This window comes from Furipterus horrens, unplaced genomic scaffold (assembly GCF_987537825.1).
Source record: "Furipterus horrens unplaced genomic scaffold, mFurHor1.1.pri manual_scaffold_2, whole genome shotgun sequence".
Classification (NCBI taxonomy): Eukaryota; Metazoa; Chordata; class Mammalia; order Chiroptera; family Furipteridae; genus Furipterus; species Furipterus horrens.
The window spans coordinates 39705307-39834533 of NW_028327172.1; the positions used below are offsets into that span (position 1 = coordinate 39705307).

The 129227-nt window shown below is 37.3% G+C and overlaps 3 protein-coding genes, 1 non-coding gene and 2 pseudogenes across 4 annotated transcripts in view; 2 read left to right on the top strand and 4 right to left on the bottom strand.

Annotated features, from left to right (window-relative positions):
* Positions 1–4716: 4716 nt before the first annotated feature.
* IPO7 (importin 7) lies at positions 4717–67760 on the bottom strand. Its single transcript, XM_090264134.1, has 25 exons — positions 67525–67760; positions 53292–53373; positions 48907–49060; positions 48300–48458; positions 42583–42739; positions 40373–40462; positions 37860–37954; positions 37663–37747; positions 35730–35864; positions 35032–35131; positions 33638–33714; positions 33369–33485; positions 21555–21644; positions 20981–21146; positions 20445–20605; positions 17438–17566; positions 15756–15822; positions 15547–15672; positions 15002–15099; positions 12814–12909; positions 11900–12120; positions 11598–11803; positions 8876–9082; positions 7192–7308; positions 4717–6693 (listed from the first exon to the last, which is right to left on the bottom strand). The coding sequence occupies exons 1-25, from the start codon at positions 67606–67608 to the stop codon at positions 6596–6598; spliced, it is 3117 nt and encodes a 1038-aa protein (XP_090120260.1). The 5' UTR covers positions 67609–67760; the 3' UTR covers positions 4717–6595.
* LOC150018195 (small ribosomal subunit protein uS19 pseudogene) lies at positions 17814–18251 on the bottom strand (annotated as a pseudogene).
* On the bottom strand, positions 21223–21407 carry LOC150018196 (small nucleolar RNA SNORA23). The gene has a single exon (XR_016509496.1). It is a non-coding gene; the product is annotated as a small nucleolar RNA SNORA23 (small nucleolar RNA).
* Positions 67761–106071: 38311 nt separating the features above from the next.
* Positions 106072–106628, top strand: LOC150018197 (coiled-coil domain-containing protein 28A pseudogene; annotated as a pseudogene).
* A 2262-nt stretch (positions 106629–108890) lies between these two features.
* On the bottom strand, positions 108891–113809 carry LOC150018198 (uncharacterized). The gene is made up of 4 exons (XM_090267653.1): positions 113551–113809; positions 111236–111377; positions 109811–109889; positions 108891–109185 (listed from the first exon to the last, which is right to left on the bottom strand). Exons 1-4 carry the CDS (start codon positions 113634–113636, stop codon positions 108953–108955), a joined length of 540 nt encoding a protein of 179 aa, XP_090123779.1. The 5' UTR covers positions 113637–113809; the 3' UTR covers positions 108891–108952.
* Positions 113810–115776: 1967 nt separating this feature from the next.
* Positions 115777–129227, top strand: part of TMEM41B (transmembrane protein 41B) — a 20966-nt gene continuing 7515 nt past the window's right edge. The window contains exons 1-3 of the mRNA XM_090267654.1: positions 115777–116154; positions 126121–126238; positions 128789–128917. Of these exons, the coding sequence (XP_090123780.1) occupies positions 116034–116154; positions 126121–126238; positions 128789–128917 (368 nt within the window). The 5' untranslated portion in view covers positions 115777–116033. The remainder of the gene's footprint in view (positions 116155–126120; positions 126239–128788; positions 128918–129227) is intronic.

Below are 129227 nucleotides of genomic sequence, written 5' to 3' on the forward strand. Positions count from 1 at the left end.
ATAAGTGGTTCTCAGTATATATGATGAGCATGGCTACACTAAAACTGTTAATATTTTGTTGGTGGCTAATTGCATGGTTCCCCTCATTTAAAATTGGTGTAATTCCAGTATGAATGCAAGTTTTCCATTTACCAACATCTACTCTTGGACCACCTAGCCTCCTTCATTCATGTTTACAAAATCGCCAAGTAGTGAGCTCCAAGTTTACCAATTAAGGCTAATGTATGTTGGGTTTATTTTAGTGGCAAACTAAGGAAATAGACACAATTTACAAAATGTTATAAATCTTGCAAAGTGCCCGAAGATTCCAGATGTCCCTTTGAAAGCAGTTACTTCCACAAGATTCTAACTTCATTATGGCATCTTAATTATATTCAAATCTAAAGTAGAGCATTCCAAACAAGGAAAACCAAGTTTCACATCTGCAGTGTTTCAGCAGTATAGTTAGTAAACAGTACACAAATGAAGCCATTGCTCTTAACATGATTTTATTTTCCTCATGCTCTTGAGACATGAGACAAAGAACTTTTTGAGGTGAAGCTCATGTCTTCAAATAAGAAGATTGATACTGCTAAGTGCTGTAACATTTTTGGCATGGGGGTGGGGGAGGGTTGGCTCAGTCTTAAATCCCTAATGCATTGAAAGATATGTAAAATTACAGGAAAATAAAAGAATTTTAAGGGTCACCATCCTAATTTTGGCACCAACTTGAGCTGTTTGCAATTAAAAAACAAATGAACTAATAGCAAAACAAAATATTGGGGTAATACAGTCTCTGAGACTATTTTACTCCTAATATGGTGACAGATACATAGCCACGAGTAAAGTTAATTTGTATTAAATACACAAATATTTCATGTTACATTTTAGAGAACTTTAACCAAATTTGAGACTTGCTTTAAACAAAACTCAAAACTGAGATACTCATATACCGTAAAATTCAACATTTTAAGTGTACGCTTAAGTAGTTTTTAGTATATTCACAAGGCTGTGGAACCATCAATATCTGGTCCAAAACATTTTTGTCATCCTCGGAAAAAACGCTGCACCCATCAGCAGTCACTTCATTTCCTGCTCACCCCTCTCCTGGCAACCATTAATTTACTTCCTGCTTCTATGGAGTTGCCAGTTCTAGACATTTTATATAAACGGAATCTTTTGTCTTTTTTTCAGTTTCCAAGGCTCATCAATGTTGTAGCATGTTAACAGTACTCCATTCCTTTTTATTGCCAAACACCTGCTTTTATGGATGCACCATTGTTTATTCTTCAACTGACAGCTTCTTGGGTTATTTCCACCTTTTGGCTATAGCGCTAGTATTAACAATCATGTACACATTCTTGTGTGGCTGTCCCTTTCATTTCTCTTGACTGTATCTAACCTATGTAGGAGTGGAATTGCTGGGTGACAATATCTTTAATCTTTTGAGGAACTGCCCAGCTTTTCCACAACCACCATTTTACATCGTAGCAGTGTATGATGCTCCTGATTTCTCCGTATCTTCACCAATACTTGTAATTGTCTATCTTCTTAATTATAGACATGCTAGTAGATGTGAATTATTTATCCCGATTTGTATTTCCCTAATGACTAGCAATGTTGAGCATATTTTCCAATGATACTGGCTATCTTTGGAAAATATCTACTTTGATTCTTTCCCACTTTTTAAACTTTTTCCTGTTATAAGTGCCTATATACTTAGGATTTGCTTCTGCTTTGACGTTATATCCAAGAAACGGTTGCATTTCCTTATTCAGAGACACAAGGATTTATGCCTACATGTTTTTCCCTAAGTGTTTTATACTTTGAGATCTTATATTTAAGTCTTTCATTCACTTTTTGTATATGGTGAGGTAAGGGTCCAAATTCAGGCTTTTGCATGTAAATGCCCAGCTGTCCTAGAACCATTTGTTGAAGATTCTTTCATGCATTGAATGGTCTAAGCAACCTTTTTGAAAATCAATTGACAACAAATGTTATGAGTTTCATACTGGACTCAATTTTATCCCACTGGTCAGTGTAAGATGTTTGTCCTTATGCCAGTAGCACTGTCACGATTACTAAAATCACGTTTGCATTTAAGATTGTTTTTCCTATTCTGCATCCCTTGTATTTCCACACAAATTTTAGGATCAGTTTGTCAATCCTGCAAAAATGTAGCTGGGATTTTATGGGAATTAAACTGAATCTATAGATCAACTTGGGAAGTATTTCCATCTTCAGATTACTTTCCAACCCATGAACATGAGATGTCTTTCTATTTAGGTCTTTCAACAGGTTTGTAATTTTCAGAGTATTTTTCACTTTTGTTATTTTTATCCCTAAGTATATTTTTATGCTGTTGTACATGGAATTTCATTTTCATTTCATTGCTATGTAGAAATACAACTGATTTTTGTATATTGACCTGTATCCTACAACCTCGATGGTCATTAGCTTTTTGTGTGGCTTCCTTAGGGTTTTCTCCAACATCATGTCATTCATGAATTCCTTTCTTCCTTTCCAATCTGGGTGTCTTTTATTTCCTCTTCCTGCCTAATTGCCCTGGCTAGAACCTCGTGTAAATGTTGAAGAGAAATGGAAATGGGGCATGCCTGTCTGGTTCTTGATCTGTTTTCAGTCTTTAACTTTAGGTTTTGGGTAGATGCCATTTTAGAGGTTGAAAAAATTCCCTCGTATTTTTGGTTTGAGTTTATTAAAAGGATTTTTAAAGAAACATTTAAATACAGGATTCAGAGTATAACTGACAAATTTCAGTCTATATATGAAAGATCTATAGATATACAAAGGAATTAGTACCTATGCTTTAAAATCCTGTAGCTCAATTGGTTGGAGCATTGTCTTGTAGACAAAAAGGTTGCAGGTTTGATTCCCAGTCAGAAACACATCCAGGTTGAGGATTGGATCCTGGTTGGGGTACATTCGAGAAGGCAACTAGTTTCTCTCCCCCTTACTCTCTAAAGCAATGAAATTATATCATTGGGCCCTGACTAGTTGGGCACCATCCCACAAAGTTAAAAGGTCATTGGTTCAATTCCCAGTCAGGGCACATGCCAGGGTTATGGGGTAGGGTCCCCGATGGGGGTGTGCAAAAGGCAACAGGATCGATGTTTTTCTCCCTCTTTCTCCCTCCTTCCCCCCTCTAAAAATAAATCTTAGAAAAAATGTCAGGGTGATTTAAAAAAAAAAGATATTTATTCCTCCCATAGTGATAAAATCCTAGATTTCTACTTGGGACCAAGTTTCCCTTTGTAAGAAAGACATGCACCAAAGTTTTATTGCAAGGGTGACCAACTTCATTAAAGGTAAAATTTAAACTTTCAGGTCGGATGCTAATTGTCATGAAAACAAATTTATATAGAACAGAGCTGACATTTTTATAACTGATGTTTTAATGTAACTTTAGGTCATTCATCTTACAAACTTTGGAATGCCAACTAAATGCATAAGGCATTGTACTGGATCTTCCCAGAGACCTGTTGTAACCATATTAATACAATTCTTGATGACTTTTTCTTCATGCTTGCTTCAGGGACTATATCTGAGGCTGAATAGCAGCATATAGCCAATAGGGCTGTGGTTTGACCAAGCCTGCTCTATACCCTGGTCTCTTCCAGAGGTGAGCATAGCCGTCACCATCTTGATGAAGTGTGTAGGTTAGTAATCACCATTTTATAACCTGCAGAGAAACAAATGAACTTCCTTTATTTAATACTGATAAAAATCGAGATTATATGCTAAAGCCTGCCACTAAAAAAGACAAATACTGAAACCCATACAAAATCAGATTTCTAGAAATTAAAAAATGTTATAGGGCCTTGACCAGTGTGGCTCAGTTGGTTGGGCTGCATCCCACAAAGTGAGAGCTCACCGGTTTGATTCCCAGTCAGGGCACATGGCTAGGCTGTGGGTCCTGTCCCTAGCTAGAGGGTGTTTCTCTCTCACATCTATGTTTTTCTCCCTTTCCCTCTCTCTAAAAATTAAATATATAAATAATGTTATAGGTTAGTGAAATTGTGGGAAAGGCTGTATGTTAAATAAAATCTACATGCAGTTTATTACACGTTTGTAAATACTCTCAAAAAGTTATCAGGCCTGGCTGGGTGGCTCAGTTGGTTGAAGCCTCATCCTGTACACCAAAAAGGTGCCAGTTCTATTCCTAGTCAAGGTACGTCTGGGAGGCAACAATCAATGTTTCTCTTTCTCCCTTCCTATCTCTCTAAACTCAATAAACATATCCTCAGGTGAGAGTAATTAAAAAAAAAAATTAAGTTGTAGGACTTTCAAGTCCTACAACCTTACCTAAAAACAGACATATCAAGATCCATAATCTATAAGAAACTATAATTTGATGTTTAAGGAACTACTGAAAATAATTGAAGTATATATTAGATGCATTAGAAACTACCATTTGAACACTATTTAATATTAAATATAGTTTAATTTTAAGGTCTTTAATTTCAGTTCAAATCCATAAATGGAAATTAGTTTGGACTGTATGACAGAGGAAACAATAAAACTTGTTCTCAAAGACATACCAATACATTTTCTTAAAACGAAATCTCAGCAAATGAGAATTTTCATACTGTGCACTGGAATAACAAACCTTTATTAGATATGGTTTTCCAATAACAATGTGAAAACTGAAATTATCAATTCAAAGAGCAGTGAAGTCTGAAATTTAAAAAAGTAGACTAAATATTAGGGGATAAAAGATAAAGGAAGACGAAAATGTTTAATACTTTTCAATATCTCCCCTCTGTACACAATGTTTTATATATACAACTACTCCACTTTAATTTTATTGATTCTATATAATAGTGAAATCCCCTTAAGCAACCTATGGTATACAGATGGTGTCCAATTTTGGGGGAAAAAGGTAGAAACACACTTGATTAACAGTTTTCACCCATACATTTTAGACAATTTTTTTTGCCAAGATTTTCATAGTAAATTCATAAATATAGGAAATACTTTCACTTCTTCAGTGTTAAAATAGAAAACCAAACAGTGCCAACAATAGTGGCTTAATTATTGGCATACAAGAAAGACACAACACCAATGGGTTTTCTTCATTATGCATTTTAAGTATCAATATGTGCATGTTTCATTTTTACAGTTATAAATTTTTTAGTCTGTTATAGATAACAGCATTTAGTAGTTTTGAATCTATTGAGATGTTGCTTTCAATTTGAAATATCATGTGTTTACATGTATATAAAAAAATAATCCAATGTATGACTCATCTGACAGATGTTTAAGATCAATAAAGGTTTATTTTTGAACATGCAGTTAGGAGAGAGAGAAGCAAGCCAAACTCTCTACGTTGTCTGGTTGCTGGCTTGTTTTTGCAGTGGTATCAATAGTGGTTTTTGGAGGGAACCATGTGCCTTCAGCCTATCTATTTAAGATCAGGTACCACAATCAAGAGGGATAATGGGGGAGGGCATATATTAAATGTCAAATTTTAAAAGTGTGCATTTTGCACCCTTTCTAGGTACGGATAAAAACAGGCCAATGAGGAAAAAATTTTATAATTAGGAAAACACTGCAATCAAATAAGACATAATAGCCGAATTAAGTTTTTTAATATTGCATATATTGATGTTTAGCCATAACTCTTTGATAACTCTTTAAGAGTAGAACTTTATATCCAATTTACATGCTTCAAATAACACCTTTCTTATCAGTTACAGTAAGGTCTTGTATCCAAATATCCACTTGTACACCGAGAGCTTTAAGAAAAACAGGACATAGAGGGAGTTGCCATTTTTTAGCAGCAATGAAATACCATTAACCCCTTTTAACATACCGAATTCAAGTCACTATCAGAGGTGAGCGCACCACAAAGTCACCAGGTACAAAATTGCTAGTACATTTTTAAATTAATAACTTGAAATTACCCCTGCCCCCCACCCCATTACATCCCTTCTTTTTATAAACAGCAAACATTTTGCTATTTTATACATAGGCTAGCAGGCTTGTTTCAATATGAAAGTGCTAATTCATTTACAGATTTTTTAAAATCAGTTATGTAGTGCTACAATAAATGTCCAATCTACATAGGATCAATCTTTGATGAGTGAAAAGATGAAGACTGAATAAGGTTGTCGATTACCTTATTTACATATGAAGGATAGATACCCAACGGTGAGGAAAGAGAGAAAGCAGACAAATACTCATAGGTATAAAATTACATCTACCTTTGAGCTTATACTGTAAATGAGGCATTTTAAATAGTCCTGCAGCCCATGCCTATTTTTCCTCAGAAAAAGAAAAGCTGCCTTCATGACATCCCCTCTTGTTTCATATTTCCACAGTGTCACCTGAACTTTCAGTCAGAATCTTAACTTTCTTCAAAAAATAAAGAAAATACCCCTCCCAGTTCCCCCCCACACTCAAAATCCCTCTGGTTTCTTTTTCAGTGCCAAGTTGCATGATCAGGTCTGACCTTCTGGTTTTGTTTTGTTTTGTTTTTCCTTTTGTCCATCTATTGATCAGTTAGTTTAGAGTAGATAACAAGAACCAGTTCTGGAACCACTACTAGGAGGAACACAAGCTCATCACTACAATCACACAGCAGGAAAGTGATAACTCAATTCATCCCTGGTGCCGGGCCTCCAAAATTGAAAGAGCTTGGCACAACTGGAGCACTGAATTTGTATCCTCCATGCTTCTCAATCATTTTGGATTCTAGAAAAGAAATAAGTGATAGTTCAATAGGACATGTGATCATCTCACTACTTTGGAGAAAACAAGAAACTGACACATTAACAATAGCTTAACTACTAGTATTAAGCAGGAAGTTCCAAAGTTAGGCTATGTGTTATCTAAAATGTCCTTTTGTGAAATGCATACTGGCTAGAATGTTTAATATAATTCTAAGAGTTTTCATAACTTTTAATTTTTTTACACTTATTAGATTTTCAACTACCAAGCTATTACCATAAGCTTTGAGCAACCTTATTAAAGCTTCTGCACACTGAAAGTAGTCTTCAACTACACTTAAAATCAGTAAACTGTTGCCAAACACAAAATTCATTTCTTCTTTTCATTCCTTCAGGTTAGAGGAACTCCTACCACCTGCAACAACTATAAATTTTATATAATTAAAAACCATTTAATATACAATTTTAAAGCTATGTCAAATCATGACTTGCATTAAAGAGGGGTTGTGGTCAATTAACATACCATGGGCTGCCCTTCTTTGATCAGCCAGAGTTGCTATATCCTGTAACTGTTTTCTTTGTTCTTCATTAAGACCATGAGTCAGAGCCTGATACCACACAGGATTGCGATTTTGTATAGCTATCAAAAAGAAAAGAAACAGGGGGAAATGGCAATAATGAGAGAGGCCTGACAGCTCCTTTCAATTCTGTTCCCTGTACTCCACTCTCCAGTACTAAAATTCTGATCTATTTGATGTTCCATCAATTAATAATTTTAAGTTACTTGTGAAACAAATGATACAGGGAGAAAAAACATCTGGTTAGCTTTAATACCTCAAACAAACCTAATTATTCTCATAATTCTTATCTCTAGCAAATAAGGATTGAGAGCATAAACCAGTTTTTAAAAAGCTCTGCCGTACTTAAGTTAAAATCGATGCTCACACATTTTTACTATTATAGCCTAAATAATGGTCAAACTCAATTTGTGAAAAAATGAGAACAAATTTTCCCAGTTGTCACAAGACCAGGTGTTAAATACCTCAAAATGTTTCATGAAAACATGCACTAGATTAAGTTGAGATATAATGGTAGCAAATCTGACCATGTATTTCCCTATTTCAATTAAATAGCTACACAAGGAGCTGGCACGGTGAGACAGAAAAAAAAAGGGAAAATGTTCTCTATAAAAATTTTCAACAAAATATATTATATGGAGTAATTTCAAGAATGAAAACTGATTCTCTCATGCAGTAGGTGTGCCAAGAATTTTATAGGGGAAATCTGAAACTGAATCACATAATTTTGTATTTCTAGTTTATGGCATTTACTGTGCATAGGCCTTCTGTTATAATACTTTAAACCTTTAGGGATTAACATGTGTTTAATTCTACCAAATACAAAGCCAAGGACAAAAGCAAATCAGTACTTCCTGGCACCTCAATCAATTTTCGCTGCCTGCCATGTAGCTCAGAAACCATTTCTTTGTCTTTCTACAACCTTGCATCAAAACTGCTTTGTCGCGGGCTTGGAAAACTAAAGCCTTAGTTATAAGAGAATTTATTCTGCATCCAAGTTCATAATGCACAGGAATAATAAACAGCACAATAGTTAACTCTGAGGATAAAGGGTATTCCAAATATGCCAATTTTAATTTCTTAAGCTGAATGGTGAAACACAGATGTTATCTTTTTTCAAATCCAAGTACATGATGGTTAAAAACAACAACAACCCTGTCACCAAATATTATGTAGCCACACACATTGTGACACAGAAAAAAAGGAATGGATTCCAAAGCCATTGTTTATGAACTGTTCAATTCTCAGACAGGTAAGTGTGGGTTTGGCTGCGAAGAAGATACACACACACAAACAGAAGAGTGGATAATTCTGGGGTAAACTGGGAGGCTAGAAATCAGAAATGGGAAAGAGGAATTATCACTGTATAAGGTTTTTGAACTACACTATTTTCCTGTAATGTGCATGTTCTAAAATTATAATCTAAATAAAAATAATACGATGAAGAAAATACTCTCAAACTGTGGCAAGAGTACAAATAACTTTAGTTACTCTGTATAACAATCCTAAATCATATTCTGTTGGGTTTGATATATCCAAATCTCTTTAAGGGAAAAATGTAAGAACAGACTGGTTCACAAAAATGGATCATATAGAGGTATGTGAGTTACATATAACAGGTCGACTTACTTTGAAATATAGCTTTAAATATCTGATACTCATCAACTGGGTTATCTTCATCATCAATGATTGTGGAATATCCTTCCAGAGCAGTCTCCTCAGCATCATTTTCTTCCCAATCATCATCATCTCCATCTTCACCTGCTTGCTTAGCCAGAATCTCCAAATATTCTTGCCCATCTTCATCAATGTCATCTTCATCACTCCCCAGTTCCTCTGCCAAGTCAAAAAATAGGTGCTTTTATTAATACTGCAATATCCTGTTACTCAACAAACTGACAGTGATATCAGTAAATCACAAATCACAATCAAATAAATTCAAGGAAGAGTTCCCAGGAACTGGTGTTTTAAGTATAGGTTTAGCAATATATAGAAAAAAATTCTCATAGAAATGCAAGAAACCCAACCATGATTCTTCACATTAGAGGTTTGAAAAAGGATTGCAAATTATGAGAATCATCCCTTGGTGTACTCCAAGCCATATGGCACATACCAAACCAAATACCAATAGTAAAGTAATATAGTTTATAGTATATCCACAGAACACATTTTGCAAGATTTTTTTAATGGCTAGCTAAGTTAGTGAATGATAATAGCTATCTCATTTTGGAACCACTATAATATCAGGTTGGTGCAAGTAATGTCCAACTTCTTTAAAAGAAAGTTTTAGTATTTATTAAATTTGTGCCTAATTTTTTGATGCCACAGTGATTAATTTATACCTTATTTTTTCAGATTATCAAAGTATTGTTCATAATCGTCTGCAATATTTGCACCCATGTTCATCCCATCTAAAGACCACATTAGAAATGTTTTTCTCTGTGAGTTTCATAAAGGTGCCAATGCCAAGTACGGCAGCAAAGTCTATTCAGAGCACTTATGGGGACGATGCAGTGACTGAAAGAAGTTGCTGAAGGTGGTTTTCCCGTTTCCGAAGTGGGGATTTCAGTTTGAAAAACAAGCCAGAGGGTAGTCCTAAAAAACTTGATTCCGAAGTGTTGGAAGCTGCTGTCACAGAAAACCCCACCATTACCTCTAGGGAACTTGCAGAACAATTTAACGTAGCCCATACAAGCGTGCTATGCCAACTGAAAAGGATCGGAAAGGTTTCAGTAGTTGGAAAATGGGTCCACACGAACTGTCTCCAGAGAATCTGCAACAGCGTGTTGCTTGTTGTGAATCATTGCTTTCGGGAAACCTTCAGGCACCATTTTTAGGTAGGCTTGTTACAGGTGCTGAGAAATGGCTCCTTTACCATAACGTTAAACACCGCCGATCATGGATCAGTCGAGGAGGAAGAAGAGTTCAACAACCAAGAGGAGGCCTTCATCCAAAGAAGATCATGTTGAGTGTATGGTGGGATACATAAGGAATTGTCCATTATGAACTGTTAGACAACAATGAAACAATTACTGCTAATCTTTACTGTGAATAACTTCGTCATCTGAAAGCAGCTTTGAACCAAAAGCAACCCTCCTTAGTCAACAGAAAGGGGGTCATCTTCCATCACAATAATGGTCGTCCTCACACAGCTTGACTCACCAAAAATATCTTGAAAGAGCTTGGATGGGAAATATTGCTTCATTCTCCATATTCTCCTGACCTTGCTCCTTCTGATTATCACTTGTTTCGGGGACTACAGAACCATTTTGATGGTCTTAGGCTGACATCAAGAGAAGAGGTTGAAAATGAGTTGGATTCATATTTTGCTTCAAAACCTAAAGAATTTTACAAGCGTCGCATTTACAAGCTAGTTGATAGATGGAATGAGGTTCTAGAAAGCAAAGGAGGTTATGTTAACGAATAAATATTTTCATAATCATGGGCTCTTTCATTTTTAAAATAGACCTTGAAATCGGACATTATTTTTGCACCAACCTTATAATTTCTCTTAACCAACCTTCTATTAATTTATACTCTTGTATACAGTGTCTTACAAGTGAAATGTATTAGGCAACATCCAATTAACTTTATTTTAGTTAGGATACTTATGTTTCAGCACTAAAAAATGATAAGATGTTTGCCAACACTAAGGACCATAAATGCCTTCTTTTCAGAATTAACACCAAATGGCGGATGACACCAGATGCTGCGGGACAGCCTGCAGGCCCTGGAATGGGAGGCTGCTGTGGCTTCTGCAGAGGAGGATTTGGCAGTGGCATCCAGAGCTAAGGTGGTGGCTGGGATCTGGGCCGGGGCCAAGGCCCCGGAGCTTGCAAAGACAAGGCTGAGGACAAGCAGTGGATCCCCGTCAGCAAGCTGGGCTGCCTGGTCAAGGACATGATGAAGATCAATGTGCAAAATAACATCAATTGATCTCCTCACACAACCCCAAATGAGGACCTAGCCCACAACCCAGGCACGTGTCCTGACTGGAAATCAAAACTGCAACCTTTCTGTCTGTAGGACCGTGCCTAACCCATTGAGCTACACCAGTCAGGGACACCATATAATTTTATACAAGAAAAATAAAATGAATTAAGCCTGTTAAAAAGAAGAACCATAAATGCCTAGAAGTGCTTTATGTGTTGAAGATGAAGATATAGCAAAGTTCCTGCCTTCACAGACCTCACCCTAGGGGGAAGGTAAGATGGTCTTTCTATGAATAATGAAAATAAAAACATTTGGCTATGATCCCACATTTCTTCAGGAGAAGGGCTAATAAAACAAATTAAGTTCAGTGATATTTCTAACTAGGTAAGTTTGGCTTCCTCCATCACAAATCCCTTACCTGTTTCTTCATCATCATCAGCTTCATCATCGTCATCACTGTCATTCTCATGTTCTGCATGGCAGGCATATGCTCTTTTTAATCCATTAAATAAAAGGATAAAAGCTGGCAAAATCTGTCCAGAAACTTGATTTAAAACTTGTGGAATTTGTTCCATATCAATAAGAGCGCACAGGCCCAGAACACACATCTTTCTGTCATGTAGCCTAAAAAATAAAATAAAGATTTTTTCTTTCTTCTTTTTCTTAATAAGCCAAGTTTCTTATAGTTAAATAAACAAATATCCAACATATGTCACTTACCCCAAGAAACAATCAACATCATTAAGCCACTGTGTAATAAAATGATTTGTAACTGGTTCAACATTATTAGGAAAGCGAAGATTTTCTAAGGTATTAAGCAGTAGGTGTGGATTATAATACAAAGCTGCAATGGCAACTTGCAGGCACATTGTTCGAAGTTCACTTGTCTTCACCTCTCTTGTCAGTCTCTCTAAAGCTGCTTCCACGAATAAAGGAATACACTGTAAAGTGAGATATGAAAATATTCGAAAACTTTATAAGTGATAGCAATCTAATTATCCTACCCATATTAACTTGTTGCTTCAATTCACCCCTTTCCCCATTAAATGATACAATAGTTTTTTTGTTGAGCCATTTCACTGGGGAAATCTAATTTTAGAGATAGACCAGTCTTCACTGAGGTATGAGAGAGCCTACCACAGTAGCAATCATGGATTCACAATATTCCTATTGACTAACCTTACTGTGATAACCATTTCTGCAATATATACACATATGAATTCGTTATACTGTATATTTTCAAGTTACACAATGTTTTATTTCAATTATATCTCAATAAAACTGAAAAAAATTCTTATTGAAACCAACTATGGAAATTTAAGGACTGAATCTATTTTACTGCAAAGTATAACATGGCAAGCAATACTCTCAACAACATAATTAAGAAAATGCAAAGTCAAAACAAAACTTACCTTACATGTTAACAAGCAGCCAAAAAATTGCTAGTCATATTTAACATATGCATATTAAACACATGATTATTATTCATTGGTTAAATATTAAACCAATTTATCTAGGTGTCATAATAAACAACAATGTACAGAATATATAACAAATGGCCAAAAAGAAAAAAAGTGGAGGGAAAGATTTCCTCTTTGAAGATTCACAAACCAATCATTAATAGCCTCACTGACCTGGTCAATGCCACGCCCTTTGCACTGTAGAATGATGACCTCTAACAATTTTGCTGCATGACACTCTGCATCTTCTCCTGCAACTCCTGTGAGAACCTGATCAACACAATATAAATTGGAGTGAGGTGTCATGAAAACTTCTAATCTGAGAATTTCTGTCCCATCGTCAGTCTCTGGAGTATTTAAGATATTCTAAATAGGAACTGTAATATTCAGACTATAGTCTAAAGCATCTGTGAGAATGTGGAGTTGATCATCTATCATATTCTAGTAATCTGGATCTTGGTCTACATAATCAAAGCACTTCTCCCATAGTGCCATTCTGGACTACAGCATGTTGACAACCACTCCTTTCTCATACAAACATGCTAAAGGACCTTCACCTTAACTAAAGGACCTAACCTTTCTCAGGAATATCTGGCTCGTAAGTACAGAACTACAAAAAAACTAAGCTGATACTGTTAGGAAAATCTTTTCTTATGCACACCTCAAAGTCTCAAAAAATAAAAAACAATGACATTGGAGTGAGAGAGAAGAAAGGAAGAGCAGCCTGTTGGTGGCCAATGTCCACAAATAAAAAACATGGACTTGGCATGCTAGTTAGGAGAGGACTAAAAATGTTAACAGTAAGTGTTCTGAAATATGATGCCCAGATATCTGTTCCCAAAGTATTGGCAATAAATATTAAATAACATTAACTAGATGATTATTTTGTGACTAAGTGTTCAGAAAGGAAAGATATCAATAAGGATAAGCACATCTAAAAATTTCATGGAGCAAAATCACTTTTAAAATGCCTGATGTTAAGTAGCCTGCTACCTCTCAACAAGCATTGTTAGAAATTCAAAAGCTGCCAATTACAGTGACTTTGATATCTCTTAAAGGATCCCAATTCAAGTATTTTACCCATATCTCAAATTTAAGAAAAGCATTTTTAAAAAATAGCATTCACTGAAAATTTATCTTAAGAATTTACAATCTTGCTATTTACTAAATATTTACTGTATAGCCTCTGAGAAGGAAAACTCTGACTCCAAAAAACCTCCGCTGCCTTGCGGCATACCTCTTCAGGGGAAAGGCTAAGGGAGTAAACCCCGACAGAAAATCCGGAGCCGGAGTCCCTAAGGCGGTTTGACGTTGTAGTCAACACCGGCAACTCCTGCGGCGCACCTGAAGCCAAGCTGTATTGACTCCGTCTTTCCCTTGGACCCTTCAGCTGCGAAGAGAGGGGGGGTCTGCTGCATGGGCAACAGCAGACCCTCCATATCACCCTGCCCAGGCTCTGTAGCTTCAGCTTCACTGGAGAGGACACTCCAGCGTCATCGCAAGATGTCGATTCAACACGGGAGGAGACAGATACCGTGTCACTCCCGAGTCGGACTGCACAGCCATTCTCGGCGGTGCAGATAGACTCTTAAGAAGCTACACCATCGTCTCTCGAGACGGACGGCTGCCGACGACGACGACGACTGTATAGCCTCTGCAGCCTCCAAGAATTTTATTTTTAAAATATCTGTAATAATTCCTGATCCTTTCAAAAATCTCTCAAGTTCTAGATTCTTTCCTTCTTTTTATTCAAAGCCTAGCAAAGAACTAGACTAAGGTTAAGCTCCATGCACAGTGAAAATCAAAAACATTTAAAACTCCAATTAAATGTCAGAGGGCAGAGAGAAGACAAAAACTTGCCAAAGCCATTAATGTGACATCTAAGGAATCAAAGTCTTGTTTAAACTTTTAAAGCCCTTATTCTATTTTTCTCTTTTATTTTTATTGTTGACACTATTACAGATGTCCCCATTCCCTCCCCTTTGCCTGCCCCCATCCATCCTACCCCTGCCCAAGCCGTCATCACACTGTTGTGTATGTCTATGAGTTACACACTTACGTTCTTTGGCTAATCCCTTCACCTTCTTTCACCCCATCCTCCCTGACCCCTGACAGCTATCAGTCTGTTTCATGTACCCATGCCTCTGTTTCTATTTTGTTCGTCAGTTTACTTTGTTCGTTAGATTCTACATAGAAGTGAGATCATATGGTATTTGTTCTTTCTCTGACTGGTTAAAGCCCTTATTCTATTAGACCCATATAATCCAATTATCACAATGTGGTATCATGTAGCTTCACAATTTCATACTTTTTATAGCACCCGCCTCATGACATAGTTTTCTATTAATTAAAAATGACCTACCTTTTTGCACATACTGTATATCATTTCAAGATACTTGGTATCAGACAGAAGTGTGTCTGTATCAACTGTTACATAATTATGAAGGAGAGGCATCATATCTGTATTAAAAAGCATCAGTTAATTAACTTTACTAATATAAACACTTTGTTTCTGAAAAAAATCTCTTCAGAAAAAGCAAATTTGTTTTTTGTCATTAACATTCACTTTTAATTAAGGCATTTTCATTTATAATTAGATGTAGAAATTGACCATTATTAAAGTATACTCCTTTATCTTAAGTAGCTAAAACACAAAGATTATACAAAGAATATTGATGGCGAGCAGGAGTGTGAAAATAAGTGCGAAAGAAAAGAATCTAAACTAATGTTTAAATAAAAATAGAAAACGAAAATCAATGCTATGGGTCCTTGAGCATTAACTGCTACTGACAACTTATCTGAACAAGGATGCATTTAGAATATTCAAAACTATGTGTTTGACTGAAATACTAAAAACAAATCAAAATGAGGGTAAATTCTCAGTATTTCTATGCTGGCTCGACTTACCTGTAAAGTAATCAAAGCCATCTTGTTGAAAAACCTCAAATACTAGAGGTAAAAGCTGCCACATCTGTGGAGACACTTGTTGACATGTCAAACTATGTGCTAAAGAGAAGATCTCCTCATAGAATTCTAAAAGAGAATTTGGAGTAATTAGTACGATGCTTGCTAATGTGAAATAGCAGTAAATTCTTAGGATAATCAGAGGTATATACCTAAGACATGCTGTTGTAGAACAGTTCCAATGACCTGTAAGCAGATTCCCTCAAGCTGCTGAGTTATCTAAAAGAGAAGGGGAAAAAAATCACATGGAGGAATCACAGAACACTGAATGAATTACTGAACAATGTATAATGTAATTCATTGCATTAAAACATAAAGTCAATATTGTTAAGAAATCATTCTTAAGTCTTTGCTTTGAAATTACTCATTCATATTATAATGTTGTGAATCAATCTAGGATTCAAATTTAATGAAATATCATTATAAGGAGACAAATACAAAGAAACCATGCAGTTTACCAAAAAAAGAAAAAATAACATCCTGGAAAAATACAAGTAATTATGAAAATAAAGGAGCCACACCTTTCTGCAGACAGACTTAAAAAAAAATTTGTGTGTTAATATAGATTAATTCAGGCCAGATGTAACTGAAAAGCACTGTCAGTAGCATACAGAACAATTTGAAAGAAAGCATTATTCCCACAACTCCCAATAATTCTTAAGCCACCTCCATTCATTATTCCCACAACTCCCAATAATTCTTAAGCCATCTCCATTCTTATAATTATCTCAATAAATTAGATACAGAGAACCAGGCCCCTAAGTCATACAACACAGACAGAAAATATAAGTTCTTCATTGTTAGTATGGTCCTCAATTTGATCCTAAATGACTGAAAATCATTGGAATGTTTACAAAGATGCAAGGGGAAAGATAAAATTTCCTAATCAGAAATTAAAAACAGAACACCCATCTCAAATACATATTATGCTTAATACATTTTTTTCAAATATAGTAAAACAATTGATTTGTAAACTATAATGTTAATAATTGAGGGTTCCTGATGGCTTCGCCTATCTCCAATTATCATCTAGAATAAAAAAATAGTTTACTAAAATCTCATGTTGCAAAAGGCAATTAGTAGATATCTGAAAACATAATTTATGGATATAAATATCTACACTGGAATTATAAACAGCAAGTTCAAAACAGTAATTACTTCTAAGGGAAGGAAGTAGAGAAATAAGATTAGGAAATGATAGCCAAAGAGCTTCAATTATAACTATATGAAATTGTTTTTCTTACTGGAAATGATTTCTAATGGCTATAATGTAAAATGTTAAAATCTAATAAATTTAAGTGGTAGTTAAAAGGGTATTGGTTATAGCTTGTAGCTGTTTATTTCTCTTTTCTGTATATTTCAAATAATTCCATTAAAAATTCATTTACAATTCACACCTAAAATATAACAATAAAAGAAAACTAGAAAGACAACAGAGAAGGTTGCACAACAATGTGAATGTACTTAAGACCTTTTAACTGTATGCTTAAGTATATTCTATCATAGTTTAAAATTTTTTTATTGAAAAGAAACACTAGGTAGAATGTTTTCCTAGGAATCACCACACTTGGATCTGAGAAATGCAACCTAAGAGGGAGCCAAAAACCTGAGCCTTGAGGTAAAGAAACTGTAATACAAATACCTCATTCCTTCTAAAAGTAAGGAACCTAAAATATCAATCCTATACATTAAAGGGAACTACTTAAGATGGCAGAATCAAGGTGCATGAAAAGATGACCAAAAATGGTTAGAACCCTCCAAAAAGCATAGAGTAGTTGATAAAGAATGGGTTGAAGCAGCCTTAAACCTTTAAAACACTGGATAATTTTCTTACCTCTTTATGATCTTCAACGACACTAAGAAGCGTGTCAATGGTATTCAGGATTCCCATAGCAGTAACTGCTTTATCATCACTTCCTTCTTCATCTGGCCCAGTCTGGATTACTTGATTAAATGTCATTGCCTAAATTTCAAAAAATATAATTTAGGTTTGCTATTAAAGCAGCATAGACACATTTTGGTCTAAAACATTTAATTTTTAAAATGTTCTCACCAGGACAGCAAAACCAATGCCTCCAAATTGATTAACAATAATTAAGAGCTTCAACACTATAATTAAATAGTACTTCTCTGTGAATTACTAGGGGAGCTTAAATAAAAGTTACTTGACCCTTTTTTTTTTTTTTTTTTTAAGTCTGTACTTTTATTGGCTACTTGAGAGAGATAAAGCGGGAGGAGTAGGTGACCCCAGTGTCCACCAGCCATGCTTCATCGGCTTGTAGGTGATGGGAGAACTCGCTCAGGTAGTGGTCAATCACCTCCGGCTTGATCTCCACCTGGTTAGAGGTCTTTCCGCTGTACATGCCCACCATGCTGCCCACAACCTTCAGCAGGGTGATCATGTCCCTCAGGTTCGTGTTCACCACTTCAGGCTTTTCCATGGGCAGTGCCTCCTCCTTGGCCTTGAGCAGGCGCTTTAGCAGTGAGTGCTGCTTCCTCCACACGCCCCTGTTCAGTGGCCACCGCTACCTGGCACGGCAGAGCTACATCAGCTGCACATAGGACATGTCAAGCAGCTGTTTGAGGTCCACGCCACAGTAGGTGAACTTGCAGAAGGTCGGCTTCTTCTTGTGCTCCACTTTCGCCATCTTGTTGGTTCTTCAGAAATGACTACCCACTCTGCCAACCTTTGTTTCTTATAAATTTTGGCTATTAAGCCTTATCTGATGTGTCATTAGCAAATATGTACTCTTGATTCAGTGTGCTGTCTTTCCATTTTGTTGATGGTTTCCTTTGCTGTGCAAAACCTTTTTAGTGCGATGTAGTCCCATATGCTTATTTCTTGTTTCCCTTGCCCAAGGAGATATAACAGAAAAGATATTGCTAAGAGAAATGTCAACAGATTTTACTGCCCATGTTTTTTTCTAGAAGTTTTATGGTTTCAAGTCTTATATTTAAGTCTTTAATCCATTTTGAGTTTACTGTTATACATGGTATAATAAAGTGGTCTAGATTTCTTTGCATATATCTGTCCAATTTTCCCAACTCCCTTTATTTAATAAGCTAACCTTCACACCCCACTGTATGTTCTTGCCTCCTTTGTCAAATAGTAATTGACCATAAAGGTGTGAGTGTATTTCTGGGCTCTCTGTGCTGTTCCATTGATCTGTATGTCTGTGTTTATGCCAGTACTATGCTCTTTTGATTACTATGGCCTTGTATTACAGTTTGATATCAGGTAGCTTGATTCCCTCAACTTTGTTCTTCGTTCTCAAGATAGCTTTTGCTAGTGGGGTCTTTTGTGGTTCCATATAAATTTGTGGAATATTTTTTCTAGTTCTGTCAAATATGCCTTTGGAATCTTGATAGGAATTGCACTGAATCTATATTGCTTTGCTTTGGGCAACATGGACATTATAATGATGTTAATTCTTTATATCCATGAACACAGTATATGCTTCCACCTATTTATAGCTTCTTCAATTTCTTTCTTCAGTGTCTTATTTATTATTTTCTGAACTCAGGTCTTTTACATCCTTGGTTAAATTTATTCCTAGGTATTTTATGTTATTCTTTTTTTTTTTTTAATTTTTTACATTACTCTTCGTGTAACTGTAAATGAGATTGTTTTCTTAGTTTTCCTTTCTGGTAGTTCATTATTGTATAAAAACGAAACTGATTTCTGGATATTTATTTTGTATCCTCTACATTATCAAACTCCTTTATCAGTTCTAGTAATTTTTTGGTGGACATCTTTAGGGTTCTCAATATACAGTATCACAAAATCTGCAAATGATGAGTTTTACTTCTTCCTTTCCAGTCAGGATGCCTTTTATTAATTCTTCTTCTCTGAATGTTGTCGCTAGGATGTACAGTACTATGTTAAGAGTGGTGAAAGCGGACATTCCTGTCATGTTTCTAATCTTAAGAGAAATGCTTTTAGTTTTTGTCCACTAAGCGTAATATTGGCTTGAGTTTGTCATATGGCCACCCACTTTGCTGAGTTTTTATCATAAATGGATGCTAGAGTCACAAAACTCTTTGCCACTGCTTAAATCCAAAGCAAATACCAAGAGTTAGATTCCTGAAATTTCAATACTTAGAAGGAATAAAAATTGCATCAAATAAATTATTGTATGGGGAAAAAGAATGAGCACATGTACACCTCTCTCTTACCCTTAAACAATCTACTTAACTCTCAGAAGATTGGGACTATCAGTAAACAAAGGCCATCAGTAAAATAACAATTTATCCAAATTTCATTCTAAAAACATTTATAACCAACATGCCTACTTCATCTTTAAGTTGGTCCAAAATATTCCAGGAAACTACATGAACAAGGCAATCATAAGGCAATGTGAGGTAAAAGTTAAGAAGGTGATTCATAAATGCATACAGCTCAGCCCTGGCTGGTGTAGTTCAGCGGACAGAGCACTGGCCTGTAAACCAAAAGTTCACTTGTTCAACTCCCAGCCAGGGCACATGCCTGGGTCACGGGCTAGGTCCCTGGTTGGGGGCATGTGAGAGGCAAGCAAACAACGATGTTTCTTTCCCTCTCTTTCTCCTTCCCTTCCCCTCTCTCTAAAAATAAATATATATTAAATACATACATACATACAGCTCAGAAATTAATCCAGCCCCACCCATTCTAGGTATGGGCAAGCTACTTTAGCTTTTCATACTTCCAACTTTCTTTCACTATAGGAATAGTCCTCACACAGGATTGTATGAGATTTAAACGAGTTAAATATAGATCAAGGGATTACAACAGTATCTGACATAGAGTGAAAATATTTTCTATAAGGTAAGTAACACATAAATGATGGGCTCAACTAACATACCAAATGTTGTGTCATTTCCACTGCAATAGGAGTAACTTCTTCACTATACTCGCAGATCATTTTCTGAATTACATTGGTAAGATCATCATTTTCTGTTTCTCTTATAATATGAAGAAGAGCCTGCATTACAGGTCTGATGAATGGTGTGATGTATTCTTTAGCTATAAGAGGAAAAGAGAAAATAAACTTAGGCCAGAATAGCTAAAATGTCTTAAAACCTGATACAACATACACCAGAGAGTAAAAAAGAGATACTGTTACATAAAAGGGAAGATTAGTCCTGGCTGGTGTCACTCAGTGGATTGAGCACCAGCCTGCGAACTGAAATGTCACTAGTTCAATTCTGATTCCCAGTCAGGGCACATGCCTGGGTTGCAGGCCAGGTTTATCTATGTTTCTCTCCCTCTCTTTCTCCCTCCCTTCCCCTCTCTCTAAAAATAAAAATAAAATCTTTTTATTTAAAAGAAAAAAAAAAGATTATGTGTCAAGTATTTATGATTATGTTGCACTATTTTTGAGATAAATAAGGATTTTACCTTTTTCTTGATTGCTGATCAACACCTGAAGTGCAATGGCAGCTTCCACTTTCACAGGCATTTCCCTATCATCAATCAGACATCTTCGTGTCAGCTCTAAGGCTGTTTGCAGGTTCTGGTCACTTTTGAACTTCACTTCACAAAAATAATGAAGGACCCAGCAAGCCTTAAAAAAAAAGTTCAGTGAGTTACTATAGCTTATATTAAATTCCCCCAACAATACAGTATCTCTATTCCCAAAATTCTGTGTGGGAATTCGGAGGCTGGCCAGTGTAAAATGATGTCCAATGAGACAACACTAGACCAGTACTATGATCCCAACTTACTCTTTGGCTACATGATGTTTGTGTGGATAGCAAGATCTGAATGCAAAACACAGACAGACATTGCTATCAGACACAGATGAAAACTATGCACACATTACATCAGCCATTTAAAGGTTTACATGAAACAGAAGTCTAAAATGAAGTATGGCTTTTGAAGTGAACATTAAAAAGTTTCCCTTTAAAAGTCCACATAAGCAGTCATTCATTACAAGACATAAATATATAAGTAATATAGCATTAAAACTTACCCGTGCTCTCATGTAGCCTAGTTCACTGCTAAACAGAGGGAATACATGATTCTGCAACATGTACTCCATCTGATCTTTGTAGATCTTCTTCTGTAAATATAAAAAAATATTATTTTTGAAGGAGTTTCAAATATAATAATCTCAAATGCCAAATAGATACACCAGTTAAAAATGACTACTGATGTTAAAAACATACATTTATTCTGGCTCCTTGAGCTCCAAGATCCACATCCAAATATTACCACCAAAAATACTGAATAAGCCCTGACCCAGTGTAACTTAGCTGATTGAGGCATCAACCTATAAACCAAAAGGTTGTGGGTTCAATTCCTGATCAGGGCACATACCTGGGTTGTGGGTTTGGACCCTGATCGGGGCGCATACCAGAACCAACTGATGTTTCTCTCCCACTCTCTCTCTCTTCCTCCCTCCCTTACCCTCTCTCTAAAAAATAAACAAATAAGCATGTCCTTGGCTGAAAAATTTTTTTAAATTACAGAATTATTTTAAAAATCTTTTTATATCATTTGTTTAGAAAGCAAATGTACCAAGTCTTACCAGTACTGGTGTTAAGAGTGATAGAATGTGCTTACTTTATAAAACCTTTTCTTATAAAACTATTACAATGAAAAAACCTCTTGAAAAGTTCTAAATATACAGAGCACAGACTGAGAAACATCCTGCTTCCAAGGTAATAATCTTGATATCTAAAAATATATTGTATTTTCTAAATAGTAACATGCTTCTAAGAAGAGTTACTTGAATTGCATATTAAATCAAATTTAAAACTGATACTCTTTCAAAAGAAGACTAATGAGACATGAGAACTAAATGTAATGGTGGGATTCTGAAATTGACCATGGACCAGAAAAAGACATTAGTGGAAAATCTTGTAAAGTGTGAAATGGGTCTGTAGATTAGTTAACAGTATCGCATCAATATTAATTTCTTGATTTGGATTATTATGGCATAGCTATCTAAGATGTTAACATTAGAGGAAGCTGGGTGAACAGTAATGAAACAATTTTTGTAATTTTTCAGTAAATCTGAAATTGTTTAAAAATGAAGTTAAAACAAAAAATCTGAATGTGCCAAAAAAAAAAAAATAAAAAAAGAAAGAAAAACTACTTAAACTCCCAGCCTTCTATGTAAATAATTACTGTTTTCAATTTATATTGGGTAGAAGAAAAAGTTCATCTAGTTTTTTCCATGAAATAAAAGACACGTTTTTAATTTTCACCAATAACTTTACTGATCTGGATATTTTTGAGGATGTTGACTATGTCCTACATGGTATACCATTAATTGATTGTTCTCAATGTCCTGATTTAATTACTATCAACTTCAACTGGTCTACTGGACCAGTGGAGCACTGTCCGGCGAAAGCTCCAGCGTGGAACCTCAGAAACCACTTTTGACACGTTTGATCAGTCATAGCACCTTCTCCATAAACTGCATAGATCTTTCTTTTTGCATCTCAGTTGCATTTTTACCTTTCTTGAGATAATAAAGCATACTATGCCGAAAATGTTATGTATTTTCTTTCATCTTCAATATTAAAATGGCTATACAAAAATTCACCGATTTTGATGTTTTTGAAAAAACGCATGCTGCTATGACAGCTGTCACAATAAATCTAACAAAATTATTTCGAATGACGTTAAAGACAACTGAGCGCTACAAAAGTCATGTAATGAAAAAAACTGAACAAACATTTTGGCCAATCCAATACTTTATGAATTAAGAGAAGGATACACAAAATATACCCACACATTAATGATGATGAATGCAATACAGCACCAAACGTAGAGAGGCTACTGGGAGTTGGATGTATTGTGACTAAGTATTTACGTATAATTTGAATAGGTCCTATTATCAACTTCAAAGTAGAAACAAACTTCAGATATTATTTATGAAGAAGTCAGACACAAGGTTTACAATTAAGTTGAGGATTCTAAAGATAAACCTATTCCAGTAATTCATTCCTTACTTGAAAATATGGCACAAAAGCACGGTGATCCTAGGCTGTGAGTGGATGCATTCATGTATACAAACTTCCTTAAAGATCAATTTTTTGAGAAGAATAAAACCCACTATTTTACAATTTTCAACAAAAGAAGAAAACTCACAGACTCTCACAATGGCAGTGAACCTACACTAACCTCCTCCCAGAACCAAACTGGAATTACAACTAATTTAAGAAGTCCAACAAAGAAAGAAAGAAGAAATACTGACCCAGACAGGTAGGAGGGGCAAAACCAGGGAAGAGAGGACGCCAGCGGCAGTGGCAAGGTGGCGGAAAACGGAGTCACGTGGTTTAAAAAGTGGGGAGGACACGTGGGGAGTATTCCCAGCTCCTGACCAGACCTCACAGCTCACGGTCCCAGCGCTGGGGAAAATCAAGATTCATTGCTTCTCACTGTGAAAACCAGTGGGCGTTGGGGCAGAGGAAGAAACTGCTGGTTTCTCAGCAGAATCCGCTTGTTTAAAGGGCCCCCACAGAGCTAGAATGTCCGCAGACCCACCCACTCTGGAAACGATAGCCAGGGCAACTGCTAGAGACACCAGTCCCATATGAAAGTGGGAGAAGTGCCTGGAAAAGGGGAGAGTGCTGAGCAAAAGACATTGTTCCCTCTCTGAACCTTCCCTGACATACAGCATCACAATGTGGTGAAATAGGTCACCCTATACTGATGAATCCCTAAGGCTCCACCCCTTTCAACGTAACAGGAGCAACAGCTCTACCTAAGACACAGAGGCAAAAAAACACAGGAGCCTGTCGAGATGAGGGGACAGAGAAGTATGGCCCAAAATGGGGAACGAATCAAGGTTCCAGTGGGAGAACTAAGCAATGAGGAGATAGTCAACCTCACATACAAGAAGACAGACAATCTAACAGATGCAGAATTCAGAACACTGGTGATAAAGATGCTGACAGGCTTGACAAATTTGCTGGAGTATGGCAGATGCATGAGGGAAGAAGTGAAGGCTATGCTAAGTGAAACAAAGAAAAATCCACACAAAACCAATGGTGAAGGGAAGGAAACCGGGGTTCAGATCAATGATTTGGAACATAAGGAAGAAATAAACAGTCAACCAGTACAGAATGAGGAAACAAGAATTGAAAAAAATGAAGAGAGGCTTAGAAACCTCTGAGACAACCTTAAACATGCCAACATAGGAATCATAGGGGTGCCAGAAGAAAAGGAAGAACAAGAAATTGAAACCTTATGTAAAAAAATAATGAATGAAATCTTCCCAAATTTGGCGAAGGAAAGAGACATACAAGTCCAGGAAGCACAAGGAGTCCCAAAGCAGCTAGACCCAAAGAGGATCACACCAAGACACATTATAATTAAAATGCAAAAGGTTAAAGATAAAGAGAGAATCTTAAAAGCAGCAAGAGAAAAGCAGAGTGTTACCTACAAAGGGGTGCCTATAAGACTATCAGCTGATTTCTCAAAAGATACTTTGCAGGCAAGAAGGGACTGGCAAGAAGTATCCAATGTGATGAAAAGCAAGGACTTACAACCAAGACTATCTATCCAGCAAAGCTATCATTTAGAATAGAAGGGCAGATGAAGTGAGTTCATCACCACCAAGCCACTGTTATATGTTAAAAGGACTTATTTTAAGAAAAAGAAGATCAAAACTATAACACTAAAATGACAACAAACTCACAACTATCAACAACTGAATCTAAAAAATAAAAACAAAATCCAACTAAGCAAACCAGAATAGGAACAGAATCATAGGTATGGGGATCATTTGGAGGGTTATCAGCTGGGAGGGGGAAGGGGGAGAAATGGGGAAGTGGTGCAAGGATAAAGAAGCATAATTGGTTGGTACAAAACAGACAGGGGGAAGTTAAGAATAATATAGGAAAGGGTGAAGCCAAAGAACTTATTTGCATGACCCATGGACATGAACTATGGGGGGTGGGATTGCTGGAGGGCAGGGGGGTACTGGGCAGAGGGGAACAAAGGGAAAAAGATTGTGATACTGTAACAACATAATCAATAAAATATACTTTAAAAAAAGAAGAAGAAAAAAAAAAGAAAAATCTTCCTAAATAACCAACTGAACACTAGGATGTAAAAAAGCCGACTTATGGAAGAAACTACATCACCAAAAGTAGACTGGGAGGGAGTGCAGAAGCATAAGAAGTCTAACTGAAATCCCACAGGTGGCAGCTGAAGTGCCAGAGTATGGATATTTCAGTGGCCAGGAAGGAGGGGTGGTTCCTGTGGGACTTGGTGGAGTCTAAACCCGAAGCTGGGCTTCCCAGCATGGAGCACCAGAACCAGGTAAGGAACCCAAATATCATCCATCTGTGTGAAAAGCAGCAGGGTTTCCATCTGTCAGGGAGAGATGGATAGAGACACAGAGAGCCTCTTAAAAGGCCAATGCACAAAATTTTGTTTGCAGCCACTTACCCAGGGCTCCAGCAGAGGGAGGGTAGACTAGACTAGAGACATGTGAGAAGAGACTGGAGTTGGTGGCTCTGGGGAGAGAGCTGAAGGATCAGTCGCCAGGATCCCTGTGCTGAATCATTCTCCATACTGCAGTAGCCATCTTTCTCGTTTAGAGTGCTCTCCCCCACGAGGTATCAGCCTGGGGGTGAAGCAATAGTCCAACCCACAGGATTTTCTCTCGCCCCACCCTGTGGAGCTGAAGCCAGACTGCTGATTACAGCTGGAGGCTCTTTAAATAATCAAGCCTAATTGCAAAGGCAGAGTTCTGAGAACTATGAGACTTTAACTGACCCTGGCCCAAGCCCAGAGGTGGTAAAATCTGACCTTGGTGTGCAGCTTGGTTCTTCCTGCACACACCCAGGCCTGGCAGAGGGAGTCACAAGCTATGGATTGCTGACAGCTCCAAATAGGTTGCCCAGGGCCAGTCACAGGCAGTGTCTGACATGGGTTTGCACCAGACTCTTTGTGGATCTACCTAATATGTAGAAACAAACACAAAGAGGCAGCCAAAAAGGAAAGACAAAGAAACAGACCCTCCAAGGAAGAACAAGAGAATTCTCCAGAAGAAGAACTAAATAAAACGGAGGCAAGCAATTTATCAGATATAAAGTTTAGAGTAATGATTATAAGGATACTCAACAGCATGAAAAAAGACAAGAAACCATAAAAAAGGACCAGTCAGAAAGAAAGACTGCAATATCTGAAATAAACAGTATGCTGGAAGGAATAAACAATAGGTTAGATGAAGCAGAGAACTGAATCAGCAATTTGGGAAGCCAAAGTAGAAAAAAAACACTAAGAAGAGCAGCAAAGAAAGAAAGAAGAGACTTCTGGCCAAGATGGAGGCCTAGGCTGACACGCTCCATCTCCCTCCACAACTAAGAAGGAATACAACTACTGCAAAACCAGAAATAACCAGAAGTTCCAGAAAATAAAGCTACATGGAAGTCCAATGTATGAAGTTATAAAGAAGTGGTGCTCGTCTGAACGGGTAGGAGGGGTGAAGCCAGGGCGGAGAGGTCAAGCTGTGCTGGCGGCAGCAGCAGCAGTGGCAACGGGCAGTGGGACTGTGATAAGCACAGACACCTGTATTTAAGGGGAGGCGAGAAGCATCTGGGGAGCACCCCCGGCTGCAGACCAGACCCGTCAGCTTGTGAGTCCAATGCCAGGGAAGGCAGACCCCCAATGCCTCGGACTGTGAAGCCCAGAGGGCGTGGGGACAGAGGAGAAGGCTCCTGTTCTCTCAGCGGAGAGAGTGGCAGGAATCCATCTTTGACCCCCGCCCCACACAAAGCGCCACAGTGTGGTGAGAAGGGTCGCCTTGTAGTGATGAGTGCACGGGGCTCCAACAACTATAGCATAGGAGGTATGACAGCCCTGCCCAGGAAGCAAAAACCTGACAGGATGGCAGGGATAATGACAGAGATCGCAATCACCGGAAAGCAAATACATGAATTAATGGACGAACAGATAGATAACCTTTCTGAGGCTCAGTTCAGAGCTATAGTTATAAGACAACTTACAGAAATAACAGTGGGACTTAATCAAGACAGGGAAGGAATGAAGACTAGTCCTGCTGAAATGAACAAAAACACATATGAAACAAGTGGTAAAGAAAGGAAAACCAGGGGTCAAATCGACAAATCGGAACATAGGAAGGAACAAACAGTCAACCAGTGCAGAAAGAGGAAACGAAAAGTGAGGAAAATTAGAAGCTCAGAAACCTCTGGGACAACTATAAGAGAGCGAACATCCGAATTATAGGGTTGCCAGAAGGTGAAGAAGAACTAGAAATTGAAAAATTACATAAAAAAAGTAATGAAGCAGAACTTCCCTAACTTGGGGAAGGAAATAGACTTACAGGTCCAGGAAGCAGAGAGTTCCAAATAAACTGGACCCAAGGAGAACCACACAAAGACATTATAATCAAAATGTCAAAAATTAAAGATAAAGAGAGAATCTTAAAAGCAGCAAGAGAGAAGAAGAGAATTATGTACAAAGGGGTCCCAATTAGACCATCAGCTGATTTCTCAAAAGAAACTCTGCAAGTAAGAAGGGACCGGCAAGAAATATTCAAAGTAATGAAAATCAAAAACCTACAGCCACGATTACTCTATCCAGCGAAGCTGTCATTCAGAATGGAAGGGCAGAGAAAGTGCTTCCAGGACAAAGTAAAACTGAAGGAGTTCATTAGATCCAAACCACTGTTATATGAAAAGTTAAAGGGACTTGTTTAGAAGGAAGATCAAAACATTAAAATGAAAACTGTATCACAACATCCAACAACAGAAGCTAGGGAACTGAAACAAAGGCAAACTAAGTAGGCTACAAGAGTGGTATGGGGAACATATAGGGGGGAGGTCAGCGGGAAGGGGGAATGGGGGAAGGAGAGGGAGATGGTACAGGAATTAAGAAGCATAGTAGGAGGGAGTGGAGTAGACAGGAAGAGGTTGAGAAGAACTATATGCACAACCAATGAGCATGGACTAAGGGTGGGGGGGGGACAACTGGAGGGAATGGGAGTCACTGGGTGGAGGGGAGCAGAGGGAAAAGAAATTGGGACAACTGTAACAGCATAATCAATAAAACATATCAAAAAAGAAAGAAAGAAGAATATAAAAAATGAGGAGAGTTTAAGAAACCCTTGGGACAACATGAAGTGTAACATCTGCATCATGGAAATATCATAAGTGAGCAAGGAATCAAGAACCTATTTGAAGAAATAATAACAGGAAATTTCCCTAACCTGGCAATGGAAAGGACACACAATTCCAGGAAGTGCAGATTCCCAAACAAGATGGACCCAAAGAGGCCCACACCAACACACATCATAATTAAAACGCCAAAGATTAAATACAAGGAGAGAATCTTAAAAGCCACAAGAGAAAGGCAGTCAGTTACCTACAAGGGAGCTCCATTAGACAGTCAGCTGATTTCTCAACAAAACATTTCAGGACAGAAGGGACTGGCATGAAATATTTAAGGTGATGAAAAGCAAGGACCTACAACCAAGGACACTTTACTCAGCAAGGCTATCATTCAAAATTGAAAGAGAAATAAAGAACTTCTCAGACAAGAAAGGGCTAAAGGAGTTTTTTAACACTAAACCAGTACTGCAACAAATGTTAAAGGGCTGGCTTGAAGAAGAAAAAGAAGGAAAAAACCAGGAAAAGTTAAAAAATAAAATGGCAATAAATATATATTTAATAGTAATGATTTTCAACATAAATGGTTTAAATGCTTCAATCAAAAAACAAGACGCATGTATATATGCTGCTTCGAAGAGAACTGCCTCAGAATGAAAGATATACACAGACTAAAAAGGAATGAGAAAAAATATTTCATGGAAATGGAAAGGAAATAAAAGCTGATGTAGCAATACTTATATCTGACAAAACAGACTTTAAAACTAAGGATATAGTGAGAGACAAAAGAAAGATACTACATAATGATTAAAGGGAAGAATCCAAAAAGGGGATATAACCCTAGTAAACATTTATGCACCCAACATAAGCACACCTAAACATATTAAGCAAAATGCAGTCATAGTAGGATATTTTAACACCGCACTGACTTCAGTGGAACGATCTTCCAGAAAGAATATCGACAAGACGACAGTGGCCTTATATAGTATATTAGATCAAATAGATTTAATTGATATTTTCAGAGCGTTTCATCCCAAAACAGCAGAATATACGTTCTTTCCAACTGCATATGGAACATTTTCTAGGCTAAAACACATTTAAGGCACAAAACAGGTCTCAATAAATTTAAGAATGAGTGGCCCTGACTGGTGTGGCTCAGTGGATTGAGTGCCAGCCTGAGAACCAAAGTGTCCATGGTTCGATTCCCAGTCAGGGCACATGCCTGGGTTGCAAGCCAGGTTCCCAGCTGGAGGCACATGAGAAGCAACCACACATTGATGTTTTTCTTTCCCTCTTCCTCCCTCCCTTTCCCATTCTCTAAAATAAAATCTTAAAAAAAAAAAAAAATTTAAGAATGAAATAATTTCAAGCATCTTCTCTGACTATAATGCCATGAAACTAGAAATCAATCACAAGAAGAAAACTGAAAAATACACAAAGACATGGCAGCTAAATAACAAAGAAGCCCATACGCAAACAGTGATCTTAAGAAAGAAGAGAGTTGGAGGAATCAGACCATCTAATATCAAACTATACTATAAGGCCATAGTCATCAAAACAGCATGGTACTGGCATAAAAATAGACATAAAGATCGATAGAACAGAATAGTGAGCCCAGAAATAAATCCACACCTTTACAGTCAATTAATATTTGACGGGGGAACAAAGCAAGTACATACAGTGGGGCTAATGGTAGTTTATTCAATAAAGGGTTTGGGGAAAACTGGACAAATATGGGCAGAAAAATGAAACTAGATCACTTTCTTAAGCCACGTACAAGAATAAATTCAAAATGTACTACTTAAATATTACACCTGAAACCATAAGTTCTAGAGGAAAACATAGGTAGTAAAATCTCAGACACTGCTTGTAGCAATATTTTTCTGATACATAACCCCTGGAAATGGAAACAAAGAAAAAAACAAATGGGACTATATCAAACTAAAAAGTTTTTGCACAGCAAAGGAAACCATCAACAAAATGGAATGGGAGAACATACTTGCTGATACATCTGATAAGGGGTTAATATCCAAAATTTATAAAGAACTTATAAAACTCAACACCAAAAAAACAAATAATCCAATTTTAGAAACAGGCAAAGGACCTAAATAAGACACTAGACACTTCTCTGAAGAGGACATACATATGACCAATAGACACACACGGGGGGGCCCTCCCAAACTCTCTGTAATTTATTTATAAAAAATTATTTATTCTTACATGTTTAAACTTCACTTACCATCAAAGTACTTTCCATTTGATGTAATACCCCTTTGAGACATTTTTTTTCCCACTGCTCAAAACAATTTTTGAACTAGAAGATATCGATGCCATTTTTTGTTTCACTTCTTCCACAATGGCAAAAAGTTTCCCTTTGAGGACTTTTTTCATCCAGGGAAACAAAGAAATTCACTTGGGGCGAGATCAGGTGAAGAGGCAGGAGAAAGCATGGAGGTCATGCTGTTTTGGGTCAAAAACTGCAGGCACTCAGTGCCGTGTGGGCAGGTGCACTGCACTCATAAATCAACCATCTTGAAATGGGCAAATGTGTTGAAAGTCTTCAAAAAACAATTTACTGAAGCCAAACACAGCCTCTCACAACAATGCCAGCTGGTACACTTATACAGATGGATTCCTAGGAACACTCCCTAGAGAGAGAAGCCTATACTACAAGGATCTGCCCTCCAGATAATAATTACAGGTTTTTCTGGGTCCCACCTCATATTAAAAGATGGTCAACATCACTAATCAGAGAAATGCAAATTAAATCCACAATGAAATATCATCTCACACCTGTCAGAATGACTATCTTCAATAAATAAACAAAAAACAAGGAACTAGTATAAATAACCCATGGACATGGACAACGGGGTGGGGACTGCCTGTGGGAGAAGGGGTGGGCTGGGTGAGGGGGAGCAATGGGGGAAAAAGTGGGACAACTGTAATAGAAAAACAATAAATTAAGTCAAAAGAAAAAAACCACAATGAGAAAAAAAAATCAACAAATAACAAGTGCTGGTGAGGACGTGGAGAAAGGGGAATCCTTTTGCACTACTGATAGAAATGCACATTAGTGAAGCCACTGTGGACAGCAGTATAGATATCTCAAAATATTAAAAAGAAAACTGCCTTAAGACCCAGGGATTCCACTTCTGGAAATTTATCTGAAGTAACCCAAAACAATAATTTGAAAGAATATAAGCACCCCTATGTTCATTGTAGCATTATTTACAATCACCACAGATCTGGAAGCAGCCCAAGTGTCCACCAGTAGATGAGTGGATAAAACAACTACAGTACATATACACAACGGAATACTATTTGGCTGTAAAAAAGAAGAAAATTTTAGCATTTGCAACAGCATGGATGGACCTGGAGAACATTATGCTAAGTGAAATAAACCAGTCAGAAAAAGAAAATACCATAATTTCACTCATATGTGAAATCTAATGAACACACTGAACTAACAAGCAAAATAGAGACAGACTCGTGGAGAGCAGAATGACGGCTTTGGGGAGGGGATTGCGCGGTGGAGGGATGGAGCAAAAAGGAAAAAAGACTCATGGACACGGACAACAGTGAGGTGATTGCAGGGAGGGGGCTATAAGGGGGATAAATAGTTATGGAAAAAATATAATTAAAGAAAAATAAGGAAAACTCACACAAAAAGTTTCAGCACAAGCAACAGAAGAAAATATAAACTAGACATGATTTCAAAATAAAATCGTAACTTATACTTTGAAGGATACCATCGAGAAATTGAAAAGATAACCCAGAGAATGGCAAAATATTTGCAAATCATATACATGATAAAGGTCTAGTATTTAGAATATATTATATAAAGAACACTAACAACGATAAAGACAATAACAAAATTAAAAACAAAGGATTTGAATAGACATTTCTCCAAAGAAGATATACAATGATCCATAAGCATATAAAAAGATTCTCAATATCATTAGTCATCAGGGTAATGTAAATCAATAGCATAACAAGAAACCATATGAAACCAACCAGGATGGCTATAACAAAAAGGACAGATAGTAAGTGTTTGTGAGGACATAAAAACTTGAAACTTCATATACTGCTGGTGAAAACATAAAATGAAAAGAGCCAAACCACTTTGGGAAAAGTCTGGCAGTTTCTCAAAATATGTCCTGCAATTTGACTTTTAGGTATATCTATTATCCAAGAGCAATAAAAACATACATCCACACAAAAATGTGTACACAAATGTTCATAGCTCCATTTTTCACAATAGTCAAAGTGTGAAAACAATGCAAAGGTCCATCAACTGATAAACAAATAAATAAAATGATCAATATAGTGAAATATTACTTGTCAATAAAAACAAATGGAAGAACTGTGACATGTGCCACAATATGATGAACTCTGAAAATATTATGCTAATTAAAAAAAAACCTATTCAAAAAGGACCAAATGTTTTATCACTCCATTTATATGCAATCTCCAGAGCTGACAAATCCATAGTCGTCAAAAAATAGATTAGGTGTATCCTAGGGCTGGGAGGTCTCAGAGAAAACGGAGAATAACTTCTAACAGGTTTCTTTTTGGGGTGATGAAAATGTTTTGGAAAACTGAATATAAGAAAACCACTGAATTGTACTTTATATGGGCCAATTTTACGGTATGTAAATTGTATCTCAATTTGTGCATGCACATGAAAAAAATACCTTCAGAAGTATTTCAGCTAAAGAGCCAATCATATGCAGGGCTCCATCTTTTTTCCGAGGATCAGCATTTGGTTCTGTAAGAATCTGATAGCAAAATCCCATAGTCTTTTGCAGTACCTAGATTAAAAAGATTAAAGTAATACTTTATTGGATAAACCAAAATCCTTAAATAACATTAATGACAAAATGACTACGGCTAACATTAAAAACAGTGTATCTGAACAAATTTTAAATATGAAAGCAACAGTACTCCACATTAAATAACTTACCTCTTTCCTCTTACTACAGGCTGTAAACAAAAGTGTCTGGGCAGCAGTTGTAGGAGAAATGAAATCTTCAAACACATCTAGAGAATAAATTTAAAATTAATACAGACAAGTTAACTTCAATTTCTTCAACAATCACTACCACAGCATGTGTAAATAATGCTGAAAAAATTTTTTTCACATGAGAATATGAAATTGCACTTAATTACCCATATAACTTTTCAAAAGCTTTATTTCATGTCTTTTCGGTGCAAGTTAAATGTTAACAATCCATTAATTTCTGCTAATGATTATTTTCTTTCATATAAAACACTATGACTATGAAAATCTTCACAATAGGGTCATAAAAGTACAAACTACTAAAAGTACATTAAGATTCTTTGATTGCAACTTCATGAGATGTTGAAGCAGTCAATTCAGTTAAGCCATGCCCAGATCCTAATTTTCAGAAACTGATGTTATTGTGTGTTATCTTAAGCTAATAAAAAAATAAAATATATTAAGATTTTGCTAGGAAGAGGGCCCAATACTCAACATCAGTAAATTACAATTTTTTAGTTACACAGAGACCTCCAGCTTCCAGTATGCATCTTCTCAACTCCTACATTACATGATGACTGACATAAGATCCAAAAATATAGTTTAGACACTTAGTACTAAGGTATAATCTTGAATTTCTTAACAGTTTTGGCATGTACCAGAAGCACATCTAAAAACTTAACACCACCGTATCTGTGTCTGCTAAAAATTATCAAATGCCATAATTAATGAATAGCCCCCAACCCAAAGGTCTAAAGCAGAGATTTTCAACCAGTGCTCTGCGGCACACTAGTGTGCCACAAAATATTTTAAAACATGCAACACCTATTTAGTCAGGGCCACTGACCTCTTTTCCCTTAGAATGTCAAGTTTAAAAAAATTACAACAGCAAGCACAATGATATCTGTCTGGTGTGAATGAATCAAAATTATATCTTTTTTCTGTCAGAATGGCAAAAATATATTCTTTGGTGTGCCGCACAATTTTAGTAATTAGTTTACATGTGCCATGAGCTGAAAATGGTTGAAAACTACTGGTCTAAACAATGAATAAATTACACTGAAACAAAAAATTTTTTTAAAAATCCTCACTTGAGGATATATTTTTTCATTGCCTTTTTAAAAACAAGTCGGGGGAAGCAGGGGGAGAGATATCAACTGTCTGCCTCTTATAGGCTCCCTGACCGAGGATTGAGCCCATGACCTTACATTGTACGGGATGCTCCAACCAACTGAGCCACACCAGCCAGGGCAACAAAGATTTCTGAGTACAAAAGGTAAGAGGCTTTGATATCCCCTAGGTTTATTATATACAACCTTAATTGACATCTTATTTCTAAAAAAGTGAACACTTCTTACCAAACTTCATGCGTATATATTCATAAGGGTCTTCTTGCCAAAGTTCTTCATCAGCATCTGTATAGCACATCAATGGAAAAATAACATCTTGGATAATGCCCTGCAATTTAAAAGTTAAGAAAGTAATAACCTTAAGTCAGTCTTAAGAGTTAAACCTTGAAATTTTTGTTAAGTTGCAAAACAAAAGTAACCCTATAATCTAGAATATGTATTTTTTAAAGCTGAGTATCAAACATTTTTGCATTTTCAGATCAACTATCAACGTATCTGTTCTTCCCTCTATGCAACTACTAATTATTAAATAAAGCACGTGTACTCAGGTAGCAATCTGAGAAAATACAACATGAAATTTTAAGTCCATCAAGTCCTACACTGTAAATAAAGGAAAAGAAATTACTCATAAAAATAATACATAACTAATCTGGTAAAAAAGTGCTTTACCTACTCCAAATCATGTGACTAAAATGTAAACTAACCAAAATCCAACAATAAATGAAAAGGTAATCTGAATATTCACAAAATAGCTTTTGTAAGTTTACAAAGGGTGTTTTACCTCATTTTTCTACTCTACTCTCGAAGCAATTACCAGAACCACACTAAGCAACACAAGTTAAGAAATGCATTTTTAAACCTTTATGATATTTAATGTCATTTCCATTATATTTTCTAGAAAAACATTTCAGATAGAAAATTATTACTTGTATATGAGGCTTCAGGTTCTTCCAGGTGAGTGCATGAGAAACTCCTTGATTAATATAATTTAATGTCTGTTGTAAAACTCGAGGAGCCATGTATTGCTTCTCCTTGTACTGATATAACACCTTCAATAAAACCTTTGGGAAAAAATTTTGATCAAAAACCAAATAGAAATTAATAACTTCCAAGCCAAGGAAAACATCTGACACTTAATATCCACATAATCATAGTAAGAATATACTTCTAAGAATTAAATAATTTTTAAAATTATATACTGCAGAACCACATTTATTCCCAAGGAAGACATTTACATAAACAAACTGAAATAATACTCTGTCAAAGGACTAGTTTCTGATTAAGTATAAAAAGAAGAGTAACTCATATGTTATGTATTAAACATACCATAATATTCTGAGACATCCCTATAACTTATAATCACCTTCTAGGAAAATCTTACCCAAAATATTTACCTACTTATCTTATTTAATGTCTGGCAAGAGTTTCCATTCTACTTCATATTTTATAAACGATTGTCAAAAATTGGGTGATGGACCCCTCAAAGGTCTGTGAGGTTAACACTATTTTTGTCTACGTTTGCCATCAATGACACAAAATAGTAGTAAAACTTTTTATATATAACATGAATGAAGGCAGTGGCACTGAAGTGTATTAGGAGACATATTCTTTAGAGCAACACAATTACAGAACAAGCTTTCCTTATGAACATCCTTATAAAAAAAAATTTCCTCAATGAACCAGAAATATTGTAAATATTATTAAATGGAAAATATACATAGAGCACTTCTATATTCTAAAGAATACCTGTAAGAAGAAAAGCTGAAAGAGTAGATTATTCCATCAAATACTATCATATATTTGAAAGAAAAACAGATCAATTATGATTATTTAGGCTTTTATATATGGCATTTTTTTCACAAAAATAAACAAAATCAGTGTGTCAATTCAAGAAAAATATCCGGCAATATGTTACTTGTGTTAAAATCTGAGCTTTCAAGCAAAAATTATTTGAAAATATTTCTGATGAGATTGGCAGTGGCATTAAAAAATGTGATTTTTAAATTGCAAAATGAAATGTGTTAAAATTAGAAAAATCAGCATTAATTCAATGAATCAAGATTCTCTAAATAGCCAGCACAGGATGTCACAAAATCACACTTGGGATAAAAGACCCATTTAAAGTGCTATACAGACCAACGGGTGTTACTGTAATGGAATATGATATGTTCAATTAGTTTCAAACTCTACATTGCAATTAACCTTTACGAAACTACATTGCTCAATTTTGGTGTAATATTAAAGAATTTCCACAACGGTGTGAAAAGTCTATATTAAAAATTCTTTTGTTTCCCAACTTATCTCTATTATTTATTTGTTTATTTATTAAAAGTTTTGTTTATTTATTTTTAGAAAGAAGGGAAGGAAGAGGGAAAGAGAGGGAGAGAAACATCTCATGTGCGAGAGATACATCGATTGGTTGCCTCTTGCACACCCCCAACTGGGGACCTGGCCCGCACCCCAGGCATATGCCCTGACTGAGAATTGAACTGGCAGCCTTTCGGTTCACAGGCCACCCACCACTCAAGTCCACTAAGCCACACCAGCAATGGCCCCAACTTATCTCTTAAATCCAAATTGTCTTTAGGTCTACCAAAACAGACTGAATACAGATATAGATGAGTATACCAAGGACTTTTAAAAAGCCAGACATTAAAGATAAACAGTAAAAATGTTTAACAATGCCATTGTGTCTTGCTAAAAATTCTTCATTTTGGGGAAGTTACTTTTAACAGAAAACATAGTCTACATTAATATATAATAGGTTTGTTACTATTTTATTTTAATTTCTCATAAAATAAGACAGAAATTAACCTAATAATACTATGTTTCTATTTAGAAAAATTATCTCAGACTTACTTGCTGGACACCAACAGCAAATGCCTTCAGAAAAACTTCAGCAAATTCATTATACTCCTTGGAAACATTGCCAGGGCTTCCATATCTAAAAGAACATTAAAAATGCCCATCATTTCTTTGTAATGCTTTATATCAGCACTCATAAAACCAAAAGCCTGAAAAAATGAACTTAAATCATCATATATTTGGGAGCTTACCTTTCAAAAAGCCTTGCTAAAATATGTAAAGCCCACTTCTTACATTTCCACCATGGTAACTCAGGTCTATCATCTTCTTCAACTTGAAGTGTTTCCTTATTTAAAGAGACATTCATTTAATTATAGATAATAACAGATGATACAATCTAAGAGAAACAATATGAGGTGATAACAGATTCTCAAAAACGAATCCTCCTCCCATATTGGCCTTTCATAATAAAAAGCTAGATTTGAAAAGGTACTAACTCTTATTCAAATAAAAAAGGCACTTCCATTGCTTTAGCTACTTGTTTACGAAGGGTATGTTTTTAAAAATTCTTTTAAAGCTTAAACCCAAACATAAGACCTACATAATATTAAATCAAGACCACAGCAAGTAGCTTAATAAAAAACCAGTATACGTAGTTCAAATCAAAAGGTCATGAGAAACTCCATTTCTGAAATATTAGTATAAATAAAGATATATGTATGAGAATATTAACTTGCAAAACAAGTTGTAATAGTGAAAAAGAGCCAAGAACTTTTCATTAATATAGGGATGTTTAATTATGGAACTTCCATGAAAGATGAATAGATTAGGTCATTATATTTATCTAAGACATCCATGACATATTTTTAAGTTATGGCAATTAAAACTCCCATACATTGCCAATGACACCAGTGGTACAACTATATTAGAAATCATACACCTACATTATGACCCAATTGTATTCTTTGGTTTTCAACTCAAGAAATATGACAATATATGTGATCACAAGGACTTGTATAAGAACATTCACAGAAGTTTTATCAAATACTAAAATTTTGAAACCACCCAGGTCCGTCAACTTGTATATCCAATGTTTATATAAATGGCAGTGTATACATATAATGGGATACTACTTGGCAATAAAAAGAAACAAACTACAACAGCACAGCATAATACATCTGATAAATATATTAAGCAAAAGAAGGTAGATACTAATCTATGACGCTAGAAATAAGAATGGTGATGGCATGGATTACTAGAACAAGCCACGAGTAACTATTTTAGGTGACTGTCATAAGTCATTGAACTATTTTCTTATAATATATGCATGCTTATGATTATAAATTATACCAAAAATGTTCAAAACACATATAAAAACTTTTAAGGTTATATTTTATAGTTGTAGTGTGTACAGAAAAACATACATCAAACTACTAGTTTCCCTATGAAGTGAGAGAAATGTCCTATTTATTTTTTCTGCAGTTTTTTAAAAATAACAATTTGAGCAATAAATTACAAAACAGGAGGGTTTTTTAATTTTTTAATTTTTTTTTGTTTTTACTTATAACACTAAAAAAATTGTGTTGGATAAATTGCAGAATTCTTCCATGTCTCAGTAACATAAATTCAGCAGGATTATTTTTTTTGAACATTAAAAAAGTATGTTAGTAAAAGCACTAAAAATGTACTAGGTATTCAGGAGTTAATTCCCTACTTCTCCCAATCAGCAATTTTCAACCTTCTCCATCTCATGGCACATGTATATTAATTCCTGAAATTCTGCAGTACACCAAAAAAATGTATTTTGACAAAAAATAGTTTAATTTGAATTCATTCATACCAGACACCTATTGCTGTGCTGACTGCTGTCATTTTTTAATTTGAGAATCTAAAGGAAAAGAGGTCAGTGCCCCTAACTAAAAAGTAGTGCATGTTTTAAAAATTCTTGTGGCACACAGTTGAAGATGGCTGAACTAGAGTATTTTAAAAATTGTGATCAAGTGTTAAAAAATAACATGGTTGGACAGTTCTGTATGTACTAAAAATCACTGAATTGGACACTTTAAAAGGGTCAGTTTTATGTTTTATGAGTTATAGCTCCATAAAGTTATTTAAAAAAATAAGTAATGTAACTAACTATAAAGTTTAATCAATTTATAAGTTCTTCCTTGTTCACAGATGTCTTGACAAATTATTAGACTAAAAATCTAGCTATAGACTTTTTATTAAGATATAATTTATATATAAATTGTATTAGTTTAAGGTCTAAAGCATAATGATTTGACAGCTGTATATATTGTGAAATGATTACCAAAAGTAATTAGGAAGGTTGTCAAAAGGAGCAAAATTTCTAGTTAAAAATAAGTTCTGGGGATGTAACGTGTAACATGATGATTATAGTTAACAATACTGCATTATATATTTGAAGGTTGCTAGGAAAGTAGATTTTAAAAGTTCACATAACAACAAAAAAAATTGTAACTATGTGAGGTAATAAATTTTATGAGCTTCTAATTAAAAACTGAAAAGAAACAAGAATCAGGAAATTAACAAATATATACAAGCATTTAAATAATAATATCTGAAATAACTCATCACATATTTTTACTTAGTATATGCACATACGTAAACAATGAAATAACTAGAAAAATCTGCTTCATGAATTACGTAAGTTTATAAAGAATGCTACAGGAAATAGTTAAAATTCTCAAAAGATAACTAAATATTTATGTTTAGTAATATAAGAGAACACAAAGAGACTTACATTAGGTACATCCCTGTTCACAACAGTCTTTAAAATTTCTATCCATTCTGTCAAGTTCTGTTGGTTTATCAGCTCCAGTGGTAATGTATACTAAATTAAAATCAAGAATCAATTTTTAAAATCTTTACAAAAGAAAATTCCACTTCCTTTTACTCTATATAACACCTACAAAAAGTTATTTTTATCAATCCACATTTCTTGTTTTTAGTACACAAGCAAATTTGGTTAGTTATCTGAACTGGGGAATTGTGGCAATGACACTGGGCATCCTTGTCTTTTCCCCCAATTACTGGAAATAATATCTTATTTTCACCATATCTTATTGTGGATTTCTAGTGAACATTTTTTATCAAGTTAAGGAATTTCTATTCCAGGATCATTAAAAGTTTTATTTAAAGCAGAAATGACATCCTCAAAGATGGTTACTAGCCTCTCTTTTCATGTGAGTTAATCACAAAAACTGATTTCTTACTGTTGATCCATTCTTGCATTCTTAGAATAAATCCATTCTCTTAATAAATTCATAAAATCAATATCCTACTTAGGAGTTTAGGACACTTTATTTTCACAAGTGAGAAGGGGCTATATACTCTTATTTTTATATCAAGGTATGCTAGTCTCAAAAAAATTTGTTGTGGAGATATTTTGTCCTATGCCCTAAAATAATTTACAAAAAAACTTATTTTATATCTAAAAGATGGAGGTCCTACCAGAGGGAAAAAAATGGACAGTACACATGTTGTCTATCAAAGCACTTTAAAAAGAATTGCATAAGAAGGAGCCAATTAGTGTCCTTAATTAAAACTTAACTATATGAGATTGTCTTTAAAGATCTAGCAAAGATATGCAAAATCCAACCAAAGGAGGAATTAAGTCTGTTATAATTTCAGTGGAGGTAAAGTCACAGGTCTATTTAAATGAGATTTAAAAAGTAGGTAAAGGCATGAATTTGACCAAAGATCCTGGTAAATGAGATGAATCCTTCTATGACTATTTGGCATAGAAAGAGCCAAAATTTTTAATCCTAATCAAATACTTGAAGTTTCTAAAGTAATTACATTCCACTGAGAATACAGACACAACCATTTCCTTAGTGGATAACTTTATCCAAAAAAAGATTTAGAACAGGCCTTGGCCTGGGAGCTCAACAGTTAAGAGCGTTATCCCAATATGCCAAGGTTGTGGGTTCAGTCCCAGGACAGGGCACATACAAGAATCAACCAATGAGTGTGTAGATAAGTGGAACAAAAATCAATGTCTCTCTCAAATCAATCAATCAATAAAAATTAAAAATAATAAAAAAAAGATTTAGAACACTATACATAAGTGTTGAAGTCCATTATTGTGAGCCTGTCAAGCCCACAGTGTTAAGAGATATAAGTCAGTGACTCTCAGACCAGTAGGAGATAATTAACAGATGAATCATGGAAAAGAGGCCAGGAAATGACAATCCGAAGCTCCTCACACATACCTCTGGGATCAAAAGGGGGAAGACTGTTATCACCAAACAGAGAAATGGGAAGATATAGCTAGATAACTTTGCAAATAAGTTGGAGATAACATAACTAGATTCCCCTTAGTTACTCACACCGAGTTAATTGTGTTACATTGTGAACCTGGATTAACCAGTAATGGAGAAACAGGGGAGAAGGAGAGGGGAGGGGGAGCTAATCGCATTAGTATAAAACCAGTTTTCTTTGTCTACTTTGCGAGAACATGCTCCTGGCTGGCGGTGCGCCCAACTCTGCAGACTCGTGAATAAACGCCTTGCTTGGCTTGGCTGCTCAAGTCCTGTGTCCCGGTGTTTTATTATGAGCATTTCTCACACACAGTATGAGTGTTTTTGTGTAACGTAAGCTTAGGAATGGGTTTTGTAGTAACTGGGGCAATCTATGTGTATTTGGCATATCAGGGTACTTGTTAGATGTAATCTGTAATCAAGTAACTGATTTTCAGAGTTGTGAATTCTTAAGGTGAAAAGTACAAGAAAAAATTTACTAATTTTGTAAATAGTGTTGGATGGTCTAAGAGAACTTAAGATTGACCATTTATAATTTAAGATTCATTAGACTTGTTTGTATATTTCGGTTAGTACATTTGGTTATTTTAACATACTTATAATTTTGGCAACTTACATTTGACTAGCAAATCATCCCCTTAATCTAGACGCACTGACTTTTTATACTTAAAAACTGCTATATAAAAATTACCTGAACAAGAGCATAGAAGATCTTGAAAATTTGTTTCTGAATGAGAACAGACTGATCAGATTGATCAGAAAGAAGCTGGATAAAACGGTCCTTTAGCACTGGCAGGAAATGCTGCATTGCTGCTACCAATGGACTCCGTTCCTCTGGTTTCTTGTACCTTTGGGTAGGAATACAAACTAATTCTGTAAGAATTTACTTTTATTTCACAATTTTATTTATAGGTGAAATAAATTTAAACTTCTTGTTTGTTTACACAAATAAAAGCAAATAGAAGATAAAACCTATGCACCAAAAGCAACTTTAGAAAAACTTCAGATAATAAAAGAATATCTAAAATTTACTCAACATTTATCATGAGGTCATAATCTTCAAGGCCCCATTAGTATCCTCTCTTCTATAGCTGAGCAAACGGAGGCACAAACAAGTTAAATATCTTTCCCCATATACACATCTAGATAGGAACCTCAGTAGTCAAGATTCAGGGTCTGCCTTCTTAACCACTTCATTATGCTATTTCTAATTCTGAAGACTGTATAACTGAGGAGCTCCAATGATTTGGCTTTTAAACACTAGCAGCTGATAGATATAAAATCAATAATATTTTACCATCCTTAAGTAATTTACATACCAAGAGAATTAATGCAGAGTGGTATCTATAAAGCAGAAAATATTCTACTTCTAAAAGAATTATAAACCAAAGCTTTTTTAATAACCCATATGGCAACAAAACCCGATCTCAAAAGGCTATTTATTATCTTCATCTATTCCATTTGGAGTAAATATTCACATATTTTATAGCCAATATAATAATAATGTGCTTTATTGTTGAGTGCTGGTACAGATTTTTAACAACTTTTCTCCAAAATTTGTTTATTTGAATGTTCCTTAGTTATCAAAATTACACATAAAATCCACACAGTAAATTTTAATTCAGTTTCTTGAAGCTTCCAGCTACCACTGTTAGAGAAACATCTCGTTTTGAAATTCAAACTATAAGATTGTATTTCCTTTGTCAGTGTCTGATAACATTTACAAAACATAGAAGGTATGTTATACCTTTTTCAAATTAGGAGACTATAATTATACTTGACCCTCTTTTCCCAACTCACCAGAGAGCTAATAAGTTACCAAGCCAAAGAAGTGTGTAAAAGCAATTCTACTTTTAACAAATCTTTACTTTACCATTTAAGTAAAAGCTTTGTGAAGAGACTCTTATAAATCATTGTGAAAATAGTTTATATAAGCAAGTACCCTAACAAATAAGGTATCATGGAATAACATGACACAAACTGAGCTTATATTTCATAATATGTATGCATCTGACTTCATTTCTAAATTAGTCAAGGATACTGAAAATGTCCAGTCAATAAGAATAAGGCTGGGATACAGCAATACGCAGAATGAATTAACAACCTTTTTCTTAGTTGGCATTTCTTTTAAACAATAGTGCAAAACCCCTGCAGATATGTAAATCAGCATATCAGCAGTTAACATGGTTGCACACATGAAGAGCTTGTGTGCATGAAGAACTTAGAGCTTGTGAGCCTGACTCTCATATCCACGTGAGGTATGGAGAGCAATACAGTCTGGATTCATGATCTTTGCCACATATGCACATAAGACACTGATAAGAGGCAAGAGGTGGATAATACACTTCCCAATACAGTAAATTGTTATCATTGCTGCTAAAATACCATTGTTTGTTACATTAAAAGTAATTTCTTGCCAGTGTCTCTGAGCTTCATAATCACCAAACATAGGGGGTTTTCCAGCACCTGAATAAGAATTAAGAGAAACTGTCCACCATACTTTAGTCCTATTAAGACCATAGTTGTCATCAGGTACCATTTCTCCACGTTTCCTCAAATTTAGGGAAAAAAAAAGTGACCAGTGTCAGTATACTTTAAAATGTTTATTTATTTTTGTATTTAGAGAAGGGAGAAAAAGGGAAAGAAACACTGATGTGCAAGACACCAAACAGTTGCCTCTCACACACCCCCAACCGTGAACTTGGCACGCAACCCAGGCACATGCCCTGACCAGGAACCAAACTGGTGACCTTTCAGTATGTAGGCTGGTGTTCAATCCATGGATACTTTAAACATGCAGTCAGTCACTTCTTTTCTCGATCAGAGAATGTAGCCAATTCTTTGGAATTAGGAGTTTGGGAGGATTTTAAGTGATGCTTTATTTCCAAACAGTTAAATATTTATTTTTTTATGTCTATGAAGTAGTAGCAATTATTTTCAACTTAGGATGGGTTTAATGATGGGTTTATCTGGATGTCACCTTGTCCTATAGGAGGTCCTGTATTTGCTGAATGATGATCTTCATGTGTGAAATGGGGAGGTACCTAGTTTTACTTAGTCCTTAATGGTTAAAGATATTATGTGAAACTTCTTCTTGTACAGTAAAAAGGGTTATTAACTTTTCCATCCTGTTGCCCGCTGTAAGTTGAGTTACACGCTTGCAGCGGATTCCAAAAAGGCGCCCGTGCGCACACTCCCACAGCACAGTGCCCTTCCCACCTTCTTTCTTCACTTGCTGCTGGTACAGATTTCAATCACAACATTACATAACATGTATTTATGTGAACCTTATTACCTTGCTAAAATTCAAAAAAATCCTGAAATCTTAATCACATTTTGCTCCAAGATTATGGGTATCAAATTGCTGACCTGAGACATTTCCACGTATAGGTCCCTTAGTATTTTAATTGGATTGTTAAAAGAACTGTTGCTTTATTTCAAAGAAGAAATTAAAAAACAATGAGAAAGTAACTAAGCTTCCCATATTAAGGAGTCAATAGGCATAACAGCTTTGCAAAACACAAACTAGTGTTTAAGAAGTCATTATTCTAAAAGGCATAGCCTTTCTTTTTAGATTAGGTTATCTAAAAGGCTAAATTTAAGTTTGTTTTCTTTTACCAGAATCCAGAGAAATGTACTTAAGAATTGCATATCTGGCCTGGCTGGACCATCAACCAGTAACTGAAAGGTTGCAGCTTCGTTCCCAGTCAGGGCACATGCCCATGTTACACGTTAGTCCCCGCTCTGGTCCAGGCATGCGATCCCCGCTCCATGCGCCTACCAGCAACAACTAATCTACACTTCTGTCTCACATTGATGTTTCTCTCTCTCCCTTCCTCTCTCAAAAAGGTCCTCGGGTGAGGATTAAAAAAAAAAAAGCATACTAAATCATGTTTTTAAAAGGCTAGATTCTATTTTACTATTGGTTGAAATGAGAACGAAAGTCACCAGCCAAGAATAAAAAACACCAAGAGAAATGTTTACACAAATAATGACTGAGACTATTAAACAATAGAACTGACAGGTTATTTAAAATATTTTAATGTACTGAGAAAATATACCTAGCATATACATTTTCAAAGGTTATCGTACATTTCTTAGAGTCAATAAAACAATTTATAAAATGAAGCCATCTGCACTCTGCAATCTGATTATACAAACTATAATTATTGATAATATTCCCTTTTAACAATAAAAGTGAGAACTATACTCTGCACCTTTCTCCACTTATTCAACCCAAGTTATCACCCACATTAAGAGTTTAAATATCTATTTGTGTTAGACATTCTTCTCTCCTGCCTCCCTCTCTACATTCCCATAACATTCAAAACCCTCTTTAGCATAGTCCCAATTTACAATTCCAAAATTACCCCCAAACTCAGAACAGATATTATTCATACTATAGTAGTCTCCTCACTACCCGCTAAAGAGTGTCCCCTTTCCACTCCACTTCTGTACCTTTCTTTTTGTTCACACTTCTCCATATAGTGTGACATGCCTTCCTCTTCAAGTGCTCCTTCAACTGACATGTATTTCCTGAGGACCTATGCTCCTGAAGGCCACGGCCACAACTTCCCATTTCTCCATGAATTTTCTTAGAACTGCACTTCAGTCCACACAGATCCCTTGTGAACACCCCTTGCTCCACAATAAAACACTGGCTGAAATGAACTGGAATTTCAATATTGTAGCAGCCTCCTGTGTCTCCCATTTAAAAAATCCCTGTCAAACTCTCTCCTGCTAAGGTTATAGGATAGGAGAGACCTGAACCTCCTCAATGACAATGACAGCTTATTATTGCTATTCTCTCTCATTTTAATCACTCACTTACCAGAACTAAAAACTGGCACTCTGACAGAGGTTGGAGCAACAGCTGGAACATTCCTTAGCAGAAAGATGGGTAGCTGGTGGGAACACAAGAAAACACCAGTACCAATGCTGTAAATGGTTTATTTCTCTCCTACTCAGAACAAAAGCAGCAGTATATCAGCTACTTTTGAGTTGGGACCTAAAAATGGTATCGGAGGCTAACTACAAGCCCCAGAATTAAGATGGCTCACAATGGCATCCGCGTAACTGTTAAGACTGGAAATAAAGCCACCATCATGGTGTAAGTGTTCCTCAACCCTTCCTCATAATTTTCTACTGTCAAAATTTCAATATGCCTATCAATTTCATTACTTTCACCACACACAGAAAAAACCCCTTTGATATCTGACTTAACTACTTTTAGTGCTATATGTCTCAATTTCCAAGGTTATATATTTTTCTTATCCCTAAACTCAGATCTAAGATGATTCCTTGGTCTAAAATAATCTCTTACTGATACTAATATGAACTATAATTTGTTCAAATATGCCAACACTGAAACAGGTGACTGTAAATCTCTTAAAACACAGTGACTAAAAATGGTCATATGAAATTCCAACATATTCTTCTTAAAAAAAAATTAGAGGAAGGTTCTTTTAAGTTATCAAGATCCCAAATTAAGATAAAAATTCACAGAAAGCCAGAAGTAATAAAGAGGTCTAATGCTCAATGTACTATGATTCCCTTCACATTTTAAAAGACACCTTCAACAGCTCATACTGAGGAGTTAGAGATAACTCATTTTTTAACAAGGAAACATTTAATGAAGAAAAGAAGGCACAAGTATTTTATTAGTTGAATCAACAGAAGAGACTGCAGAATTAAAATAAGAATGCTATTTCAAAAAGAGAACCCAATTAAAATCAACATAATTCACTAATTTTAATATATTGGATTGGCCAAAAGTCCACATGGTTTTTTCCATAAAATATAAGATAATTTCCCATTTTCACCAATAATTTTATTGATTTGGAGTATGTCAGCTATCTCCCACATGGTATACTGTTGATTGTTCTCAATTAATGTCTCGACTTGATTGCTATCAACTTCAACTTGTCTATTCAACAGTATAGAGCATCGTCCAGCGAGAATTCTCCAGCATGAAACCTCGCAGACCACTCTTGACACATTCAATCAGTCACAGCACCTTCTCCATACATTGCACAAATTTTTTTTGCATTTCAGTTGTTTTTACCTTTCTTGAAATAATAAAGCATAATATGTACATTTTTGCTTCCATCTTCAATATTAAAATGGCTACACAAAAATTAACCAATTTTGATAAGTTTTTTTAATGCATGGTGATATATATATATGTTTTTTAATGTGCACTGTGTCACAATACAACCTAACAAAACTGTTTTAAATGAAGTTAAAGACAACTAAGCACTAGTATAGCCATCTTATGGAAAAAACAAACATTTTTTGGCCAACCCAATATATACCAAATGTAATTTTAGATGTTCAATCAAATTTGCCTAAAATTTCCAAACTTTTCCCACTTCACAAAACGCTATAGGAATTGAAATAGACACTTACTCATAATTTTTCACAAGCTGATAAAGGCAGAGAAGAATTCCTAGCCAACAAGCACTGTTATCAGACTGAAGATAAAAGCCAATTTTGTCCACAATGGCAGTCCACCGGCTTGGGTAATCATGTTTGATGATATGATGAATGCATGTAGTAAGCTGTACCCTGAAAGTAAAAAATGAATAGTAATGAGGAAGAAATGCTACCTAGGTGAAATTTTGCTAACTTAAAAAAAAATAATAATAATAATAATACAATTAAAAAAAAAAAAAGCAGCCATTTTAGACAAAATAAGTTACTGAGTAAAAAGTCTCCATTCCTATTTCAAAGAACAAAACACTACAATATAAATAATATGACAACATTCTATAGTTTTCTTTATCCCCTTTCATCTGAACACAGCGTGTTTCACAAGTTTTACATGAAGTTTAAAAGTACAAAAATAAAACAAACAGAAAAAAGCCCTCTACTGTTAACAGCATTTCTTAGGTTTTCTGCTATAAAAATGACAGGTTTGTGTGTTCTGACAAGACCTTTCCCCACACCCTTTCAAACCCCACAAATTATATACCTGTAAAAAAAATTAAGTTTAAAAATATATGTATGTATATACCTGATGAGCTCAGGAGAATGGATAATGGCCTCCACAATATTTTCTCGAATACAATGTCTATCTTCTTCTGGAATAGTATAAGGGGATATATCCCGTGGTGCTGTCTCCCGATCTGGCCAATACTGCGTTATCATATTTTTCAAATAGATAACACCTAAGATAGAGGTTAATTTGACAAGTGTTTACTATGAAAGCACTGAGAAAACCCCTTGTAAGTGTCCACACCTCTGTTTCTTTCTTTCCAACCAACCACTGTTGTAATGCTATCTTTAAAAAACAAAATACTGCATTCTATTATTTTAAAAGTTGATAATCAAACACAAATTTAATTCTTAGCTACAGGAGTCACCCACAAAGGTTTTTATTAAACACAGAGACATCAACTTTGCAAATAAACAATACAAATTAAACTGTTAAGACCTTTTATATCACATTTATTCATAATACTTTTTATCCTATTTCCTGTAGGAAAGCTATTTAGGTTAGTTTTAACAAATGAGTTTTCTAAATGAAGCTTCTAAAAACAAAACCAGCTACACACACCAACAGAGCTGCTACAATTAAAATCACTGCTACATAGTAAATGTTTGTGGGCCCCCAAAATTCAGAGGTGATGCTATTAAAAGCCTTTGGTGTGTTGTTGGGGCTCTGTCCTCATGAATGAGTTTAAAGTCCTTATAATAGAGACCCCAGAGAGCTTGCTTCCCCTATTCCACTCTCTTGAGGTTTTATGAATCAGAAAGTGGGTCCTTATCAGACACCAAATCTTTTCAGTGACTTGACCTTGGACTTCCCAACCTCCAGAACTATGAGAAATAAATTTCTGTTCTTTGTAAGTTACTCAGCCTCTGATTTTCTGTTATAGCACCTCAACTAAGACAAAGAAAAAAGTTATTTTTATCACAGAAAATGTAGAGTATATAAAGATTCTTAGACTACATCTAAGCATTTCAATTATACACTACAATTACACTGGTTCATATTCTTTTTTTGTTTTTTTTTTAATTTTTTTCTACCCTTCTAGGGCTTGCTTTTTATTTTTATTTTTTTACAATTTTATATTTATTTATTTGTTTGTTTGTTTATTTATTTTTAGAGAGATGAGAAAGGAGAAAGAGAGAGAGAGAAACATCACTGTGTGGTTGCTTCTCACATGCCCCCAATTGGGGACCTGACGTGCAACCTAATAATGTGCCCTGACTGGGAATCGAACCAGTGACACTTGGTTCGCAGGCTGACGCTCAATCCACTGAGCCACAGCAGCCAGGGCTACACTGGTTCATATTCTTGTTATTTTATGAAAGAATTTGCGGTGTTCAAAAATTATAGGTTATTATTTTCTGTCAGCTATCAAACTGCTATAATATACATTGATGGTTAATTTGAATAAAGTAGATTGCTAACAATGCTTTTTATACAGTTCACTGCCCACAAATGAAGAGGGGGAGAGAGGGATTAACAGGAAGAAGGAACCCTCGCCCTGGCTGGTGTGGCTCAATGGACTGAGCGCCAGCCTGCAAACCAAAGATTCGCCAGTTCGATTCCTAGTCAGGGCACATACCTGGGTTGGAGGACAGCTCCCCAGTTGGGGGTATGCAAGAGGCAACTACACACTGATGTTTCTCTCCCTCTCTTTCTCCCTCCCTTCACATCTCTCTAAAAAAATAAATAAAATCTTAAAAAAAAAAAAAAAAAGGAACCCTCAATCACAAATGTATAGGAAAGGGAAATAATTTTAAATTAATTAATTCTTAAGTTCTGCAAACAATGGCTCTTTTCTGATTAATGATTAACCCTTACCTGGAGTCTGACACCTATTTAAATAAAAATAACTAATAACAAATATAATTTTTATATTCTACACTGCTTTATCTAGGGAATTAAAATACCCCATCTTGTAATATTTTTAAAAGGATTAAGACTACACATTAAAATACCCTTCAACAAACGTTTTAAGATAAACTATAACTATAGTAAACAACATTGATTCAGTATATAGAACTGGTATATTTCAGATTAATACTACTTCTAGAATTCTGATTCTTTAGCTCTAAAACAGAACGAAGATCAAATTAACACCTGACACAGCCTCTGAGTATATCCTTCTACTGTAGTGCACAAAGGAATGGAGTATATATATTTATTTGTAAAATGTTGACTTGGTATTTTTATGTTGTTTGGTCTAACAAGTGAGAATTGCACTGTAAGAATCTCATGATTTACAGCCTACCCCATTCAGAATGAACTCTACTACAAACACAGAAATCTTTCAAAGTCTAGCAGATGATACCACCATATGCCTTATATTACACAGTATTGTTCAAGTATTACAAGGATGTAACTTTTAAAGTAATGATTACCTTTTCAAAATGCTTGACAGTTCCATAGTTTGGTTGCGTCTGGTTTTGTAATACTAAAAAAATATTTCCTAGTACAATTTAATTTTACTCTATAGATACCCAGGACTACCAGAAAGATGAACAGACAAGTGGATCGTAAAGCAAATTAAGCCTGAAACACTGCTATAGGCAAAAATGACAAAACTGAAGCTTTTTCACTTAGGGAATACCATGAGAAGGCATGGTTTCTTGGAAAGAGCAATAATCCTGGGAAAAATAAGAGGCAGCAAGAAAAGGGAAGAACAAATATGAAATGGACTGATTCCATAAAAGAAACCATAGGCATAACTACATGAGCTGAGCAGGGCTGTTGAGGACAGGATTTTAAGGACATTACTTGTTCATAGGGTAACAAGGAGTCAGAGCCATGTAACACACACAATACACATAAATAAGTCTCTAAAACTTAAGGTCCCTCCCACATGCCAAACACTATGAAAATCTTAGTAAAAATTTGTTAATTAAAGACAAAGATTTTTATCTAAAAAGTAACCAAATGGGAAAACATGAACTTCAATAGTAAAAAAAGAAACGACAGTTAAAATGATCACAGCAATTTCTTCTTTATTTAGAAATTTGTAACAAGACTTACTGCTTACCAGAGTCCAGTTAAATTACTGTATTTTATAGGTACAAAAAATGTTACATTGTTATGCAATTTATAATTTTTTTTAAACCTTAACATTTACGTTATACTTATTCATTTATTTATTGAGCACCCTCAGTGCGTCAAGCAATATTTTAGGCACCAGTACAACTGTTAATGAAAAAAGACTGAGATTAAATTCTAACAATTGAGAAATAGTTCACCGCACACAGCACATTATGGTAAATGATTTAGACATTAAAATTTAATTTTTGCCATGACCAGTGGGACTCAGTTGGTTGGGCGTCGTACTGCAAAGTGAAAGGTCACCAGTTCAATTGCTGGTCAGGACACATGCCTGGGTTGCAGGTTCAGTCCCTGGTTGAGGTGAATGCGAGAGGCAGTCAATGAATGTTTTTCTCCCTCATTCTCCCTCCCTTTCCCTCTCTCTAAAAATAAATAAATACAATCTTTAAAATATATATATATGACTTTTAAGACTAACACTATGTAAGAAAAGGCAAATGCTTACTATGCACTAAAGAAAGCAGAAAAGATTTTTTAAAACAAAATTGGTGGAAGGGAAAAGAAGAGCAAGAAATAACATTAGCATGTAAGTGGTTTTTCTAGAATAATAAAATTATTGGTACTTTATAGTTCCTATAAAAGGTGTATACATCTGCAAGTAAATTAAGTAATAAAACAATGATGTGAAGTACATTATTTTGTAGAGTAACATACTATCAGAAGTAGTAGGCCACATTTTCACAGATTTTTATACTAAGGGAATTGCTCAATATCTTACTAAAACCTGAACTAAAAGGGAATTGCTCAGTATTTTACGAAAACCTGAACTAAGAAATAGTACCTTTTAAATAGTTGAAATAAACAATAAAAGCAAATAGCTGTAAAAAACAATTGCATATACAAAGAATCATTAAGAGAAAAAAATTTTTAATCCTATCCTGAGGACTTTTTTTCATTGCTGTCAGAGAGGAATGGAGAGAAGGGAGAGAGAAGCATTAATTGTTTGCCTTCTACATGCGTCTAGAGGGAGGTGCCTGGAAGGGGGAATCATATATGCACCTGACTGGGTTGAACCTGGAACCTTTCCTTAGGGATGATGCTCCAACCAACTGAGCCACACTGGCCAGGGCTAAACAAAGAATCTTTTAACAAATCCCATCAATTTCTCTTTTAATTCAATGAAATATTACATTCCTTTAAACTCTGTCACCAAATATCAAGATACCTACTGTTTGTAGTAAACACATGAGGGTAAATCGATTTTCAGGAAAGAAAATCACTGGAGGGTCATCCCAAGATACTTCTGCTATTCATCTATGAATTTTAAATGATAATATTTACATACACTCAAGAAAATAATTCAGGAAACTTGCCTGCTTGTCTCACAGGTAAATCCAGTTGTTCTGACATAGTAATCTGAAGCAGTGTCGAAACAAAATTCAGAGACTTGTGTGCCTACAAACAAGAACATACATTTTAAATTTCAGCAAACAAATATTCTCAGTACTCTATTCCACTACTTGACTGACACTAAAGGCTCTAAGTTGGTCCTAGCCTTATTTCCTGTCACTCACCTACAATAACTCAAAAAAATTTAACATCATAACTCCTAAAACACTTTGAATGTTTGCATTTGCCTGCATTCTGCTGCACTTTCCATTTACCCCAGTTAGCATTCTTAACCTACACTGGTGGCAGCAGATCAAAAACAATTTCCTCTGTGATGTCAGTTTCCCCAATTCAGTAATAATTTCTCCATAGACACATACTATCAAATGGCAAGAAACAAACTAAATTAGTAAAAATTAACCTGGGGGTAGACTTCAAAGGTGTTAATAACATTCTATTTCTTAACATGGATGTGTTATAATAACAAGTGTGCTCAGTGCGTAAAAATTAATTAACTGTACCCTTATGGCCATGTTTCTGTATGGATGTTTTATTTCAAAAGAAAAAGAAATAACTAAGCGTTCAATAAAAGTAGGATATAAACTATATAACGATAATTTAATAAGTACATTATAAGTTTATGCAATTCAACATACACAGAAAATGAAATACACCAAAAATACTAAGTTATCTCTGGAGTGGTGGGATTATAGAGGACTTATTCTTTATACATTTTCTATTTTCCAAAATTTATACTCTGAACATGGGTCACTTTCATTAACACTACAAAAAAGTTACTTAATAATTCCTAAATTTGTCATATTTGTTTTAAATATATTTATTTATTTTTAAAGATTATCTATTTTTATAGAGAGGAGAAAGGAGGGAGAAAGAGAAACATCGATACATGGATTGGTTGCCTCTTGCCATGCACCCCTAGGGGACCAAACCTACAACTCAGATATGTACCCTGACCAGGAATCAAACCTGCAACCTCTTGCTTTGTGAAGGATGCCCTACCAACTGAGCCCCACCACTCACAGATGCTTCTAACATTTTTAAAAAGAACTGAACCTTCAAGTTAAATTCCCCTCTTGCATGTTTTCCCAGTTTCACTCCCTCTCCCCCAATTTAACCACAACCTATTATGTCATCTCCTCCTTCCAGCCCATGTTTTAATATTTTTCTGTGCATGTTTACATAAACAGTGATTTTTATTTTAGTTTCTTCTTTACAGTCTTCCCCTCCCCACATTCTCCAAAACAAGAATTTCCCTTTGGATATAAAAAAATTTCTTCCACATTAGAACCTAGAGAGACACTTTATTCACTCAGTCACTCCTAAAATTATTTATGTAAGTGTTCTTGGTGCAAGACACCCTGCCAAGAGCCGTGAATACAGGGTTGAACAAAACAAATAAGGCTCTGTGACTTTGTGGAAACTTAAGATTTTCATGAAGGAAATCAAGATAAACAGTCAACTACAATAAAGTATAATGAAGTAGAGGATACAATGGAAGAATCTAAAGAATCTCCTAAATTTAATATAATCTAGAATTCCCCTAAAAGGAAAAACTCTTAATCTCCTGCTTAAATTTAAGACCTGAACAGGAGAAATTAAGTGGATGAAGGGGATGTATTTTCCCTTCCCAGTGCTCTAAATAGATATGAACAGTTAACCACTATTTCATTAAACACCCTTCCATCTACACAATTCACAGCCCACTTTTCCTTGTCCTTTCTCAGGCTCCTTTGCTGGTTTCTCATCCTATTAATCTATAAAAGCTAGAGAGAACCTGGTGCCAGGACTCAGTCATGGGGTGTCTTTTCCATTCCCCAGCTGATTTTATCCAACCCATCTTTAAACAAAATGTCAAGTATGTTATTTCCAGTCCAAATCATTCTAACAGACCTATTTAACATCCTTAACTTCATTATCCCAAACTTCTCACTTACCATGTTCGATGCATCTTTTCCCCTAAAAGCTATAGCTCTATTTCCTTGTACCACCTCATCACTATTCTCAGTTATTCACGCCTGAAACCTGAATGTCATTTTTAATAGTTCCCTCTTCAACACATCAGGTCTTGTGAATTCTATACCCAAAATGCTTATATAATTAAAATATATCCCCTTTCTCCATTCCCATCAACACCAACCTAGTCCTGGCTTTACACCTGTCTTTCCTATTAATTAGACTTTAAACTCCACGAGAGTAGGAACTATACTGTTTGTACACCCAGTTCCTCATGATGCTTGGCATTTAAGATATTTGACAAATTTATTAAATGAACTGAATTAATCAACAACAATAAAAATGCCTTGGAACCAGTTATAATCACCCAGGAGCACTGTGGAGTGAAAACAGGTATTTATACTCAAGGAGTACAGATTAGCCCACAAATAACACTGCTATGCATACTATGACTATGGCACTTTAAAAAAAAATTTATTTGAGAGAGAAAAACACAGATTTGTTGTTCCACTTATTTATGCATTCACTAGTTGATCTTGTATGTTCCCTGACCGTGAATAGAACTTGCAACCTTGGCATATGGGGACCATGCTCTAACCAAACTGAGTTACCTGGCCAGGGTGACTATGGCACTTTTAAAGCCACTTATATTACAGAATATATCTTATCTCCTATATCAAATTATGAACTCCTAGAATCAGATAGTGCTGGTTATAAATACAAGGTAGGACAAATGTAGGTTTACAGTTGTGAGTCTGCAAAACAGTTTATTCTTGTATTATTATTTATTAATTATTGTATTACTTTCCATACAAACACTGTAAACCTACTTTTGCCCCACCCTATATGGGTGATGCCACTTTCTACATCTTTAACTCTTGAGCAAGTTGATTCAGGAAACCTAAGGCTTAATTACAAAATTAGTATAACAAAATCTACTTCACAGGATGGATGTAAGGAATAAATAAAATATGGAAAACTTTGTCGCAAATATCAAGACTTAACAAATGTTGTTTCTATAATTATATATATGTAGAATCGCATCTTTTTCAGAGAGTATGTACTAAAACCAATAGGGCATAAACTAAATATTGCCAAGTTAATCTTTAGTTCCTTAAATCACCCATAAAGTACAGCATATGTGGTTTTGTATATACGAAGGGGGACCCCCCCCAAAAAAAACCCAGAATTATCTTCTAGCAGGTGAAACTTTTGTAGTACAGGACTCCCCCACTGGGTAAGTGTTCCAGAAACCCACCCCTATCATTGGACCAGCTGACATGAGAGGTTTTGTTCGGCTTCAGTGAATAATTTTGAAGACTTTTTCAGCATGTTTGCCCATTTCATGATGGGTGATTTAAAAGAGCACCTGCCCACACTGCGCTGAGTGTTCAGCAGTTTTTGACCAAAAACTGCAAGACCCCTATTCCCCACCCTCACTATTCACCGAGTGACTTTTTGTTTCTGCAGATGAAAAAAGCCCTCAAAGGGAAATATTTTCCCAGTGTGGAAGAGGCGAAACAAAAAACAGCAAAATCACTAAAAGGCATCAAAATTGATGAGTTCAAAAACTGTTTTGAGCAGTGGAAAAGTCTTGATAGGTGTACTACATCAAGTGGAGAGTATTTTGAAGGTGACTGAGGTTAAACATATAAGAATGCACAATATTTTATAAATTGTTTTGGGTCCCCCCCCACCCATACAACACTTTCTTGAGGCCACAATATTGCTTTTTATTTTTTCCCCCCACTGAGTTGAGAAAGACTGCTTTCTATGACTGGAACCCCAACTAAAGTTATTTATTGGTTTATGTTTAGTAGTCATGTTAAAACCGCCACAACCACCAGTTTTTGTTGGATGGATGGATAGCTACACATAACTTAAAAGTGAGCACATGTCACTCACTGTATCTTCCTACAGCACAACAGGTAACCCATAAATGTTACATTAACAAAGGACCTTTATCAATTTCTAACTTCTTAAGGTTTAAATATGAAAAAAATAAAACTGGGCCCTGGCCAGTGTAGCTCAGTTGGCAGGAGCATCATCCTGTACACCAAAAGGTTGGGGGTTTGATCCCTGGTCAAGGCACATATGGGAGGCAACCAATTAATGTTTCTCCCTCTCTCAAATCAATACATATTTTTAAAATATTTTAAAAATAAAACTGTAAGAGTAATTGAAGGAAACCAAGTTATATGTTTTTATCATCTTAGTGAGGAAACCTAACCGTGACACCAGAAGCTCAAAGCCATAAGAGTTTTAGTATCAAGTAGATAAAAAGTGAAACTCATATGCTCCCCCCATCAGTATAAACAATGTAAAAAAGAAAACATCCGCACATCTGAGGAAGAATTAATCAGTCAAAAGTAAAAAATAAAAAAAGCAAATAGCAAATATATACAAGTAAATTACAAAAGAATTAGTACAAGTGGACAGGATAGTCCTACCTCAAAACAATATATGCAATACACCAAAGTGCCAGTGAAGATGTGAAAAAATAAAAGGAACTCATACAGTGCTGGTATATGTATAAACTGGTACAACCATAACGGAAAACTGGCAGTTTCTAACATGCACCTAACTTTATAACCAAGCAACTTTACCATTATATATGCAAAAGAAATAAAAGAGTTTATGCCAACAATAAAACCTGCCCACTGACAAGTAAATTTATAAACAAGCTGTGGTACAATTGATACAATGAAATACTATACAATATCTTAAAAAAATAAAACCAACCTACAGAGTCAAGCAATAAATACAGATCTCAAAAACACGCTGAGAAAGGAGCTAAACTACCTGGGCACATACCATATAACTCTTTTTTATGTACATGAAGGTCAAGGACAGGAAAATCTAATCTATAGTTAACAGAAGTCATAATAATGCTAACCTGATGGAGAGGAAAAGGTATTGAGAAGATTCTCAAGGGAAAGTTAGCTGTACGCTAATGGAAATGTTACATACACATACCTTGTTGTGGATGGTGGTCATCTAGTAAATCTGACTGAGCTGTACATATTTTTGAGCTTTGTATTATTACATGTAAACTATTCCTCAATTAAAAAAAAACTCAACAGGACTACTTTTGCTTGAACATTCATAGCATTATTATTCAGAATAGCTCAAATGTGAAAACAACCCACATGTTCATCAACTGATGGATAAGAAAATGTGTTATTTGGTAATAAAAAGTATGAAGTACTGATACAAGCTACAACATGCATAAACTTTAAAACAATTATGCCATATGAAAGAAGCCAGTCACAAAAGACATATCATATATGTTCATTTATATGAAACATCCAGAATAGGTAAATCTGTAGAGATAGAAAGTAGCCTAGGTGAGAGAGTATGGGGAAAGATAGGAAATGACAGCCAATGGGTATGGGGTTTCTTTTTATTTTTTAAATTGATTTTGAGAGGAAGGGAGGGGGTGGGGGAGAGGAGAGAGGGAGAAAGGGAAGAAGGGAGAGGGAGAGGAAGGAAGGGAGGGAGGGAAACTTCGATTTGTTGTTCCACGTACTTATGCATTCATGGGGGGCTGACCCCGAAACCTTGGTATATGGGTGGAGGGATGCTTTAACCAACTCAGCTACCCAGCCAGGGAAGATTGTTTCTTTTGGGGGTGATGAAAACATTCTCAAGTTTGTGGTGATGACTGCATAACTCTGAATATATCAAAACCCACTAAATTGGACACTTTATGTGGCTGAATTCAATAAAATTATATTAAAAACTGAACTATGAAAATAATTTAATTACTTATTTTAAAAACCTACTCTTTTGTCACTTGGCCTTCAAAAACACACAAGGATAGCCCTGGCTGGTGTGGCTCAGTGGATTGAGCGCCAGCTTGCGAACCAAAGGGCTGCTGGTTCGCTTCCCACTCACGGCACATACTTGGGGGGCTGTGGGTCAGGTACCGAGGTGGGGGCATACGAGAGGCAACCACACATTGCTGTTTCTCTCCCTTTCTGTCTCCCTCCCTTTCCCTCTCTCTAAAAATAAATAAATAAATAAACTTAAAAAAAAAAAAAAAGGATAAATCTAAAGTGCAACTGATGAAAATAATTACTTTCAGACAACTGAGCTAGACAGACTAAGGTTAAGAAGGAAAGGATATTTCTATCAATGAAAAGAGCAGAAGCAAACTCAACCTGGGGCATCTACCTACCTACCCCATAAAAATTTCCATCCTGCTGAAATCCCTAATGTAGGAAATCTTGCACCCTCCCAAAGAAGTTAACAAATAGATTTAAAGCAATACTAAATATCAAATACCAGATTCTCAAGAAAATTGAGACAGAAAGTAGATTACCAGTTGTTTGGGGTTGGGACAGGGGATTAACTGTAAATTGGAAGGTGTAATTATTGGGGTAATAAAAATGTTCCAAAACTGGACTGTGCTGATGGTTATACCACTCTATAAATCTACTAAAATCACTGATTTTCTTTTAAAACAGGTGAATTTTATGGAATGTAAATTATACCCTAAAAAGTTTTAAAATGAAAAAAAAAATCATAAAACATAGATCAAATAAAAATATACGTTAAATGTTCAAATTAGGAATAACCATTCTTCTAATTATTGTCTTTCTGCAATTCTTGGGTATACCAAACTATATTTAAAAGAATTCCTACCACTATTAACTATTATTATATTTTTAATCATATGTTAAAAGATCTTTATATTTTTATGGTAATTTAAAAATAAACAAGTAAAAATATCATTAGCATCAATCTTTAACACAAAAATCCTTTAAAATTTGAGTCATTATGGTATTATTCTCAACAGTTTGGCAAACATTGATATAATCCTCAGAAGATGCTACAATAAATATTTTATCAGTCAAAGTATAAATGTAACCTCTGAATGCTGACACTAATTACAGTACCCAAAACTATAACAACAACTGGGTCAGGTCAGTATACATGATCACCTAGTGGTAAAACTATACTCAAGTTTAAAAGCTAACCATAACACAAAAAATGTCATCAATCCAGAGAATCCAATATTCACCCTCAACACATCTAATCAAAATTCTCAAGGGCCCCAACTCCCATCTCCATTTCTTAAATCCACTCCACTTACTAGTACTTACAACACACCAGACATTATAAATAAAAAATCACTATAAGATAGGTTGGAATAAAAATTCTATAGGACTATCAGGTAAAATTTTGAATTAGACCCTAAACGACTTAAACCCACAGAAACAGGGAGAAGGATTTTTAAAAGGAAAAGAAGGTTTGGGTTTTATTAAAGTATTAGGCGAATGAGAGAATAGTGAAAGAATTGTGACCACTTCAAAAGCTTGTAAATAAACTTTTATTTTTTTTTTTAAGTTTTTACATGATCCTATTGGTGCTGTAGGAAGATAAGGTCTTGAAGTCGTATAAAGGACACAATTCTAGGATAGATGCCTACAAAACATTACAGGTAGGAATCTATTATTCTTACAATATAGGCCTGAAAAAAACTTAATACTCCACAGGCAGCTTCCCTTACTCCCCCAAATAAAGTCTAACTTTACAAAATAAAAAATATATGAAAAACAAATCTATCCACGCAAACTCCCCTGGTTCTACAACACTTTTAACCTACAATCTTTTCCCCACTCTCTTGCTAGCATTTATACTCTGTAACCCTGTAACCCAAAATTGCTTTCTCCAAGTTTACCAATATCTTAAAAGCTTTCTCCCTTCAAAGTCATTTTACTTTAACCTCCCCTCACTTAGAAATGTCAACAACCCCTTTTTAGCTTTTTACTTAATACAAAAGCAATTCATGTTTACTGGTAGAAAATTTACAAATGTATTTAAGGAAAAAAGGGAACTAAATTGCTCACAACCAACCTTCTTACTTGAAATTCTTTTCATTGGCTTTCTTCTACTTTCATGCACAATTCTCCAGTCTTTTTCCTGTTTCTCCAAGTCCCCAAAAAGGGCATGGCCCAAAGTGTAGCTCTTCAGCCCACCCCACACCTCTGGATCATACTCACTCTCAATTCACCTGCAGAAAAAAAAATTACTTTTCCACTGATGCTTTTTCTCTTAAACTTCAATCCCACATTCCTAAATTGCCTGCTAGACATTTTCTCCTGGATGATTACCAGCACATCAAACCAGACTTAAAACTTGTCATGTTTTCTCTAATATCAGTTTCTCCACCAGATCCACATTTTCAAGGGTTAAGTAACCTCTTACTCTTGAAGAGGTTACTTTTTATTATTTCTCTCCATTGGGATGCAATCAATTAGCTACCATAACACCATTTATAAGAGAGAGGCTTAAGGGCACTGTGACATCAAAGTTTACATAAAATGAATACAAATAGATAATTTCAAGAGTCCAGGGATTCTATTCTTTCTGTTTTGCCTTTGATAAAGGCAAATACTTTATTTCACCCACATGCAATATGAGGTATAGTGAGGTTAAGTCATCACTGTGGTAGAATCAGGAATGAGGCTCTTCACGGTGTCCTCCTACCTTTCATTAAGTAAAGGTAATACTTAAATACTTTCCAACTAGGGAGTTTTATAAAACTTTTAAATTATAAATTACTTAAGACCAAAAGAAAACCCCACCTTAAACCAAATTTATCATTAATGTGCCACTGACAGGAACAAATAATAAGTAAAATGACATATACATCTAATAATCTGAAAAAGAAATGTGTTTTCTTATCAATATTAATACAGTGCTATCTTTCTTTCAGATCTTTAACATGCTACGTCACTGATAACCTCCTAACAGCCAAAGTACCCAGGGACTTTCCTCTCCCAAATTCAAAACCAAAATTACTTAGTCATATATATATATATACATATTTTTTAAACCCACTACCAAGGATATTTTTTATTATTGATTTTAGAGAGAGGAAAGTAGTTAGAGAGAGAAAAAAAAATCGATGTGAAAGAGAAATTATCAATCAGTTGCCTCCTGCACGCACCCCAACATTTTGGTGTACAGGATGACACTCCAACCAACTAAGCCACCTGGTTAGGGCAGCAATTTTCTTAATTAAGGGATGTTTCCTGCTCAGACTACATACTGTCTTCAAAAAATATACACTATATATATCTTCATAAATATTTTGCTAATCTCCAGACATGCCAAATTGTCCTATAATGCTGTCATTTTGTACTTTTCCAGATCTAAGAGTTTCATTAATTAAACACTGCATAAGTTCTTTAGTAAAATTAAACTAACCATTTATTTATAAAATATGTAACTTTCAGTAGTAGTAGCAATCTTCTGTGAAGATCCCATTAGTGACTCAGGGTAGTTTATGAATGTTAAATAAAATATCAAGAAACTAATCAAAGCCCACTTGCTTTTTCACATAAAGAACGAGAGAAAGCAGCATTTCTGCCTTTATAACCATTTTGAGCACATCAGGCTTAAGAACTGTGGGTTTAAAAGGCTTCTAGGTAAGCCTCCTAATTCCACTTAGGGCATTTTTCTTGGCTGCAAGCATAAGAGAATATTGATGCTGAGATCGTATCTGCCTTAACCAAAGTCAAATTTAATTGTTTCCTCATCTAAAACTTACACAGCTATTATGAGGGCTCTGTTGACTATGGAGCTCCAGAAAGCCAGGAATCATGAATTTCTTTGTATCTACAACTTAGCTCAGTGCTTAGAAGAAAGACATTGCTATTGCATGAACCAGACCGGAAACTGTCTTTCAGAATAAATATTTCAAAAAAAAAAAAAGTTTCCTAACATTATGTTTAAAACTTTTGGAGATATATTTTTTTATAAAAACCGATGAACTTTTTAAGTAGAAGGGACAGCAATCACCTAGTTCAAATAAAATTAAGTTAAAATAAAATGTAAGAATGAATATATAAGATTAAGTGTTTAAAAAAAAAAGATGAGTTTGAAGTTTACACATTACCACAGAAGGTCAGAGAGGGAAAATATGGCATTTAAGATGGGATTCATGAGATTTATAGGTAAGAAAAATTTTAGTTTTAGGTGAGAAGAGCTTAACAGGAGGGGTGAGCAGAATGAGCAAAGGTCTGTATATGGAAAGGTTTTCACTAAAGAACACTGGCAGTTAAAGCAGGAAGAGAACAGAAACTGTTATCTTAAAATAATATGCCAAAGACCTTCAGAGATGTTTTACAATATCTATCTCATAAATGAAAAAACAAGTATTTCTGAGTGTGTGTGTATACTCAAAGGGAAGGAGAGTACTGTATTTGTATCCTCCAGAGCAAACAGTTTCTGGAACATAATAAACAGTGTTGAATGAATGAGTATCAAATGTCACATTTTAGATGATATAAATAAAACAAATTTTTAAAAACTACTTCTAGCCCTGGCTGTTGTGGCTCGGTGGATTGAGTGTCAACCTGTGAATGAAAGGGTCTCCAGTTTGATTCCCAGTCAAGGCACATGTCTGGGTTGCGGGCCAGGTCCCTAGTTGGGGGTGTGGAGAGGCAACCACACATTCATGTTTCTCTTCCTCTTTCTCCATCCCTACCCCTCTCTCTAAAAATAAATAAATGAATTAAAAAAAAAACAATTACTTTTAGATATACAGAAGTCAATAATCTCAAAGAACAGAATTTAAATGAGAAGTAACAGATCCCTGTAACACAAATCTACTTTAAAGATTCAAAGATGGGTACTCTCAACGTTTTCTATTATTCAAATTCTAATTTCTCTTTCATTCAGCAAATATTTACTGAGAGCCTGTAATGTTTTAGGCACTGTGCTTATAATTGTGCCAATTTTCATGTTACAGTAATTGTTTCTACTTAAATGATCTCAGTGCCCAAAGAATACGTACTTGTGTTCTTTAACCATTAGCACTGATCATTTTCTACTGTGATGTACAACTATTTAGTTAATTGAGTAAGGTAGGAAATAAAATGTATGGCATGTTGGATTGGTTAATTAACTAGCAGTTCAAATAATCTGGAGAACTTAGTAGGTACAAAACACTTTCTGAAATTTTTTACATGCCATCATCTCATTCAACCCACATTACACAATGACATACATACTATAACTACTTTCATTTTATCCATAGGGGAAAAGAATACTTAAGAGGTAAAATAACTTCCCTAAGATCCCCCAGCTAGCACACAATTCTTCAGTATTTTTTTTTTTTTTAAGGTAAGGTGGTTTTCAATTTTATTTCTAATAATAGTTGTACTTCTTTTAATGTTCTTCTCTAGTCTTTGATGCAAAGTTTGTTAGAATAGCAGTTCAAAAAATTTTCATAACATACTACAGAGTAAGTCAATGTGGAATACTAAGTATCTTGAAAATATCTGCCAAAGAGTCCTTACTGTGGTCTCTAACAGTCTAATGACTTTCTCAATTATATATATATGTGATATAAAAAATATATAAGCACCCCACAATCCTTGAGGTAGAAGTGGTATAATATATTAAAGCCTACGTTGTTTATTATAACAAGAAGTCAGTAAAGCCTATCATTGACAAATCAAGAATTACAGTAACAAAAGACAGATTCCTGACCTCCCTAAACTCAAAAATTATACTTGGAATACGTAAAATATATATGATGAATCAGTGCTATAAAGAAAAACAAACAGGCAAACGGAGATAGGGGTGTGTAGTCTTCGAACTCATTAGTGATATGGAGACAGCTGAATGGTGATAAAGAGAAGTGAGAGAAACAAGTCTGGGAGATAAATGAGTAATCAGGGTTCCAAGCAGATGGAATAGTTTAGAGCAGTCACTCTAAGGCAGAAGCACTTTTTAAAAATACTATTTCCACTATAATACTCTGAAATTTACAATTTTTAGTTAGCTGAAGAGATTCATTCCAATGTCAATGATCTTTTGTTTTTAACTAAATGAACCAAAATATAACTTTAGTTGAGACATCATGGAATGATTGGTTCATCCTATCTTAGCCAAGCAAGAAGAGCTTGCCAGAAATAAAATATAACTTCCTCATTCTCACTAGTCAAGCTTCTTCAGGATTTATCTGGGATCTATTTCCTAAATTGAGGTTCTGTCACAGAAAATTAATCAAAAAGTTTTCAAATGGAATCACTTCATTAAAATGAAAATTAGAGCCCTGGCCAGGCAGCTCAGTTGGTTAGTGTTTTCCCCATACACCAAGGTTGTGGGTTCCATCCTTTAAGGCACATACAAGAATCAACCAATGAATACATAAATCAGTGGAACAACAATCAATGCTTCTTTCTCTCTCTAAAATCAATAAAAAAATAAAATGAAGATTGGAGATGAGAATAACTATTCTAAGATAAGTTATCTTAGAAAATTACCAAAAAATATAGGTGTAATAACTGAAAAAAAATTACAAAATATTAATAGCTAACAATCACAGAAATGCAGGCCAGATAGCAAATTTTCTTTGACAGAAGCATAGTTTGCTGTTCCACACTATTCCAAAACCCTAAGAACAGCTTAGCAGTTAAGTAAAAAATACTTCAAATACTATTTTGATTATTTATCTTCCAAAAATGCTGTGAAATACTTATCCCAGGTCTCTATTACAAGACGTTAGTTCATAGAACTAGACATTCAATACCAGCTTGAGGAATAAATAAATTTCAAATTTGCAGGAAGTATTATTTATCCAATTTTTCTACAACTCTTTCTTTTAAATAAATTAAAAATAATAATTATGTGCAAGTATGTTAAAAATAATGTTATTAGAGCAAGGTCATGATAGAAATAACTAAGACTGAACTTTTAGAATGTGTGGGCTTATATATGAATTAATACTTCACAAACAAAATAATGTTCATCTTAGCTTAGCACAAATAAAAATAGTGATCTGTAACTCTCTATAGTTTAGTAATGATTCAAATTGGAAATGTCTCAACTCATTATCCTTCTAAGGCAACTTTGAGCCTAAGAAACTGAGCATCACTCTCAGTATGATCTAATGGTGATTTCACTTACATATAAAATATTTAACTTAAAAAAATAATAATTTTACATTTAATTTGCCTTAGCTCTGTGGGCAGTACTCTTAAAATATAAGCTCCTTAGGGGCAGAGATCTCTAAAACTCCATTGTACATTGAAGATGTTCAATTAGGAATACTCCTGCAGCTTCTATTAAGTTAATGTTTTTATTTTGTGTGGTTTTTTTTTTTATTTCTCTTAAGTTAGTGTTTTTAAATGATTTACCTACCAACTAAGAGAAGCATAAAAACAATTCAATTTCTACTTTAAAAAGGGACTTCTTTTACGTTAAAAAAATTTACATTAAACTTAACTAAAGCTGACAAGTCGGTCATATCAAAAGACAATTAACTGGCATAGGAAGTTAAGAGGTCTTCTTAAGAAACCTTTAAAATACTAAAATATAAAAAGTTACAAAAAGTTAGAAACAAAGAATGAAATTAAAGATAGTACAATAAAATATCCACATAACAAGCCTGTTTTCCAAGGAGTGGTCCCCCCAAAAATATGGGGAAAAAAGAAAAACCCCTCAGCGAGTTTGGCATGTTTCAAGGCCCTGTCACTGGACCATCACAGCAACCCTGTGGCCTAATTTTATGAATGGGAAAAACTCTGCATCAAAAGGTTATGCGACTTGCCCAAGGTCAGTCAGGAAATCAGTGGTGCAGCTCTACCTAGAAGGGTACACTTCACCTGTCTCCAATACATCGTCCTGCCTCCCCTGCCGCCTGAGGTAGAGTGAATGACACTCCCGCACTATCCTCAACTTGCTAAGGAGGCGGATGAAAGCTTTCCCTAGCAGGTCAGCCGGAGGAAAGTTGTACAGGTCACCGATCAGCCCAGTGAAGTGACATGCTAACAAGCGCAGCTCCCAAAGGTACAGCTCTACTTTCCCAGAGCCCCTCCAAATCCGGCGCCAGCAAGACTACTCCCGGAAACGTCTCAAAAACCTCCCACTGAGTTTCGCCCCCTCCCGGGCGCGAGGAACAGGCGGGCAATAAGCCAGAGGGCGGCCGGCCACCCGACCCAGCCATGTGTCCAGCCCGTCACGCCCGCTTCTCCTCAGCCGGTTCCTCGTGCCTCGACCACAGCCAGAGGCCCAGATCAGGACCCGACGCAAAGGCTGTCTGGGCCGCCCTCAGCACCACCATAGCAGCCTGAGGCGCCCTGGCGTGGCACTCGTTGTCAGGTCCCCGCCCCACCTCTCCAGTTGGGCCCCTCAGCGACGCCGTTCGCGTCTCTAGCCAGGCCCAGAGGGCTCGGCCTGCCACAGTGCGCCCGCCCGTCGCCGCCACCCCGGCGTCCTTACTTCATTGAGCTGGCGCTCGGCGGCCTCACGCAGGGCTGGGTCCATGGTGCCCCGCAGGGCCTCGATAATAGTGTTGGGGTCCATCGCAGCGCAGACTCGGTAAAACACAAGGCTCGAGTGCTTCTGAGCCAGAAACAGCGCCGCTCACTGCGCACATGGACCCGCCGCGCTCCGCAGCGGCAACCGGCGCGAAAGGAAAGAGAAGCGCCAAAGGCCCGGATAGAACCTCTTCCCCTCGGCGTGGAGGCGGGAGATGCTCCGGCAACTTCCTGTCGTCGCGCCGTGGAGCACCTTGGGATGTGTAGTCGACCTGTGCTGCCCGCAGCCCACGTGGTCTTGAGCTGTCGCTTGAGCTGAGAAGTCTTGCTATTCGAAAAGGAAAAATGTTCAGACTGCACAGAAAGAAAATTAAAATAGTTCAAAATATTTCACATAATAATATACTTATGGTGACTAAAAGGTGAATCTGATGCAATGAGTGATGCACTCTATTGCTAGTAGCTGTGTATTGAAGGAAAGCTTTTCAAAAGCAATTTGAGACGGTGTTTCTATATGCCATAGAAATGTTTATAGTCTTTGACCCAAGTAATCCCATTTATGAGACTACCCTGAGGAAATAACATAAAAGAGTAAATGACTTTATGTGTCAAAGGTATTTATCACATTACATATTTATTACAATCACCAGATACTAAAATTATGGCTTTGTATTGAATATCCAAATACAGGCAGAAACTTTATGTAAATCACATCTAAGTGCAGAATAAAAACATAATCCCTATTAAAACCCACCTTCTTTAAAACAGTTAATGGAACAGTTTCAGAGAGGTTAAATAACTTTCCCAAGGTCACTTAGGTCGTATGAGGTTCACCTAGAATGTTTCTGTTTTCAAAGTTTTCATTGCACTGAATTACTCTGCCTCAAGAGAAATGTTGAACAATATAGGAATAGTTAAGTAAATTACAAGAATCGAGTCAATTAAATATTTCACAGCATATAATATATAAACATTTATCATTATTAATATATAAAATAAATATTGTTTTAATATGCAAATATTTTATAGTATTTTTAATATAAAATTACAAATATTATATACCTTGTAACAACACAAAAACATTTATGTAGGGATACAGTTTTGTAACATGGACAAATACCGGGAAACCAGGCTGGCAAATGAAAGTAATTGGTTTACTTTCTTTTTCAAATTGTGAGAGAAAGTTACAGAGATAGTAGAAGTAAGCCAGCTGGGCTGTGTAGGCTCAGGAAACAAATTACAGAAGCAAAAAATAGGGCCCTTGGAGCTTAGAAGAGGGAAAGGCAAAGGTAAAGTGCCTTGGGGCAAAGAAGAGATGCGGTTGTGTTCCATAATAGGAAAGTGCCCCAGTAAATGGTTTTCTATTATAGGATGGTAAGATTCCGAATAATTTCCTTTCACATCTGCTATTGTTGTTATGTAAACATAGTGTTACACAGAAAACAGCAGGCCATGGACGAAGTCACAAAAGCCCTTCCTTTGTTTCACTGTCCCCAGGTTTGTTTGTTTTTTTAACTTACTGATTTTAGAGAGAGAGAGGAAGGGAAGGGAAAGAGAAATATTGATTTGTTGTTCCACTTATTTATGCATTCATTGGTTGATTCATGTATTTGCCCTATCTGGGGATCAAACCTGCAACCCTGGAATATTGGGATGACACTAACCAACTGAACTATCTGGCCAGAGCTCACTGTCCTCAGCTTTAATAAATGTACTCTCAAAATAATAATAACAATAATTTGAGAAACAATAAATACTTAAAATGAATCACAAGCCTTTAAAAACCATTTGTTAAAAGATTACTTATTGATTTTAGTTTGCAAAAAGGAGAAAGGGGGGCACAAAAAACTTTTTTCAGATAGTGGGGCTTTGCAATATTAGTAGTCTCTTATATGCCAGCCACTGTGCCTGGAAGTGAGATTCAATTATTCCTAATTATTCCAAATGAAGAATCCAAGGCTCAAATAGGCTATTTTAATTGTGAAAGGTCATAAAGATAACTTGTAGTTAGCTCTTTCATTGTACTGATACAATCTGTTTAAGAATTTTCTCATCTCCCAAATGTGAAAGCCTTGAAAATAAGGATTATGTTTTATTCACTTTCATCTCCTCACCTCCTAACACAGAGCTTGAGTATCTACCAGGAATTCAATAAATTGTTTAGTGACTAAATGGAGAAAGAAATGAATGAACCAGCAATGACTTGGTGGTTGAGTCAGAATCGAAACTTCAGTCTTCATGATTCCAAAGCCAGCCCTTCTTGCACTACTACGTATCTATTTTAGGTTCTAGAATTGACTTGTACATCATGGAATTTTGACAACTACAGCATAGCACAGTGTATGTAAAAGCACCTGACACATAGAAAGTGCTCCAAAAATGTTAATTCCTTCTCTCCCTGAATACTGGAAATTGAGAGCCAGCGAGGTTTGCAGAACTACAGCTGGAGCGGGGCCTGTGTCTCATGCTTCAGAGAAAATGGAGTGGATAGGGTGCTGGAACCTATCTAGGGAGCCAGAGTTCTTTTATCCACCTAAGGAACTTAGCTCCAAGACCCTTCAGGAGATTACTTGGCACTGTGATTAGCACACCCAACTTATTTATAGTTTTACTTTTATTTTGTCAAGATTGTGACACAGAGAATGTGACTTACATGACTAGAAATTTAAATGTAAGCTTCTCAAGGACAGGGACCATGACTGTTTTTTTTGTGGCAGACAGAGAAGTGAGTGTATGATCAATAAATAATGTGAAGATTAATGGGAAAAGCACTTAGTTAGGCCAGTATAAACATAAATGGTTAACCTTATCTCACCCCTCAATCCCAATTCCCAGTGCCACCGCTAACACAGGTATTTACACCTCCCTGGGTAAGTCTGAGGAATTCAGAAAAGTAGAAATTACAGGGTTTCAGAGCTAGTTTTGAGCTGGGATGTGATTAGATAAAAATTAAGAAGAGATAAAGATCAATGCAGGGTTCACTTGGTTAACTGATTTTATAAGGGATGATTCTATTCTTCAAAAGGGAAAAGAACCATCTCTGTCTATAGGTAAGGGAGAGATAATGGGGGTTCCGGGTGTGACCATAATAAATATAAGAGAATGGCAAGAATTAATCTTCTCTTTACAGCCCTTCATTGGAGGCTTTTGTGGGTGAACATTAATGACAAGGCCCTTGCACCCAAAAGCATCTTAAGGCCCAGACTGATCTGTTTGAGGTGACTGGATTTTGTCAAGACCTCGCACTCTAAACTTTTTATGTTAGGCCTATTTCAGATAGAACATTTTAGACAAAATTTTTTATAAAATTTAGTTTTTTCAATGAAGGCGGTCATTATATTTGTAACTAAGTGGAATTTTTACAACTTGGTATGATTTTTACTCTAAACAATTTAAAAGGTAGGGAATAAAAGAAAGATATGGAAGCTAAGAAAAGAGCTATTGAGTATGTTCTGAGGCATGTGCCACTTGTGCTGCCTTGGGTAAAACTTTTATAGCACTGGCCCTCATTTTTTGTTCCCATCTGTAAAATCAGTAAATAACCCTGTCCCAGGCTCCCGAAATTATTCTAAGAATCAAAGAGGTTGGAAAGTGTTTTGTAATTATTAAGTTCAGTACAGAAGTAAATTGGTATTGGTATTAAGGAAAGGGATGAGGAGAAAGGAAGGTCAGAGGGCAAGGAAGGAGAGAGTTAAAGAAAAAGAAGACTTACGGACATGAACAACAGGGTGGGGACTGACTATGTGAGAGAGGGGAGGTGGACAGGGAAGGGAAGAGCAATGGGGGAAAAAATGGAACAACTGTAACAAAAAAACAGTTTTAAAAAAGGAAGAAAAAATAAAAAATTTAAAATTCAACTAAAAAAAAGAAAAAGAAAGAAAGGGAAGAAATGAGGACAGCATCCTTCCCAGCAGCTGTAAGTCTGCATGATCAGCAATTTGGCTCATGTGTGTTAGAGCTTAGCATATATGTATACAAGGAAAGGGAAAAGACGACCCTGTATTGAAACAGTCACGCTAAGACCATTTTATTATTGCACTTCTTTTAAGTACGCTGATCTACATAAAATAGAATTTTATACTCAAAACCATATACACATTTTAATGATCAACTTCATCAAGATATAATTTATATAAAACTTAATGAGTTTTGCCATGGCTGAGTGGCTCAGTTGATTGGAGCGTCACCCTGTACACCAAAAAGTTACAGGTTTGATTCCCAGTCAGGGCACATACTTAGGTTGCAGGTTTTCAATTCCCTGTCAAGGGTGCATATGAGAGGCAACTGATCAATGTTTCTCTCTCTCAAATCAATGAACATATCTTTGGGTGAGGATTAAAAATAAAAAATAAATATAATGAGTTCTCACAAAGTTATACACTCATGTAACACCACCACAATCAACATCTGTATTATTCCATTGGTCCTTCCCAATAATCCTTACATGCTCTGCCCCATGCCACAGATACCGACTGATGTGTTTTCTGTCACTATTGATTCAATTTGCCTTTCCTAGAGTCTGGTGATGTGTGTGTGTGTGTATTTGTAGGTCTGGTAATTTAAAAAAGTCCTCACCCAAGGATATGTTTATTGATTTTGAGAGAGAAACATTGATGTGAGAGAGAAACATCAATCAGTTGCCTCCCGTAAGTGCCCTGCTCAGGGATCAAACCCACAACTTAGGTATGTTCCCTGACCAGAAATCAAACACACAACCTTTTGGTGTATGGAGCAACACTCCAGCTAACTTAGCCACCTGACCAAGGCAAGGTCTGGTAATTTTATTACTGGATGCTGGATATAGTGAATTTTATGTTAATCGAGTGAGTGATTTTCTTGTCTTTCTTTAATGAATGTTGCATTTTATCCTGATAAGAAAATAAGTTGTTGGAGTTTCAGTTTGATGTTTTTAAGGCCAAGTCTAAGTTAACATTTATTATAGGGTCTCTTACAGTACAACTAGGGTGTGGCCTATTGGGATTTTTATTATGTCTCAAGTGATCAACAAGGTCTCTATAGGCTGGCTGGTGGGAACTTTAGGGTCCCAGCCCTATGAGAACTCTAGGAACTGTGCAACTCATAGCTTCCCATTTACTCTTTGCCCAGTCTTTGAAGTTTCACTCTCTGTGTAAGCATACTAATATTCAGCGAAGACTCTGACTCCGTGTGGATTTCTCAAGCTCTTTTTCTGTGTAGTCTCCTCCTTTCAGAAACCCTACCCTGCTCTCACCATGCACTTTGGCCTCCCTAAACTCTGTATTCTAGACTCAATTAGACCACAGTGCTTTTTATGGGCCCCCCCCCTTTCTTGCCCTATGGTCCAGATTCTACCTTCAGACACAAAACTGGAGAAACTATCGGACTTATTTTATTTGTTTTCTTTCTCTCAGGGATCACAGTTTTAATCTGCTTCTTGTTTGAAGTCTGAAAACAGTTGTTTTATATATGTACTATGCTCAATTTCTACCTGTTTACAACAGGAGGTATTCACTGTTACTCCGCCACGGGGGGAAGCAGAAGACTCTCTCTGCAATTTTTAGCTACTATGCACAGGTGGATACACTCTTTATCACCTCAAGTATTCAAGGTAGCTGTGAGGATCAAAAAAGAAATCACATACCAGGATTATTCTTTTAATTCACAACGGGAAAATTTCCTTTTATCTGCCCACTCAAAGTGTGAGGAAGGAATGCTAATTACTTTGTCTTTTAATATGTCAAACATAATTAATGGTCTTTTAATATGCAGAGTTAGCACAACAGACAAATTGAAAGGGAAGAAAAAATCAGAACACATATGAGGTAGCCTCGGGCCACAATTCCCAGAAAACTCTAACCTGAGGTCAGATTACCCCACTTCCCTGGAAGGAGGTCTGTGGTTAGATGTTTGGTAGCCTTCATTTTCTACAAAGGGAATCTAACTGAGAGCTGACCCAGAAACACCTAGCTTTTAGCTGGCAAAAATTATTCTAGTCATCTGTAGAAGGAGCATTAGCCTCAAATTCAAACAGATGTGGGTTGAATCTTGACTATAACTTCCTAGCTTTGACTTAACTGAGGGCCTCCATTTTCTCTTTTGTATAATAGGAACAACAGCAATTCTGTCATCAGGTTGGTATAGATCATGTATACCAAGCAATTAGTACAAACCCTATATGCATAGTGCCCAGAGTACAGTTAACTCAACAAATGGTCATTTGAACAGACACCTCACCAAAACAGATGGCAAATAAGCATATGAAAGAATGCTCCACATCATATGTCTCTGTGGAATTACAAATTAACACAAATCAATGAGTTACCCCTATGAATAGCTAAAATCCAAAACACCCAGAACACTAAATGTTAATGAGAATGTGGAGCAACAGGAACTTCCATTCATTGCTGATGAGAATGCAAAATGGTACAGCCACTTTGCAAGAGAGCTTGGCAATTTCTTACAAAACTAAACGTATTTTTACCATATAATCCAGCAATAACACTCCTTGGTATTTACTCAAATGATTTGAAAACTAATGTCCATACTAAAATCTGTACATGAATATTTACTGTAGCTTTATTCATAATTGACAAAACTTGGAAGCAACCAAGATGTTTTTCAATAGGTTAATGTATAAGCAAACCATGGTACATACAACGGAATGGAATATTACTCAGCAATAAAAAGAAATGAGTTAGCCCTGGCCAGGTGGCTTGGTTGGTGGGAGTATTGTCCTATACATCAAAAGGTTGCAGGTTCAATTCCTGGTCAGAGCACATACCTACTTTGCAGTTTCGATCCCCATTCAGGGCATGTATGGGAGGCAACTGATCAATGTTTCTCTCTCACATTGATGTCTCCCTCTTTCTCTCTTCCTTCCTCTCTTTCTAAAATCAATAAACATATCTTTGGGTGAGGATTAAAAAAGAGAAATGAGCTATTAAACTGCAAAAAGGCATAGAGGAAACTTAAGTACATATTGCTAAGTGAAAAAAGCCATTATGAAAAGAACACAGAGGATTTTTAGGTGATGAAACTATTCCATATGATACTGTAATAGAGAATATATGTCATTATACATTCGTCAAAACCCACAGAATGTACAACACAAAAAGCAAACCCTAATGTAGACTATGGACTTTAGTTAATAATATGTCATTATTTGTTCATCAATGATAACAAATGTAGCACACTAATGCAAGATGCTAATAATAGAGGAAACTGTGTGGAGAGGAGTGAAGGGATATATGGGAACTCTTTACACTTTCTGCTCACTTTTTCTATAAACCTAAAGCTGCTCTAAAAAAAATTAAGTCAATTCAAAAATCAACAATGGCAAAATGATAATAATATTTAGTGGAGAACAAATTAGTGGTTAACAAATTAGTGGCTATCAAGAGTAGAGAAAGGAGGAAAGAAAAAATTGGTGTAACTATAAAAGGTAGCACAAAGGAGATGTGGTGATGGAATAGCTCTGTATCTTGAAAGAAGTGGTGGTAAAATGAATCTGTACACCTGATAAGATATAGAATTACAGACACTCATTGTACCAATGCCAATTTCCTGATTTTAACATTGTGCTAACATAAAATGTAATAGAGAAACTAGGTGAAGAGTACTCAGGACTTCTCTGTACTATCTTTGCAATTTCCTATGAATCTATAATTGTACAATAATGAAAAGTTATGTTAATAATAAATATTGTAACCAAGAGGAGTTTAAGTAAACATAAATATTAAATTTCATGTAGTATCCTGGGTGGGATCCTAGAAGAGGAAAAAGATGTTAGGGAAAAACAGGACAGATGAATAAAGTATAGACTTTTATTAATGATAATGTATCAACAGTGGTTCATTAATTGTGACAAGTGCACCATACTAATGTAAGATGTTAAATAGGGGAAACTGGATGTTGGGCGTAGGGGAACTCTGCACAGTATTTACAATAATTTTGAAATTTAAAGCTATTCTAAAATAAAAAGTTTATTTAAAAATAATAAGTTGATTTATAAATAGTGACAAGCTATTAAGAGACATCAATCCAAGTATGTAAGGACTTATATCCCGAATATATAAAGAATTCCTACAAATAAAACAAAACAAAACAAAACAAAAAAAACCAGACAACTCAATTTAAAGACGTAAAAAAGAGCTAAGTATACATCACACCAAAAATAAAAACAAAATGGACAATAAACACATAAAAATGTGTTCAACATCATTCCCCATCAAGGAAAGCAAACTATCACTATCATAAGGTAGCCTTACTCCTCCAAAGAACATTAAAAATTTTTTAAATTGATATTACAAAGTGTTGGTTGAGATGTGAACCAAGTTTAAAAAAAAATGTGAACTAAGTAGAACTCTCATGCATTTCAGGTAGAGTGTAACTTGGTACAATCACTTTGGAAAAATGTTTAGTAGTGCCAACTAAAACTAGTTATCCATATGACCCTGGATATACAACCTAAAAAAAAATTAGTGCTTATGTCCATCAAAAGATATGCTCAATAATGTTTGTAGAAGTTTTCTTTGTAATTGGTCAAAACTAGAAATGACCCAAATATCCAGTAATAGAATAGATAAATAAATTCACACAATAGAATACCACACTGCAATGAAAAAGGACAAACTATTGATATTTTATGCATATAACATGGATGAATCTCCCTGACAATGTTGAAAGAAAGAAGTCACACACAAAAACATTATGTATTGTATGGCTCTACTTAAACTTAAAAACAGTCAAATATAATCAATGGTTGTAGAAGTCAGAATAAGAGTTACCCCCGGAGGGTATACTGATAGGGAGAGGGCACAGGTACCTTTTGGGATGATGGAAATGTTCAATGCATTGGTTTGGATAGTGGTTACAACAGTTATATACACATGCAACAGTTAGATAGCTCTTCACTTAAGATTTGTGCACTTTATATGTTACACTTCAATAAAAATTTTTTAAAGAAACAAATAACCAAAAGCATTCACCTATGTCAACCATAAACAACTAGAAAAGATCATAGAAAGTAATATATAACTCACAATAACGCCATATTGACATACCACAAAACCTTAGTAATTAAAAGCATGCATGTATGTCGCTGGCTCAGAAACAGACAATTAGGAAAATGTAACAGAACCAAAAGTTGTAAAATGGACCCTCATATAAGTGGGAATTTTATATGTGATAAAGTTGGCCCAAAAGCAATGGGAAAAGTCCTGGCTGTTGTGGTTCAGTGGATTGAGTGCATGCCTGCAAACTGAAGGGTTGCAGGTTCAAGTCCAGTCAAGGCATATGTCTGGGTTGCAGGCCAGGACCCCAGCTGGGGGCACGGAGGAGGCAACCACACACTGATGTTTCTCTCCTTCTCTTTCACCCTTCCTACTCTCTCTCTAAAAATCAATAAATAAAATCTTTTTTAGAAAGGTAATGGGAAAAGTTCAGGTTGTTTAGTGGATAGTTTTGGAAAAACTGGCTCTTTATAAGTAGAAAAATAAAACTGGATACCTACTTCACACTATATACACAAGTGGATCCCTCATAAATTAAAGACAGGATTTTTTAAAAAGATTTTATTTATCTATTTTTAGAGAGAGGGGAATGGAGGGAGAAAGTGAGAGAGAACATTGATGTGCAAGAGAAACATCATGCCCCAACCAGGGACCTGGCCCAAAACCCATGTGCCCTGACCAGGAATTGAACTAGCAACCTTTTGGTTGGCAGGTTAGTGCTCAATCCACTGAGCCGCAACAGCCAGGGTGATTAAAGACATAATTTTGAAAAGAACAAAGAGATTTCTTTTTTTTTTTTTACTTAGAGGAAGGAAAGGTTTTTAAAACTCAAAACCAAAAATGTGTCTACATGAAAATAAGGGTTGCTGTCTAATAAAAGATACCATAAAGTTAATAGACTGACATAGACTCTGTAAATATGTTACTGTATCTAAAAACCACAGAGAATTATTATCAAGCATATATGTGGAATTTCTGCAAATCAGTACATTTAAGATCCTAAAGAAAAATGGAAATATGTTATTAGAATGCAATTCATAGAAGGGGAAGCTTGAATTACTAAATGGGATATAACAAAATGTTCACAACCATAAATTATTTGTGAAACATAAAACAATAAAATACCATTTTTCCCCATTGGAATGATAAAAAGAGATAAAGTTGCAAAATACTAAGTATTTACAGGTATATGGAAAGATAGGCACTCTTGTTCACTATTCCCAGGAGTATAAATTCATTCAAGTATTTTGGAAAATAATCTGTTACTACTTAACAAAACCAAATAATGCTCACACACCATAAGGCAGTACTCCCAACTTTAGGTCTGTATTACAAAATATATTCTTCATAGTTTTTTGCTGTTATAGAGGGAAGGAAGAGGCAACCCAGATATCTATTACTAGGGCTATGTAACTATCAAAGTAGTAAATTCCAACTTTGGAACACTATGGGCAACAGCAGACCCTCCATATCACCCTGCCCAGGCTCTGCAGCTTCAGCTTCACTGGAGAGGACACTCCAGCGTCATCGCAAGATGTCGATTCAACACGGGAGGAGACAGATACCGTGTCACTCCCGAGTCGGACTGCACAACCATTCTCGGCCGTGCAGATAGACTCTTAAGAAGCTACACCATCGTCTCTCGAGACGGACGGCTGCCGACGGAGGGGGGGGGGGGCACACACAATGCTTCAATTAAAAGCAATAATCTTTATGCACCTAAAGCAATATGAACAGATCTTGAAAACATACCGTGTAAAAAAGAAAGCAATTTAATTAACTTTATAGCATAATGACATTGATGTAAATTCTAAACCCATACATATGCCACTTGTGGCCATAACAGAGTCACTACAGGAATACCTTTCTCACTGTAAACCACTACAAAACTGAACAAAATATATGAAGCATCCATTTTCAGGTAAAAAATAAAATAAAAAGGTAGTATAAGACTCAAGTTCCCTTGAGACAAAGGGAACTAACAAAGTGAATCTCATGATTGTCCATCTATCTATCTGAGAATAATTCTTAACTACAGCTCAAAGAACTAGGTTCTGGCAGTACATCGTGGTCCCATTGATCTAAGGAGACAGAGATAAGAGTTTAGGAGAAGAGGTCTTGGCCAGGTGTTCAGTCAGTTAGAATGTTGGCTAATACGACAAGGTTGTAGGGTCAGTTCCCAGTCAGGGAACATACAAGAATCAACAAATGCCTGGCTGCTGTGGCTCAGTGGATTGAGCGTCAGCCTGCGAGCCAAGGGTCGCTGGCTCAATTCCCAGTCAGGGCACATGACTTGGTTGGACATCAGGTCCCCAGTTGGGGGCGCGAGTGAGAGGCAACCACACTGTGATGTTTCTCTCCCTCTCTTTCTCCTTTCCCCTCTACAAATAAATAAATAAACAAACAAAAAAGAATCAACCAATGAATGCATAAATAAGTATAATAACACGTCTCTCTCTCTTTCTCGTGTACGTGCACGCGTTCTCTCTCAAACCAATAATTTTTAAAAAACAGGTTAGAACAAAAGAAATTGTTGGAATCTTTGAGGGGAGATTTCATGGATGAGGGAGCTATGTAGAGGTGAAGCCTGAAAGTGTGTTGTGGTGATCTCTTAGGAGAACATGGCTGAGCACTGTGCTGTACACACACAGAGTGAGACCCCAAGACTTGCCAGATAGAAGCTCCTAGGAGCTGCAGAATAGAACAGAGATTGGGATTGGATCTAAGCACAACCAGAAGACATGAATAAATTACAATAACTCCTATGTCACTTACTTTTGCTGCACTAAAACTTACCTTTCAATCCACTCCAATGATGGGGGCAGAAAACTTAGGTCAAGTTCACAGAAAGGTCAGCTAGTATGTTGGTACTAATTAAAAAAAAAAAAAAAAGACTATACTGCACCACAGCACCACACTGGCGCTAAAGGACAGTGGTAAAGGAAAATTCTCCCAGTAGGCAGAAACAGTACATTTGTTCATTCATTTTGTATGGAGGGATAAGTGGCCTCAGATACGCATATATATGGATTCCTGGTGGTGAATGTTCTGTCTGGTCAATCTGGATCCTGGAAGGAGTTTGGAAGATGTGAACAAGGAGGTCTGGTGAAAGATAAATGAATGGACTTAAAGAAATAGGCAAAAAGTGTGTAAATCTTTGTGTCTCATTATAATATCCACCAGAGAGCAAATGCCAGAAAGCGTGTACTCAGAAACCAGGCAGCCAGGACAATTTGTCCTGTGGATGTTAGCCAGGCTCCCTCCATGGCCATCTCAGTAATCAATGGAGCTATTAATGGAGTGGCCATGATAACAGGGATGGAGGCTATGCATAGGTCTGACATTATGGGTTGCTTCTAATTAAAGTTAATCTGAATACTGTTCTGAATGAATACCCACCCTCCTAGCAAAAGAGACCGATGCTGTGTCCTCAATATTACTCCATCCCTTGAGGAGATCAGACACTTGGTGGCAGACTGATTATATCAGATTTCTTTCTCCCCGAAGAGGCAGCAAGTAATTCTAACTAGTATTGACACCTACTCCAGAAATGAAGTACTGATACAAACATAAAACTGATGTTGTCTGAGTAAAAAAATTCTTTGTCTCTGACCTAGGAGTGTCATATCTTCTGTCAGCATTCATGAAACTGAGGCTTATAAATAGAGTTCTTGACATATACCCATGCAACTTGTCTACAACTGGGCCTCACCCAGGCCTGAGCCACAGGCCTCTCACTTCCTACCTCAGGGTTTCTCTAGCGCAGTATCGCAGAATGCCCATAGAAACATGCTTGGCTCTTAGGCATGTGCAGCCTTGAAGCTTGTGGAAGCTAATAGTCTGTGAGGCAACCTTTGACCAATGGGCAGTGATTGCTGATTTTTCCCTCCTTTCTCTTGGTCAAATGGTCCTGAGATACATTTCATAAATCTTATAGTCCCACAGGACAGTTTCCCTTACTAGTAGACAACTAAAAGCTTTTCTTTGTATTGCCTGTTTCTTCTTCTCATTTTCACTTCTGCCCCCTGGAATTATACTTCCAATTAAACTACTGGCATTATATTTCAGGTTCTACTTTTGGGGAAACCCAGACTATGGCAAGGGAACTTCAGATGTGTTAACAAGACAACTTAAAGTTTTTAAGCCTGAGTGACTTGAAGGGTGGTAAGATCATTAGAAAAAAACCTGCCATACAGCAGGAGGAACATGTTTACCACCAAAAACATTTAATTTGAAATATCCTTGTGATGCTCATGGCCCAGGACATGATGCTTACCTAGATGTCAAGGAAAAGTTAGATCTTTCATTCAGCAAACATGTACTGAAATTCTACTAAGTGGAAACCAGTTTTGGTTCAATGCTATGTTCTTAAAGATAACTGACACCATCAAAGAAATTAAGACCTGAGAAATGGGGAGAAGATAGCTAATATATCAATAGAAGTAGCAGTAAATAATTTAGCACCTATTCTGTTCATGGTCCCATGCTTAGCTCTGCTATGAAGGGAACAGAGATGAAATAGTCATTGCATTTATTTCAAGATACTCATAATCTAATAGAGATGATGTTTTTATATCACACAGAGTTGGGAGTAAGACACATTCTTCAAAGAAATAGAAATATGGGCTCTGAGGAGATAGGGAGTCATAACTTGCAGCTGAAGAATCAGGATGGCTAGATGGAGGAGGTGGCATCTGAGCGGGACTCTAGATACATAATATGTAATTCCAAGACTATGAGGGCAGAACAATGCAAACAGAGGAGATGACAAATACAGAAATGAGAGGGCATGGTTTGGAGATTGTGGTAGTTAGGACCTTTGGTTGCAAAGATCACATTACTTAAAGTGATAAAGATTTCTTCCAAGACTGTGTGGGAAAATTAAGAAGTCAGGAATCTCAATCATTTAGGAATGAGGACTCCTGGGGGATTAAATTCACTTTGGGAACTGGGAGGCTATCCTGGATCCAAGGCAGCTTTTAAGGATTAGGTATTTTTTTCTGGATCCCTTTCTATGGTCTGTCATTATAGAGGGATGCTTTCTCTGCATCTACTGCTCATGCTACCACCACTTCACTTCTAGTTATGTGTCTGCATACTCAAGACTGCTGTCTACTCCTGGCTTCTGTTGTATCTTAACTTCTAGTTATATTATTTTCTCTGTGTGCATTTCAGCTTCTGACCCTGCTATTAACTATTTTACTGTCAAGGTCGCAAATTCAATCTTTAAAAGAGAAAATTTGATTGACCCGGTTAATTTTTTTTTTTTACCTGGTTAATTATTATCGTTTCTATTGAACAACTTTTTGGGCAATTGGACAGACTATGAATAGACTGGTCAGTTAGATGTATCAAAGGTGAGAGAGTCCTAAGGTATAAAATAAGGTGACTTCAGAGTTGTGGGAGTGGAAGGTAGTTCTCCAATACTGGGAATATCAAGTAAACAACTTGGCCTAATCTTAGATATAACAAAGAGGAGTAAACCTGGGAGAAGAAAATGATAGCCATAATTCCAGGACAAGTTATCTGGATTCATTTGACTAGGCTAGTGAGAGAGAAACATCGATCGGTTGCCTTGACAAGAGACCAACCGGAACCGGCAACTCAGGCATGTGCCCTGACTAGGAATTGAACCAGCGACCTTTTGCTTTGCAGGACAATGACTAGCCAACTCAACCACACTGATCAGGGCCCTCTCTACTATTCTTAAATGAGATCCATAGACACTATAATCTAAATACAGACACATTAAAAAAAAAAATCAATATAGTGCTTTAACTGTAACACAAGAAAAAATAAAATGATTTATAAAAATATGTATTTCAATATGCAATAGCTCATGGACAACTACATTAGAAGTCATAAAGGAGTTAGTCAGATGCTTACAACTATACACACAGCAAGCTTATAAATGTTATAGCTACAAATACAGACTGATACAAGTGTGTTGTGTTGGTGACTCAGATGCCATCAATCACATTGTAATCATTAATGTAATTTTTTGAGTTGTTATCCTCAATTCCTAGCATAGTGTTCTCCAGTACTCAGTAAATGTAGTGTGGTTTGTTTTTGTTTTGTTTTGTTTTGAGATGAAAAAAAAATATGAAAGCAAAAGAGATCCATTAAAGATTTTTTTTTAAAGTGTCCGGATTAGAACAATCTTCAGAAAGATTTAAGACTCTTAAACAATGAGAAGCTTCAGGGTCTGGATTGTTTTCATTTTTGGCTCATCTCCTACTCCTACCTCAGTGCTTATAAGTAGTAGGCACTCAATATATAATTTGGAATTGAATTGACTTGAATAAAATAATTACTCCAGCCAAGTACCCACAGGGCCTTTTGGTATATTATCTTCAGGCAGAGTTCCAGAAAAGCATTATTTAGTGGAAAAGACTCCCTTACCACAGGACTCAAAGTCAGTCCTATCTTTATTTCACAGGTGCAGGTCTCTGGGATTTGAAATAGAACATTCTAGGTCCAGCTTTGTTGCAAAGAAAGCTGCATTCTCTTACATCATCTCATCTCAAGATTCACTCACGTGCCCATAGACCCACAATCACAGAAGTCTTTAACAAAAATCCATTCTATGTATCTGGTACACACCACTTTCCAAATTTTGGTTGGCTGTTTGAAGAATGTCTTCAGCACCTAGCATAGTGTCTAGCACATAATGGCCACTTAAGACATGTATGTGTTGCATGGATGAATAGCAGCAATTGAAGAGTCCCTAGGAAAGAAAAATGAAAAAGCAGATTCTAGCATGTGTTACACCAGATCCAGATCTAAGACTCAGTTTTCAGTATGAAGAATCATCAAGCAAACTGAGTTAAAAACAAGTACAGTAGTCCCTCTCTGTATCGCAGTTCACTTATTGCGCCTCACTGTATCACAAGATTTTTAAAAATATTATATTTAATTATTTATCGCAGATTTTTCACTATATCACGGGATTTTGCAGTACTGTATACGTATGTTGTTAAAGTTATGTAGGTTTAAGAGTGTATAATATGTTTAAGAACATAAGTAGTGTTTATAAAAGTGTGGAAAAGGTTAATAAAAGAGTGGGAAAGGTTAATAAGGGACTGGGAACAGTTTATAAGTGTGTGGGAAGAGTTTATAAAGCCTTAAAAATATATAAGTACTAAAATAAATGTAAGATTCCTCCTTCGCAGATTTTCACCTATCGTAGAGGGCGGTCTAGACCGTAATACCTGCGATAAGTGAGGGAATACTGTACTCAGCCTACACATCCAAACCAACAATAAACAAAACAGAAAGTAAAGAATTTATGTGCATGGTTACAAAGTGGTGTGAAAGAGCTTAAGATGAAAAGTAACCGCTTCTTGATTTTCTTCTTCTTCCCCCACCTTCACTGACACTGTGCCCAGGTAGGTCTAAGTTTCCAAATATGAAACTTCTTTCAAAAGGTCTTGTGACATTATATCTATTTTCAGCTTTATGAAATTAGTGATCTGTTTAAGAATTATACATTGAGTTAATTTTCAAGTGGTGGAGAGAGTTTACAGAGGAAACACTTCTACCATTTCAGCTTTGGTGGCGATGGCAGATGTGCTTGTCATTACTCAATACAGAACCAATGTTCTCTTTAGTAACAAAAAGACCGTAATATTTACTTACAAATAAACATTTATTGAGCACCAAGTGCAATCATTCTAACCACTCACTTTACAACTATGACCTCAATTTAATTGCCACAAAAATTATGAAGTGTGTACTGTTATTATCCCCATTTTTTCATATGAGAAAACTGAGCCTGAGAGAGTTTAAATAACATATTCTGAGTCGAATAGGAGACAATAAACAGTGACATTTGAAAACAAAGTGCTTGATGAAAATCTGAAAATGTCTCAGACACAACTCTGAATCCCATTTTTGTCAGACTCCTGACAGAAAGTCGAGTCTTTTTTAGTGTACAAGACTGTAATCAGTTATAGCATTAAAGAAAGACGGTTGTTATCTAACTGGGATAAAAGATCAAAAGAATACCTGGGGAAATGATGACAACTCCTAAAAAAGAAAAGCTTTCCTGTAGTGCCACAGGTGGCAGCCACTTTTCCTCAAGAGGTTCCACCATTTTGCCCACTGAAAACCTTTCCTGATGGAGGACAAATGCTGACAATGAAAAACCAAGAGGAACTCGAGTCAATAAACAACCTACAAGCACGTGAACAGCAAGATATTTTAGTAGCTAATATGGTGAGCATAATGCAGTATTAAAAATAATGATCCTGAAGAGCTATGAGACATGGGCAAATGTTTACATGGCATTCCTGAAAACAGTGAGATAGAAAATTATAGATCTGATGCAGCTATATAACAACTTCTTGTGAACAAAAATGAAAGGAGAGAAGCAAAAGAAATTGTGGTTTCTGGTTTAGGGACAGTAATTAGGTATGACTTCCATTGCCCCCCCCCCCTCAAATTTCTTTTGACTGTAAAAGAAACTTGAACAAAACCAGTAAAACATTATTATACAAAAATGGGTCCTAGCCTCAATAATATAGGAGCGGGGAGAAACTGGAGAACGACCTTGGTATCGAGTTTATCAGGGGCCTCTAGAAAGCCCCTCTGCAATGCTCCCACACTATTAGAACATCTCAGAAACCAAGGTTTATTTTCTCTTGGGATTCTGGAAGTTTTGCTCTTGCATTAAAAAAAATTATTATATGTGAGTGTTTTGTTATTATAAAACTGGAACTGAGTCAGGCTAATCAATTTTGGCCTAGGGCAAGTTTCTTTTATTTTCAAAAGCCACCGGGTCTTTGAGACTGTGCATGCCTCCTTTTACAAGGTCAGTAGCTTCCACTGAAACCCGTATTACAACATCCGTCGTTTGAGGCCACTCCAATGTTTCAAGTTTTAGTCTCAGATTCCAATCCCCCGGTGGGATCACTGCGAATTTGCGCCTAATCTTGGATGAACTGCCTGGGATCCCCGCGTGCAACGCTCTGCGCACGGGTCGGATGCGGCGCGCTGGACACCAGATGCGCCTGGGCCCTGGAGGCGCGCGTCCGCTTTCTTCGTCCGCTTTTGCAGCGTCGGATGCGCTGACTCAGCTCTTCCGGTAGCGTCCGTGGTGGCTCCCGACTGCCCTGAAAGTGCAGACGGCTAGCGTCACAGCTCACTAATGCGGGCGGCTCCTATCAACCCCCGCTAAGAGGTTGTGTTCCTGCCTTGCGGTGACTCAACCGCTTCCGTTCCCTAGGGGCCTGCGGAGCTCCGGGCTCCGCCGCCGCGACGCGCCACGGTCTGCCCCTGGGTGCGGTCTGGAAGCCTGAAAGGGATTGACAGCTGCATAAAGGGTCCCTGAACTCCAGTGCATAGCCCCTGCACGGCGCTTTTCAGTAAATTGAGGAGTTGAGGCCTCATCTTGGGAGAATTTTCCTCACCCCGCAGAGCAGGGAGTGGGTATAGAGCAGGCAGTTGAGGAATAGGGTAGCCCGGGCTCTGGAGCCCACGATATATGTTGGAAACTCAGTACCTGCCACTGGCCAGGTGTTTGACACTCCCACCCCCACCCCCAGAGAGTCACTAAATCTGGCCAAATCTCTCTCTGTTCATGGATGAAATGGGGTAATTCTATACCCATCCTGGTGTTGTCACAGCCTATGAAATTAAGTAACACAGCAAATCTCAGTTTTTGTTATATTTCCTTTGAAATACCTTTTAGGTGTAGTTCTTCCTCTTCATGCCACTGCAACCATCATGTACAGTAGTACCTCCTATCCTAGGTTCAGGGTCACCACAGTGATTTACTAACTGGTTTAGCCACATTCCCACACAATGACCTGGTACATTTTTACTGTTCACTATGTTCTTCAAGCCATTGTGCAGCACAAGAAAATGTAATGCCTCCCTGTTGTCTTTATTTTCCTGGTACTTACAGCATAGTCCGGCTCATCCAACCCCCCATGCCTCCCATAAATATTTTATGCCTACTCTACATCTTACATGGTGGTACATAGTTTTCTGCCCTCTGGTAGCTGGGGCAGGGTGGGGAGATGCCAGGGAGATTAACTCATAAGCACATAATTATAATACTGTGTAATACACGCTCTGACCTAAGTATGAACAGAAGAGGGAACAACTAAGTGAATAAAGGGGAAGAGAAAAGGAAGGCTGGTGGCCTGATAGATGAGTAGGCAGAGGCGGATTAAGGTTAGTTGAGGCCCCTGGTGCAGAAGAAAATATTGGGCCCCTTAAAAAAATAGAGAGAGAGACAGGGAAAATAAAAATACATGGTTTTGCGGGGCCCTTCAGAAGTCGGGGCCCAGAGTGTGCGCCCGGGGCACCTGCTGTTAAATCCACCTCTGTGAGTAGGAGTTGACCAGCACTCTGACAGATGGTGCATCGCTCAGTGTCCTGGCTGGTGTAGAACCTGGAGGCTATGTGTGCCCTGGACTGTTGCTGTTACAGAATGCATGAAACATCTATCCCTTTCCCTTCCTTTTCTTGGGTCCAGAAGTAGTACTATGGAAGATTAAGTTTGGGTTTAAAAATGAAATGTCACCTGATGAAACACAGATTGTAGGAAGGAATAATAGATTCTTTAAGGCAAAAGCCCGGTCTGGAGGAAGAAGTTCCCATTAGCCACAGGGCCTGAGTGTCAGAGAAGATAGTGTTTGTGAGGATTCTATAAAGCTGCATTTGAACCTGCCTAGCTCAGTCCTGGGAAGGAGGAGACTGTATACTAAAATGGAAACACTGACTCACCCCCGAAAGAACTGAATTATTATGAATCCAGCACACACTGCTGCAGGGTCTCTACTAAAAAGAGTTGTGCATGACCTACTGATCAGAGAGATGGGGAGTGGAGGTCTGCAAGTTGGCAAGGACAGATTCAGGATAGCAGTAGCAAAGAATGGATGCTCCAAGGTGTCTCAGGGGTCAAGGACACCCCAGTGACACTCTGCAGATGACCCAGGTAGCAATGACATAGGCACCTGGAAGGAGGACAAAGTATCAAAGAAGTGGCAAAAACAGCAGTTCAAACAGGAGTTACAATTACAAATGATTTGTTTCTTTCTTTTTATTTTTCTGAATTAAATAGATTTTCTGTTGTGAACATGTTTTACTTTTAACACCAAGAAAGAAACACTTTTTTCAAGTCATTACTTGGGGTTGGTTCAGATGAAGTCAAATGGGCTTCTCATTAACTAGAGTTTTATAAGAAAGGAGTCTGATTATACTTCTTGACTCACCTGTGAAAATTATTCATATTGATCACAAATATTACCTCTTGATATAAGCCAAAATTATGATTTAACTACTTTCCGAGGATGGGCAAGGAGAAGTAGGGTTAGGTATGTGCAGTATTTATGAGTGCTACATCCTCATCTACCACAACAGGAAGGCAGTAGAGCATTTTAGTGCAGATACATCAGGAAATAAAAACATTATTCTGAAATACAAAGACAAATACCTGAAGCAACAGTGAAAAGTGGAAAATTGTTGTTTTGGGGCTATGAAGAGGAATGAGGAAAAAGACTACTGTTTTTCACTATACATTTTTAAAGTAATGTTAAAGTATTGAAATATTTTTCAATATTTTACTGAATATTTTCAATGAAATATTTTAAAACTTCATTTATTTTTATATGGATAAAAATAAAAGCATACAAACTTGTTGTTCCAGTAATTTTATTTTTATGTATATATTCTAAGGTGATAATTACAGATACGAGCAAAGATTTATATACCGTATTAATTGCAGGATTATTTATTTAGAAACAAAACTGGCAACAATGTAAATGTCTAACAATGCAATAATTTTTTAAAACTGTGGTGCATATGATGCTTTTTAAAATCACATTTTAAAATTTATATATATATTTTTATCTTCACCTCAAGGACATTTTTCCATTGCTTTTTTTAGAGAAAGAGGAAGGAAGAGAAGAAGAGGGAGAGAGAACGTTGATGCAAGAGAGAAGCATCAATCAGTTGCCTATAGTACGTGTCCAGACCAAGGACCGAACCCACAACACAGGTATGTGCCCTGGCCAGGAATCGAATCAACAACCTTTCAGTTACAGACGACGCTCCAACCAACTAAGCCACACCTGCCAGGGCTAAAATCACATTTTCTGAGAATTATTTAATTTCATACTACAATGCTAATTTTAAAATGTATGAAAATAGACACAGAATGTCAAAGTACGTATATTCACAGTAAACAGACTGGAAAGAAGTACTTCAGAATGGTTATGGTGTTTTAACCTTTGGGAATTAGGATGATAGAATTAAGAATATGCCAGTTGGGTTCTCTAGGAAGCAATTGCTGAATTGAGTTAGGAATAAAAAAATATTGTTGGGGAGTTACATCTATGATAAGAAAGGGGAGGAAGCAGAATTGGGCAGATGGGATGGTCAGAGGTGATATAAAATCTGTCATGTCAACAGGGAATTTTGGAGCAAAGATTGCCTGTTGGAAGCATCAGGGTGGGAATATCCAGGCCATTGTATGACCTTTCAGAGTCATTGCCTTAGGCTACTCTGAGAAAAGAGTGACTGGCAGAAAAGCCAGGATGACCAAGGGGATGACCTTGGAAGGCTGTCAACTGACCATACTCCCTGCAGCAGCGCAGTTAAGTTCTTTCCTCAGAGGGACTCTAACCACTGCATCCCTCTATCTGCAACAAAGGGTGATTTTTTAAAAACACATTTTGTATATTTTTTGTAATCTCCTAATTTTACACCAAATATGACATATTTTATAATACAATTTTAAAATAATAAGTACACTCCAAGTAAAAGTCCAGAAGGGATCTCCTAAGGTGAAGTACATTTGCTTTAGAGCACTGAATTTTTTTTTTTTTTTTGGCAGCTATTTTATCTGTTCACAGGTCATTGCTGTCCTTTTTTGGCTTACAGGCTATGTTCCAAATAGATGAGGTTACCAGAGCTGAGTTCCAGCACCTATTCTATGGAATGAGGAAATCTTACCTCACTATAACTGTGAAAATTATATCATTCCTTTTGATTGATTGAGTCTGTCATTCACTCAACAAATTGTTTTGCATCTACCTGTTATACTATGGTGCGAGGCACTTTGCTGGATGTAAAAATTAATAAGATGTTGATTACACATTTTTTAATTTTTTAATTTACTGATCTGAGAGAGAGAGAGAGAGAGAGAGAGAGAGAGAGAGAGAGAGAGAGAGAGAGAGAGAGCAACATCAGTTTGTTATTCTACTTATTTATGTATTCATTGGTTGATTCTTGTATGTGCCCTGACTGGAGATCCAACCCCAAACCCTAGCATATCAAGACAATGCTCTAACCAAATGAGCTATCTGGCCAGGGTGATTACACATTTATAAAGTTCACAGTTTAGCAGATGAAATGTCATGCACTTAATAATATATAAAAATGTACATACCCATAGAGTTTCAGTTTTGTAAGATGAAAAGAGTTCTGAAGATTGGTTGTGCAATGAAAGCATTTAACACTACTGAACTATACACTATAAAATTGTTAAGATGGTAAATTTTGTTACGTGTATTTAACCACAACTTTAAAAATCTTTAAATGTACATACTCTATAACTTAACAATTACACTTCTGAGTATGTATTCCAAAGAAACTCCCACCCATGTGTACAGAGGAACAAGTGTGAGGATGTCCTATGCAGCATTGTTTATGATAGCAAAAAGGTGGTAGCATCCTAAATTTTTATCCAATAGGAATGTATAAATAAAATGTAGTATATTCATATATCAACCTAGATAGGCCTCAAAAACAATTTTGAGAGATAAAAACACGATGCAAAATGATATACATCATGATAGCATTAATGTAAATTTAAGAACACACACAACATCACAATCTACTGGTTATAGATACATACTGTATGCAAATAAAATTATAAGGAATGGAATGGAAGAATACACAGCAAACTTATGGTGGCAGTTGCCACTGAACATTGAGAGGGGAAATGGACTGAACAGGAGAGTGTGTGGTTAAAGGACACTTATTTAATTTATTTCTAATGTTTCACTTCTTTAAAAATACGGAAGCAAATATGAAACTGCTAAAAATTGCTAGTTTTGGGTGGTGGGAATACTCATATGTGTGATTTTTATTTCATTTATGACACTATTTTGTATTTTAAATTTTGATTTTTAAAAATATAAACAACTGATGAGTAAAGCAAATCGTCGTCGTCGGCAGCCGTCCGTCTCGAGAGACGATGGTGTAGCTTCTTAAGAGTCTATCTGCACCGCCGAGAATGGTTGTGCAGTCCGACTCGGGAGTGACACGGTATCTGTCTCCTCCCGTGTTGAATCGACATCTTGCGATGACGCTGGAGTGTCCTCTCCAGTGAAGCTGAAGCTACAGAGCCTGGGCAGGGTGATATGGAGGGTCTGCTGTTGCCCATGCAGCAGACCCCCCCTCTCTTCGCAGCTGAAGGGCCCAAGGGAAAGACGGAGTCAATACAGCTTGGCTTCAGGTGCGCCGCAGGAGTTGCCGGTGTTGACTACAACGTCAAACCGCCTTAGGGACTCCGGCTCCGGATTTTCTGTCGGGGTTTACTCCCTTAGCCTTTCCCCTGAAGAGGTATGCCGCAAGGCAGTGGAGGTTTTTTGGAGTCAGAGTTTTCCTTCTCTGATGTGCCCTGACTGGAAGATCGAACCAGCGACACTTAGCTCGCAGGCTGACGCTCAATCCACTGAGCCAAACCAGCCAGAATTAAATAGTACTTCTCTGTGAATTACTAGGGGAGCTTAAATAAAAGTTACTTGACCCTTTTTTTTTTTTTAAGTCTGTACTTTTATTGGCTACTTGAGAGAGATAAAGCGGGAGGAGTAGGTGACCCCAGTGTCCACCAGCCATGCTTCATCGGCTTGTAGGTGATGGGAGAACTCGCTCAGGTAGTGGTCAATCACCTCCGGCTTGATCTCCACCTGGTTAGAGGCGAAAGTGGAGCACAAGAAGAAGCAGACCTTCTGCAAGTTCACCTACTGTGGCGTGGACCTCAAACAGCTGCTTGACATGTCCTATGTGCAGCTGATGTAGCTCTGCTGTGCCAGGTAGCGGTGGCCACTGAACAGGGGCGTGTGGAGGAAGCAGCACTCACTGCTAAAGCGCCTGCTCAAGGCCAAGGAGGAGGCACTGCCCATGGAAAAGCCTGAAGTGGTGAACACGAACCTGAGGGACATGATCACCCTGCTGAAGGTTGTGGGCAGCATGGTGGGCATGTACAGCGGAAAGACAGTAAAGCAAATGATGCACACATAAAGAGAGACATTATCAAAGGCAAGGTGGGAGAGAGGAGGGGTCAGGAAAACCTTTGAACTGAGCCTTCAAGGATGGAGAAGACGAAGATGAATGAGAAAGTGCAATGTGGACTGGTACGGCAGGCAGAGTGTGCAGCATCATAAGGCATGGAGACAGGAAAGCAAGGGATTCTTGAGGAGTGCAGCTTAGCTGGACCAGGAGATGCCTAAAGGCAAATAGCAGAAAGCAAAGTCTGAAAGGTGGTTGCAGTCTCATTCAGCGGAAGCCTTTTATGAGAAAAAAAAGAATTCCACTCTATTCTGTAGATAGTGGCTTGTCATTAAAGGATTCGGAATTAGGATGACAGGATCATAACAGGAAGATTAATGTGGTTATAAAATATAAAATAGTTTGAAATGAAGAGGAGTGGAAGCAGAGAAAAACGCTAGAAGGAAATGATTGTAGAAGTTCATAGGAGGGATAAATACAAGTCCTCCCCTACCCCTGTGTGTGTGTGTGTGTGTGTGTGTGTGTGTTAAGAGATTTACTAATCCTGGGGCTTTTTTGACACACAGAGACAATAATCTTTGAAATAGTGTTTCTGCCTCAGGGCTGATGTTTTCCAACCATGTTCATGTTCCTACACATGGCTGAGGATATAACATGCTCTGCTCAGTTACAGTGGTTCACTGTACCAGGAACAACTGATCAGTATGCATTTTGAAAGAGGATCCAAGTGATTTTCTGATCAACCATAACTTTCATCCTGTACAAACATCGTCCAAAAATGTTCCAAAGGTTCCCATTGCCTGATTCTATTCAAAGATTCTATTCTCTGAGAATGGAATAGAAGCCACATTCTTCAGCACATCCCCCACCCCAGGTTTGGCAGCAGCAAATTCTCCAGCTTCACTTCTGCTATGTGGATTCTACACTCCAGACAGGCTGCTATGCTCTGTAATCCCATAGACATAGCCATGCATTTTCTCCTCCCTCCCCCATTTTTTTCCTGAGATGCTCTTCCTCTCGATCTCTGCTTATCCAAAATTCTGTTCATTCTAGGGCCCATATTCCACTTATTCCAAGAAACCTTTTTTGATCACCTCAGAAGAAATGACCTTCAAGATTTCTAACAAACACATGACAGTATACACTGCTGCCCTCTCTCTCTTTAACATTGGGTCTCTTCCTTAGATTTTACTCTCTGGAGGTAGTGACCAAGTTATTTATTTATTTTTTTTTGCTTTTGTTTTTGTTGTTTTAATCCCTTTAGAATACATTAGCCCAAAGTCTTTGTAAGTCAAGGTGTTTTATAATTAAAATAACTACCATTTTTTGAATGCCTTTTATTGTCAGGGATTTTATTTATTCATTTATTTTTAGAGAGTGGGGAAGAGAGGGAGAAAGAGAGGGAAGGAAACACTGATGTACAAGAGAAACATTCATCAGTTGCCTCTAGTATGCACCCCGACCGGGGACCTGGCCCACAACCCAGGCATGTGCCCTTACCGGGGATTGAACCAGCGACCTTTCAGTTCGTTGGATGATGCCCAAACCAATGAGCCACACAGATCAGGCCATACATAACTAATGTTATTCCCATTTTACAAAAGAAGAAACAGAGGCTCAGAGATATACATTTACATGCCCAGTATATATGTACAGCTAGAAAAGAAAAGATAGACGATTTGAGCAGGACCCTGGTTGGTGTGGCTCAGTGGATTTGTTACAGGAACAGGGGAGTCCAAAAACAAACACCAGAGTTTGCAGCTGGGAGATAGGGAGCAGGAAGCAGCTTTCAGGATGCCCTTGCATGCCTGGGGCTAGTGGCTGGAAACATTGTTGCAAAGATCTGCTTTACTTCCAAGACTCAGGAAGATGGGAGGGATCTTGGACTGTGGGCTGGTACGGAAGAAGCAGACAGAGCCTATGTAGGGTTCTGTGAATGGTCAGGATGGTTTGCAACACCCACTTCGGGAGAGGAGGCAGGGAGAGAGAGGAGGCAGGGAGGAAGAGAGGGGAGCTGCGGACATTTGGGGCTGGCTCTGGCTCTAGGAGGCTCTCTCTCTCACGCCCTCACTCTCTGGCTCTTGTGGGCTCCCCCCATGTGGCTTGGAGAAGGGGTCTCCAGGCTGCTTAAAGAAGAAGCTCTCGCCAGGCTGTTTTGAGAAGGAGAGATCTACGCGGTTTACAGGAAGAAGGCAGTTTGCAAGGAGGCTGAGAATCCAGGCGGTCCTGCATTGAGAGCTGGAGGGCACCACAGCACAGAAAGGACCTCCCCAATCAGAACTGAGTGATTGGCAGCTACTGGTAAAGCTGAACTGTGCCTAGGAAGTAGGGAAATGGTGTTTCTGACTTTCCTAAGACTGGCCAGGTCTGGGAGGGGGAGGCAGGACTATGTGTAAATAAACAATTCTTTTTTTTCCCACCAAACTCTGGTATTAAGAGCTATAATTCTGGTGGCGGGCAGTCGGGCCCCTAACTAAACAGCCCGTGGGTTCTGTTTCAATCGGAGCAGCCCAAGGGTTCTGTTACAGATTGAGCTCCAGCCTGCAAACAGAAAGGTTACTGGTTCGATTCCCAATCAAGGCACATGCCTGGGTTGCGGGCCAGGTCTCAGCTGGGGGCGTGCGAGAGGCAACCAGTTGATATATCTCTCGCACAGTGATGTTTCTCTCCCTTGCTTTCTCCCTCCCTGCTCCTCTCTCTAAAGTAAATAAATAAAGTCCTTTTTAAAATAAGATTTGAACAGGGCTTTGATAGGCTATGAAGCATGTGTTGTTTTCATTGCATTATGCTGCTGTTCTTATGTAATGGTTGAATGAATGAAAGAATACATTTTTGGGCACATTTTCTTCAACTTGCTTGTGGTGTATTTCCTCCCTGGAGGTTTACCCAACTGGTAAAGCAGAAGGAAATATCAGTCAGTCTTTCTTTGTTAGCTGTAATAGTTTCAAGTAATAGAAATTGGAGTCATGCTGACTTACACAATAAAAGTAAATATGTTGATTTATAAACCACAGAGTCCATTGTTTGATTGCTGGCTTTAGGATTGGATGGATCAATGTTGTGACAAATTAGCCTGTCTCTTAGTTTTGCTTTCCTCTGATTTACTTCATCCTCCCTCAGCCAGCCTTTCCCTATGTGGTAACGAAGATGGCCACTAGTAGCTCCAAGTTACTTCTACCAAATTATTAACCCCAGCAGAGATTACCTCTCTTCTGAAACCTCCAGGAACATTCCCAGGTAAGACTGTTACTGACCCAGCTTGGATCATGTGCACATCCCAGGAACAATCACTGTGTCCAAGGGGCATTTTGTTGCTCTAATTGGCCAGGGCTCATGCTGGGGTTTGGGTCAACCCTACCAGAACTCTATGGATTGAGAATGGGAAAGGAAAAATTACAGTAGCAAGAAGTTAATACCCAATATAAGTGTTTAAACTTATAAAACTCAACACCAGAAAAAGAGCAATCCAATTTAAAAAATGGACAAAGAACCTGAATAGACACTTCTCCAAAGAGGACATACAGATGGTCAATACACATATGAAAAGATGCTTGACATCACCAATCATAAGATAAATGCAAATTAAAATTACAATGAGATACCACCTTACACCTGTCAGAATGACCATTATCAATAAATCAACCAACAACAAGTCCTGGTGAAGATGTGGAGAAAAGGGAACCCTAGTGCAGTATTCATGGGAATGCAGATTGGAGCAGCCACTGTGGAAAGTGGTGTGGAGTTTCCTCAAAAAATTAAAAATGAAACCGCCTTATGACCCAGTGATTCCACTTCTGGGAATTTATCTGAAAAAAAACCTGAAACACTAATTTGAAAGAATATATGCACTCCTATATTCATTGTAGTATTTTTTACAATCGCCAAGATTTGGAAGCAGCTTGAGTGTCTGTCCATCAATAGCTGAGTGGATAAACCAGCTATTGTACATTTACAAAATGGAATAGTACTCAGCCATAAAAGAGAAGAAAATTTTACCCTTTGCAACAGCATGGATAGACCTGGAGAACATTATGCGAAGTGAAATAAGTCGGTCAGAGAAAGACAAATACCGTATGAATTCACTTATATGTGGAATCTAATGAACAAACTGAACTAACAAAGAAATTGGGGACAGACTCAGATAGAGAGCAGGCTGACAACTGTGGGGTGGCGGTTGGGGAGTGTGGAGGGATCGAGCAAAGAAGAAAAGGGACTCATGGACATGGACAACAGTGTGGAGATCGGGGGAAGGAGGTGAAAGAGGATATAGGGAAGATAAATGGTAATGGAAAAACTACAATAAAAAATGAACTATTAAAAAAATAGAATAAAATTAGATTTCTAAAAACAATATTGTATGCCCTGGCTTGTGTGGCTGAGAAGATTGAGTTCCAGCCTGTGAACCCAAAGGTCACCAGAATGTTTCCCAGTCAGGACACATGTCTGGGTTGTGGGCCAGATCCCCATTTGGGGGCTTGCAAGAGGCAATTAATCGATGTACCTTTCGCACATCGATGTTTCTCTCCCTCACTTTCTCCCTTCCTTTGCTTTTCTCTAAAAAGAAATAAATGAATAACCTTTTTAATATCGTAGTATCATACCAGAAGACATGCTGGCTAAGGTAAAATGGATGTTCATCACATACACATTCACTGAACTAGCACTCATTGAATAGAGACTGCAGGTGACTCCGTGACTGGTCCTCAAAGGGTTCACTACACAGGGCTGTACTTTTCCTGGTTTGGTCCCAAAGATTGCACTGTTCTTCAGAACAATTATATAATAAAACATTCTATTCACGGAAAATGGTTCATGCCTGGCTTGAGTCCTGTGGTGGCCTAGGGCCAACTAAGAGGAAGAGACTGGGATCCGATACCATGAGAGGACACAATGTCAGTGATAGTAGCATATCTTCCATTGGTAGGACACAGTGACAAATAGTGAGCAGGAGTGTAAGCAAACAGGAACTGGTGCCAAACAGAAAATGACATTTCTTAATGGGAGGGAGACAGAGAATTCTGAAATAGGAAATGCTCGGGAGTTCAGACAAATAGATAATAGGACTAAAGTTCAGAGACAATCTGGTCCCAAGGAGTGGGGAACTGAATGGAGCAGGCATGCCTCCATTGCAGGGGGATCAGGACACTGGGCGGGGTGTCAAGACTGAATCTAAGGCTTTAGGCCGAAATCCATTGATGGGGTCTAGAGTCCAAGGCAAGGCTGAGTCTCAAGAATGAGACTGAAGATCAGTTAGTTATCTAATAGAATGGAAACATAAGTTCAGACCAACATCAGCCTTGACAGGAAATCCTAGCGTGAGGGACTGAAGTGCCATAAATTCCTCCTGCCTCTGTGCAGGATTGTGTAACTAGGTCATGACTGAGCCTACAGGTATTACTGAATGGCTTCAGATAAGGGAAAGACAGGAGACAGAGGCTGGTCCCACAACAGGATCTAACAAACTAAAAAATATAAGAGGCATGTGTTTGCTTAATGGAATGCCTAACCTAATAAAAAATAAAATTGAAAATATTTCTGCTGCACTGTATTAAGAAACAGAGAACTGAGAAGGAGATAGTTGGAATTGTAACAGGACTGTATTTTATTTTTAAGATTTTATTTATTTATTTTTAGGTAGGAGGGGGAGAAAGCGAGGGAGAGAAATATTGATTGATTTCCTCTTGTACATGCCTTGACCCAGGTGTGTGCCCTGATCAGAAATAGAACCAGTGACTTTTCACTTTGTGGGATGACATCTTATTATATTTTGGCATATTCGTTTCCAACATGACCACCTAGCTGAGTATTTGCCACAGTTGCAATCACTAGCACACACTTCTTATGTTCTTTCAGAACACATTCAATAAACTGTGCATGACCAAGAGGATTCAAAGCTTGGGGTGCTTCCAATTATTGCACAATAATTGCAGTCAAAGACCTGCTGGACTTTAATAATACAGCTTTTGGGGGCGCAGAGTTACTCTGGTGTGGCCTCTCTTCCTCCTCCTCCCTTCCCCACCCTTACTTCCTGATTCTTCAGCAACAACAGGAACTCGAGAGGCCCAGTAGAGCTAAGCCAAAGCAGCGTCTAATCTATATGATATTCACTTTGAGGCTGCTTCTAGGTTAGAAATACCAGGTGATCAATTTGGCAGACATCACAGAAGACACCAGAGAGTTATGTCAAGCCCCTAAAATCACAGAGAAAACCAAAGTCAAGAGGATGTGGAGATGTGCTGGTGGTTCTGCTGTTGTTAAGACAGGAAAGAGGAGATTTTTTTTTTTAATAATTTTTATTTATTTATTTGTTTATTGTTTATTTATTTTTAGAGAGAGGGGAAAGGAGAAAGAGAGGGAGAGAAACATCACTGTGTGGTTGCCTCTCATTCGTGCCCCCAACTGGGGACCTGACGTGCAACCTAGTCATGTGCCCTGACTGGGAATCGAACCAGCAACACTTGGCTCAAAGGCTGACACTCAATCCACTGAGCCACAGCAGCCAGGGCTGAGAGAAGGTGTTCACAGTCAATCAGCAAGGTGATGACACTCCACCTGCTTTATTGCTAACTCTTTTAAATAAATTTATTGTACTATATTGTACTTTTTCCATAATCACTCATCCCCCTTATATCCTCTTCCACCTCCACCCACTTAGTGCCAACTCTTGTGTCTCAATCCCTATGACCTCAATCCTACTGACAGGAGCACACCTGAGTTCAGCCTCAGGGAAATCAAGCTTTTTGGAGAAGTCTTTGTGCATCCTCACTGAGGCAAAGATAGAGATGATTCAGACTGGTCCTTGAGAGGCTGCCCCTTAAAACTTTGTTTAGTGTTGTGGAAGCTTAAAGAGCAAGGTGAGAGGTAAAGGGCAATGGGGCTAGAGAAGCAAGTAGGTAGGACTTGGTTCATGGAGTCCCTGGAGCTTGCAGGGGAGGAAGAGCCTTACATAATTTGCAGTTGGCTTGTGATATGTTCATATCTGTGTTTTAGGAAGATCACTCCAGTAACAGTGTGGGGAATGATATTAAAAGGGCATGACTGGAGGAAGAGACCTGAGGTTATTATAGTAGTTTGGATAAAACATTAAAATTTCTAGAAAAGCATAGGATTTCAACATTAGAAGAGAAAAAAATGAGGACGAAATGCACTAGAAGATAGATCAAATATTCCCTCAGGGAGCTCCATTTATAAAATACCTTTCTTTTCTTTGGAGTTACCTTTTTTGGGGGGTAGGCATTGAACTTTTTTTTTTTTTAAGAGGGGAAAGGAGGGAAAGAGAGGGAGAGAAATATCAATGCAAGAGAGAAATATTGATGGGTTGCCGCTCATAAACACCCCGATGGGGATACAGCCCACAACCTAAGTATGTGCTCTGACCAGGAATCAAAGCCAGGACCTTCTGGTTTATGGGACGACTCTCCAACTGACTGAGCCACACCAGCCAGGGCTTGAACATTTTTAAAAACATGTGTTTATATATATTTTTTTCTGGTTACAAAAGCAATGCATACTCATTGTAAAAATGTCAAAGAATTCAGAAATATTTAATTGAGGAAGTAAACCCGCACTCTACTCCCACAGAGGTAAGAGCTGTTACTAGTAAGATACCTTTTCTCACAGTGCAAAATCCTGCTTTTACCAAAGGACTTGAAATACCTCACAATCAGATCTCAAAAGGCAATGCAAAGCTCAGATTCCCTGAAGAGTATAATGATGAAAGGCTATTCAGAGGAGGAAAGGTATACAGAAATAATTGGGTGAAAAAGATTAAAATGCTAAAGTAGCTGATTAATTCCCAATCATATTTTCTGCTCAGGGGTTCATCTGACTGAAACTACCCTGGGTGATTGACTAAGTGGGTGGCTGGTGTTTACTTCAGTGCAATAAATGAGCTGTAGAAGGTTACCTTCCTTCTTGGTTAACTGTTCAGATTTTGCTGTATCCTTTTGAAAAAAGAAACTGTTTTCCTGAAGCTAGAAAAGGTTTTCCACTCATAGCAGGCCTCTTGACATGGTGGGAAACAGCAAAAGATGTCAGTAGTTTTTGTGCCCATTTATACATATCAGAGTGGGATAATCCCTGTCTGCTTCCCCAGAGAGATGATGAAGCAATCGAGTGATTTCTTTTTGGTTGGTTGCTTTTGAAATCAAAGGAAAAATTCAGACTTGAGGACCTTTTAAAGGAAAGAATTGTCCTTTCTAGGCAATTCTTGGAAAGTTTCTTTAGAAAGAAAGCCTTTCTTGGAAACCATTTTGGGGATTAACAACTCTACCACTAGAAATTCTGAACTCTTTCAATTGCACCTAACAGAAACTCAACACAAACAACTTTCAGTGAAAAAGAAAAGGTTATTGTTTCACTCTTCTAAAGCCTGAGAATGTTGAATGTGGCTTCAGGGATACAAGATAATTGGATTTGAGAAATTCTACCATCTGCATGTTGCTTGAGTAGAGAAGGTACATGTTCAGAAGTTATAGAGTGCTCTGTTTAGCCATATTCATGTCAAAACATTGAAAGCTAGTCTTCAAAGACAGAGGACACAAAAACAGCTATGCAGAGAGAAGTAGAGATGAGAAAAGGTAAGAGGACTGTCAGGATCATGATTCCTGATGGTTTTCCAAATCCTGTTTCCTTTCCCTTCATACCCGAGCTACCTTGGGCTTCGCTGAAACACAATCTCTTTATACTAGTTCAAGTGAATCTCTCTGGTTTGTAACTCAAAGGATCATGACTACTATGGATTGATTGTTTGTGCCCCCCACTCTGGGAAAACATTCATATGTTGAAGCCTCAATCCCCAATGTGAAGTATTTGTGAGGTATTTATATGAGGTTATGAGGGTAGAGCTCCCATGATGTGATTAGTGCCTTTCTAAGAAGATGAAGGGATACCAGAGCTCTCTTTCTCTGCTATAGGACACAGCAAGGAGGTAGCTATCTACAAGCCAGAAAGAGAGTTCTCACCAGGAACTGAATCAGCAGGCACCTTGATCTTAAACTTCCCAGCCTCCCAAACAGTGAGAAGCAAATATCTGTTGCTTAAGCCACCTAGTTTCTGGGTATTTTGTTACAGAAACCAGAGCTGACTGAGACATGACTGAGATAATTAAGAAAATGAGTGGTAGCTTTTGCTGTGTACTTCCTGCAAGATGTAAAGAAAAGATCTTCCTATACTGAAACTCCCCTCTCAAAGGTCACTGATCTCTAATTGCCAAACCCAGTGACTTTAAATCAGGTTGCATGCATTTTTGCTATGTTGACTGTCCTTGGCTTCTTGAATCTCTGAGATTTCCCCCTCCATGGGTTCTCCTTTTACTTCTCTGACAGTTCTTTTTCAGTATCCTTCACTGTTTCCTCCATTTGCCAATACAGGTGACCTCTAAGATTCTGTTCTTGGCTATCTACTCATCTTTCTCTGCCCTCTTTGCTGAATAACTTTATCTGCTAACACAATTTTTTTTCTCACTCATGAGCTGATGACTTCCTCATTTATTTTTCATAACCATAAAGTTTGCTGAGTTTTGGGTCCTAATTTATACTCTCCTCAAGAATATCCCCCCTAGATAATATTCAAACACTACAAAATGTCCCAAACTGAATTTTTGCTTTCCCTAACCTAGTCTCAAATTTTCTAACCTCAACCACCAATCCCTCCCGCGTTGAAACTCTCTTGCAAGCTATACTCTCTGCAGTCATGACCCAGTCTTGCAGACTTCCTTTCCCAATCCTCTTCTCTCCTCTCCTGAGCTACCTTTCTTGGTACCTCATTCCTTTATCAACTTTGCTCCCATTCTCAGTTTCTTATTTAAATCCAGCCTTGTCCCAATATTCATCCTCTCTTTAAAAAAAAACTAAATTATTAATTTGAGAGAGAAAGATGTCTACTTTTGTTGTTCGACTTATTTATGCATTCTTTGGTTGGTTCCCATATGTGCCCTGATTGGGGATCAAAACTGCAACCTTGGTGTATCGGATGATGTTCTAACCATCTGAGCTACCCAGTCAGGGCCCCATCCTCTGTGTTTCAGCCTTGCTGAATATATCTTTCCCAGGATATGTCTTCCATTTTTATACTTCCATGATTTACTTATGGTTTCTCTTTCCCCATCTTTGTTCCATCTAAATCCTATTCACCTTTCAAAATCCAACTTAAATGCTAATTCCTCCATGAAGCCTTCTGTCAGGACCAAGCATTTACTTTTTGGGGTTCCCACAGAGACACTAGAACAAATATTACAACCTCAGTTGAGTTAGTATTTAATATATGTTTTCCTTTCTCTCCTGGGAGAGTGTAATTTTTCTTGAGGAAAGGACCTTTCATAACAAACAGCATATGGCACAGTTCAGTTGCTCAATATTATTTGTCAAATTGAATCATAGAAGAAACTGGAAAAACTGCACAGATCTTTGATAAGAGGCAATATAGGTTAAGAAAGTCATTAATACTTTGGGGGACTGCATTCTGATATATAAAGTCTTAGCTGTTAAAAATGGAGAGACTGTGGCTCAAACCTGTGTCTTGGCCTCTCTCCTTTTTTCCTGAACAACACGAGCTTCAGGACTTGCTCCAGCTTCTCCATAAACTACTGGTCCCTGCGCTATATGCAGTTGCCTAGCCACTGGCCTGACCAGCCAGCAGCACAGCCAACATCTTTGCAGGCACCAGGGTCCTGGGTTCCTGGATCTCTGTGTGCCACTCCACCAATGTGTGGGAAGGCTGGGGGTCCACGGCCTTGGCCATGGGGATGGCTAGGGGTCTGGTGGGCATGTAGGGGCATTCAGAGAGAAAAGGAGACTATGCAACCCTGAATGACTGCCTAGCTTCCTACCTGTGAGGGTGAGGAGCCTGGAGGCTGAATATTAGAGACTGGAGAGAAAAATCCAGGAAGACCTGGAGAAGAAGGGACCCCAGGTCGGAGACTGGGAGCATTATTTCAAGACCATCAAGGACTTGAGGGCTCAGATCTTTGCAAGTTCTGTGGACAATGCCCATACTGCTGCTGATGACTCCAGAGTCAAGTATGAGACAGAGTTTGGCCATGTGCCAGTCTGTGGAGAGTGATATCAGTGGGCTCAGAAAAGGTCACTGATGACACCAGTGTCACTCAGCTGCAGCTGGAGACAAAGATCAAGGCTCTCAAGGAGGAGCTGTTCTTCATGGGGAAAAAAAAACCATGAGAAGGAAGTAAATGGTCTACAAACCAGATCGTCAACTCTGAGATGATGGTGGAATTGGATGCCTCCAAATCTCAGGACCTCAGCAAGATCATGGTGGACACCTGAGCCCAGTATGATCAGTTGGCTCAGAAGAACTGAGTGGAGCTACACAAGTACTGGTCCTAGCAGAATGAGGAGAGCACCACAGTGATCACCTTGCAGACTGCTGAGATAAGAGCTGTTGAGATAACATTTACAGAGGTGAGACCTGCAACCCAGTACTTGGAGATCAACTTGGACTCAATGAGAAATCTGAAGGCCAGTTTGGAGAATAGCTTGAGCAAGGTGGAGACATGCTATATCATGCAGATGGAACAGCTCATTGGGATCCTGCTGCATCAGGAGTCAGAGCTGGCCCAGACCAGGGAAGAGGGACAGCACCAGGCCCAGGAGTACTAGACCTTATTGAATATCAAGGTCAAGCTGGAGGCTGAGGTCACCACCTACCATTGGCTGCTGGAAGAAGGGGAGGACTTGGACTTTGGTGATGCCCTGGACAACAGCAACTCCATGCAATGCATCCAAAAGACTACCACCTCATGATTGTGAACAGCAAAGTGGCGTCTGAGGTCAATGATACCAAAGTTCTGAGGCATTAAGGAAGCAGAAGTGGGACACCCCTTGTGGGGGACAGGAGGCTAATAAAAAGTTCAAAGATCGCCCTGGCTAGTGTGTCTCAGTTGGTTGGACCGTTGTCCTGTAACGGAAGAGTGGCAGGTTCAATTCCCGGTTAGGGCACGTGCGTAGGCTGTGAGTTCATCCCCGATCTGGATACATATGATCCCTGGCCCCGGCATGGATCCTCAGTCTGAGTGTGTAAGAAGGCACCAGTCGATGCTTCTCTAATATTGATATTTCTCTTTCTCCCTTCCTCTCTCTAAAAGAGCAAATGAAAAAAAAGTCCTTGGGTGAAAAAAAGTTCAGAGATTATTAAAAATAAATGGCAATACCAGATGGAGCAGATGCCCTCTTAGCTCTTCTGGTAGATGATATAATTTCACCATTATCCTACAATCCCTGTGAGCCTTACCTTCAAAATAAGAAGCAATAGTGCATATTGTTCAGGAGCTTGGCTCTGGAACAGGACTGCTGGGATCTGAATTAGGCAAATTAACCTCTCAATTCGCTCTTGTGCAGTGGTGACCTATCTCACAAGGTTATTATGAGGATTAGACAGGATAATATATGTAAAGTTATTGACACCTAAGCACATAGTAAGCATTCAGTAATTATTAGATGTTATTATTATTATCGATTACCACTTTCAACTCTGATGTGGCAAATCCCCCTCTCCTGTACCTTAATGTCACCTTGGGCAGCTTCTATGGCTTGACTACTAAGATTCGGTTCTATCTGGCCTAAAATGTTAGGTTTATGATTGGTTCAAAGCTCGCCACCTTCCCCAGTATAAACTAGACTTATGGCAGGAGGAGACTGCTGACTTTTTCAATCCTCCTCACACTCTAGTGCCTTGGGGGGGCAGATGGAGGCTGGGTCATTCCCTGGAACACCTTATCCACTTCCCTGTTTTCAAGATGGGGCCAGGGACAGGAATGAGGTAGTCAGCGCTCTTCTCATATAGCTAGTTGCCTCTTGTTGGGTAGGCATCCCTGAGATTTACTAGTCTGGTTCATTTTGTTCTGCTGCTGCTGTGGCCTCTTATGAACTGGTAGCCTGCCCCTGGATGGGTGCACTGTCTTCTTATGCGCACAATTCAGATACTTCTTCAGTGTTAGATTATTGAAGCACAGTTGATGCTGGAGAGGAGACTGTAAACAATGCTTGATTTTGTTGTTGTTATTCTGACAAGAAGGGGCTGTTTACAATCAGAACACTCTTTGTTTCCCACAGTGCCTGCTAAATGACCTCCCAGGGCGGATGTGTAATAGAGTGCAGTGTGGCTGTAGGAGATCAGAGAGCAGGTCAGATGCTACTCAAAGGACTTCTGGATTTCAGGTACCCAAAATAATATTTATTGAATATCTACTAAAGCTAGGTACTTAGTATACATTACCTATTCTGTGTGATTAGGATTATTAACTCCATTTTACAGAAGAGGAAAGTGAAGGTAAGAGGAACTAAATCAACTGTCATTATTTATGAGGGCCCTGTTTCTTATACTAATTTCCACACTGACCAAAAGATATCTAGTTAAGGTTTCAGGGAGGCAATATTAGCAAAGTCATATTTTGATCTTTTAAGAAATAGCTATGTTTGCTAATGTTATTTTTTCTTCTGCCCTGATTGATGTGGTTCAGCGGATTGGGCATCATCCTGAAAACTGAAATGTCGCTGGTTCTATTCCCAGTCAGGGCACGAGCCTGAGTTGCAGACCAGGTCCCTGTTTGGGGGTATGCGAGAGGCAACCAAATGGTGTTCCTCTTGAAGTCAATGTTTCTCTCCCTTTCTTTCTCCCTCCCTTCCCCTCTCTCTAAAAATAGATAAATCTTTTAAAATTAAAAAAAAATTTTTTCCTGATACAAACATATATCTTTACTTTGTATCAGTTCACCATGAGAATAAGGGCCATAAAATATATTTTTTGGAGCAACTTGAAGTTGGCGATGGACATGATAATCCCAATTCATTTTTCTTTTTCTTTTTGGCAAGAAGGTAATTTATTGAAAATTTAAAATCCTCTTTTTTAAATTAAATTTATTGGGGTGAAAAATTCTATTTTTAAGTTCTTAAATAAATCATTCCTCTAAAGCTCTAAACTTAATCACCTACCTCTTCAGTTATACATAAATAAGTATTAAAAGCCTGCTGTGTACCAGGCAATGTTCAAGGTGTTGGAATACTGTAGTACCAAGGCAGACATGGTGCTGAGGTCTTAACTAATGAGACAGACAATAATCAAGTAAATAATATGGTCAACACAGTGTGCTGTGGAGGCGCAGGGTCTGGGATGTGACCCTGCCTCAAGCTGCAGCAGTAGCTTTGACAGCTGCAGCTGAGACGGTGGGTGGCCTCGCAGGGTCTTTGCAAGTTGAGGAAGAGCACTGGATCCCCTCCTTCCTCAAGTATGAAGTGTCTTAAGAAGCTGCCCTTGAAACAATGGAGGAGTGAAATGTCAAGAGGACTCCTGAGTCTTTTAGTGCTCACTCTACTCAGGTTGTTAATGCAAAAAAAGTGCCATTCCAGTTAGTAAGAGCACAAGATTTTCAAATCCTGCATCACAGTCAACTTCACAGCTACCAAGGTTAACAAGGGTGATGAAAGAAAAGATGAAACCTCAGGGAGGAGAAAGAAAAGGTGCTCAGTGAACGCCAATTCAGTGTTCCTTTCTTACTGATGTCTCAGATGCGCAGGAGATGGAGAAGGGGCTTCTCAGTCTTTTGAATGATTTCCACTCTGGAAAACTTCAAGCATTCAGAAATGAATGTTCCATTGAACTGATGGAACATGTTTGGGAAACGTAGGAGAAATTTGGAGCTCTTTGGGGAGTTAGAGGAACTTCCTGAGGATAAGAGGAAACAGCTAAAGACTCTAATCTGGATAGGCTTCTGTCTGATTTAGAAGAAATGAATTCTTCCATACAAAAACTCCATCTGGCAGATGCACAAGGTGTTCCAAATACTTCTACCAGCTAAAATGAAATGCAGTTGCTTTCTGGTGGTTTGAAGGAAAGCAGCATTCTCCCCTGGCTGGTGTGGCTTAATGGATTGAGTGCCAGCATGCGAACCAGAGGGTCAGCAGTTCAATTCCCAGTCAGGGCACATGCCTGGGTTGCGGGCCAGGTCCCTAGTTGGGTGCATGCAAAAGACAACCACACATCGATGTTTCACTCTCTTTTTCCCTTCCTTCCCCTCTCTCTAAAAATAAATAAATAAAATCTTAAAAAAGAAGAAAAAGAAAAGCAGCATTCTTTACTTTTCCAGCTGAACCCAGTAGCAGAATCATCATCCACAATAAGCAATTAAAGTAATTAAAGTGCAAGTGCAATGACTATTTTCACATACTGCTTTTAGTAAACTTGACTCACTGTAATTCATGGTAACTGGGGGCCTTGTCCTGTCAAGGCTTAATCAGGGAATGTGATGCAGAGGCTGTGCTACTATGCTTACTATTGTTGGCTTCTGGGGTTATACTTGAAGTGCATTGTGCTAAATGTTGTCCATACGGCTGAAGGATTTACCCTTTTTGAACTCAAACTTAATCCACTGTTATCCTAAATTGATGATGCACGGGCTTTATGCGGCAGCCCAGCTTCAGTTTTTGTTAGACAATCAATACACACGCTGGTGTGTTTTCCAGTGGCCAGCAATAACAAAATGCTAAATGAGTTCTTGTGAAATTTTCTATTTTTAATAAAACGATTGTTTAAAAATATAAATGTAAATAAATAAATAATATAATTTCAGATGATGTGATGTGAGGAAAATAAGACTAAGTGTCATGAAACAGAGTGATGGGAGGAGGGTAATATTAAATAGGATAGTTGAGAAGGACGGAGCTTTGACTGAAACCAGAATGATGAGTGGCAGCAAGTCAAAGATTTGGGAAAGGGGTTAAGGTTTAGGTTAGGGTTAAGGGTTAGCAGGTGCAAGAGCTAGCAGGTGCAATGGCCCGAGGACTTATTTGGCAACTTTTAATGTTTTGGGTACTGAGAATGAAGTCCTTCCTTCATTCTCCCAACCCTCACTGAGAGAACACAGCAGTTAGTACAGTGCAAGATTGGAAGATTTTACTTAACTTCTAAAAGGTAAAAGTCGTGGTATAGAAATAAGCAAAAACCAAGAAGAAAACGAAAGTGAATTGGAGCCTAAAAGTGTACCAGGCCTTTTAAGAAGTTTTTCTGTTATAAAAGTGAACTCTAGGGAAGTTGATTTAGTTTTGTTGAGTCAGTAAAGTTACTAACTAGCAAAGAATCCACCATGAGTCACATTTCTATGCTTAGTGCATCACTTTATTTATAACTAAATATTTCCTGAAGTAAAATAGGAAACAACTACTTTGCTCTCTGAATTTATGCTTCTCAGCAGAGATCCTATAGTAGACGTTCTTACATTTGTGGTAAACTACTTTTAACCATGCATCAAGGCAATAAAAATAGTTTTCACGTGATTATGTCTTTGGAAGTCTGGCATGAAGTGTTATTTCACTTAGTGAGTGTGGTGTAACAGCTGTAAATTGCCACATTCCTGCTTAATGCTTCAATATTGTATTTTCAGTGTGACTGAGTCTCTCTCTGAGTTTTCTGGCTTTGACTGCCTTTTCCAGAGAAGCTGGCACGCAGACAAATCCGTGACACCGTCACAAAGAAATGCTGACAGATCTCTCTCTCAGTGGTTCTAACTTGGTGGAGTTCCATCCAGACGTGCTGGGCTCCAGCATGGGTAACTGTGGCCTATGGGAAGGTCCTCTCACTCTAGCATCTTGCCAGCAGCAAAGAGGCATAGACAGCCTCTTGGGATGGGAATTCTGCCTTGGGGCTAGCATGCTGTGTGTGGTAGGAAAGCACTGAGCCAGTTAAATAGTGCAGGGAGTTCTTATGCAAGGAAGCCAGAAGTTGTGTAGCAGGCTAGAGAATCAAATCTTTCTCCCCATTATATGGTTGGGTCACTGAGGAAGTGTTTAATAAATAATTGGTAGTGTACGGGCACTCTCCTTGATATTTGTGATGTATAGATGAGTGCCTAACCCTAGGAACTGACCTTAACTTGTTTGGGGAAATATCACAAAACTGCCAACTGTTTTTTAGCCCTCCCACCCCAACCCTGAGACTTCTTACAACTCATTCAATGAATTTTCAACTAGTTTTTATCAAGTACTTCTATGCCAGGCACTGTGGCCTGCTTAATATAAACAGAAATAAACCAGACAAAAAACTGTTCTAGGATTAATATTGTACAGACAAAAATGTTTTAATGGTCATCTTGGGGGAGTAGAATTAATACAGATATGGACAAACTCAATTCATACATTTTTATCTTTACTATTTGAACTTTTGTAACAGCTTTTTGGAAATATTGTTCTGTATCTCAACAAAAATCTTCTGAGCAATTGTTTGTGTTAGGCTGTCTTCTGAGCTTTGAGGAAATAGCAGTGAATGAAGCAGAAGAAGTCCCCTGTCTCCTCTTGGAGCTTCCATTCCTTTGGAGAGGCAACACAAAAATAAAAATGCCAAACAAATGTTCCGTATACTATAATGATGAGTGATGACATATCCTGTGAAAAAAAATAATTTTTTAAAAATAAAAATTTTCATTTTAAAAAAAGTTATATATCTGATTTGTTCATATAATCTTGACTTGTTAGAGACCAGGGTTCTTTGCTAGCCTGGGCAAATAGCAACACAGAGAGAAATGGGCCAGCGGGCCAAGCCTCAAAGCTTTGAACTATTTGAATTCTTGTCCAGCACTCTCTCCACACAAAACAAATGAAAAGGCAGTCTAAGCCACCTGCATTCTTTTCTTAAAAGAGTGATGTCAATCCAGAGAGTCTGACCTGTCTCACTGCTTTTGACCAGAACCCAGGCCTTTTCCCTCCTAGTGTGGGTGCCAGTTAATATTTTAAGATGCTCATCCTGCCTATCCCACATCCATAGCCTGTTTCTTCTTTACAGTTTCACCAGATGGTTTCCAGGGACCTGATCCCTACTGGCTTCTGCCTTCCTTTGTCTGACAGCTGCCTGAACGCTGGGACTTAAAAATTAGTTCTGAATGCCTGAGTCCAGCCATCACATTCCAATCTATTTTTAGAACAACATCTTCCTTCTTTGGCTCCCTGAGAAACTGCTCTTCTTTTTCTGTTTTTAAACTGTTTCCATTCCCAGTGAAGGCCGAGGTCTCACCTGGGAATGCAAAACTCAGGGGTTCCAGTTCCTTCCTGCTCACAGACAAGGAGAAGATGCCATTTTCACTGAATTCCTCCTGTCAGAGAAGAGGTAAAAGTTGCTATGATATTAAATTTTAAAACACAAGAAAAATTGTATACACACAAACTTTACAAATATTAAATTTTTTTTTGGTTTTTATTCTAATCATGAAGGCAACATAAGTTTATTGCAGGAACATTAGAAGGTACAGCACAAATAATTTACACTTTAATGTATTATTTTCCTTTTGATCTGACCTCATGTTCACAAGTTTATTGTTGTTACTGGTTAAATATATTAATCATGCATACAAGACAAAATTCAAAAAGTACAATTTCACTATTCCCCTGCCATCTTGTTCCTCTTCCTAAAGCAAATTGTTCATATTATTCTCTTATGCTCTTCTTTATTTCTTTTGTTTTAATTTTTTTTAAAAAAGATTTTATATTTATTTATTTTTAGAGAAAGGGGAAGGGAGGGAGAAAGCAAGGGAGAGAAACATCAATGTGCCAGAGATACATTGATCAGTTGCCTCTCAGGCGCCCCCAACTGAGGAACCTGGCCCACAACCCAGGCATGTGCCCTGACTGGGAATCAAACTGGCAGCCTTTCAGTTCGCAGGCTGGCGCTCAATCCACTGAGCCACACCAGCCAGGGCTCTTTTTTATTTCTATAAAATCTATAGTAATGTTCTATTTTCTTTTCTGATTTTAGTAATTTTATTTTTCTCACTTTATATCTTAGTCAATATAATTAAAGATTTGTCAATTTTGTTGATTGTTATTATGAACTGGCTTTTGGTTTTGTTGATTTTCTCTGTATTTTTCAATTCTCTCCTGGGTTTGTCTCTACCATATTTTCTATTATTCTCTTCCTACTGCCAGCTATGGGTTTAGTTTGCTCTTTTTCTAGTTCCTTAAGGTGTAAAGTTAGGTTATTGATTCACTTTGTCATTCCCATCACTATTATTTTTATTATTTTATTTAAAAAATCAAACTGTATAATTGACTTTTTGCAGTACTGTTTTATGAATTTTAAAAAATATATAGACTCACATAACCAACAGGAGACATATCAACTACTTTTTCTATTAATTACCGAGACAGAATTGGTGAAATCTCCAAATATAACTGTGATTTTTGTATTTATTTCTTTCAGAATTGTTGCCACAATAAAAATAACTTTTTAACTTCTTGAGAGTGAGTTATTGATATATGTAAAGTTACTCTTTTTCCTTCTGGAATTGATCAATATTTTATAATAGATATTTTGAAACTATGTAAATATTCTTTTGATTTATTCATTGGTTTAAAAAATAAATACAGATTCGTGATTTTATATTCTATTCAAAGGATTATAGTCTGTTAATATCATTATTTTATTTTCCAGGTCAAATTATACCTGATTTGGCCAATGGAGCCTCTTCAAGCCGGCTCTTGGGTTCCTTTCATTCCTTGAGCATTTCCTTGTTCCTTGAACAACATGTTCCAGACTTGTCTTGTATTTTGCCATATCCCAACCAACCTTGTTATCAGCCATTTTTCTAAGAAGCAGAGAATATTATTTATTTAGAACCAAGATCTTGACACTAAGCATATTCATTGTTCGTGAGGGTGTCCCTGATCCCAGGCCCTTTTAGTGAACACTCTCATTTACATTTATATTCCTTCCAACATCTATCTATCTACTGAAAGCCATGATTTCACACTGGTACTTCCAATTTCAATCTGACACCACAGGTTTCATTCTACTTTACTCCTTTTCCAAGTTTCTAACTCTATTGATGGTAAGAAAATCTGAGTTCTCATTACCCCTAATATTTCTAGTTAAAAAAAAAAAAATCAATCTATCTGTTTGATAGATTCCTTATTGCTAATTCCTTATTGCTGCACCCATTTCTCTCCTGTGCAGATGTCCCTCTTACCCCGCTTGGAGTCCAATACGTTGCACCAGGTTGCCCGACACAGATGCATTTTTCACTCAGTTTTGACTCTGACTTCCAGTACTGGGCTAGTACCATCATTGCCTACTCTGTGGACACTCCCCTCATCCCCCTTTGGCTTTGAAAACCTGCTTTGAGCCACCTTTCCTCAGGGATATCCATGTTACCTGGTGTGCAGAAAAAGTTACATAGCAGGCCTGAGACTGCTCTCCTTAAAAGAGCCTACTTGCCAGGTTGGTTCTTGGCTAGCATCTGGTAACTTGGGTTTCAGAAGGATTCCCACCATTTTCATACTGATAAGAGTGCCTCACCTTGCACAAATGGTTTGTATAAATACTATGTATGGTTTATGTTGAACAATTACTGCCCTTGTGGGAATCTAGAATTTTGGTACTTTCTAGGCATAGAGTACCTATGTGGCCAACTTACAATAAAAACTTCGGGCACTCCTCTGGTTGGTATGGTTCAATGGATTGAGTGCTGGCCTGTGAACCAAAGGGTTACAGGTTTGGTTCCCAGTCAGGGCATATGCCTGGGTTTTGGGCCAGGTCCCCAGGTAGGGGCATGTGAGAGGCAATTGACTGATGTTTCTCTTCCTCCCTTCTCCTCTCTCTAAAAAATAAATAAAATAAAAATTGGGGCACTGAATCTCCAATGGTAAACAGCATTTCACATGTCACAGTTTGTTGTTAGAGGGATTTAGTATGTTCTGTGTTATTCCCCTGGGAGAAAACTTTTAAAAGCTTTTGCCTGATTTCCTTTGGACTTTGCTCCATGTACATTTCCCTTTGCCAATTTTGGTTTCTATCATTTTACTGTAATAAATCATTGCCATGATAATGACTATGTGCTGAGTCCTGCTAGTTAATCATTGAACCTGGGGGTGGTCTTGGGGACCTCCGACACACTTGGCCTGGTCTCTGAAACCCCACACTGGGCTGCCTCTCCATTCACCTCAATCTGCCTGGTTTTTAAGCCTGTCTGCTGAACCAGCCTCCTCATTCTATCTGGGCTCTGATACCATACACCAGATCGCCCCACTTAAGGAACACTGTCCTCGCAGCACTTGCTTTCAGGTTTTAGCTATTGTAACTAAAGCTGCTATGATTATTTGTGGGTAATTCTTTTTGTGGACACGTCGTTGTCGGCAGCCATCCGTCTCGAGAGACGATGGTGTAGCTTCTTAAGAGTCTATCTGCACCGCCGAAAATGGCTGTGCAGTCCAACTCGGGAGTGACACGGTATCTGTCTCCTCCTGTGTGGTTCGATCTTCCAGTCAGGGCACATCAGAGAAGGAAAACTCTGACTCCAAAAAACCTCCGCTGCCTTGCAGCATACCTCTTCAGGGGAAAGGCTAAGGGAGTAAACCCCGACAGAAAATCTGGAGCCGGAGTCCCTAAGGCGGTTCGACGTTGTAGTCAACACCGGCAACTCCTGCGGCGCACCTGAAGCTGTGGACACGTATAGGTGGGCAAATGTAGCTTTACAGTTGTTTGTATGACAAAAAAAGCATGCAGGTTATGATTATTACAATAGCTTTATTATAATAGTTGTTTCACATACAGCTACTTTTGCACACCCTTGTATTTTCAATCCTTGTGGGTAAATTCAGTGGCACTACTGAGTCATAAGGTAGGTGTTTGTTTAATTTTTTATAAGAAACTGCCAAATCTTTTCCTAAAGTGGTTGTACCATTAACACTGCCACAAATAATGTATGATTACCAATTATCTTCTGAAAATTATTTAATGAAGAAAAAGTGTTTTATAGTTACCTGTGTTCACTGTTTTCTTTCTTCCTTCCTTCCTTCCTTCCTTCCTTCCTTTTTTGGCACTCTTCAGTTCCTCTGTAGATATGCATTTCCTTCTGCTATCATTTTCCTGCAGTATTTTCATATTCCACGATTCTGATGACAGATCTCTCAGCTTTTGTGTATCAAAATATCCTCATTTCACCTTTATATCTGCAGATGTTTCTGCTGAATTTGAAACTCTCAGTTCACAGTTTTGTTTTTATTTTCTTTGAGCACTTTAGGGAAGTTTCCATTTCCTCCTCCCTCTCCTCCCCCTCGTCCCCCTCTTCCTCCTCCCTCCTCTTCTTCAAGAGAAATCCTCATTTCTTACTGTTTTTTGCCTGAATGAAACGTGCTTTTTCTCTCAAAACCCCTCTGGCTGTTCCAAAGATTCTCTGTTTATGTTTGGCTGTCAGTATCATTAAGATATGCTTAAGTGTGTTTTTTTCTTTGTTCTACCCTGGCTGGTTTGGCTCAGTGGATTGAGCGTCGGCCTGCAAGCTAAGTGTTGCTGGTTCGATCTTCCAGTCAGGGCACATCAGAGAAGGAAAACTCTGACTCCAAAAAACCTCCACTGCCTTGCGGCATACCTCTTCAGGGGAAAGGCTAAGGGAGTAAACCCCGACAGAAAATCCGGAGCCGGAGTCCCTAAGGCGGTTTGACGTTGTAGTCAACACCGGCAACTCCTGCGGCGCACCTGAAGCCAAGCTGTATTGACTCCGTCTTTCCCTTGGACCCTTCAGCTGCGAAGAGAGGGGGGGTCTGCTGCATGGGCAACAGCAGACCCTCCATATCACCCTGCCCAGGCTCTGTAGCTTCAGCTTCACTGGAGAGGACACTCCAGCGTCATCGCAAGATGTCGATTCAACACGGGAGGAGACAGATACCGTGTCACTCCCGAGTCGGACTGCACAGCCATTCTCGGCGGTGCAGATAGACTCTTAAGAAGCTACACCATCGTCTCTCGAGACGGACGGCTGCCGATGACGATGTTTTTCTTTGTTTATCTTGTTTGGGGTTCAATGAACTTTTTCATTTTTCAGCTTACTGTTTTCAACAAATCTGTAAAAAGAAAAAATTAGTCACTAATCTCTTCAAGTACTTCAAATTCCCTAATTTTTTCTGTTTTCTTTCTGAAGTTTGTCAGAACAGCCTTGCTTTAAGAAATTGCCCGGATACCAATGTAGGAGCAAGCCACGGGTTTATTGAGGGTTGGAGGGCGAAGGGCTGGCTACTCCAGGGCCTGTGGGAGCAAGGGGAATGGGGAGCAAGTGAATGGGGGCTCCTGGTCCTCCAGAAATAAACAAATAATCCAAATAAGTATTGCTTTTAATACGACCATGAAGGAAATGGGGAACTGCCTCCTTGGTGGTCACTTAAGGCCGTAATAGAAGTAGGCAGAGGACATGCACGTAAAAGTTCCATTGAATGGATTTCCCATAATTTACTTAACCATTTTTCTTTAGTTTTGGGTTTTTAATTTCTTCTAATTTACCATTATACTAATAAATAATGCTGTTATACACAACTTTTTATATGTTTATTTCCAAGAAATAGTTTCCTAGAAATGTAATTGCTGGATAGGAAGAGTATTTTTATACCCACTGCTAAGTTGCTTTTAGAGGGAATTCCAATGCACTCTCCAATGAGTAAACCTAATATTGCTGGGAGAGGTAGGAGTGGAAAAAGTAACTATTAAGAAAGCACTTTCGGGCTCAGCAAAAAGAAAAGCTAAACATAATAAGCCACCCAGGTTTACTAGCGAGGGACAGTAGGGTGATGACAAAGGTTAGCATGTGCTTCTGAACAGGAAAACTCGGATTCTAAACCCATTTCTGCCACCCTGTGACCTTCACAGGTTATAGCTCCTCCTTGAGTCTTAGTTTTCTGAAACTCGGTAGAATCGGATCAAGGTTTATGTTTTTCAACATCTTCATATCAAGCATTCTCTAGCCCCTCCAAATTCCAGACAGTAATTTTGGAATTGGAGTTGGGAGGGAGCTGAATGAGCCCCCACTGGAAAACACTAGTCATTCTTGAGCACTTCCGGAGGCCGGGACGAAAGGTTTGAAGTCGCTGCAACTGCACTTCCGGATAACTAAAGCTGCGCACTTGAAGTCTGGGACCGCGAGTCACACCGGGTAACTCCAATGCCATGACTGCGCATGCTCCCCGCCAGACGCGAGGCGGGCGGGGCAGCGAATGCGGTGGGCCGGGATCTTGACTTGTCTCGCGGTCACTGGACGGGCGTGAGCGCCTTAGTCTCTGGGCGGCGAGGGGCGGAGCCTAGTGCGGGGGGGCTTGAGGTCAAGCGTCCGTGTGCTCAGAGACTGAGGAGGACGTCTAAGGTTAGGTGGTCACCCCGGAGCTGGCTGTGGCAGTGGCTCTGAGTGTTATAAGGAACTGGCGGAGTTGTTAAGGGGGCGCGGCATCACCTCGTTCCCTCCACCTTCCCTGCAGTAGCCATGGCGAAAGGTAGAGTTGCCGAACGATCGCAGACTGGGGCACTGCAGACGACCCCAGCTGGAGACCGGGCAGCAGGAATGCGGGGTCCCACAGCGCAGGGCAGCGGAGACTTCTTGAAGGGTGAGTGAATCCAGGGACCAGAGCTGGGCCTGGCCCAGAAGCCGGCGTATGCCGGTAGGGGCTCCAGAGGGGAGAGGACCCCAGCCGGGTTCCGGGGATTTGCTGGGGGAAAGGGGCCTGTTCGCACCCAGGGATGGGAGCAGAGAGAGTTGGGTGCCTGGGCTTGGGCCACTGCTCACCGCAAGGCAGGACACCTAGTAGGTGCGTCGTAAATTTTTTTTAGTTGAATTCAGTTTAAAGAAGGAATGACACTGGCTTATTGACTTCAGGGAGAGTGTAAGGTTGATATTACTGAAGCTAGGTAGAGCTGTAAGGAACTTTAGCATTCATTGCTTTATTTTTGTAGATGAGGAAACTGAGGCCCAGAGTGGATACAGGACTTGCGCAAAGTCACAAAGCCGGATTAGTAAGGTAGTGGTTAAGAGCAAGGATTTAACTACGTCCAGATGCAACTTCCAGGTGGTAGGAACACCTACCTGGGTTTGAGTTTTTGCTTTACTACTTACGACTTTGGACTTGTTATCTTTTAAAGCTCAGTGCCTAAGCTGTACAATAAGGATAATATAATTAATAGTGTCTAGTTAGATTGGTGCGTGGATTAAACTAAGTAATTCATGTCATGAATTTAGTGTAATGCGTGGCTTGTATGAAGTGAAGGCTAAATGTTAACGATTACTATTATAGCTAAAACCTCTCATTCTAAAGTTTTTTCCCACTATGCCATTCTGGCATTTCTCAGGGCTTTAAATATTTTAAGGAAAAAAAGCATACCTAGAAATTAAATACTTTGATTCTATTTTGACATAGGGTTTTTCATTGCTTTTCAGCATTTGAAATGGTTAAGCTCTTCAGATGCTTTCAAAGCCCATTAACTTGAAGAGATCCTAATAAATGGCTATTATATTGTCTGTAGCTCTCACACTGTTCCACCACCAGGTGATGGGTAAGGAGAGGACCTTTTAAGAGTGTCTATCAACATTGTCTATAGTCAACAATAAAGTAACATACACCTAAAGTTTATAAATATGAAGGTAATATGTTTAACATTCAGCTGAAATACTATTTGAATCAAATTTAAAATGTATTAAATGTAAAAAGAGCATCTAGCAGAAAATAGTATTTTATTTTTAAATAATTTAAAACGCCTCCAGTTTACTGTGGCTCCTTAAGCTTTATGTATTTGGGTATTTTCCCACCTTATAGACAGTAGAGCCAAATAACTTCAGTAACTCAGAAATGAATTGTTCTCAATGTATAAGCCCATTCAAATTAAAGGAATGTTGTTTTGAATATGCTATTATTGAGAGTGACGGTAATGTAGGGGTTTCCTGAAAAAGTGTTTACAGGTAGGGCATCCCTAAAGATTGTCATTCGGTTCGCAATAACAGTTGATTTATTACTTTTTTTTAACCTAATGCTATTGAGAAAATAAAATGTTGAAACCTCCAAAGTACTTTTAATTGTTTATCTTACTTTATTATTTGAACAGCACATTCAACACAGTTATTTTTATGATGCTGTCAAATGACTTCTGTGGAGTACAAATCTATAGGGAGATGGAGGAGATATGAAAGCATGCCTGTGTGGACTAGTAGGATTTGGATAAATAGGTTTTGGATAAGAGAAGGGTATGGGGTTCCGGGCAGGTGAAACAGTTGGCTTGAAGGCTAATGTGAACCTTTTATGTGTGTCAAGAATTTTTGTTGGGTAGTTGTAGTAGGAGATAAGGTTGGCCATTGTCATGGCCAAAATGTGTGATACTATAGTATAGAGGGTTTTAACGTGCTAGGCAAGGCACTGACCAGCTAGCTCAGCTGGTAAGTGTCATCCCCATACACCAAGGTTGCAGGTTCAATCTGCAGTCAGGGCACATACAAGGAGCAACCAATGAATGCATAAATAAGTGGAACAACAAATCTAGCATGTGCTTGCTCTCTCTTTCAAATCAATAAAATAAATAAAACGTTAGGCAAAAGAAGTTTTTGGATCCATACCTTTTTTCATTAGTTTTTTTTTTTTTTTTCCTTGTCTTCCTTTCTCCGCCTTTGTCTCTAGTTGTGTTAGGAATTTTCTGTACCATTCATGGCTGGGAAATTTCATGGACTTTTTACATAAGAGGCTTTGATTTACTTGGTGATGGTAATCAGCTGGTGATCTGATGTCGTTAGTAACTACTTAGCCACCAATTTTTGGGGTTGTAAAAAATAATTTTTGTTAATTGCAGGTGGTAACTTGACATTCAAAAAAGAAAGGCTTTCGAGAACAAAAATTTTTTAGTTATTCTTGATTGAGAAATACATAGTAATGACGCTAAATAAATTTGTATTTTTATTACTTGACATAGCTATATAACTTTGCCAAATAGTTGTCATTGTGTGTATGTTTGAAGTATTTTACACACTATATGCAGTGTTTGGTACATTTGGTGTGTTCCTTGCCATGACTTTGGTCCCTAGTCTAACATTTGAGCCTTATAGACTGAGGGTTGCTCTGAAGGTTTGAGCAAGGCAGTGACACTGAAAGTCTAACCCTTGCATGATGAGGAAGGGTGAGAGACAAGAGGTAGAACCACTTAAAAGACTCTTGACCTAATCTATGTGCAAAGGTGCTTAGACTGGAGTGTGTGTGTGTGTGTGTTTGTGTGTGTGTTTGAGATACAGAAGTTCCCCATTTTGATATAAGAGAATTCCTAAAACTGTGCTTTTCAACATGTAAGTCATTATCCTTGTGAGCAGTGTGAAATCTGTTTGATCAGTAATGATGAGCCATTTAAAAAGAAAAAGAAAATTGCAGAGCACTTTACATGTAGTAGGGGGTATTCTCTGAGTTTTTTTTAGTTACATAGCTCTTGTGTGTACCAGGTCATGATATAAAATATATTGCTTATTTTAGAATGCAGCCACAAATGTTTGAGGAACACTGTCTTGAAGTTGGTTTTATTGCTTTTAGAAGACAATATTGTTAGAACTTGGACAATAAATCCCTCTCAGATGACTATTCGAGATCTTGCCATGCTAATTTGTTTCAACAAATACTCTGAGGATCTGCTGTAGGCAAGGTACTGGCTAAGAGGAGGAAAAAAAGCTCTGATTACTGATAACTGGGAACTAAAGTTAGACTAAAATTGTCAATTGGACATTAAGCAAGGTATTATTAGCCTGATTTGTTGATGCCAGTCTCAACCCAAATATTATATATCAGGATTCTTTGCTTATAATTAATAGAAAACACAATTGAAACCATTGCTGAAAGGAAGTTTATTGGTTCATAGAACTAAAAAGTCGAGAGATTGAGTGGGATTCACCTGCTTCAGTCTGGAACCAATGGCTGAATGATATATATCATCAGGATTAGATTATTTTTATGTCATGTTCTGCTTATTTGATGTCAGCTTTAGGGTTGATTCCTCTTGAAGGTCTGGATAAGCTAAATGCTTTTTTGTTAATTTTGAGAATCTTTTCCTTAGCATCACCAATAAAAGTCTAGTTATTCACCCACGATTAGACTATGTTAATGAAATGCTTATACCTGAACCTATCACTGTTGTCAGAGGGTAAGAATAACCTGATTGGCTCAGCCTGATTCAATTCCTACACCTAGAAAAGGGAGTAGGAATGAGGCCAAGTCAGTTTTTCTAAAAATATGGGTCTCTATGATGGATGACTCATGATTTTCCTCTATTTGTGTTCAACTATCTTGGTGTAGAAATGAAGAAAGTGAACTTGTAACACTGATTTTGGGTTAGATTAGATATAAGGAAAGGATAAGGATTCCTATCAGAGGTGCTGCTTCAGATGATACACTGTTGTACTCAGGCTTGATGGGCATGAAAGGAGAAGTGAGGAATCCAGAAGGTAGAAAATGGAGTGAGTAAGCTCATGAAAGAATACAGGTGATCAAGGAATGATATATTGGGATTTTAAATGTCAATGATAGAGCAGTCTCAGGTGATGTGAGAACTGAGTATTCCCTTGGAAGTAGTTGGCGAAAGTTGAATAGAAGTGAAGGTCTAAAAATTTTGAGGGTGGGTGGATCATACAAATGGATGATGAATGTTTTAGGATTATGAAGAAGTTTACTGTAATATAAGGTTGGTCTCAGTCTTCAGTTAATAGGGAAAGTGCCTGAAAGTAGTTCGACGACAGTGAGTTGAGGGTATGTGGGTTGAATGGTAGCAGAGTTGCAGACCATAATATAGAATGAACTATACAAAACAGGTAGTGCTGTATTTTACAGTTATTTTAGCTGTTTAAATTTATATTTGATGCTATTACCACTTTTTATTAATAATTAAAAAATTTGAAAGTCCTTAAAATAAAATTTACTTACAACAATACTATAGTAGATTCTTGTGACCTTAGAAACTTGTTAAAGTTCCTGTAAAGTTACGTTCTCAGGAGAGATGGGTCTTGGCTTCCTTTGTGGTGGGATCAAAGTAGGTCTAATGGAAATTGAATATTGAGAACTAGTGGGCTAGATGACCATTAGTAGTCATTCCTAGGATTTTAGAGATAGAGAATGATTTTTCTTTTCAAAAGGTGTTGATATGAAACTAAGAAAAGAAATAAGTTACCTCAGAGGCATTAAATTTAAGTTAGGCTTTTTCAGATGGATATATACATATTAGAAGTTAGAGAGAAGGTGCTTGTAAGAGGGGAGAATTAAAGATACTGGGTAAATGGAGAAATAACATCGAGAGCCAGATCTGGAAGGAAGTGTGCTGTCTGGCATCAAATGCAAAGATAAGGGGAAAGGCACAAGGGAAGATAATTTCATGAGCAGATCTGGAGTTAGAGATTGGGAGCTCACTAACGTATAGAGGCAGTGCCATTGGTTGAGAGAAGGGGAAGGTAGAATTGAAGGCTTGAAGAGACTTGAAATGCCCCTTTTGGAGAGTACTGTAGAAGGATTATTGTGTGCCAATGATAACATTAATTGAAGATAGAAAAACATGTGAACTTGTTCTAGGCCAAAGGAGCATGATGATCTGACTTTTCTCTAACAGTACCTTTGGCCTGGGAGGGTGTTGGAAAAACAGATAATAGGATGATTCAGATTGGGAATTAGTATGATGGAAGACTTAGAGGTTAATGAATGTATTAAGTACTGGTGTGTGTAGCTCTAAATGTTAAATGACATGTGTCTAATACAGTCAGAAGAAGGCACATTATAAATATGTGTGCTACACATATAGACGTAGAGTTATTGTTAGAACAAGCTCCTTACCTTTAATCTTTTTAGAAGTAAATGAATTGCATACTAGTATCTGGGTTTATTAAGATTGTACTCAAGAAGAATTTTTGAATTATAATAGCAGGCTCTCCCTACCTATCAGTTTGTATGAAAGAGAGCTTCAGAACTGACATTCTTATGAGTGTGTGTGTGTTATTGTTGAACATGGTGCTTTCAAAAGTTTTCCTCATTTTGGAAAGTGAAGAAAATAAATGGGAGATTTTGTTCAAGTGTCTGTATATTTTGTCGTACAATTTTAAGACAAGTAGCAAGCAATCAAGAGATGTGTACTCAACCCTTAGCATAGTTAAGTGTCCTGAAGTCCAATGAAATGTTTTACTTAGGACTGGTGAATTCACAATGGGAAGAAAAATATTATAGTTTAATTTTAGGGCTAGCATACTAAATGTCTTATTTAATTTTTAATTTAAGAGAACTGTGTTACCTGTTGAAGTCTTCAGAAATATGTTTAGTAAGTACAGGTAGAAGGCTGTAAATTCTTTTCTCACCTATGAGTCTTCAACTATATGCTTCTACCTGCTCTTTGAATCTTGCTTCCATCACTCTAACCCAGTAATCCTGCTTTTCTGTAAACTCAAAGCCTTCGTACCATTCCTTGGGGATCTAGCTAAGGGCAGCATCAGTTTCTTAAGAGCAGAGATAGAGCAAAGCTTGGTACATAATAGATGCTCAGTAGGTAGTTCTAAGCAACTGTACACTTGAGGACAAACCTCGCATAGTACAAACCCTGAGGAAAGTTCCAAGAAAGGGGGAAAAATCAGCTGTTTATTCTCAGAAGTAATTCTATGTCTACAAATATCTATAGGATAAAAAACAAAAAATAAAGTTATTGATAGATTTGAAGAGTTTAAGGTACCCATAACATTAAATTATTTGTATCAGTACCTGTTGTACTCTGCACCTGATTCTAGCAGGGAAGTAGTGGAATGTGAGGGCTGGGCAGATTAATTCCAGGTAGATGAAAAAGTAGCATACCTTCGCCATACCAGAAGCAATCAGTGAATAATGCATAAATAAGTGGAACAACAAATCGATGCTTCTCTCCCTTCCCCTCTTCCCCTTTCCCTCCCTCCCCCTCTTCCCCTTTCCCTCCCTCCTCCTCTCTCCTTCTTTCCCTCTCTCCCCCTGTCCCAGTCTCTATCTGTCACTCCCTCTCGTCTCTATCAATAAAATTAAAAATAGCATATCTTTAAGAAGTTATAGGCCTCTAGAAAAATCATACAGACTATACACCTGTTAATGTGTTTTTGCTTTGATGTCAACCCATAGAAAACTATGCCAAAATATTCAATATTTATATATTACCTTTATTCCTTTTTTTAAAATAACCCTGATCCCTTTATACACACATTTATAAAATTATTTATTTATTTGTTTGTTTATTTACTTTTAGAGAGAGGGGAAAGGAGAAAGAGAGGGAGAGAAACATCAGTGTGGTTGCCTCTCACTTGCGCCCCCAACTGGAGACCTGACGTACAACCTAGTCATGCGCCCTGACTGGGAATTGAACCAGCGACACTTGGCTCTCAGGCTGATGCTCAGTCCACTGAGCCACAGCAGCCAGGGCTTTATTCCTTTTCTAGTAGAGTACCTCCTTATTAATAAAGTAGGGGAAAAAAACATTTTAGCCTTGTGAAAACAGTTGTGTTTGAATAGGGATTTTTGCTTTTATTGGTTTCATGCACACTTGATACTTTTGTAACTTTTGGCTGATTACTCTTTTTTTTAGGGTGCGTAGATATGATTTATTATGAGTCCTCAAGGTATGCATTGAATTAGATATCATAATTAGGGCAGAAATGTAGTGGACAATTTGTCATTTGTTGTCATAAGATTCTGCAGAGATCTTTTCATACATGCAAAAAAAGCATGTATACAAATACATCATGGGGTTAATGAACTAGAGTATTAAGAGTCAGGCATGCCTGTTTTATTATTTCATTGAAGACATCTTTTGTATTATTATTATCCCATTTATTCCTGCAATAAATTTATATGTATGATATGAGCAAATAACTTTCTATTTGTTACTTGGTTTTTGAAGTTAAGTCCTTTTTGAGATTACGTACAATGAAACATAACAAAGTTAAAATGATAAGGACTAGTTGAGAATTTAGACCAATTCGTGATATGTTTAGATTACAGAAAATTGGAAAAGAAAAAAAATTTTCAATGTATATATTTACTTATTTTTAGAGAGAGGGGAAGGGAGGGAGAAAGTGAGGGAGAGAAACATCAGTGTGCCAGAGATACATTGATCAGTTGCCTCTCACATGCCCCCAACTGGAGAACCTGGCCCACGACCCAGGTATGTGCCCTGACTGGGAATCACACCAGCGACCCTTGGTTTGCAGGCTGGCACTCAGTCCACTGAGCGACACCAGCCAGGGCAGGAGAGAGAAATTTTTAACCTTAGTATTCACATACTAGAACTTGATAAATCTAATACTGTCTTTTAGAAAGCCTGCTTTAATGAACAGATAAGAATAATTTATATTTAGTATATTAAAACTAACCTAAGCAATTGTTGTTTCAGCAGAAATTATGAGTTGACTGTAAAAGGATAGTAAAATGCCTTGGAGATATACTAAATATTATTTGGTTGCTTAGTTTTTGGTTTTTTTTTTTTTTTATAGATAGTGCATCCTCCTTTGGGCCTCTTATTTACTTACCTTTAAATTGGTAGGGTGCACCAGATTGTTGCTTCTTCTATGTTTCTATAAATTTTTTATTTATTGATTGATTTGAGAGAGAGACAGTCATTGATTTGTTGTTCTAGTTGTTTATACATTCATTAGTTGTTTCTTGTATGTGCCCAGACTAAGGATTGAACCTGCAACCTAGGTGTTTAGGGACGATGCTCTCACCAACTGAGCTACCCAGCCAGGACCACATTGTTGCCCTTTAAGATTGTTGATACAAATCACCTGAGTATCTTATTAAAATACAGATTCTGATTTAGTAGGTTTGGGATGTTGGCCTGAGAATCTGCATCTATCTTCACATGAGGACATGCTTTATTAATTTTAGAGAGAGGAAGAGAAACATCAATGTGAGAGAGAAACATCCATCAGTTGCCTCTTGTCACCGAGCCAGCAACCTGGCCATGTGCCCTGACGGGGAATTGAACCCGCAGCCTTTCAGTCTACTGGCCGATGCTCCAACCAACTGAGCCACACCGGCTAGGGTGAGAGTCTGCATTTTTAAAAATTGATTTAGAGAGAGGGAAGGAGGAAGGGAGGGAGGGAGAGAGACAGACATTGATTTGTTGTCCCACCCATTTATGCATTCATTAGTTGCTACTTGTATGTGCTTTAACTCCGGATTGAACCCACAACTTTTGTGTATCCAGATGATGCTCTAACCAGCTGAGCTACCCGGCCAGAGCCAATACATATATTTTTACAATCCCAAGTATTATCAGTATATACATGTGATAATGATAAATGTAGGCAACAGAAATTGAGTTGCCTATACCTGCCTCTTCCCCAGTGAGTACTGTTAAGGTGTCCTGGCCTTCCCACTATTGACCACTTTGAGGGAAAACTAGCCTGCTCGTTAATAAGACTTGCTGTTTTCCTGAATCTTATTTCATACTTAAAAAAAATTTTTTTTTAATTTATTTATTTTTAGAGAGACAGGAAGGGAGAAAGAGAGGGAGAGAAACATCAATGTGTGAGGAATACATCAATTAGTTGCCTCTCACACAGCCCCCAACTGGGGACCCAGCCAGCAACCCAGGGATGTGCCCTGACTGATAATTGAATTGGCGACCTCTCTGTTCGCAGGCTGGTGCTCAATCCACTGAGCCACACAAGCCAGGGTTCATTTCAAATGTTTATCTGGCATATAATTTTAAAGATAATGCTAAGATTACCTTGTGAGGAAATGCAAACAAATTCTCCCATTCTTGGACTCTCAGACAGAGTCACCCAGAACATTTGAGGTTCAACTTTATTTTGAAGCCCTTGGCGTAAAGAGAAAGTATAACATTCACCAATTGCAGTAGCACAGCGATTTTCCAACCGATGTGCCGGAACAGGTGCACTGGTGTGCTGCAAGAATTTTTAAAACATTCAATACTTGACTGTTTGGTCAGGGGTACTGACCTTTCTTCCCTTAGATTGTCAAACTAAAAAATGACAACAGCAAACACCTACAATAGCCAGGATGGCTGTTGTGTGAATGAATCAAAATTGTACCTGTTTTTTTTGTCAGAGTAGCAAATATATATATTTCTTGATATGCTGCAGAATTTTAGTAGTTGGTGTGTGCCATGAGATGGAAAAGGTTGAAAAATCACTGCATTAGTGAAATCTCAGGTTCTAATAACAGTTGAAGTAATTGCCAGATTACCTCATGTTTCTAAGAGGTCATTCTGCCCCATACAGATAATAAAATGAAAAATCAGTGGTAGTACTTAGAGCAATACCTGTTTTCCCCCTTTGGCTTATTAACAAACCAATGCTACAAATTCTGGTGTACTGTTTTTTCATGCTTCTAAAATGGGTATAGCCCTGAAAAGTACTGTACCTAGTTAATAAACATCAAATACAACTGTATTTAAAATTTAGTATTACAGTGTTTTGGGCAAAAATGTGAACAGCTTTATGGGAGGAAAGCCTTTAAGGAAATTATTTGCTGGTTTGGAATACTGTCTACCTTTATGTTCATCTTAAGTATGGCTCTTTTTTTTTTCTTCTTCCATTTCAGAAAAAGCCTGTGCAGAAGCTGGGTCAGCAAGAATGTCACTTCTTATATTGGTGTCCATTTTCTCATCTGCAGCTTTTGTTATGTTTTTGGTATACAAAAATTTTCCTCAGCTTAGTGAGTAAGTATACTGAAAAAAACTGAAAATGTCTAGACGTTTATAGAGCCATGAAAGTGGATTAAAAGTTAAACTGATTTTGAGCAACAAATTGTCATCGTGATTGTATATCAGCTCTCCTGGTTTGTAGCAAGTCCATATTTATATTAACACTGTTATTTAAATACTTCTTTCCAAATATGACTCTTGATTTTAACTGCTCCTCTAATTAAGGCCTAATCTTTTTAATGGTCCTATAGATATGTATGTGCCTACCTCCTTTTCTCCCTTCACATGCATACATATATACATATAAAACTAAGTTAAAGTTTTGTGAAATGGATGGCAGTTTCTGATACTATCTATGCTGTTTATTTCATTATCTTTTTTAATGCTAGTAGTGACCAAGTAAATTTATTTCACAGTCCATAATAGATATTGACCTGCATTTTGAAAAGCACTGATGATCTTTTCTGCATTCCATTCTCCATCCCTGTTTTCTCCCTTCCTACTTCTCCTTGTGACCAGTTTTTGTCTTCTTTTCACTCATTTCCTCACGCATGGTCTCCTAGTCTTTTTCTCTTTCCTGTTTTTGGAAATAATGTGGTTTCAATACGTTCTTTTTACAGTGAAATGGACTTTGTAAAAAAACTACTGAATTGTAGTAGATTTTCAGCCAGGGCCAGCCAGATGTAGTAATGGGTAACTGAAATATGATTTCATTGTTTCAGGAAGTTACTCTTTCCTCTGAATTCCTTTCACTAACAGGGTCTTATGTTTGAAATTTTATACTTAAACTTATTTTTATTTTAATACTTTGATTTCTTGCATCAATGTAAATAAATGCCTTTGGGAGGATAGCATGTTGTATTATATTGATGGTAGTATGATTGAATTTTAGATTTTCTTTTTTAAGATTTTATTTATTTATTTTTAGAGAGGTGAAGGGAGTGAGAAAGGGAGAGAGACATCAGTGTGTGGTTACTTCTCACATACCCCCTGCTGAGGACCTAGCAGGCAACCCAGGCATGTGGCCTGACCCAGAAATGAACTCATAACCTTTCAGTTTGCAGGACAACGCCCAACCCACTGAGTCTCACCAGTCACGGCAATTCTTTCTGGTTTGATTAGAAAGTAGCAAATAAAGAGTTGACTGGGGGAAATAATATAGAGTGTAGAGTAAGATTGTTGTTATTTTGTTTTAAGAATAACATTGTATGTACATAATAATGAGTTGTTATAAATCTTTTATAATCCTGCTTATGTCTTTCTATGTTATGTGTGTATGCATGTATGCCCTATAAAGAGTTTTTTAAATTTTTAAATTTATGACGAGAAAACTCGTTTTAGTTTACCTGCTATTTTTAAAGGATTTAAGCAGTAATCTATCATTGTTCTGCAAGCTCAGTTAAATTTTATCATAAACAAATGGGCACAGTATACATTAAATGCAAAGGTGATTACTTGAGACTTTTATAAGCAAGAAATTTTTTAAAATTTATTTTCTAATTATACTTGGCATACAATGTTATATTAGTTTCAGGTGTACAGCATAGAAAATGTTGAAGTGTTTATCTGAACTTTGAGCTGGAATAGTCCAGGAAAGGTGTGAACTGTAAATTTAATATAGTTTTTACTTAATTTCAGTTGTAATTGATTATTAACTTTAGCTTATCATGAGGATTACCCAAAATGATGTTAAATGTGTTTTAAATATTGCTAACATCAGTGGTTCATTTCTTAATTCAAAATTTATATCAATGTTGGTGCAAATACTTTTACCCATTTATTGGGTTGGCCGAAAAGTTTGTTTGTTTTTTTCCGTAACAGCTCTAGTAGTGCTTAGTAGTCTAACTTCATTCGAAACAATTTTATTAGATTGTATTGTGACAGCTGTCATACCAGCATTTAAAAAAAAGAAATTACCAGAATTGAATTCTTGTGTAGCCATTGTAATACTGAAGAAAAATGAAAATATGTAACATTTTCAGCATGTTATGCTTTATTATTTCACAAAAGGTAAAAACAGCTGAAATGCAAGGAAATATTTGTGCAGTGTGTGAAGAAGGTGCTGTGACTGATTGAACATGTCAAAAGTGGTTTGTGAAGTTTCGTGCTGGAGGTTTCTTGCTGGACGATGCCCCATGGTCAGGTAGACCAGTTGAAGTTGATAGGGATCAAATTGAGACATTAATTGAGAACAATCAGCATTATGCCATGCAGGAGATAGCCTACATACTCAAAATATCCAAATCAATCAAGTTATTGATGAAAATGAAAAGTGTCTTTCATTTTACCAAAAAAACCATACGGACTGACTTTATGGCCAACCCAATAGTTTGGATTACCTTGAACTTTCTTACATTGAGTACATGTCTCATCATATTATTAATTAATGCATTAGAAAACAATTTATAGACTTTTGAAGTTAATTGTGAATTTATGCTTAATATATTACAGATCAAGGCATCATCATTTTGGATAAAACTTCATGTTTTGAAGTTGACAGACTAATGTTAATTATCTTGGCAAATTTCTGCTTTAAAATTTTTCATTTTCATTTTATTTCTTTAGAGAAGAAAGAGTGAATATGAAGGTTCCCAGAGATATGGATGATGCCAAGGCTCTAGGAAAAGTTTTATCCAAATATAAGGACACCTTTTATGTACAAGTACTTGTAGCTTATTTTGCTACATATATTTTGTATCCTTTTAACTGAAAAATGTTTTCTAGTTTTGTTCAAGAAAAAGCCATTAAAAGATCTGCTCAGTTATACATAATTATTTTTCCTTTTAAAAATTGTTAATCAGTGTAACAGTATTAACTAGAATACTGAAAAATTAAAATGCAAAATATTCTCACTTGAATTCTGTCTCTTCAGTGCAGTAATTATTTCTGGATATTTATGACCAGTTTTATTGTATTCTGCTTATTTCACTTATAAACATTTCCTTTGAATTATTCGAGATAGTTATTTTATTTATGATTATTTGTTGTCTTAAATAATTATTTT

Excerpts from the sequence above, each read along its gene's own strand:
- IPO7 (XM_090264134.1), bottom strand. The coding sequence starts at position 67,608 with ATGGACCCCAACACTATTATCGAGGCCCTGCGGGGCACCATGGACCCA. Across the intron at positions 35,132-35,729 it reads ACCTGAAGCCTCATATACAA|GGCATTATCCAAGATGTTAT; the intron begins GTAATAATTTTC and ends TTTAAATTGCAG. Across the intron at positions 12,121-12,813 it reads AAGGGCGTGGCATTGACCAG|TGTATTCCTTTATTCGTGGA; the intron begins GTCAGTGAGGCT and ends CTCACTTTACAG.
- LOC150018198 (XM_090267653.1), bottom strand. The coding sequence starts at position 113,636 with ATGCATATCTACAGAGGAACTGAAGAGTGCCAAAAAAGGAAGGAAGGA. Across the intron at positions 109,890-111,235 it reads GGCTCCATTGGCCAAATCAG|GAGGAATTCAGTGAAAATGG; the intron begins GTATAATTTGAC and ends CTTCTCTGACAG. Across the intron at positions 109,186-109,810 it reads CCTGAGTTTTGCATTCCCAG|GATATGTCATCACTCATCAT; the intron begins GTGAGACCTCGG and ends TTTTTTTCACAG.